This window comes from Aptenodytes patagonicus, chromosome Z (genome assembly GCF_965638725.1).
Source record: "Aptenodytes patagonicus chromosome Z, bAptPat1.pri.cur, whole genome shotgun sequence".
Lineage (NCBI taxonomy): Eukaryota > Metazoa > Chordata > Aves > Sphenisciformes > Spheniscidae > Aptenodytes > Aptenodytes patagonicus.
Window position 1 is genome coordinate 20,832,842 of NC_134982.1, and position 144,179 is coordinate 20,977,020.

Sequence of the window (144,179 nt, forward strand, 5' to 3'; positions counted from 1 at the left end):
GTTATGAAGTGCCTTTTCTGCACATGGATGATTTCCTGAAAGACTCTTTAGTTTGATTTACTGCATTATATTCTTCCCTACTGATACACATTATACTGCTGTATACTGTACTGTATGTGCAGTACTGATACGCAGGTAATATAAACACCAGTAATTTAAGGTTCAAATACCCAGAGAAATTCAAAATTCTGGCCACATTTTAAAAACGTTCCTGCAAACCAGCATTTTAATCTGCACATTGAATTAAGCATTATATGAAATAAGTTAGTCTATTGAATTCACTAAGTACATGAGGCAAGAATAAAAGGACGTTAATTGTCAGGAATTGGGAGGTCTTTGAGATGAATTATCTATCTGCTCATTTACGCTGCAATTTGTGTTCTATCATAGTGCTCAGATCAGGGCTATATAGGACATTTCCATGAGCCACAGTTAGGATATAAGTACGTGGAGCATGCCTTCACACCCCCTGTTTTTTCAACCCCAGGAAGAAGGGGATAGCTTGGGAATATGGAGATGGGCAGTAACACTTGAAAAACATCCAGTGATTTGCAAAGGTTTCTGGGTAGCTGCTTGACTGTGGGAGCAGAGATATTTTTAGAGATGCTGTTAGAGATTGCCTAGGAACAAACTTGTACCACTATATGGATAATTTCAGCAGTTTTGTAACAAGTTGTGACAAAGTCTGCAGTCAATGCAAAATCTGCTGAATCCTACAATAGATGTGCCACAGAGAGGAAAAGATCTTTCTGGAATGTATTATTATCTTGGTATAAGGACATGAAGCATCCCATAGATACATCAGGGGTGTGAAAAGATTCCTCAGTCCCGGATACATGTGGTTTTGTTGGAGATCAGTCACTGTCAGAATAGGGATTTTGGGAAAGATTTTCAAAGTCATAGAGAAGCTGAACAACAAGACCCTTTAATGGCAATTTTCTGACCCATAAGAAGTCAAAGACATTTTCTGTGAGATGGCTGAATCACTATATGGAACTATTTGTCTGGGAGGTTCAGTGACACAACCAAACATCTTGCCGAAGTAATGATGTTATCTCAGCTTGTATCACTGTCCTGAACTTGAACTTACGAATATGGGTGTTCAGTGTCCTTACACTCAAGATGGATCTCCATCTTCTGACATTCTTTAATAGTAAGAAGAATCATCTTTTTTTCCCCAAGAGTGAGAGGACTAGTCCTTTGGCCTGGGTGGCCAGAACAGTAGCAGACTTTTGTGTTGAAGCCATAGTCTTGTATGTCATGAAGTCATGGTAAAGTCCCCTGAAGAAGAAGGGAGGAAGCAGGCTGGGAGGCAGAAGCAAGGAAAAAATGGGTGATGTAACTGTTGGAAATGATTTAGTGAGGGTTACAGCATTTCCCAGCTTTGTAACTTACCAAACATGAGCTGCTCAGTGGCAGCAAAAAACAGGCTTGGTAATTTATTACTTCCTTTTGAGGGAGATTGGAGGATATTGCTTTTTCCCTAGAGTAAGTAGGTGTTTGCGATCCTTGTGACAAAGGGGTAAAAGTTCACTGAGTCAAGCAGGCACTATTGCAACCAACCAGCTATGTACAACCTAGGCAAAAGCAAGTCCACTTGATACTTGATGGCACTTAGTGCACCAAGCAATGAATGATGCATATGGCAACAGGGCTATTCTCATTCTTTAGCGTCGCCATGCCCAGTAGGTTGCTAAAATCTGAGACTCGGGACAAGGTCTTGCAAAATTCAGTCAGGGTCTGTGGAGCTGTAACTGAGCTTCAGCAGTTCAAGAAAATCTTGTCATCATTGGAAGAAGTTAGAAATGGGGATAGTTGACTCCTCCACATGTGATAAGCTTGACAGGGAAGCTTTGGGTTGTTGAACGGGCTTGACCCAATTCTTTTGTGGTGATTCTCAGGAAGAGGAATGGCAACACCATGAAGCTGCAGCAGGGCATGTGGAATAGAAAGAAGATTGGTTATAGCCCACTGAAAAATAATGGCACATCTGACAGAGTAGTGCGGAACCTAGCAGTCTGCTTGTTTTTCTGGGGTGGAAACTGTACAACTAATGTCATTTTAGACTGAGGCTGGAAGCTTTGACTGATGGAACATGTTGCTAGGTGGTGTTTTTTCCCCAAAGATAGTGGGCAGGACAATCAGAAAAAAAGGGGTCTGACCTTCACTGGAGGAACAAGGCCAAAAGTGAGACCAGAAAAATGAACAGGCTTCTAAATCAAAGAAAGCAAATACAAAACATCAGTGAAGATAAAATAAAAATACTGAAAAGGATGAAATTAATCAAACATAGAAAATGCTTAGGTTAGAATGAGTAATACAGTGAAATTGCAGTTCACTGCAAGGAAGTGCTGATTCAGGCTGGTGGCTAAAATGGGCTGAAGGTGCTATGACACGCTGCAGTCACTTATGCCTCATGTGTGAGCTGCCCATGAATTTAGTATGCTTTTGACAGCTGCTAGAATTAAAGAGCCTTTGGAGTGATTCTGCATACACAGTCTGAAGTGTAGACATGTCCTTGGACAAATGCTTGAGGCAGAACTCTCGGACAGTGGATAGGAAGACCCAGCTAGAAGTAGCAGAAGATGATTAAAAAGGAGAGGAAGATGTCTTCAGAATGAGTGGGATTGTCTTTCCTACTTGGCCACAAAGACTTTTATAAGCAGTATGGCCAATAACAAATATGCCAGAAAATTTAAGTCAGTCCTTCATTGCCAAGGTAATCTAGTATTTGGACAAAATAAGGTCATGTGTGAAGAACAGCTGAGCTGAGTGAATGTGGGCTGACAGAAGTGATACTAGCAATAGAAAAAGGCATTCTGAAAACTCGAGGCCGTGGTTCAGTCTCCTTTGTTATAGGATGTATACTCACAGCCAATCTGTGTTATATAGATGTAATTGTGGATTCCTTTCTGATGTCGACCTCTTAAAAACACATGTAAGTGGCACTTTCTGTCCTTTCCAGTGAGCAAGGGAACAGTCCTAGTCAGACAAATTGTGACTGGCCACAGTTATTCAGGCCTTCCTTGTGTTTTGGACAGGCTGTAACAATGTTCCAGTTAGTGCAGAACAAAATCACATGAAATGCCTCTTTCAGGTTGTATGATAATTGGCTTACAAGGCACAGAATTTCAAATGGAGCTCATGTTCTTGGTCCTCAATGGCAGAGTGTAGTAGGGACAGCACAGGGGGTGCCTGAGTCCAGACTCTACACTGTGTTTGCTCCATCACACGGTGGAGCTCTCCATACTAAGGCTAAAGCTTGTGTGAGGGCTGGTCTTAGGTAGTGGAATGACTCTAAACATGAAGAACTGCTGCTGACCTCTTCATCCTTCCTCAAAGTGCAAGGTGTACTTCTTCATTTATACAGGGAAAGCAGGATCACAGAACAACACAATGTTAAAAAAATGCCTTAAACAGTGAGGTGTCAGCTAGCACATTCCTGTGCACAAAGAGAAGCTGTAATAACAAACGACAACTTTGTGCTTTAAGTTGCTGTGTTTCATAACTGCTAGTCATGCTGCCTAATACTGGAAAGTACTCAGTAGGGTGGTTGTGATATAAGAACCTGTATGCGGTAGAAAATAGTTCAGCTTGACTTTCTTTAACAACTGTAAATTTGCTTCCTGTGAATTCACACATCAGGGTGACACCCAGCTTCTGAAGACCTATTCTGTTGTAGCATGCTGTGTATGAATTAAGCTGTTGTTATGGTTGGAAACATTGGCTTTCTGATACTATGTCTTGTGACCTCTCAGTATAGGATGGTAGAGACTTACTGAAGAAACAGTGTATATGGAGCTTACAGAGAGGAAATCTGCTACAGGCAAACTATTGACAAATCCTTCTTGTATTTTTCCACGCTATACCTAGTCTTAGACAGAAATCAATACAGTGAGATACCACTTGATTTCCAGGAAGAGAGCTATCAGCAATGATATATAGTTAATTGCCTTAAAGTGGCACACTTTAAAAAAGGGATCTTGACAACTTTATGCTTGAAGTTTTCTGCTTGAGCTGTTACAACACACAAAAGGCTGGAGCCTGTTGCTACAAGTAAAGGCTGTATGGGGAAGTACGTTCTCGTCAGTAAAACTGAAGCCAAGTTCTGTATTAGAGAACCCCTCATTCACTGCTGCCTTATAGTTGAATTGACTGATGCTATTCAGAGCAGTTAAGGCTATACGTAGAAAAATATATTCAGTTCTGAGTATTTTACTGATAGAGTAATGTCACCAAAAGTGAGTGTATTAATGAGAAAGAGTAACAACTTCATACAATGAAGGAATGAAGACTTCAGAATAGGAACGATTGAAAAAACAGTAACAAAATTCAGCATGACAGGTATATTTGTGTGTGAATGTGTAACTAAGAATCATAGTATCATTTAGGTTGGAAAAGACCCTTAAGATCATCGGAGTATAGGAATTTGTACATGAATTTGTAGCACAAAAGGATTGTATATAGAATGAAGTAAGCAACAGAATGAAAGAGAACAAAGGAGAATATAGGCTTTTGGTAATAATTTCCCATTGCTAAGACATACTAGACTGTGGTATTGCTTCCATCAGCTACAGGTCTTAAATAATTTATATCTGGAGTGAACAATATATTTAGGTACCTCAGAAAGTTATGCATTCACTGGAAAATAAAAGAAACAATAATGATTTGTATTAGCCAATTCATAATGCAACTTTATATATGGTACAAAGATACAGATAAAGATCTTTGCCCCATATGCTTCACTACCTTTGAGGATCTACTTTGCATTTTACATTTCTGGTCTCACTGATCTATATTCTCTTCTCCTTCCTCTACTTTACCATTATTCTTTACCATTTATTAAGAGTTCTTCCTTTGTTTTATCTCCTTGTGCTCTTTTTCTCCTCTTCCATTGCCAACTTTACTTTCATATCTTTTCCTCCTTTCTCTGCTCCCTTTAGCATTACCTTAAATACAGCTGTTACATTTACAACTTGTCCAGAATCAGTCCGTCAAAATAATTCCTTCTAAGGGTCATCTTAGGGAAAAGGTTAATTGGATAAGATCATTTGTGTGCCATATTTGTACTATCACTCAGCCATATAACAAACCAAATTCTGCCAAAAGTCTAAAATTACAGAGTTCTTTTCCTCTTGTCTCACCACCTGCAGTAACAAGTGCTTTGCAGTCACAGTTTGGCGAACAAAAATGATAGTGATCATGCATAAGGCATAGCAAAATCAAGCCCAGTTTCTCAGTACTGAAACACCTCTGTAGTGCCAACAGCGGTAAAAGCTTGCTTTAAGAGAGAAGCCAGTGCGGTATGAATCATAGCCTGAAAGCATCTCCTGCACTGAGCTGTGAAGCATTCTTTCTACAGCCAAGGCCCCAGTTTAGAAATTTTCATTGTTACTTGAAATTCTGGTATGAATATTTGTAATCAAGCTTTAACTTCCAGGAACAGATTTTGTAGTTTTTGTGATTTCTTTTTGGTTTTGTTGCAGCACTCAAATTTCCCAGACTGGACTAAGAGCCTATTGTCTTGCTGGTGTATAAACATGTGGAAGAATGCAGACCTTCTCCCAGAATCAGGGATCCTAAAAGATTAAAGAAAATGGCAGACAAGCATTAGTGGTAAGAGGTGTAACACGCAAACCAAATCGTTATCGTAATCATAGACTAATGCTCCCTCATTCTTTACATTATCATCGTCTACTTCTTTCTTTGTCACTTTCCTGCCTCTTCTTTTGCCTTTCCTTTCTTCTGTCATTCAGCCTGTAAAGGTTGACTTAAATATATTTTGTCCATAGTTAATTAAGCAGTGGGAGAATCTTCTTGGAGAGATGTGTGTACTCAAGATCGGGTTCAAGTCCTGTGAATATCAATATATCCTGAAACACATAGGCTGTTCCTGTTCGTATTTTAGTGCCTTTTCTGAATAGATCCTTTATGAAACTGCTTGCTAGTATTTGCTCCAAAGTTATAGTTCATGAAGTATTACTTGAATTTTATAATATGACTACCTATGATAATCAATATCAATTAAAAGAATAGTTCATTCACCCATGTTAGTTTGTTGAACAGGAGGCGTTAACATTTTCACTATCCTGATATTTTATATGCAGTCCTTAGCAATGTGAATAAATGTATTTCAGAATGCTTATAAATTCTTACATCACTCGTTAATTGCCATTAACAAATTACTTTTAATACATTGGATTTGATTAAAATTTCTCAGATTACGTTGACATTCTCCTGGTAGGTTCCTGTTGGCAGCTTCATACTGTGTATTACATGCATGTCAACATGTAACAGCAATAGTACATGCAGGTTCTTTCAAATCAAATGTTTGAAAAACGTTAGTGTGAAGTTGGGAAATGTCATCCTTGGATGTGTTGAGTGCACTGTTCTCCCATGAGCTGATGGTGGATAATAGGAGCTTTGAGAGGAGGGTTGGACCACAGTGCCTTCAGAGCTTTCTTTCTAAATTATTTCCTAAATTATTCTACAATTCTTTAGTAACCATTAGCTTATCACTAAAGATCGGGCTATTAGTCCATGTACTGTCCAATGCATACTATTTATAGGGTTACTGGAATATATTCAACATGTCTTTTTAGATTTTTTTAATGTTACATTTATGCATACCTTATTACAAGTTTAATTGTGCATCACTGAGAATATGCATACTTTATAGAGACTCAGATGACCATTAATGCCTGGAAATACAGCAATACATCCACAATAAGCACCTGTCTATTTTGGAGCGATTACATGCTTAGTGTAAAGATGTATTCCATATCTCATTTTGAAAAAAGCTGGCCCATAGTGCCTTTGTCTACCACTCCCACCCCTGAGAAAGCTCCTCAAATGTTGTCTAAGTTATGGTCTAATGTTGTGTTGCAGGTTATTTGTAGCTCAGGGTTTCTTAGAACATTTGGTGTTCTCAGGAATGACCTGGTAGTTGCTGTCTCTCTGCTCTCCTGCAGTGTTTTAGGTGTCAGACTCTCCTTTTCCTGCCTTGTCTTCCTTTAGAGCTTTTTTTAAATTTTATTTTTTCCTTGCTTGCTCCACTGCATTTCCTTCTCCTGACTTTTGCATCTGGCTTTATTTAGTGTTGTCCAGGGCATGTCTCAGTGTCAGGAGGCAAATTTGGTAAGGTGGGCTGGTATCACAGCCTGTGATCTATGGAAACCCTTGACACAGACAGAAATACTAGGAGCAGATACAGAGGGGAGAAAAGGAAGATGTGATTAACAAGCTACTGCCCTCACTGCCAGAGTTAGGACTTGGTGGTGGCCAGAAACTAGTACCTGACATACAGATGAGCTATTGACTGTACGGTGGTGGGATCTTGTCCCTTGGGAAGCAGCAGTTCCTGGCTCCTGCTGAGTTCCTTCCAGCAAGTTCAACCACTGACTTTGAAAAGAAAAATACAATCTGACATATAATCCTTGACAAGTTGCTGACCCTTGTATCTGAGGGATGAGAGGAAACTATTCTCAATGTTCACACAGTTCTTTTCTCTATAAGCAGTAATTCTTTGTCCACAGCCTTAAAAAAAAACCCAACAAAGTCTGGGTTGAAGACAGAAAGTTCAGTCTCATTTCTGTGTGTAAGATGATTGAATTCAGCCATGTCTGGGGTGAATGTAACAACTGGTTAATAATGTGAAGCCTTAAATTACATCCAGCTGATTCTGTAGGGGGATTTTGCAGGCAGGAAGAAGTTAATTATCCAAAGCTAGATCCAGATCAAGATTAGGCTTATTGGCTTACACACTGTAAGCTTGATAGCTCTAAAGTGGTAACTGACATGCTTTTTTTTATATCATTTGTGAGTATGTGCTATGCTGTAAGAAGGTACTTTTCCAGCCAGCTCAAGAAACAACTTTTTGCCTGCTCATTAATCAATTACACTTTTCTTGAGGAAAGGAATGTAACCTAACATAATACTCCAACAGTTACGGCAAAAAAAATAAAAGTAGGAGCTTTTCAGGTCATGATTTAGGATTTTTGAATGCCTTTTCAGATGGATGCTGGCTCTTAGATGAAAAAGTTCTGTTGGTAATAACCTTACAACTGTTGTTTTTTTTTTTCTCAAAACTAGTTAGAGTCAATATGACCAGTATGTTTTCAGTGTTCTCATTGGTAATAATGTGAAGTCGTCTCAATGGTACGACTATATTGAAGAATCATAGCTAGATTTTCATCATATTAAGGGCTAGCTGATTTGGTTCCTGAACTCTGAAGTGAAACTTACTGATAAAATTCTAGACCAGCAAAGCTAATGAGTGTTTTATTATTGACCCTGTAGGGTAAGGAAGTTCTCTGAGGAATTAAATCTTCAGCCACTATTAGAAAGTTAAGCATGAGTATGAATGTATATTAATCCTAATTCTGATTTCATTTAAATCAATAGGAATTTGCTGTTGAGTTCAATAACAGTTGGACTGGACTCCCATTGTCAAATTCTGCAGGGTTCTGCTGACCTCTACTAACCCCTCGTTTATATGGAACCTAAGTGATCAGTACCATAAATTTGTAATGATTTACAGGAAAATACTCAAGAGTATGAATTGTCATAAGAATTATCTTGTTTCATCTTTAACTTACAACTTGACTTAACACACCAGTTAAAAGATTTTAGAGGTTATAGCCCATACTTAAAGTGATGTTGGTATCTCCTTCTGAAGTAACTTTAGGGAGGATGAAACTCAGACTCATGAAGGAGTGGAAATAAACCTGTCACTGTGCTCTTAAGACAGGTTGCTGCTTGGAAATTAATAAGAAGAAAATACTTATTTGCAATTACAACAGGCAAGACGTTTTGAATTACCTACAGACATATAGGATCATTGTGAAAGTATCTAGAACTATTCAGAAACTTTATAAAATACTGCTATACAAAAGTGAAGTTATTGTAAGATCCAGTAGTATCCTTTTGGGTTTTTCTCCATATTGTTAAAATTAATTGAGGAGAAAAAGTGTTCTAGGATATATAAAGCCTTATCTGGTAAGAGAAATCCTTACTTCAGCAGCAACCTTCTTATCCTATATGAGACTTTATACTGTTAATGCAGTGTACCTGTGTTAACTGAGGTTATCTATATGTGCTAGTTTGTAGAACTAATTTTTTGCAGATGAGTCTAAAATGCAGACAAAAAATGACATCCCTCTGGCAGACAGAATTCATTTTCTGCAAGGGAGTTTTGTCTGTTGTGTGCAGAAAAAATGTAATGCTTAAATAATGTTTTGTGAGAGTTGCCCATATACAAATGGAGACTGAAAAACAAAGTTTCCTTGGAAAAGATTAATGTATAAAAGAAGAAGTAGAGGGGAATTCTGATCTCACTGGAGTTAATTTTTTTCCATTGTCTTTCACAAGGTCAATTTTCATCTTCAGTTTTCCAAAAATAGGCTACCTAGGTGAGTAACTGAGATCTAACCAAAACTGTAAAGAAAACTCACGGTAACAGAGGTCTTCTACATTTTGAGCCTTTAACAATACATTTTTTACAGTGTGTATCTTTTCAGTTACTGTTGATTTTTGAAACATACCTTGATTTTTGAAACATTGATGGCAGCACTAGTGTCAATTCCTTTATGAAATGAAGCTACAATATAATAGTGAAGTCAAATGGAAAAACAAGAAAACAAGGACAGGATGCTTACTGCTTGACTGACTGACATACACACAGCTTGAAAGGAAAGGAAACAGCAAATCCACTTCCTATTTGAGTCAAACCCTAGTGCTAAAAAAAGAACTAGGGATAATAACAGCAAAGTAAGTTATCTGAAAAGGGCCACAAATTGTTAAGGAAAAAAGGAGGAAAAGGTGAGTAACAAGATTATTGAAGAGATACAGAGCACATTGTGGCTCTGTCAACCATATTTTGGGTAGTGTATAAATTTTAGCTTCTGCAAGAAAAAGAAAAAAAAATCTTTTTATTATTTACCTTACACAAAGGTGTGTTGCTTTAAGCAATAAATTGCTTTAAAACCCCACCAAATTTCAACATTTCAGTTTTCCCTATTTCTTGCACTAAAACCTCCGGGGTTTCTGTCAGTTCTTGATTACATTTGTAAAATGGGTATACAACTCACTCTTCTGTGAAAAACAAACATATTTCTCTAATTATTGTATTATACTTCCTAGGTCACTTCTTTGAATTCTTGCCAACGATAGTACTTGCCTACTTTTGTAAAGTATCTAGAGACCTGACATGACTACAGTAGGTACAGCAAACGTTGTGTTGTCTAATGTTGGTATGGGAAATGCTTCCTACCCCAGCAACTAATAACACAAGAATGAGATTTGATAGCTTTATCATCTTAGTCTAATGCTGGTTGTGGTATACTAGTAGTAGAGTCAAACCCTGCACCATTCCCCTCAGATAGAAGTTTGTTAAGGCTTTTCCTGGCAGCCTATATTTCCTAGGCAACAATCAACATTTAAGTGGGGTCTGACATGCATTTAAATGAAGGGTTTGAATTTGTGAGCCAGACTGTATAAATTTACTGACTCCAGACCTTTCAGAATCTGTAAAATTTTCAAGTTTTTGGGACATCTGTTATTTTGCTAAGCCCAATCATCAAGCAAAGCCCTTTGTGTTCTCCACTAACCATGATTAACCATCTGGCAGCTATCTGTAGATTTATTTTCCCAAACCATAATTTCTTTCCAGTGCTAAGCCTAGGAGGATGACTATGGGCCTCCATTGGCGTCTGCTTTTTTGTTATTTTAAAAAATTACTTCCAGTATTTCTACCCAGTACTTAGCATCCTTATTTACTTTAGAGTATTTCCAGCAGATGGGGAGGAATGTTCCATTTTCCTCACATTCAGCACATTTCCAAAGAACGATGATTTCTTTTTTTGGGCTGTAATGGAACAAGATACCACTGGAATAATATGTTTCATAAGCGGTTTCTTTGATGGTTGCACTTCTTGATGATCCCAGAGATCTCCTAGATGCCACTGTTCATCATCTTACCTTGTGTTGCTTCGACTATACTGTAAAAGCAGAAGCATAGTCTGAAGAGCCAGTCTGCTCTGAAGAAGTACTCCAAGTCTTCTCTACTGCCTCTTACAGCTCTGCATTCATGAAAACCATGCTAACCATGTCTGACAATTACAATTTAGAAAACAAACAACTGCTCCAGCTTACAGGAAGAGCAAAATAGTGCTCAGTTCCAAGATAATAAGAATTGCTAAAAAAGCAAAACAAAACAATGTTACCTGTAGTTTTTCTCCTGGTTTGGAAGAGTGCCAAATTTGCATGCTATGGGGGCTTGTAGAAGCTTTAAAGACTAACTCTACGTTTTTGGTAGTGCTTTGTGTCAGTGACCTGGCTTCCACACCCTCTGCTACAACATACAGGATTTATATTGTAAATATATGAATCAATACCATTGCAAAGCTGGGAAGCACAAACTTTCCATGCACTTAGCAGTGTTGTGAAACCAGCGAACCTATGTTGAAGTTACGTTGCCACTGAAGTGGTTTACTGTTAAGGGTGATGAGGATTGTGCTGTACTTCACCTTTGTAATGTAATGTCAGAAAGAAGAAAACTGCTGCTTTCCACTATACATTTTGTGGCCCACTCTCAAGTTGTACCTAGGTAAGATTATTTTAAGGAGTGTTCTCAGCAGCCAGATTACTGCATTTGCAGTGAAACAATTATCTTCCAAGCCTAGGAAGTACAGATAAGAAATAAAATAGAAACATTAATCTAAACTTTGTGGTTAAATAATTATTGGTAGCAGGAAGTCTGCCTTCCCAGTTTTTTCATCTGCTGATTCATCCAGATCAGGTCTTATATCAGTTCTGAATAGACTGAAGTCAGTGCAGTTTAGAAAGCGGTCATAGGCGTTTCTGAACCTTTTCAATCTATAGTAAGAAAGGCTGTGGATAGCGTAGCTACGTGATAGGCCTCTCTGTATGTGCATAGAGAATTACTATGCAGGACACAGAATAGGCTCAAATAACATTAGAGGGGAAAGTCCAGGGAAGGACCATGGGAAATAGGTCATGGTTTCTAATCTTTCCAGGCTGCAACGCAGGCAGAAGCTGTTCCAGAGTGTATTCTGGAAGAGAGGGTGTGGAAGGTCATGCAGTCCTCAGGGAGCTTATGATTTGGCAGGTGAATTCCCCCTTCACAAACATGCTCATAGCCTGTAGCTCCTGGCATCTTGCCTGTTTTTCTGGTTTGAAAAGGGAGGGGTGAATTTTCATGTATAAAAGTACCTCTGTCTGCAGTTCACCTCAAATAGTTGTTGAGCAGCTGCCACACTTTCTAGCTGGCCTTAAGCCTCAAACTGTGACAGAGAAACTTTTTTTCTAAAAGCACTGGGGAACATAAAATATATTTTTTTTGTGATTTTTTTTTTATATAAATACTTGAACTACATTGGAAATATTGTCCAGATACAAATTGGAGTTTGTCCTAAAGAGGATGAGAAATATTTGGGGAAAAAGATGTTTGTCTTTCTATTTTCACTGTCTACATGAAATCATTCAAAGCTTGTGGGTGCTGATTATAGTATTCCTCTTTACTTCTTGTAATGCTCTTCTCTAATACAAACACTCATGTAAGCATTGCTGCAAATGGGTTTGTCATGTACTTTTTTCTTTTCACCTCAGGAGTGTAAATGAATCTAAAAAAAAGTTTTAAAATTCTAAAAATCTCAAATATTTAGAAAAATGCTTAAAACGTTTTATAATACTAACAAAACATCAAGAATTTATGCTAAATATATCTTGAGGCTCCTGTGACATTAGAGAAAAAGAGCTCTGAAAGCCCTGCTGTCCTTATCTGCTGGTATGTTTTGCAGTCCAACAGCATCCCAGAGCTCTACAAATGTTATTTTAAAATTGACAAGGACATTTGAAGCTGAATCACTTACTTGATTGTGACTGGCCCAATGTGTCTCTACAGTGATGTCACACCACCATATGCAAGAATCCAAGCAGCTGTATTTTTCAACTGGCCTTGTTGTATCTGTCCTACACCAAATGCAATCTTCCATTTTAGAGAATACGTTTCAATCTCTGGCTTCTAAAACAGTAATGGGAATGAGGTAAAGGGTAAGAGATTCTCTGCAGGAGGATTAAAGAGCGCTCTCTGTAAAAGATCCTTTGAAAGAGTGAAGCTATGTAACTGTTGAAAGAACGTGGATTTCTTAGTTTGTATACATTGCTGACGTGTTTGGAGGAGCAGAGGCTGTTATCATTAATTTAAAAATAGCTAATACTTTGAGAAAGCCTAAGGAATTATGCATATGTGATGATTATATTTTATCCACTGCTAAAATGCAGCCCCCTCCTAGGGTGGAACACAGGTACTGTTAAAAAGGGCTTATCAGCACTACAGGGGTTGTATGTATCTGTGTTAATAGATCCTTCCTGTCATTTCACAGTGAGAAGAAAGGTGAAGTTGTATGCACAGTACATAACTAGGAAGGACAGGCAGTGCATATGTGTCGTGGTTTAACCCCAGCCGGCAACTAAGCACCACACAGCCGCTCGCTCACTCTGCCCTGCTGGGATGGGGGAGAGAATCAGAAGAGTAAAAGTGAGAAAACTCATGGGTTGAGATAAAAACAGTTTAATAGGGAAAGCAAAAGCTGTGCACGCAAGCAAAGCAAAACAAGGAATTTATTCACTCCTTCCCATCAGCAGGCAGGTGTTCAGCCATCTCCAGGAAAGCAGGGCTCCGTCACACATAACTGTCACTTGGGAAGACAAACGCCATCACTCTGAACGTCCACCCACTTCCATCTTCTTCCCCAGCTTTATATGCTGAGCATGACGTCATATGGTGTGGAATATCCTTTTGGTCAGCTGGGGTCAGCTGTCCCAGCTGTGTCCCCTCCCAACTTCTTGTGCACCCCCAGCCTGGCTGCTGGTGGGGTGGTGTGAGAAGCAGAAAAGGCCTTGACTCTGTGTAAGCCCTGCTCAGCAATAACGAAAACATCCCTGTATTACCAACACTGTTTTCAGCACAAATCCAAAACACAGCCCCATACTAGCTACTGTGAAGAAAATTAACTCTATCCCAGCCAAAACCAGCACATTCTCCACCCCTTACTTCATACCATTTATGTCATGCTCAGGTCTCACACTATCCAAAACATCCTTATTAACCACCCCACCCCCCCTTCCCATCCTTTGGTATAATACACAGATATCATTCCCTTAGTCTAGGGACTACCCCTGTGAAATGACTGTAAAATGTCCATAAATGTCCACAAAATGTCCACTGAGTTCATTTAGTCCATGACTTTGGGCTCCATCTCTTATGGTGGTCACTCAGGACAGGAGAGGTGGTGTGTTGCGTGGAGTTTCTGGGCACCAAAGCCAGCTCAGGTCGTGTCACTGCTGCACTTGCACTGCTTCTTGTAAGCCTTGTCCTCCATTGGTTAGGATGGTTCCTGCTATAAAATCATGGTTTACAATAATTTAAAGGTATTTCCATTACAATCTCCACCCCTGGTCCCTTTGGGACAGGTTATAGGATTTAACATTGCAATGAACTCTTCCCCTTGCTCCTTGACTGGCTAGCAACAAGGGGTTCCTGCTATAGTAATTCCCATAACATGCAACTCAAATCCTGGGTTACAACAATTTAAAGGTATTTCTATTACAGTCTCCACCCCTGGTCCCTTTGGACCAGACCATCGGGTTTAACATTGCAATGAACTCCTCCCTTTGCCCCTGCTCCGGCTTGGACTTATCCACAGACTGCAGTCTCTTAGGGGTGTACCTGCTCCAAGTGGAGCCTTATCTATGGGCCACAGTCTCTCCAGGGGTATACCTGCTATGGCATAGACTTAGCCACAGCCACAGTCACTTTGAGGTGCACCTGTTCCAGTGTGGCCTTCTCCATGGGCCACAATGCCTTCAGAGGTGTACCTGCTCCAGCATGGCCTTACTCACAACCACAGTCCCTTCAGAAGTAAACCTGCTCTAACATGGCCTTACCCATGGCCACACTCCCTCCAGGGGTGTACCTGCTCTGTTGTGGGTTTATCCATGGCCAGACGCTTTGAGGTGCTCCACCATGACCTCATGCACAGCCACTGATGCTTCAAGGTGTACCTGCTGCAGCATGGACTTATCCACAGCCACAGATGTTTCAAGGTGTACCTTCTCCAGCGTGGACTTATCCTTGGGCCACAATCCCTTCAGAGGTATACCTGCTGCAGCTCAGACATAACCACGGCCACAGATGCTTTGAGATGTACCTGCTCTGGTGTGGACCTGTCCACAGCCACAGACACTTTGGGGTGTCCTGCTCCCACGTGGACTCATCCACAGGTCACAGTCCCTTCAACTGGAGTTCACACTGGAGTTCCAGCCTTTCCAGTACAGCAGCACAGAAACAGCAGCGATGCCCTGGCCATCTTCCAGCCCAGGCACATGGACATTGCTGTTCTCAAAATGTTCCCAGGCACAGCAGAGTAAGATGATAAGCAGTACAGCAGTACAGCAAGCAGCGAAAGCAAAAAGCAGCCACTAACGAGCATTAGACTCTAATATACAGTGAGGCAAGCAAGCCCCATGGCAAGCACAGGAGCCTGCTGATTAATAGCTGAACAGCAATAACAGCTATAAATTCGATCTAGCACATTCCAATCAAATTTGTCGTTATCTCAAACCCTTCGAGCCCCATGTTCGGTGCCAAAAAGGACTGTCGTGGTTTAACCCCAGTTGGCAACTGAGCACCACACAGCCGCTCCTCACTCCCCCGAGGTGGGATGGGGGAGAGAATCAGAAGGGTAAAAGTGAGAAAACTCGTGGGTTGAGACAGAAACAGTTTAATAGGGAAAGCAAAAGCTGTGCACGCAAGCAAAGCAAAACAAGGAATTCATTCACTCCTTCCCATCGGCAGGCAGGTGTTCAGCCATCTCCAGGAAAGCAGGGCTCCGTCACACATAACTGTTACTTGGGAAGACAAACACCATCACTCCAAACGTCCCCCCCTTCTGTCTTCTTCCCCCAGCTTTATATGCTGAGCATGACGTCATATGGTATGGAATCTCCCTTTGGTCAGCTGGGGTCAGCTGTCCCAGCTGTGTCCCCTCCCAACTTCTTGTGCACCGCCAGCCTGACTGCTGGTGGGGTGGTGTGAGAAGCAGAAAAGGCCTTGACTCTGTGTAAGCCCTGCTCAGCAATAACGAAAACACCCCTGTATTACCAACACTGTTTTCAGCACAAATCCAAAACATCGCCCCATACTAGCTACTGTGAAGAAAGTTAACTCTACCCCAGCCAAAACCAGCACAATATGCAATGTCTGTAAAACACTGATAAAATCCCCCATTCAGATAAAATGAGAATATGGCAATATAAGCTTATGAAAATCAAATAGCAAGGACGTTAGTCTTATTTGGAAGACCCTGTTGCGTTGCAATGACAATATGAAGCGTTTCAGTCTATTTGAGAATTAAAAGGCCCCAAGAGAGTAGTGCTACAGGGAAAACAACTGCCAGACATGTAAGAAAGAGAAAGCAAACCTTTCACACTTGAATGGTTTCATCAAAGTGTCATTTAAAGCACCATTTATTTCATTCCTGAATGTTGTTTCACAGAGCTCACGTAAAGAAAAACACAATGGAGAATGAAGTTCATGACTTTTATGATTTTCTTACCGTAGTTTGGTGGAGAAACGGGCAAATTTTACAACATGCTATTAGCAAATGTTCTTTCTGATTCATGGGTATCAGAAATGGATAGATTAGCCTTTCTTTCTCCAAATAACGTATGTTTCTTTTACAGCTGGAGCATCTGAAGCAAGGAGATAAAGGGAAAAGCCACTCCCTGCTACTCTGTAAGCTTCATTTCCTGCTGAGCCATTTTGATAACCAGAGTGACTGATATTAATGGATAGTGACATGAGAATACCACCATTTTCAGTCATTAACTGCATACGGGCATCATATTTTCAATTTCAGAAAGTTACTAACAATACATATGGCTGAATCAAGAAATGAACCAGGACATCTTTGCTGTATCACTTTGACCAAATTGTTTCATTTCACTGCTGCTGTTACTCTTGCTACTCTATGTGTAGTCTGCTTATTTCAGTTCTAAATTTTGGGATTACAGGGTCTATTTCTTGTAATTTATTTCCACAGTAAGAAGCACAATGAGTTTTAAATCTTCAGTGGAATGTCCAGGTGCTATTTTGATACCAGTAAATCAATTACAAACAATTAAATAAATAGTCAAATCTTATGTATAACAGATGGACTTCAGTGCAATTAGAGTCTAATGGAACAAGAATGAATAGCAAAAGATTTGCCTGCAGCTTGGGAGAGGACGGATGCAGCCTGAGGCAATGCTGGCTTCTGCCACAAGCTGTATTTCCAGTTATGCTGACTGCAAAGTGAAAGAATATTTTGCATAATGGAATTTGCATTTTTTTTTGCTGTTTAAGCCAACCACACAAATCACACCCTAAATGGTTTCTCATTTATAAATCCCAGTACAGTTTACTGTCACATGCCCCACTGCTCAGTGACATTCCACTCTCTCATAAACGTATTTATTGTTACTTTCTTAAACTCTTGCTAGAGGCTATTAAGAGTACCTGGCAGTAAGATCTCAATTTAAATTAGATAAGTATTACCAGAAAGTCAAAACTGTTAGCACAGTACTGTCACTATATGGCACAGCTGTACGATGCTAAACAGTTCGCATGTATATAGAACACATTCCTGAGGTGGTGCCTGAGCCAGCTATGTTGGTGCTGGCCAGTATGAATGAGTGGTGTTAAAGTCAGTGTATATTCACAGCAGAAGGTGGCCAGGAATCCACAATTGTGAAGAGGGAGAATCACTGTTAGGATGGCAATGAGAAGAGAAGGAATAAGCTCCTCTGGCTCTTCCTGGAAAGCAGGTTCCCATTTTTGAATGCAGAAACTGGAACTGTATTCTGGTGTTTGTTTCTTTGTACATAGGAAGCATAACCCTGCAGATATTCTTGAAAAATAATTAGATGAAGTCAGAGACCATGCTGCCACCTCTTGTGAATTTCTTATTTTGATTTATTTGCTAGTCACTTAGGATCTGATGGCAATAGTTGCTTTCACAACTACTGTGAATACCTCCTTGAAGCTTGATTTAGCTCAGATCACATTGTGAGCTTCACCTTGGAAACATGACATCTTGTGGTTGTTCCTCAGTTCCTTCTTTCCCCCTTGGCAACAGCTTTCCAGAGTGCGTCTGTATGGGCACATGGCACTCAGAGCTCAACACGTTGTCATCTTTCCTTCCATTTTGTTGCGATGCTGCTCTGTTGTGCCAAACTAGGCACTACCGTTTCCTCCTTGCAGAGGGTTGGGGTGGCAAGTGTAAGCCTCAGGAAGCGAGTTCTGATTTAAAAACAATGTATCTTACTAATCCATTGAGAATGCCACTGAAATAAGTGAAGGTAACTTACCATTTTTATAAAAAAGTGACTTTTTTTCAGAGTACACAGCAGAAATGAACTGGTGATCTGAGGTAGCTGGTTTTGTTTTCCTAGAATTTCAACATTCAGCTGACACTCCTTTACCATTAAAAAAAACCAAACAAACCGCCCAACCAACCCACATCACCAAGTATTCTTATTCGATGTTTTCTTACTCACTGTACAGACAAGACTACACACTCTGGGAGACCTGCCCAGGAAGATTGGGTAATCAGTTTAAAAATGATAGACTGACAGTTTTAGTCCAAAAAAATAATGCCTGAACAAATGCATGTCATTATACTGAGCTGGTATGCAATATCCTGATGTACTGGAACTAAATCAGACATTTGATGTTATGACATGGCTGTTTGAGAGTTCATATAATGTGGTGTGTTATACTTTTCCAATAATGCATCACATTACTGTGTGTTGATGGGATTGAGGAGTTAACACTGTTCATCCTACCATGTGGATAACATTTCAACAGCTGGAGGGTCAGTGCCGACTACTTTCAGGGATCTCCTGTAAACAGAAGAAAGGAATATTCCCCAGCAGAATTCAGACTCTTGAAGAAATCCAGATGGCTGCCAAATAAAAAGTGTCACTAGGATGTTTTCTGTCTTAAAATTCTGTCTTGAGCTGAGATACGATTTCTGCTATGAAAATATATTTAAAAATAGCTTGAGAGTTGGTTTCTCAGAATAACTCTAGGATTGAGATTGTTGGTAGATGTGCTTGAAAGGAAGTAATTCACACCTGTGGCGGCATTTCTTTGAAGGTCTCTATTTAGAGAACATTTTGACACAGATCTCTGACATCTCTCAACTTCAGGCAGCTGAGGAATTAAAATTTTTCTTGAAGAATGTTTGGAATAGAAGAATCAACTTGACTGTCAATGTAATACTGTTACATAGTTAAATAATACAATGTGGTTATGCATAGCAACCAACAGAAAAAAACCCCAGACTCTGTTGTGTGGAATGCAGAATTTGTCACGCTCTTGCAGATTGTAAACTTGCAGAAATGCACATGAATGTGAGAATTTGCTTGATGTTCTGACAGACTTGAGAAGATGGGCCAGGAGATAAGTAAAGCTTCTACTCATGTAATGACATACTCAAAGAAAATCATAAACAAGTCAAGGTTAGTGCAGAGAGGAAAGTCTACAGGCTTTATTCACGCTTTAAATTAGGATAATTTAAGTCATCACTTGAAACAATTTGTACTTGTTAGTTTGAACTGGCCCAACTGTTGAACTTAGCCCAACATTTGGGTTAGTAAACTAGAATTATGGAGTTTAGAACATTAAACAAGGGAGTTATGCTAATGTAGATTTTATTTCCATGGCTGCATATATGTGGGTGGCACAGTAATACAAGAAACTTTTCAGAGTGGACTGCTGGCTGAAACAGAGCGTGTCAGTAAGAACTGAACTCATCCTATAGCTTTCCAGTGGCCTCCATGGTTTGAGTTGATGATTTTGGTTCAGCTCACAGAAGACAGTTGCAAGCATTATTAGCACTGTCCTTTTAAATCTTAAAGGCAAGTCAAAGAAAAGAACAAAGAAACTTGTGATTTAGGTTTTACTGCAAGAGTTTTCCATTTGTTACAAATGGAGAACATGACAACCCCCTGCCTCCTCAGCACTTTCCTATGGTTAAGCTGTAAATACAGCTTTGCATTCCCAAGTGGTGGTCACCCACCATCTTGTTTGGGTGAAAATGATGTGCTGAGGTGCTTATCAAGCGATGCTGCCCAAGAAAGGTTGTGCTGACCTCATGTACCATATTTGGTGTTCCTCCATGGGCAGTACTAGAGGGCAGCAGCATTTCGATTTGGATCAGCTAGAGGATGTGAAACAAAACGGTTCTCTGTGAGAACGGCTGCAGCTCTCCTATGTGGTAACAGTCATTGTTCGGTGACTATTGCAGAAAACCTGCTGTAGGTATTGTGCGATGAGTTCAGTTAGAATTCACAAAACCTGTCAGGGGAGCAGCTGGAACATGCTCTTTACGTATGAGCTTGCTTAATCTCTATTCTGTTGTTTGGGATGGCAGAGTGGTACTGTGACTCCAAAGTCACTGCCTGTTCTCTTCCATCCTCTAATGAGATTGAGGAGACGAGAGGACAAGGAGGATCAAGGAGACAAAGGAAGAATTAATCTCAGCTGGCAGATAATTTATCCAATGCAGCTCTACACCTTTCCTAGCCCAGACAGTAATCACACCAAGTAACTGCCATGAAGAAGGTTGTCACTTAATTTTCCTGAAGATAAAGGCTCTTTCTCAGTCCTTTACTACTGCTCTGGGGCTGTGGTTCCTGGCCAAGATCCCCAGTGTCCTGTGTGAACTATCCATAGCTGTGGGTAATGTTGCTTTTCAGGCTGTCAGTGATAGCACTGTGACTACTATACACTCCCCAGCAGGAGCTTTATGGCTGAGCTGGCCAAGGTGGCTTTTGGCCAAGAATAACCATAGGCCAATGGCCAGGATCTGTTGTCAGACTCTGACTCTGCACTGTGCCCTGAGGAGAGCCATTTATAGTATTTACTTTTCAGCCCTTAATTTGCTTCCTGCATTTCTGCACCTGAGTGTCATAAATACTGAACACTCGCAAGCAAATTCCTGTAAGGAGGGAAAACAGAAGCCACATTTTGGAGGGTTAACACCTGAGCACTGAAGATAGCCCTCCAACCCCAGTTCTCAGAAGCCATTATTGGAAATTTAGTGTCTAATCTTTCTGCCTTTGTGTCTTCATATGTGACATTAGGATAATATTATCTACTAGCCTACTGGGAAGGTTTCAGTGATGGAGTGGTTACTTTTTGTTAAGTGCTAAATTTCATCAGAACTTATAAAAATATTCTCCAGTTTGCTACAAGATCTCTGTGGATTTTAGTGACCAGGTGCTATCATCACATAAAAGCTGAGAGGAGAATAAAACCTCTCTGAAAGCAGACTGTCTTCCTGTTTACCACCTTACCAGAGGGCACCAGAAGCATGCAAAAACCGATGCTTGCTTTTTTCCATTTAGATAAAGAGCTTACCCTGGTTCCTGCCACAACTTTACAGTCTGTTTTTGACACTTGTCTAACATGTGCTGATCTTACATTTACAAAAATAACATTGAAAACTGATGTTGATAGATCTGACAGTATTGATGTCAAATGAAATTTTCTTTGTGAAAAAGAATTTGCAAAGTATTTCTTGCTGTTGTGAACCATGAGACTTAGGCCCTCATAATTACGTGGTTAAGAAGGTGGTGTCTGAATTCTCAATGACTATTCCAAGGAAAGGAGCAATGTCACTAAAAGTCCTGACACATTGATTTTTTAATTTCTTAAACTAAGTAGTAGCAGCTCTTCATCAGGAACAGTGTAGGAGAGGCTTGAGCTGTGCTTTTAAACTGCCTATAAATGCAGCATTTGATTAAATGTACAGTAGGCATGTATGTAAGAGTGAAAACAATAAAATCCTGATGTAAATTAATCGGGCATAAAAAAACCCCAACAGAACAGAAGGAAGTAGAAGGACAGCAAGGGCACAAATTGCTCCTCATGGCCTATGCCACTGACAAGTCACTACATCTCTGTAGTGGTTTAACCCCAGCCAGCAACTAAGCACCACACAGCCGCTCGCTCACTCCCCCCCACTGGGATGGGGGAGAGAATCGGAAGGGTAAAAGTGAGAAAACTCGTGGGTTGAGATAAAAACAGTTTAACAGGGAAAGCAAAAGCCGTGCATGCAAGCAAAGCAAAACAAGGAATTCATTCACTCCTTCCCATCGGCAGGCAGGTGCTCAGCCATCTCCAGGAAAGTAGGGCTGCATCACGCCTAATGGTTACTTGGGAAGACAAACACCATCACTCCAAATGTTCCCCCCTTCTGTCTTCTTCCCCCAGCTTTATATGCTGAGCATGACGTCACATGGTATGGAATCTCCCTTTGGTCAGCTGGGGTCAGCTGTCTCAGCTGTGTCCCCTCCCAACTTCTTGTGCACCGCCAGCCTGACTGCTGGTGGGGTGGTGTGAGAAGCAGAAAAGGCCTTGACTCTGTGTAAGCCCTGCTCAGCAATAACGAAAACACCCCTGTATTACCAACACTGTTTTCAGCACAAATCCAAAACATCGCCCCATACTAGCTACTGTGAAGAAAGTTAACTCTACCCCAGCCAAAACCAGCACAATCTCTGAGTGGAAATTTTCATGCATATTAATTATCATGAACCCTTTTAGTAGGCATGATTTTGTGTCTCATGAAGAAACCTAAGCAATGGCAAATCAGAAGCAGCTTTCCCAAGATATGTCTTGGAACCCACATTGAAAATAAGATGGCAAATTTATTTACAGGAAAATCAATCTTTTAAAAATGTTTAGCTGAGAGAAAGACCGCAGGGGCAATGACAAAATTCAAGTAGCTTCAGTCTGTAGTATCTAGGACATACTGAAAAAAATGCCCAAATCAACAATGGGAGAAAAATCTCTGTAAGATCACAACATAGTGAACTGTGGAAAAAAAACTAGACACTGTAACAGAAGCAGCCAAAGCACAAGAATATTTTTAGAGTTTCAAGTATTAGAATTTTCAAAAGCATCCAACCCCTTTCTGATAAATTCCCTACACAGGATGTCTCTTTGCATCAGCAGCTGGAGGGTGAATGAACCTTTAAGAAGCTCCAGACCTCCAGATCAGAAAAAAGTACATGTCTGGTGCTAGAAGTTGGACAGAATGGGAGGCAGAACCTCCCTCTGGGTTAAGTCATCATTTAACACTTTGGTTTAGCTGTTCTTAGTAATAAATCTCTGCCTTATATCCAAGAGTCTACTACAAATAATAACTTCAGAAACAGGACAGGATTGGCAAATTTTAGAAACTGAAAATGCAGTCTTTACAACTGTATATTTAGTATAGCCTTTCTGGTTAGACGACCTATTTTTTCCTTCCTTGGATGATATTTACCCTCAGCTTCTGTGTATGAAAGATAGTCCCATTTCTTTTCAGTCATTTAAGTGCAGCCAACTATTCATGCACTGTGGGAAGGTCTCCCTTCATAGTTTTCAGTGTATGTGCAAAGCTACTTTCAGCTCAGTTGACAAGCTGAAATTACAGCTGAAGTTTGTGGCACTGTGTTTAAGCAGGGGATCTGCCTCTCCTGCTCCTTCCCCTCACTTGTCCTCTTACCAAACTAATCTTCCTGATGTAATCTAGGTAGGGAAGGCTATGACTGTGGGGTCTTCTGTAGTGGTGATGATGGCTACAGAGACACATTGGGAGGGCTGGACCAAGCCTTTTCTCAGTGCATTGATGTGTTCAGACAGTTTCAGTCTCCTCCTGTGTGATACAAGGAGCTCCACCACATCCTTCTTCCAAAGAATGGGATCCCACATGCTGATTACAGAAACATGCACAAAGGTGCAGGAAGGCACATGTGCACAGAGTCAAGTACTCCTCTTGGACTGGTATGAATCATAGAATCATTAAGGTTGGAAGAGACCTCTAAGATCATCGAGTCCAACCGTCAACCCAACACCACCATGCCCACTAAACCATGTCCCTAAGCGCCTCATCTACACGTCTTTTAAATACTTCCAGGGATGGGTACTCCACCACTTCCCTGGGCAGCCTGTTCCAATGTTTAACCACTCTTTCTGCAAAGAGATTTTTCCTCATGTCCAATCTAAACCTCCCCTGGTACAACTTGAGGCCATTTCCTCTTGTCCTATCACTAGTTACTTGGGAGGAGAGACCGACACCCACCTCGCTACAACCTCCTTTCAGGTAGTTGTAGAGGGCGATGAGGTCTCCCCTCAGCCTCCTTTTCTCCAGGCTAAACAGTCCCAGTTCCCTCAGCCGCTCCTCAGAAGACTTGTTCTCCAGACCCCTCACCAGCCTCGTTGCCCTTCTCTGGACACGCTCCAGCACCTCAACGTCCTTCTTGTAGTGAGGGGCCCAAAACTGAACACAGTATTTGAGGTGCGGCCTCACCAGTGCCGAGTACAGGGGCACGATCACTTCCCTACTCCTGCTGGCCACACTGTTTCTGATACAGGCCAGGATGCCATTGGCCTTCTTGGCCGCCTGGGCACACTGCCGGCTCATGTTCAGCCGGCTGTCAACCAGCATCCCCAGGGGGTCCTTTTCCGCCAGGCAGCTTTCCAGCCACTCTTCCCCAAGCCTGTAGCGCTGCATGGGGTTGTTGTGGCCGAAGTGCAGGACACGGCACTTGGCCTTGTTGAATCTCATACAGTTGGCCTGGGCCCATCGATCCAGCCTGTCCAGGTCCCTCTGCAGACCCTTCCTACCCTCAAGCAGATCAACACTCCCGCCCAACTTGGTGTCGTCTGCAAACTTACTGAGGGTGCACTCGATCCCCTCATCCAGATCATTGATAAAGATATTGAACAAGACTGGCCCCAAAACTGAGCCCTGGGGAACACCGCTCGTGACCGGCCGCCAACTGGATGTAACTCCTTTCACCACAACTCTCTGGGCCCGGCCGTCCAGCCAGTTTTTGACCCAGCGCAGAGTACACCTGCCTAAGCCGTGAGCCGCCAGCTTCTCTAGGAGAATGCTGTGGGAGACAGTGTCAAAGGCCCTACTGAAGTCCAGGTAGACCACATCCACAGCCTTTCCCTCATCCACTAGGCGGGTCACCTGGTCATAGAAGGAGATCAGGTTGGTTCAAGCAGGACCTGCCTCTCATGAACCCGTGCTGGCTGGGCCTGATCCCCTGGTTGTCCCACACATGCCTTGTGAGGGCCCTCAAAATGAACCGCTCCATAATCTTCCCCGGCACCGAGGTCAGGCTGACAGGCCTGTAGTTCCCCGGATCCTCCTTCCGGCCCTTCCTGTAGATGGGCGTCACATTGGCAAGCCTCCAGTCATCCGGGACCTCCCCCGTTAACCAGGACTGCTGATAAATGATGGAGAGTGGCTTGGCGAGCACCTCTGCCAGCTCCCTCAGCACTCTTGGGTGGATCTCATCCGGCCCCATAGACTTGTGAGCATCCAGGTGGCATAGCAGGTCATTGACTGCTTCCTCTTGGATTATGGGGGGTTCATCCTGCTCACCGTCCCTGTCTTCCAGCTTGGGGGACCGAGTACCCTGAGGATAACTGGTCTGCCTGTTAAAGACTGAGGCAAAGAAGGCATTGAGTACCTCAGCCTTTTCCTCATCCTCGGTGACAATGTTCCCGCCCTCATCCAATAAAGGATGGAAATTCTCCTTGGCTTTCTTTCTGACATTAATATATTTGTAAAAACATTTTTTGTTGTCTTTAACGAGAGCGGCCAGGTTGCATTCTAGCTGGGCTTTTGCCTTTCTCATTTCTTCTGTGCATGACCTAATGAGATCCCTGTACTCTTCTTGAGTCGCCTGCCCCTTCTTCCACAAGTGGTAAACTCTCCTTTTTTTCCGGAGTCCCAGCAAGAGCTCCCCGTCCAGCCAGGCTGGTCGTCTTCCCCATCCGTTCTTCTTACAGCACATGGGGACAGCCTGCTCTTGTGCCTTTAGACTTCCTTCTTGAAGAATGTCCAGCCTTCCTGGACCCCTTTGCCCTTCAGGACTGTCTCCCAAGGGACTCTCTCAACCAGCGTCCTGAACAGGCCAAAGTCTGCCCTCCAGAAGTCCATGGTTGCAGTTTTGCTGCCCCCCCTCCTTACTTCACCAAGAACCGAGAATTCTACCATTTCATGGTTGCTAAGCCCAAGACGGCCTCCGACCACCACATCTCCCACCAGTCCTTCTCTGTTAGTAAACAGCAGGTCGAGCGAGGCACCTCCCCTGGTAGGCTCACTTACCAGCTGTGTCAGAAGTTGTCTTCCACACACTCCAGGAACCTCCTAGGCTGCTTCCTCTCTGCCGTGTTGTATTTCCAGCAGATGTCCAGGAAGTTGAAGTCCCCCACTGTCCTGGTTTCGGCAGGGATAGAGTTAATTTCCTTCCTAGTAGCTGGTACAATGCTGTGTTTTGGATTTAGGATGAGAACAAAGTTGATAACACACCGATGTTTTAGTTGTTGCTAGGTAATGCTTACACTAGCCAAGGACTTTTCAGTTTCCCATGCTCTACCGACGGAGAAGGCTGGAGGTGCACAAGAAGCTGGGAGGGGGCACAGCCAAACTGGCCACAGGGACATTCCATACCATGTGACGTCATGCTCAGTACATAAACTGGGGAAAGCTGGCCGGGGGGGCCGCTGCTCGGGGACTGGCTGGGCATCGGTCGGTGGGTGGTGAGCAATTGTACTGTGCATCACTTGCTTTGTGTATTATTATTATTATTTTATTATTATTATTATTATTATTTTATTTCAATTATTAAACTGTTTTTATCTCAACCCATGAGTTTTTCTCACTTGTGCTCTTCGAATTCTCGAAGACGCACCAGCGTCTGCGTGGTGCTCAGTTGCCGACTGAGGTTAAACCACAACACCCACAAGAACAAGGGCTAGCGATTGTGAGACTTTTGCCAGCCACTTGTAGAATGCTTCATCTGCCCCTTCATCCTGGTTGGGTGGTCTATAACAGACTCCCAGCAGGATATCTGCCTCGTTGGCCTTCCCCCTCATCCTTACCCATAAACACTCGACCATATCATCATCACAGTTGTTGAGCTCTAGACAATCAAAACACTCCCTAACATACAGGGCCACCCCACCGCCTCTCCTTCCTCACCTGTCCCTTCTGAAGAGTCTATAGCCATCCATTGCAGCACTCCAATTGTGGGAGTCACCCCACCATGTTTCTGTGATGGCAAGTCATATCTCTCCCGCTGCACAATGGCTTCCAGCTCCTCCTGTTTGCCGCCCATGCTGCGTGCATGGGTGTAGATGCACTTGAGCTGGGCTATCGATTTCACCCCCAGCATTGGCACGCCACCCCTAGGCTCATCTCTAGTGAGCCTGGTTTTATCCCCTTTCCCCTTTGAACCTAGTTTAAAGCCCTCTCAGTGATCCCTGCCAATTCATGAGCAAGAATCCTTTTCCCCCTGTGAGACAGCTGAACTCCATCTGTCGCCAGGAGGCCCGGTGCCGTGTAAACCTCCCCGTGATCAAAAAAGCCAAAATTCCGCTGATGGCACCAGCCCCTGAGCCACGTGTTGATCAGGTGTGTTTTCCTGCTCCTTTCAGGATCCTTCCCTGCCACTGTAGGGACTGAGGAAAACACCACCTGTGCTCCCGATCCTTCAACCAGTCGCCCCAGTGCCCTGAAGTCCCTTTTGATCACTGCAGGACTTCTCTCTGCAACCTCATCACTGCCAGCCTGTATAACCAACAGCGGGTAGTAGTTGGAAGGCCGTACCAGACCAGGGAGTTTCCTAGTGATGTCTCTGACCCGGGCCCCAGGGAGGCAGCAGACTTCCCTGTGGGATGGGTCTGGTTGGCATATTGGGCCCACTGTTCCCCTCAGAAGGGAATTGCCTACAACAACTACCCTCCTTTTTTTCTTAGCAGCGGCAGTCGTAATGTGTTGGGCTGCCTGCCTCACCCTAGGCAACCCCCTGGATGGACCTTCATCTACATCCTCAAATGTACACCCCCTTGACTCTGCAGGTTCTTCCTGGTATTTGCAGAGCAGCAGAAGGTCACACCATGATGTCAAGTACCCTAGAGCACCATGATGCCAAGTATCCTAGAGCACCACAGTGAAATGGGAATGGAAAGTTACTGCAGGAGGCTGTACCATGCAGGTGTCTGCAGACCTTACTAGGCTCAGTAGCAGCTGCAGAAGGCAGGCCCTTGATGGTGTTGGCTAGCAGGGAGGGAACACTTGGACTTTAGGATCCCAATGGGCCTGGAATTTATTTCTTGGCTCTGTGTCAACTGCTTCACATCAAGTACTACTCACTGCCTTTGGTTAGAGGTGGCTTTGATGCTGGACACCTGACAACCTCTGGTCTAAACTGCCTCTGTCGTAATGCTGAGCTTTTCCACCAATAGAGACAGCACAGGAAAATCTTTACTTTCTCTGAAACTAAGGAACATAGGAAAACTCTATGAAAATAATCAGAGAAAAATTCCACTTTTAAAATACAAAGGCAAATAACATATACTTTCAATACTTCTGTCTTCTTCTAAATCACTGTTATAATGCAGATGCAGAGTAACAGGTCTGAAGACTCATGATGACAGTATGATCAAATGTTAGAATTGTTTGAAAAGTTGCTATGCTTTTGTGTCCTGAAGTGGTAATTATGATGCTTCTGTTGTTTTGCAGTGGAAAAATATATGGGTTGTGCAGACTCCTCTTTGGTGATGGTAGAAGAATGTAGTGTATTTGCGGTGAAGGGACAGAGATCTTCACCTTTGGCAATGGTAGGGGTGTATAAAATGCTTTGTTAGGACTGAATTTTAGAGGATATAGCTTCCTCTTTAGGTATTTATACAAGAAAATTAGCCTGCTCATCAGATGTTCTGCTCATCAATAGAATAGCCTTTGAAAGATCCCTGTAATACTGGATAATCCTTTGTTTTACATATGAACATTTTTCTCTGTTTTAAATAATGGACTAATGCTAACCTCCTGTACAGTTTACTGGAAGAGTGGACAGCTCCATTCAGTATCAATGTGTAAGTAAATGGCCTGCTGGAATAAAGGCTGCACCATTTTTAAAAGCATTTTCAAATTCTGTTCATAAGAATAATATATGGAATGTAAAGCGTGTTCCAGTGAGGAAGTATATTGTGTTTTGGTCAGAAAATATGTCCTGTATGTATATGTATTTTCTTAGCTCTCTGTGCCAAGCCAAACTCCCCAAACACCTAAGTACTGCAACACCCTATGAGTTAACACTCAACTAGTGCCACAGAAGAATGTGCCAGAGATATTTAATCACTAGACAGAGGGGAAAAAAAATCTCTCATGACCTACTGACCAGACATTTCTTGGCAATTGCTGATCAGCTGTGTTAGCCTTTTATTGTCTCTCCTGCTATTATCTTCCAGGAAAGGTCTGAGGAAGAGATCAGTGTAGCTTAAGTAGGTATTGGTTCATTTGTTATCTTTCATGCGGTACGCTGCAGTCAACAGTCTGCTTTCTGAAGGTGAAAGACTTCAACTTATTTTGACCTGTTTATTTACATTAGAATTTGGCTATCAAATCCAAAAGATAAGAATAGTTCCTGGTGGGAACATTTCTGAGAATAATTTTTAGTGCTTTCTATGAGCATTAATTTAAAAAAAATCTATATTTGGTAAATTGTGAACTACTTCTTCATTGACAGTCTACAGAAGAAACACATTAGAAAAGTGACCTGGATCGTAGTTCAGATTACCATGCATTTAAGACTGGCTCTGTTCAGGTAAGGTATTCTATGCTTACCTTTGAACAGGCAATTAGATTGCATTCCTTTCCTGAAAAAGTCTATTTCCTGGGTTGGAGACCCAGGGAAAAAAACTTTCCTTCCTTGAAAAAGATGAGGAAAAAAGGGGTAAATGATAGGAAAAAAATAGCTAGCAGATGTCTCCTGTCATGCAAACTGATTGTATAGAGAGGAGGCAGTGGTAATGTGTGTTTCTAGCTTCAAGTGACTGCACATGAAATTCTGCATTTTTGAAGGAATTTCATTTGAAAGACAGTGTTCTCTTGGGTCAAAAATGGTTCATTATTCAACTTCGTCTGCCCGTGCTGCATTAACAAAGCACTGCTGAATAGGAAAACCAGAAAGCTGATTACTTCCTTTCTGGGAATGAAAGTGTCTAGCCTAAGGCGTGGGGGAATGTCTCTCCCTTTCTCTCTTGCTGTAATACTGGAAACATTTGAAATTTGTTCAAGCCTCTATGGGAAGGCAACACAGACTGCTCCTGTACCTTTGTCTCCAGCATGGAACCGCAGCTGGCAAACAAATGGGCGCCACCACAGCTTTTATATGATTGCCATTATGCAGCCCAGGACTCTCCTGGTCCCTGGACAGGCAGGGTAACACGAGAGATGAGAGAGATTCACCCCCTCTCTTAAAGCCAATAATAGCAACAAGGATCCCCTTCCACTCAGGAAAAAATGGAGTTGGAGCACATGACCTGCCTCTCTTGAGGCATGCCATTTGATAGCAAAAAGCTTGGTTTTCTTACCCACTCAAAAGGGCTAGAGTGGCACTGGAGTTACAAACGTTTGACCTCACTGGGATTTCCTGGCTGTGCCATTTGGTCTTCTCTTCCTTCTATACACTGCACCCATTCCCAAGCAGTGTGTTAAACGAAAGATAATTAATCTCTGCCAGAGTGGTTACTTTGGGTTCTCACACTGCAAAGACAAACCTCATTCTCATAATGTCTACCCTGACACTTAGGGTCAACATAAGGGTTATTCACTGCCAGCCAGAGCTGTATGAATTAGATTTTCCTTCTCTGTGCAGTCTGCACCAAAACCATCTGCTCTGTACTGTTTGATAGTGGCTTAAGGTCTGCACTGAAGCTTGAATATTTTTAGGAACTTTCTTAGGAACCACTTGCCTCTTGTGTGAGGCCACAGGGAGAGGTACAAAAGGGCTGGAGTCAGAATTTGGGGGTTGCAACTGGTGGAGTTCCAGGGCAGAGAAGCTTAGGGGCTCTGGAGAGCAGAGCAACTCAGGCAGTGACCCCATGGAACAAATACCAGTCTGTTACACTGTAGGAGGGACTCTGGACTTTTCAGTGAGGCTGGACTGAGCAGGACTGGTCAGGTGCAAAGACAGAGCATGCCAGAATTGATTTTTCTTTTAACATAGCATGCTTCTGTCATGCAGTATTTTTTCCGTCTAGCCTCAGGGACTAGGTTGCCTGTCAGGCCTAAGCACATGAGCTTTTTACTGTCATGGATTTCAGCAAGAAGCTAGAGGTTTACATCACATGTTGAATTTGAGCTTTATACCCTGGCATTTGGATTAGATGTTTAAAAATAAAATATCCTTTTATTTGTGTGCAAAAGCTCCCTCTTCCCTGTGTTGCGTCAGAGCAGCTGTTGTGCTCTCCTTTTTTCTTTCTGGGACTGTCTGTGACAGTCACCAGCCATCCTTCTATTTACAGTCATTACCGCAAGGAAATTGGAAACTGCAGCTACTGGGACATGATTATCTTCTCTTTCATGTCAGGTTTGTCTTTTACTGTGACACAGCAAAAGAAATGTTTGTACAGCTAATAAAACATTTATCTAGAGATAAACAGAAATGCCATATCCTGGTTGAGTGAGCTGCTGATGTAGAGCTAATGTAGGACAGGTTTACTAGCAATAGTGATACAGACGGGCTGACAGAAGGGGACTATCTCTGCCTCCCCCTGCCCACAGCAATACCCACAGCCCCTCCGTAATCAGAAATGGGGAAGCATCCAGAGTAATAGCAGCAAGATTTAGATAAGAATCCTGAAGCAAGCAGAGGTTGGCGTCTTTGTCGGCCTCTAGGAAAAAGACAGTCTTGTGAAATGTTTAGTCAAAGGCTTATAGCACTTGCCAAGGCTCTTGACTAAACAACAGTCTAGTTAGGTGTCCTTCTTCAGTTCGGTGATCGAAGTGATGAAATAATACCTAATAAGTCAGCACTGTGCAATCCTTGCTTTATGAAAATAACAATACACAATTGTATTTTTGTCACTGAAGAATATGAAGAATTAAATGAAAGAGACATAACTCAGTCGGTGCAATGAACTGTTTTGAACAGTGTGTGCTATAGCCCTGTCTGTCCCACAGGGATTGGTGTTTCATTGTACTTTTTTAGCTTGTTGAATTCACAAACCACACAAACATACAATGTAGAAAATATGTGAGAAACAGAGCCCAAACCCCTCATTTGCTAAAAGTGCCTTTTATTTTGAGCTTATAATTTTAATCTTAAAAATATATTTTTGATGGCACACAGCCTCAGAATCAGCACCTTTGCATTTACAAACTACAGAGAATGCCTGTCAATTTGTTTCCCTAATTCTGACTTTTAAATCACACAGAAAATCTTACTCTTTGTTCCTGTTTTCTATGAAAGGCTTAACAGCACATTGCTGCAACAAGATTGCATGTTATGAGGATTCCATTCACAAAATAGATTTACAGCACATTAAATATTGATTTAGTACTTTAATCATAAATGAAAACTATTATGAAAATGCCTATATAAATACACAGTGCAGCTTTTGTGATATGCTACCCTTTCTTGGTTTTTGTTCATTTACACTCCAGTTCACAAGAGCATCATTAGTGCAAATTAATGAGATTTTACTGTACAGTTATCTTGTAGCAAGCTCTTAGATATATTTCAACTGATTGAGGCCAATGTAATGAGTTAATTTTCAGCATCTGGTTTGGTGAGAGGTTTCTCAAGCTCTTCTACAGGGTTAGATTTCTTCTGGCTTGGAATAGCAGGAAGGACACGGCTTGGTTTCAGAGGCTCTCCTGATAGACCAGGCATGAGAGAATAGAGCAAATGACTCTGAGAATGTCCTCTTTTCTGGGATCTGGAGGTTGGCGCTGGTGGGAGAATAACTGCACCAGTCCTTAGGGAATTTAAAGGCAGGGACTTAAACTTCTTAGCACCCTGAGATGGTAGCTGAACTAGAGGAAAAAGAAAAAGAGAGAAAGAGTGCACAGAAAGTGAAAAGCATGACATTTTTACAAATGAGTTTGCTACTTCCTTTGAACTGTTGTTTGTTTGTATTGGGTTGTGTGTACTCAAACCTGCATTTGAAAAATGTGAGTAAAAAAAAAGAGTAAAAAAGTTGCTAAAGCATGGTAGGGCTAATCTTCAGCTGCCCTGTTGGAGGGACAACACGGCAGGGCATAAGCAATCCGGGAGGTTCCTGGAATGCGTGAAGATGATAACTTCCTTCTCCAAGTGGTAGAGGAGCCAACAAGGAGAGGTGCTATGCTGGACCTTGTTCTCACCAACAAGGAGGGTCTGGTGGGGAATGTGAAGCTCAAGGGCAGCCTGGGCTGCAGTGACCACGAAATGGTGGAGTTCAAGAAGATCCTTAGGGCACGGAGGAAGGCGCACAGCAAGCTCACTCCCCTGGACTTCAGGAGAGCAGACTTTGGCCTCTTAAGTGATCTGCTTGGTAGAGTGCCATGGGACAAAGCCCTGGAGGGAAGAGGGGCCCAAGAAAGCTGGGTAATATTCAAGGATCACCTCCTTCAAGCTCAGGAGCGATACATCCCAACAAAGAGGAAGTCAGGCAAAAACGCCAGGAGGCCTGCATGGATGAACAAGGAGCTCCTGGGCAAACTCAAACACAAAAAGGAAGCCTACAGAGGGTAGAAGCAAGGACAGGTAGCCTGAAAGAAATACAGAGAAATTGTCCGAGCAGCCAGGGATCAGGTTAGGAAAGCTAAAGCCCTGATAGAATTAAATCTGGCCGGGGACATCAAGGGCATCAAGAAAAGATTCTGTAGGTACGTTGGGGATAAAAGGAAGACGAGGGAAAATGTGGGCCCTCTCCGGAACAAAACGGGAGACCTGGTTACCTGGGATACAGAGAAGGCGGAGGTACTCGATGACTTTTTTGCCTCGGTCTTCACTGGCAAGTGCTCGAGCCTCACCGCCCAAGCCACAGAAGGCAAAGGCGGGGACTGGGAGAATGAAGAGCCACCCACTGTGGGCGAACATCAGGTTCGAGACCATCTAAGGCACCTGAAGGTGCACAAGTCCATGGGACCCGATGAGATCCATCCGCGGGTCCTGAAGGAACTGGCGGATGAAGTTGCCAAGCCACTTTCCATGATATTCGAAAAGACATGGCAGTCGGGTGAAGTCTCTGGTGACTGGAAAAAGGGAAACATCGCACCCATTTTTAAGAAGGGTAGAAAGGAGGACCTTGGGAACTACCGACCTGGCAGCCTCACCTCTGTGCCTGGGAAGATCATGGAACAGATCCTCCCAGAAGCTATGCTAAGGCACACGGAGGACAGGGAGGTGATTCGAGACAGCCAGCATGGCTTCACCAAGGGCAGGTCTTGCCTGACCATCCTAGTGGCTTTCTGTGATGGAGTGACTACATCAGTAGACAAGGGAAGAGCTACAGATGTCATCTATCTGGGCTTCTGTAAGGCCTTTAACATGGTCCCCCACAACATCCTTCTCTCTAAATTGGAGAGAGAAGGATTTGATGGATTGACTGTTCAATGGATGAGGAGTTGGTTGGATGGTCACATCCAGAGGGTAGTGGTCAACGGCTCAATGTCCAGATGGAGATCAGTGATGAGTAGTGTCCCTCAGGGGTCCATATTGGGACCAGTACTGTTGTAATATCTTCATCAATGCCATAGACAGTGGGATCAAGTGCACCCTCAGCAAGTTTGCAGATGACACCAAGCTGAGTGGTGCGGTCGACATGCCAGAGGGATGGGATGCCATCCAGAGGGACCTGGACAAGCTCAAGAAGTGGGCCTGTGTGAACCTCATGAGGATTAACAAGGCCAAGTGCAAGGTCCTGTACCTGGGTCGGGGCAACCCCCAGTATCAACATAGGCTGGGGGATGAGGGGATTGAAAGCAGCCCTGCCGAGAAGGACTTGGGGGTACTGGTGGAGGAAAAGCTGGACATGAGCCAGCAATGTGCGCTCACAACCCAGAAGGCCAGTCGTGTCCTGGGCTGCATCAAAAGCAGCGTGGCCAGCAGGTCGAGGGAGGGGATTCTGCCCCTCTACTCCTCTCTGGTGAGACCCCACCTGGAGTACTGCGTCCAGCTCTGGAGCCCTCAGCATAAGAAAGACACAGACCTGTTGGAGCGAGTCCAGAAGAGGGCCACGGAAATGATCAGGGGGATGGAACACCTCTCCTATGAAGACAGGCTGAGAGAGTTGGGGTTGTTCAGCCTAGAGAAGTAAAGGCTTTGGGGAGACCTTATTGCAGCCTATCAGTACTTAAAGGGGGCTTATAAGAAAGATGGGGACAGACTTTTTAGCAGGGCCTGTTGCAACAGGACAAGGGGGAATGGCTTTAAACTAAAGGGGGGTAGATTGAGACTAGATCTAAGGAAGAAATTTTTTACGCTGAGGGTGGTGAAACACTGGCACAGGTTGCCCAGAGAGGTGGTGGATGCCCCATCCCTGGAAACATTCCAGGTCAGGTTGGACGGGGCTCTGAGCAACCTGATCTAGTTGAAGATGTCCCTGCCCACGGCAGGGGGGTTGGACTAGATGACCTTTAGAGGTCCCTTCCAATCCAAACTATTCTATGATTCTATGATTCTATAACTCCAGTGTTAAGCAATTTACTTTGTGTTTGGTGATCAATAAGACTTGATAAGTTCAAAGGTTTACCTTTGATAAGCAGAGAATCTATAGTTTGTCTGAAGGAGACTTGGTCTGTTTGGAGAGATTTCCACAAGACATTTTTTCATCAAAAACCACAGGCTGACTGAAACAGAAATGTTCCATGGGAATGTATTATTTTTAACAAATTCTATGTGGTTTAGAGGATGCTCTATTACCCAGGGTAAATTCCTATCAAAATCTTAGGAAGATGAAATGGAAGAACGTAGGACACTGTGTCTGGGTTGCTCTAGGCACAGTTAATCATGAAGATAGGTCCACACGTGCTCTGCAAGTCACAGACCACAAAAGTAGCCCATTACCCTGTAGCACACTACTACCCACACTGAAACACAAGAGCCACAGCTGTTTTACATCTTGTGTGTGTCGGCGGTCTTGTAAGAAACTGTGGATTTAGATCATATTCAATCTCCACCTTATACTCAGCAGCGTAACATTGTTTGTGCTTTAAAGTTAATATAGTTCTGTATCTTCTCTAAATTGAAATCCTCAAGCTCCTTCATTCAGGCAACTCACTAACTAATTTCCTAATTTTTTAAAAGAAGACTTCAAAACCGTAATTGCAGACCTATTTTTCTCTGCCTTGGAATTAAAAGCTCTGCCCAGCTTTTAATTTAATTCTCCATTTTATTCACAAGCTCTTTGTATACAAACAGTTCAGGTTTGTCAGTTTAACCATATGAATAGTTCCCTACTGGAGTTAACACCATCTCTGTTTTGGCTACAGAATCTTCCTTGCAATTTTTCACATTAATTTTTTCTTGGTTGCATTCTCATTCCATCTGTGATTTCCCTCCATCTGCATCTGTCGTGATGAATATATGAGAGGCTATCGTTTTCCTCTGAGATGTTCTAGTTTAAGTTTCATCTTACTAGTCATGGCAGCCTCCAAAAGGCCATTTGGATTCTCTGTCTATTTTGCTGGCTTCATCCTTCGAAACTAACCACAAATGCTTCCTAGTGGTCAGGTATTAAAAACTATTTTCTGAGCCAACCACTTGTCCTCAGATTGGTATCATGCTTGTGTCCTGGTTCTTTACATGCAGGAAGAATCCTGGTATAAAGCACTCTGCTCAGAAGGTGACCATCTGAGCCTGTCATTATCATTCCATTTCCTAGTCAACTCCAATGAAAACCTGAGTGTTCATGTTTGCATTTTTCCTGGCAGCCCCTTTGATTATTCCCTTTTCATAATCTCTGACAGGAATTTTCCTGGTGCAGGTTCATGGAAATTCTACAGAAATGAGGAATGGAGAAGAGTATTCTCTCTTAACCCAATGAAAATCTTGTGCAATTCCAGAGAAACATCTGAAGTTAATCTAGTTTTGGACCATTTTAATAGAGGGTAAACTGATAAATGAACTAATTTTTTTTAGAAATAATAAACCATATAATCAACTGGTATGAACTGAGTAACTACTGCAGTCAATGCACCTGTGATAAGCTGGACCTTACAAGTCAATTTTGACGTTAAAAAAAATCCCCAAACCAAGCTAAACGTTCAGCACACGTGAGAAACTTATAGGTAGAATAGTGGATGGAGTTTCTTGAGGGCTGTAGAATAAAAACACAAGAAAAGAGGACTTAAGGAATTTCAAGTCAGTTAACCTAACCTAAAAAATCCTAAATACTTAAAATCCTGCCCACAGTTGGTGTTTCTCAGAAGTGAATCTTTGAACCTATGAAGTCTGCCTGCTCATCAAGCAACATCAAAAAGAATAACTGGGACATGGGCGGTGTGGATGCAGGAGAAGAGAGGAATTATGTAGTTTTAATAAGGAAGGATTATTAACTTTGTCACAAATTTAAAAAAAAAAAAAAGGTAGATTCATTACTATAATGTGGACACACACGTGATGAAAAAAAGGCACTCAAGGTGTAATTTCCGGAGAACAAGTTTACAATGCAAAATGACCTTGATAAATTGGAGAAACAGTAAGAAATTCAGATAATGAAACTCAGCAAAGGCAAATGTAAACCACTACACTTAGGGAAAACAAACAAACAAACAAATCCCAAACCACCAAAAGTCCAAATGCAAGATGGGGAGTAACTGGCTAGGGGAGTAACAGTCCTGCAGGTAACTGGGGACACAGACTGTGCCCGAGTCAGAAATATATTGAAGAAGTTCAAGCAGAAACCCTGCAGCTTCTGTGCCTCGGCAAAGCAGAAGCACACAAGTCTTGTCATGCAAGCCCTCTGTGTCTGTAGATTTACACAGTATATAATTAATAAGTCAGAAATTCTCCCTGTTAAAAACAAATGTTACCTCTCTAATGTCTGCAGTGGGCACTGAAAAAGCTTTGCATCTATGTATTTTTTTACTATATACATTGTGCAAAAGAGGCTGAAGTTCTCCTTGCCATATTCCCTTGTACCATATGCCATATACTCATTTCATCATTCATTATTTATTTATCAGGAGCGGTAATTCTCTAAGACTCACCAGGTATCTATTTTGGGCAAAGCAGAATCTTTATAGAGAGGATTTAAAAAATTGGTAGATTCTTTTTTTCTTTGCATGCTAATTTCAGTACAATTCAAGTTGTGATGGCCTGAGCAGACAGTGTTTACTAAAGCTACCTGGCCTTTGGCAATGTAGTGTAATTCACACGTCATATTCAAGGTTCATTCATGTTCAGAAGTTCAGGAAATCGCTTAGTTCTCCTTTGCATGAAAAACCCCCAAACATTAATACTTTGCTTTAGTTCACATTGAATTTGTGTGAATCAGGCAGGGCTAAATACAATAAATGAGCTCATTTGTTTTCTGGCACATTATAGAATGCTTTGAGTTCATTGAAATTTTGTTGTGTAAACCAAATGCATATTGAGAGGCACACTTGTTTCCCTCTTTGGAACATAGGCATACATTCATGCATTCAAAGTTTACACCTGTGTAAAATATCTCCAGAACACTTTATGTACTAGATAAGCCCTTAATGATAGGTTTAAGTAGGGCAAAAGCAGTGTAGTTTAACTACACCCCCATGACCAGGTAGCCATCACAATCCCATGCTCATTCAAAGAAGTAAAAACCAGCATCCAAACATCAATGCTTTCCACCTAGTCCTACATACTGTACTCAGTTTAGGACATTTGATAAGAATTTCAGGACTGGTACATGGATGGCTTTGAAATAATACATCTAATGACTGCTATTAGTTTATGATGTATTGAAACACACGAGCCTGGACCCAGCACTGGGGTCTGTGAGAGACAGAACCCTTAAGGCTGGTTGCCATACATCCAGAAGCTATATACAGCAAAAGCACCAGTAATTATTCATGTTCAGAGGGCAGAGTCAGCTACCAAGGACCTAGTGATACAATAAGAACTACTAATTCAGGAAGCCATTTCCACTCAGTAGTGACTCTCAAGTGGCTGTTATTACAAACTGCAGAGGCAAGAATAAGGCTGTCAGGGAGGCATTGCCCAAGAAGTATGTACTCCAGCAGAAGGGATGGCTCTTAGACTCTCTTCCTTTTGCAAGCAGTGGACCATGGTGGCCCTCTGCAGAGAGGAGGGTGCTTTGTGGAATCCTTTGCTGTTAACTTGCGAAAGAAGAAACTTCAAATCATAAGGATTAACAGCAAAAACAGCCATTGATCCCCAGAAAATATTAAATGACCTGCAGAAATAGATCTTTTTTTTTTGTTTGTTCAACAAATAATAACCTCATTATGGCTTCAGTCCTTCTATGCCACATGAAGAAATAAGAGCAGCAGAGAATTCTCTAGAAGCCCCATATTTGTTTGGAAAATTATTTTGGCATTGTGTAAGCAGTGTGTGATAGTTGTAAGCCTTTTTTCCAGGGGTCCTTGGGAGAGTCTGTGATGAGACAGAAAGAGTATGCTGGGGGTGGAACAGCAGCATGCAGAATAACAGAGAAGCCAGGCTGTGCTGAGGCTACTCAAGAAGCCATGTGAAGGACCTCTTTGGCCCTGGGAACATCTGGAGGGTGTAGTTTATAAACTGGTTTAAAGTCACTGAAGTACTCTTTCCCTAGGCTACTGTTTCATTCCTATTATCCTCTTCCTAACTTGTATTTTTAAATGTTTTTGCTTAGAGATTAAAGCATCTCTTCCTTTTTTTCATCGCCCTTCCTTTTTTTGGGAGATGTTTCTTCTTTCTGTTAATCTCTGAGTAGTTTCAGTTCTCTTTCTAATTTGTGCTTATTTTATTGTCCTAGCTCCCTGGTTGCTTTTTTTTTTTTTTTCCACTGGCTTTGTTGCATGTTTTTAACACACATCTTGTGTAACAAAAATATTAGAGAAACACAAATCTTTATATTCAAACTTTGTTGCTGGAGCCATTTGCCTGGATAAAGGCTGTGTCCAGAACAGTAATATTTTTAGGGCTGGAGGGAGGATGAGTGAAATCTTGGCTCTGAAACAGTTATTTGGAAAGCTCCAGGATCAAATGTGTCATTTGTGTTAACAAAGAAGAAATGTAATCTATTTTGCAAATAACTTGGCTTTTCTGTTACTGGCTTGAACTGATGTTCAAGCAGTAATGGCACCTAGATAAATGTGCTGTGTTAGTTAATGAAACCATGATTATTAACTGTGATAATTGTATCTTATTTGTAAAACAGTTTTTGGCATGAGACTAGAACTAAAATCCTGGCTGTTTGTATGAATTACTGCAAGAACACCAGTGATTATGAAATATTTTTTTTTTGGATTTTGCTTACAACTATGTTTTAACTAGAAGGCACAGAGAACATTAGTAGAAAGCTTAAAATAGAAGACTTTGAGCTGGGGTTTTGAAAGCAGTTAGATTATTTATTTCCTCTGAGCAGGCAGAGAATACCACCTCAGTATTCCACATAGCTCTACTTTTCTTCTTCCTCTCTTATTTACTGTGCAGCAGCAGTGCAGGATTCTGCATTTCCCCTACCCAGTCTGATGTTCCCTATAAAGCTACCTCTGCTGTTTCGTTTTTAGTAATATTGTTATAGCTGCAGAATTGCTTCTGAAACTCAGATCATAAGAGGCAATGAATCTTAAATTTAGCTCTGAAATGTGAATGCTTTAGGACCTGGCTGATCTTCAGGATGACAAATAGTAAACTGCAAATTGTCATCCAAAATACATCTGGGGATTTGCGCTTAGTGGAGCACAAGAATGTGAGGGCAGGATACTGCTGGGAGTAGGGCAGTATGTGAAGAGCACCCCAGTCGCTGGCTGGATCCAGCCTGGGACACTCACTAAGTCTTGACACTCTGCTGGGGCTGTGGGAGCAGGGTGAGGCTTTCCCTGCTCTTTGGGACCTTGCTTCTTACTGCCTTGGGAATGAGGAGCTGGCTGAAAGTGCAGAGAAAAAAAAGGCTGCTGCTCTCTCGATCCCTTTATTTTAGCTCCTGTGTTACAGAAGCTACCTAAACCAGTTGCTGTTAGAATGAGAGGAACGAATGATTCCCGTCCTCATGTAAAAGCTAGTCTATCTGCTGTGCTTAAGACAGAGGGAGATAGAACATCTTTTCACCTATGTAACGTTCAGAAAACAACAAAGTTTTTGGAAACCTGATGATCTTGTTCTAATCCTCTTCCCTTTAATTTTTGCTAGCAAAAGGACACAAAAATCAGTGTCATGATATTTTTCATGCTGTCTGCAGAAGAGTCATTCCTTATCCTGGCTTTCATCTCACATATCCAACCTTTCTCTGCCATGCAGTCATTAGGCTGTTGTCATCCATCTCTTTACATCCTGTAAGTCATGTTACATCATGTCCTGCTCCCTATAAAAAGCTACCACAGTCATACAGGCATATGCAACTGAGAGTGAAATTGAGAGTGAAAAATCCTGTGTCTGTGAGAATTCCAGTCACCTCTGCTCTGGAAAACAAATGTAGAACCAAACTCTCCTCTGTATTGACGAACATCGCTTCTGCTAGGCCAACTCGATGAAACTCATTGGAGAAAAGGGTTGGGACGAGCAGCACAAAGTCCAGCTGGAGGTGGGCCAGTCACTAGTGGAATACCCCAGGAGTTGATACTGGGGCTAATATTATTTAATGTCTTCATTAGTGACTTGGACAATGGGGCAGAGTGCACCTTCTGCAAGTTTGCAAATGATATGAAACTGGGAGGAGCGGCTGATAGAGCAGATGTGTGTGCTGCCATTCAGAGACCTTGACAGGCTGGAGAAATGGACAGACAAGACTCTTACAAAGGGAAATGTGAAGTCCTGCACCTGGGGAGGAATAACTCCCTGCACCAATACATGCTGAGGATTAAACAGCTGAAAAGGAACTTGTCAGAAAGGGACCTGGGGGCCCTGATAGACAACAAGCTGAACATGAGCCAGCAATGTGCCCTTGCGGCAAAGACAGCCAACAGCATCCAGGGCTGCATTAGGGAAAGTGTTGCCAGCAGACTGTGGGAGGTGATCCTTCCCCTCTACTCAGCACTGGTGAGACACATCTGGAGTGCTGTGTCCAGTTCTGGGGCTCCCAGTACACGAGAGACATGGACATACTGGAGCAAGTCCAACGAAGGGTGATGGAGATGATTAAGGGATTAGAGTGTCCAGCCTCAAAGGGGAGGCTGAAAGAGCTGGGACTGTTCAGCCTTGAGAAGAGAAGGCAGCTCAGGGGATCTTGTCAATATGTATAAATGCCTGACTGGGGGGAGTAATGAAGAGGGACACAGACTCTTCTCAGTGGTGTCCTATGAAGGGAAAAGAGTCAATGGACACAAATAAGTAAGAAGAAACTTTTTTACTCTGAGGGTGGTCAAACACTGGAACAGGTTGCCCAGAGAAGTTGTGTAGTCCGCATCCTTAGAGGTATTTAAAACCTAACTGGATGTGATCCTGAGCAACCTGCTGTGGGTGACCTCTCTATGGACAGGGGGGTTAGACTAGACAATCTCCAAAGGTGCTTTCCAACGTCAGCCATTCTATGATGCTGTGAAAAAGGAACATGAAACCTCTCTTAAGCTGTCAGACGCCAGTGATGGAGGCACACAGTATGATACCGTAACTGAGACTTGCCCATACTTACTTTTGTGAGCACAGTTGGGTATGGGAGCTAGGCTGTTCCGTACAGGAGTAAGATTTTTTATTTTGGGTTGGTCTATGGACATCTGTTGAAAATTTTTACCTGTGAAAGAAAAAGATAATCTGTTACCGTATGAAAATAATGGTACACTGTAGATCTCTGGCTTCTAGTAAAAAAGAAAACTTAGGAATTCTCAGAAATATGTAATAACAAGAAACCACCAACTGAAAAAACCTGTTGCTTTGTTCTCTTTACATTCATTAAAAACAGTGACTGATTTAATATAACCTTCATGTGTACCCTTATCACTTTCTCTCATATAATATAGTAATTGGTCTTAAAACAGGCACAGTCCAGTAGCTAGGTTGATGTAAGAATATTTGGACACTAAATTTGTAGAAATATTCAACTAGATGGATTTGATTTCAGAACTGAAGCTTTAGTTTGCAAATTTTTTTAATAGGGCCTCAGCCTTTCTAAGTACTAGAACACAAATGGAGTTCAACTGCTGGTTGGAAAATGAGACTGGTGGAAGTCTATCAGCAGTAAAGATGAGCTTTGAGAGGGTTTTGCTGCAGATGAGAACATAGCGGAACTGATATAAACTGATACTGATTTATTATTAAACTATGTTTATGACAATTTCATTTTTACCAAAAAGAATAGATACTGGAAAATGAAAGGTTAATTGGCTAACTGTGGCATTTCACTGGCTAAGATTAAAGTCAACTTTGGTCTAGTACTATTAAAAAAGATAGTATGTTAGATGATGAAATGCATTTTGCTACATAAATGACACATCAAATATTATTTAAAAAGTAGAAACTCAAGCACCAAATCAACATTTTCCCCAGATCCTTTTCCTGTGTTGATCTTATTCTGTGATGCGTGAGTCCCTCAAATTTTTATTTTTTGTAATCCCCATATCTGAGATGAGCCTTGTAAAGAGTTTTGAGCTGTCTTGCCAAACAGCTGCTCATCCAGCATGGCATTGCAACATAGCTCATTGCAGAGCAAGCATATGCTCTGTCGGCAGAGAGACGAGGGGGGACACAGGCTGGATGTAGCAGGACATCTTAAGCGATAGGAAGAAATGGAATGATATAAATTGCCTTTGTGGCTTTGTAGTTGGTACTTGAAAATACCTATGTATTCCTGGGCTGTGCAAGATAAAGCTATGGAAAAATAGTTGTAGAACAGTTTCCTAGAGGTGCACTGAAGTAGTTGTCTGGCTGCTGTAACTATGTTACTGACTAAATGAATTCTGTGTGAAAGGAGCTAAAGTGGTGTTTATCAGACAAACCCCGATGTTATAGTGCAGCCTTCAGCACAGCATGGAGCAAGATTCTGGTCCAAAGACCACAGCAGTTGGTAGACATTGGATCAATCTACTGGATCCTGTGGGTAAAGCTGATGTGTATTGGGCTAAAGCACAAAGAATCTCTTATGGATGACCCATGTCTGATAGAAACAGACTTTGGTTTCCTTTTCCCATGTTTTACTCTTTATTTAGTCTTTAACACTTCTCCAGGGTGATGAAAAAGTGGATGTAAAAGTTGGTAAATTTATTCTCTAGACATCACATCCACTGTGCACAAAGAAATAAATATATCAATTCCAAAATAGCAGATAATCAAGCCTGCTGCTCCCATTAGTGCAATTCGAGTTATGTTGGTTTCAGTGATGCTTATGCTGAGAACTAATGGCTTATTATGTATGTACCATTATGGCTTTGATGATGGGAGGTTGTTTTTTCTATCAGGAGATATGTTTATTTCATAAATGGGGATATCTGGCAGCAAAACAACAGTACAAATGTTTGTGTCATGTTTGCAAGGCTGATATGAATGCTTGGAAAAGAATCCTTATCTAAAAGTTCTGGCATCAAGTGGAAGTATTCTTCTGCTCTTCCTTTCTGTCTGCTCCACATAACAGCAGAGAAAAAAGTTTTTCTTTCTTTAAGACATCATTTTTGTCATCCCCAAGAGCATATTTATGATGGCATTTACTTTTGAATGAAATGGAAAGGAGGCAATTTCATTATTATAAAATATGCAGGACTGTTCTGCATTTCATTTTCTGACATTTTTTACAGGTTGTTCTTTGATTTTCCTTTGCATTTAGTTAGGTGAAACACATTGTGGTGTGTTTTGTGGAAAAGTTGTAAACATTATGATGAATGTCCTACTGTAAATCAGTCCTTCAGTTTGAGAAAGATATAGCCACAGTGATCAGCTTTGCTCTACTCTTTCCTGGCCAAGAAGTGCTTCCTGTTGGACTACACCACACTGCTTATGCCAACATAAGCTTAATAATAGCCTATTTTTTGCATTACCTGTTCAAGCAAATAGAAGGTACTGGGCTGCTGTAATAAAACCTGTAATAAAGTATTGCCTTAGACCTGGAAGGTTAGTAATCTAAAAGATGAGTGGGTGATAGGAGGAGGCTGCAGCTGGTTAGAGGGTGCTAAAAGCTGCCTTACATTTGAGACAGGCTTCCTTTTACTCGTATCACTTGGAATTTCTCTACTTACACCATTTTCCCTGTGGAAAGTAGATGGCAGTACATCTTGCAAAAAGAGATGATTGCAAAGCTCATAAATACAAAATGCTTCAGATTGTGGATGCCAGCTCAGCACTGTGGCTGGCAAGCACTCTTGCAATATTGACAGTAGTTTTTGGTATAGTCTATCTTTGCTCTCCCCAGCAGAGGGCAAGACAAAGTAGTTATTCTGAAAGAAACCTGTGGCATGATAGTAAGGTAAGTCTCATTGCTACCCACAGCAACCTCTCCCCTTTGTGTAAGTGTTAAGGCTCAGCTAGTAAACTGACTCATCTTTCATTTCCAGGAGCACAGAGAACAGAACAAAAAACCTCCAAAAATCCCCATCTATGTGCCAGCTGCCTTAGTAGCAGTAAGCACAAAAATTGGCTCTGACTTTAATAAAAGGCATGGTCATCCAAGACAATCAACACTGTGTGTCAGCTGAGAAAATAATTTTCAAATTGAGTTCCCCTGGATTATTGATACCCATAATCCTGCCCTGAATATTCAGTGATTAGGAAATTACATGTAGCCCCCCGAGTCATGACTCAAGAAAGGGAGTATTAACACTTCAGTGTCCTTCAAAGACCAGATGTTGTTTTTTCCCTCAGCTAGGCCTCCTGCAGAAAAAAACCCAAGGAAATATCCTTCCCCAGAGAGAGCTGCCTGCACAGCGCTGCCGGCTGGGCTGGAGCCAGGCTTACTTTGCTTCTGATCCCTGTAAATCCTGCAGGCGCAGTGCACTGGAGACCTGGAAGCCCTGGAGCTCATACAGTAAATGCAGTTCTAATTCACAGCAAGTCAGGTGGCTTTAATTACAGGGGCAGACAGATTTAAACCACACACATAGGCATGAAGAGGGATAAGCAGATCTTTTTATCATGAAGAAATGTTAGACAGTATCTGGGTTGTGCAATGTATTCCAGACACTCTCTGCCTCCTTACAAGCTTTTAATTCACATGCTTCAGTGGAAGTCCTTTTTGCCAGCTACAGGAATCTTTTTATTGTTGGAAAGTTTTGTTAAAGGGAGCTGGTACAGAGAGAACTGGGCTTAAGGCAGACTCAGGCTTTTTTTTCTCTGAGGGAGATAAAATGTCAGAGATAAAATGACTTACTCTTCCTTTGGACATGCAAAGGCAGCTCCATTGTAACAATTAGAAGATTTCCTATAATTGATATGATTTTGCCCTCATTCATGCATGTAGACTGCTGGTTCTATACTGAGTCCCTGTGCAGATCATGGAGCACTGAGTGGATGCACAGGGTCCATCCTGATTAAGCTGGTTGCAGCTTTTTGTCATAGCATGTTCATAGAAAACCACCTGTCCTTCTGTCCAGAGCAAACAAGGATTTAACCATACAGTATTCTACAGTCTTAAGAAAAATCTATAATCACATTTTAAATAACATGGTAGTTACTTCCACATAAAATGTATTCATAGTCTAGCTAATTCCACCAAGAAATGTTTCCCCATAGTTGTCCTCGGGTTTGGTTTATCCAGTTTGAGTTCATTCCTCCTCCTCCTGTCAACATGAATGATCGCAAATATCTCAGCCTCACTGTACCCTATCATATTTAGGTTGTAAAGAAGCCCTGCAGGTTTTCTTGTCTTCCATATGTGAGCTGAACCTTGCAGAGTTTGGTGTAGAAAGAGTCGTGCTGGAGCAATCCTTGCTAGCCATGTGGAGTTTTGGGTTTTTATGGTTGAGTGAATAGCTGAAAAGTGCACAGTAAAAAGTAGTGACACGTATAGACCAGGTCTATCAAGCTTTCAGGAATGTAGCCTGATGTTCAGGAAGTGGAACTTTTTGAATAGCTCCTTTTTACCCTGAAAAACTATTTCCAGCCTTTATTTGCACAACGTAGAATGACCTGTCATTCTGAAATTGGCATGCCTACTCTCATTATTAGAGATGTGAACAAATATTTGCTATTTTATAGATCCCTTCGCTTAGGAGTCAGTACAGTTTGCACTATCATGCAAGCTCAGATAGTGACCTGACCTAACTGAGGGTTCTTCTCAGACAGGGTTTCTGTTCACTCATCTTTCCACTGGAAGATAACGGCTCATGTCCTGTTGGGGCGAGGGTGGATTAACTTATTGTGTAATGTTTACTCCTTGTAATGGTGTACTGGTAAGTTTGGGGATTGTTTTTGCTTGCTTCATTTTCAGTTGGATATTACAGTGGTTGGAAGGCATGCTAGATGTGTTTAATTTTGGCATGGGACTAATCCCAAAGGAGATGAAACTGGAGACACCGATATATTGAAGTAAACTCCAGCATGCAGGCCAGCCAGCCAGATTCATTTAAACATGGATGTGAGTCAAACAAAGTACGAGATCCCAAATCCTGCCAAACCCTGGTTTTGAGTTTACTTCAGAATTCTGATGCTCTGCTTCATTACTGTTGTATTACAGTTTCCAAACCACAACATAAAAGCATTTACTCTGTCTCTGTAAATTTAGCAACCTGAATTCAGCTTTGGAGAAACTGTAAGAACAGCACATTAGACCAAAGAGCTGGCACTCAGCATGGGAGGAGTGGGAAGGGGTGACACTACAGCCTGAAGTCAGAATATGTCTATAAGGGGAAAGTGGCATGGTGCAGAGCCGTCCAACATGGCACACATGGACTTACCTGGTTGGATCCAGAAGCAGCTGTCAGCACAGTTAGAGATTTGAGGGCAGTACTGTTCCCTTGCACGTCTAGTTCCAGGACTAAATGCCGACACAAGACAGCAGACATGGCAGTGGGTGTTAACATGCAATTCACAAAGCACATACGTAATCTGGAGGCACTTACCTTGGTCAGGTACCTTACATGCTTCCTAACTACCTGCTTTTTTGCTTGCTCATCAGACCTACTTAGATCTCTTATTTCCCACACCTAAGTACCTTGCTTCAACTGTCAGCTGATGTCCTGTCCATATGCTATCTGTGACTGCTACTACATACAGGGAGAAGAAACTGAAAAAGACATTAAAGAAATAGAAATGTCATGGGTCAGACTTACCTATTTTTTCTGACTTAGCTTGCCACATCAGTAGAGATTATAGGATTTGGGAGATAGAGAAGAAAGAAATTACCTGATGGAGAACTGGGAAGTGAGGGAAGGCGGGGAGGGCACAAAAGAACATGGTGAGATCTATCAGAGTTTAAGCCATTTATCAGTTTGCCTGAAGGAGTCCTAGTACAGACTTTGTAGGAGAGTAGTTGGTTAGAGTCTGTGTTCCAGGGATCATCCAACAAAGCCTGGCAGCTGCTTCTGTGGCCCAGCAAGTTGTGTTCACTCCTACTCTTTTGAGACTTGCGTGCAAAATGGTGGGTGCTGGTGCTGGAGGAGAAGCTTGACATTGTGCTCTGGGAAGCAGTTAGGAAGGAATTGCCCGCAGTAACTGGGGGGAGGCTCTGGGTTCTGACAGGCAGAAGTCCCTGACACTCTGGTTGCTTCTTTTCTGGTATGAGGTACTTTGTGTCTGTACTCCTTCTTTTAAAGTCAACGGTGGTCACACACTCATCTGGAATGTCTTTGCAGTTTGTGTCCATAATGCAATCAAAAGTGGTGATGATGTCATCTACTTCTGAGGTCTCTTCTCTAGGATATCGGTCTCTACTTCTCTCCTTCTGACTGGTTTTCTGATCATCTTTCTTCTTTTTGCAAGAGAAGATGTGGTTCAGCATACTGAATCGTCCTTCTTTCTTTAGGAGTCTGTTGTTCTGGGAGGGAAACTGATGAAGTGGCTCAGATCTACTGGAAGTACAAATCAAAATATGATATCATCATTGCCAAATAATGAAAAAAATACTGTCTGTGTTAGCCCATGAAATGGGGTATATACTGTTCAGACACATTTGCAGAAAATTAGGAGTCCAAATTTGTAATTAACAAAGACTGAAAATGATACCATGTTACTTCACTCTTTCTTATGGGATTCACTGCCTTACACTCATCTTACTGTAGGCTCAGTGCAGCTATCAGGAAAAAAACCAAACATTCTGGTTTCAGCATCTACCGCTGCAGAATCATTATTCTTAATGGTGAGGCAAGATCCAATAATAACAAGAAGAACATGCTCGGATCTTTAAAACCAAGTAGTCTTTGTATTATGTCATGTTTGGAAAATGGTATTTCTAACAGCACAGTCATTGCTAACACTGTAACAAAGGCACTAGTTCATCATTCCTTTCCCTTTCCCTTTCCCTTTCCCTTTCCCTTTCCCTTTCCCTTTCCCTTTCCCTTTCCCTTTCCCCTTTCCCCTTTCCCATTCCCCTTGCCTTGCTTTGCCTTGCCTTGCCTTGCCTGTACTAAAGAGGCCTGGCATATTTTCAGAAGATCTATCAAGATAATTACCTACAGTGGTGTTGCTGTAGTGATTTTTAGATGAGATTTTGACTAATCAACATTTCAGACCTACTCTGACAGGCAGAGCGCAGGAGGAGGAGGAGGAGGAGGAGAGGTACTGTAACCCATGTCTCACAATTTGTAACACAGGAAATAATACTAACTGCTGACTGGAAAGGAGGAGAAAGCACAAAGAAATGTGATGATAAATGTCTTTATAAGTGCATGCTCTTTACCAGAGTTGAAGAACTGAAATGAATTAAATGACAGTTGCTGAAACATGAGAAATACAAGGAGAGAGGAAGATCATAAGCAATGGTAAAAGAATTATACTTTTTAACAGAAAAAAACCTCAGAATAAGAAGAGACAATCAAGGTAGAGAACTAAGGAAGGCTAGGAAAACACTCCCAAGCCCTTACCCTGAGGATGAAAACCTAAAATTTATTTTATTGTCTATCTGGCAAAGCTGCTTTTGTGTTCAGTCTATCCCTCTGCCTGACTACATGAACACACAGCTAGTGCACAGAGATTTCAAAAAAGTGGAAAGCATATATCTGAGGGCTGAAATTACTCTGTAAGATAAATTTTCTGCACAAAGGTGACTGAGCAAGAGCTATACTCACATCTTCTTGGTTCAGAACCCGCTGCTGATCGGCAGACTAGCACTGTAACGGCAGTGATGAATCTTCAGTAGATGACTAATTCTAACATTGCTATTTTGGTGGAAAACTTGAACTGAGTATTGCATATGAATTGAGGAGACATCACCCAGGGCTCAAACCCTTCAGTAGCATAAAAAAAGCAATAAATTTGTTTTCTAGTTGGTGGCAACATGTGAGCAAGATGTGAACTTTTGCTTTACCTGCTCTCCTGAGACAGCAGCTTGATGCATGCTGTGTGCCCACAGTACATTGCATATGTCAGAGGAGTGTTTTCATTGATGTCTCGAGGGCTGGTGTCTATCCCCAGCTCTAGGAGCGTCTGCACACAGTCAGCTTTCCCTGCTGCTGCAGCCCAGTGCAAAGGCGTCCTACAGAAAAGGGGGAGTATCATTAAAAAAGATGAATAAATTTACTGTTGAAACTATTAATGACATAATGAGGTGTGCTCCTATGCTACTTGTCCAGATTCATGACATCCATTTTAAGGAATTCTTCAGCAACTTATGCCACACTGATGTAGCTGCCAGTGGTGGTAATAAGGCCATAGACTGGCATCTATCTATGTGCATCTATTTAGCTGTAGAGAAAGTAGATATGGGGCTGCAGAATGCCTATACATGCTATATAATAGCATCTCTTCCGCTGCTGGAGTTGCAGCATGGGAGGAGTGCTTGAAGTTTTCAGAGCAGAATTTGAAAAAAATCTTTGTAGTGTCCACTGCAGAGGGACAAGCTCTTCTCATCTTTACACCAAACACAATTGGCAATGCTTGGCTCAGGGCTCTCCATGAAGGTAATAGGAGATGAAGCCTCCCTCAGATGAATGAGAAGCACTGGACACATCTACCAGCCTGTCATTGCCCCTTTGCCAGTTTCTGTGTTCTTTTATGGGCACAGACTGGAGCAGATATAATTGTCTTGAAACTGTGTAGGAGAATCAAACTGATTTTCTGCTTGGCAGAAGATTTGCATCTTGTCTTTGGAAACTTTTGTCCAGTTTCCAAATTGTAATATTTTGCTGTTGTGAAAAATCTGAAAGCACAGAAAACACCATAAGAAAACTGCAAGAATAAAAATAAAATTGACTTTTCTTTGCCTGTTCCTTTGCAATCCCAGTGATTTCAGATGGGTGCAGTCAGAAACACAATAAAATGGAAATCTACTGTGTGTTTATAATGAACAGCTTATCTTTTCCCCTCTTCAAGTGTAATACCTTCTATGGAAATATCTGAGAACATGTAATAGGAGGGCGTGTCTTACTGAGCTCTTAAGTGTAGTTAAACTCCTCCCTTTGCCCTTCTTTCCGTAGAAACACAGCCTTCTCAACTACATTTTACTGATGCTTAGAAACTTCTCCAGGACCCTGTTGGTTTTATTCCTGTTCCATTTTATTGCACTTTTCCATCAAGAATGCTATTATTTTAAGTACCTGAAGGCCTAAGCCAAGAAAACCTTGGGTTTTGCTCCACTGAGCAGGATAATCAATGTGAACAGTCAGTTGGTTCTGTTTGATTAAATAAATTTACAAGCAAAGTTCCAAGGGAGGTAGGTGTGGGGTGAAAAAGAGGAAAGAAGGTGACCCTTCTGCACTTATGATATAGCAATTTCATCCTGGAAGGAGTCAAATGCTTTGTCAGAATGGAAGGTGAAGGTCCTCTGGTCCTATAGGAGTACTGTGTTAGCATCTTAAATGCAACAAGGGAACATTGCCATTTCTTAAATACAAATAACAGCAGGATCCCAGCTTCAAGTTGTAGGATCCTGTTCTATTGTTTTGAAAATAATGTTCACTTTTGATTGAAAGAAGTTAAGTCAAGTGGTGACAAAGTCCTTTCACACATAATCTTATCATTTCCTACCAGAAACACAACGTTAACTAACTTACTACTAGTCAGCTATTATACTAGGTATGATATATATGAGCTGGACTGCTTTGCAGTGTTTCTGAGCAGGCATGGTTCTCTGTAAGTGCAGTTCATTAACTAGGCCATGGCCTGTGAAACAGGAAACACGATTGTAGAATAAACAGAGCTAGTCTCAGGTTAATAGAAAGGAAGCAGCAATTTCAGTTTCAGAGTTTCCATGGTTACCTGTCATCCACATCAAGGGCCTGCAGGTTGCACTCTGGGACTTTAGCCAGCTCACTGATAATATCACTGTAGCCTGCAGCAGCAGCAATGTGCATACATGTTTTGCCATTCTCATCATCGTAGTTTATTATTGATGGTCCCTGGTAGTGGTCCAGAATGATGGAACACAGAATCCTGTTGCCACTCTGGGAGGAAGTTCAGAGAAGAAAAGCATTTTACAATGGAGCTCACACCAAACTGCATTTTGTCTGCTAGAGAAGGCTAAATACAATAATGGTATTTTGTTTTGTGTATACCAGACTCTCCAGGTATGAAAGCCAAAAGCTTCCAATCTCCTGCTGGGAATTTGGTTTGCTTTATGAATTTCCTAGAACACTTTGAACACTGGAAAAATAATAAATAATGTACCACTGCAAGTATCTCCAAAAGTTAGAGAGTGTAAATTACTCAACAGCTTTCTCAGAAATAACTTGGGGTTTTTGCTGTTTTGCTAAGCCAGAGTCCGGAAAGATATGAGCCTATATTTTCTCATAGAAATTTAGGGTTGGAAAGGACCTCAAAAGACCAACCCACTTCTGTAAGCCTGTCCAAGTACACCTAGGAAAGCCATGTCAAATATTTGCTCTAGTGGTTCTTGAACAGTGTCTTAGCTAGTTTGCTCCAGTGCTTCAGTGTCTTAATAGAAAGGCGACATTGTTCTCTAACCCACAAATGAAACTGAACAGTTTATATCCTAACCTGGTGGAAATAGAGAAAAAGGATTAATGATTTTTTTATAACTGTCGTGGTTTAACCCCAGATGGCAACTGAGCACCACACAGCCGCTCGCGCACTCCCCACCCTGGTGGGATGGGGGAGAGCAAAAGTAAGAAAAGTAAGAAAACTCATGGGTTGAGATAAGAACAGTTTAATACTTGAAATAATAATAATAATAATCATGATGATGATGATGTAATGGAAAGCAAAACAATGAGAGAGAGAGAGAAAAAACCAAAAATGCGGGGGGGGGGGGGGGGGGGGGAAGTGACGCAACCGCTCACCACCTGCCGACCGACACCCAGCCAGTCCCCAAGCAGCGATCGCTGCTCCCCCAGCCAACTCCCCCCAGCTTATATGCTGAGCATGACATCACATGGTATGGAATATCCCTGTGGCCAGTTTGGGTCAGCTGTCCTGGCTGTGCCCCCTCCCGGCTTCTTGTGCACCTCCTCGCTGGCAGAGTATGGGAAGCTGAAAAGTCCTTGGCTAGTGTAAGCATTACCTAGCAACAACTAAAACATCGGTGTGTTATCAACATTGTTCTCATCCTAAATCCAAAACACAGCACTGTACCAGCTGCTAGGAAGAAAACCAACTCTATCCCAGTCGAAACCCAGGACAATAACAACATAGAAACACAAGGCTGGAAAGGTCTTTCTAGATCATCAAATTCAATCCCTGCAATCACTTGCAGATATGTTACATCATCCCTTTCATAAACTTACTGTGTCCATTAAAAGCAATTAGCTTTTTTGTCCCCATTACTCCCAAAGGAAGGCAGTTCAAGAACTTTTTTGCTTTGATGATTAGTATCTCTAATTTCTATTCATACTCACGGCTGATTTATGTCCCTTTGTTTCTGTGCCAGCATTATTATTTAGATTAAATACTTCTTTCCTCTAACTGGTATTTGTTCTTCAGATGTATTTATAGATAATCATCATATCCCTTCTGAGCTGTCCTCTTGCTGCTCTAATCAATCGAGGTCTTTTAAGTTTTCCTTGTAAAATATGCTTTCTATTTCTCTCATCAACCTACTAACCCTTCTCCTTTTGTGTTTTAGTTGTGTATCCTTGGAGAGGGGTGATTAAAATTGTACCTAGTCATACACAGACATTTTTACCAGGTCTTTGTACAATGACACTAGCTCTTCCCTATTTGTGTTAGAAATACCTCTTTTTGTATGTCATAGAACAGCATTTGCCTTATTCACAGCTGTGTCCAATTGGAAGCTCCTAGTCATTTTGGAATAACCCTTTATACCTTGGTTCTTCTCTTCCATAGTCGTTTCCAAACATAGAGTTTCTAGTTTCCGGGAATACGTTCTGTAATTAGCACCCAAGTGCATGACTTAAATGTTTTATCCTATTCAATTTTGTCCTCTTTGTATTACTCTAGACTTGAAGGTGGTCCAGCTTCCCCTGTATGATATCCCCATTCTTTTCTGTTAATGTATTCCAGTTTTTTGTTATTGGCAGATTTCATCAGAAAGCCCCTGTATTTTGTGCCAAGTTATCATGAAAATATTAAGCAAGATTGATTTCAAGCCTTATCCCTGCAACTAATTTCCTTCCAGCCTGTATTCAACATTTAATTATTACTCTTTACTTCTTGATTTTGAAATACAAATTCTTTTGCTTCTCCATACTTTTGCCTATTATTTTGTAAGATGTCTACTTATTCTAAATATATCTTTTAAAGATGGATAGTCATCTGTTATATCTCAAGCCTCTTCTACACACTTTTCTTCTCCACTCTTGGGATACAGATTCCTGTTTTTGCAGGATTTTGCAGCATTGACAGGATACATTCCAGGTCCCTGGAACCTGCTGGTCCCAGAGCTTCTCACTCCAGCTGAGAATTCCTTTAATTTACCAAAATGTGTCCCTCTGAAATCAGGAATTTTGTTTTATATGTACTCTGTTTACTCACCTGTTTAATTCAGAGTTTACTCATGATCATGCCATCCAAGCTTATTTTCTATCACCAGGCATTTTATAACGTCCTCATTAACCATGTCAAAATTATTATTAATTTTGTTGATTAGTTGTCTGAATATCTAATGAGAAAAAAGTGTTGATCTTCATGTGCAGGAATACCAAGGTCCTATGAATAATTGTTGGTTTTATTCTCCAGTCCCTATGTCAAATGTCAATGTCCTCCATACTAGCATAATTCTCAGTTACATTTTTTGGTCACTAGCATCAGAGAAATCTCTAGTCACATTCAGGGCTAACTGAATCTAGAAGTCTATTATATACTTCTAGTACTACCACAATAAACATCTGTCCATTACCACCCTTCTCCAAGTCAGTTTTGGTACAAAAAATTATTAACATGCACTATCTTTACTATTTCTGTATTCATGTTCTAGTGACACTACTATTCCTCTAATTTTGTACTGTCTTGCCAAGTCCAAATTTCACATCCTGCACCTACAGTTTCAGTCCCTCAATGTTCTTGCACAACTCTTAGCATTTGCATAAGCAATTTCCCACTGTTCCTACTGGCATTTTATACATTTACAGACTGTTCTGACTCCCACCAATCTTCCATTTTCTAGACTAAACAAACCATTTCAACCTCTCTTCATGGGTCAAGTTTTTCAACCCACTTATCATACTTGGTGCTTGCTTTTGGCCTCTTTCCAGTTTGTCTATAGCTTTCTTCAACCATGGCACCCCAAACAACATAATTATCCAGCTGAGGCTTCTCTCCTGACATTGAAAATGACATTGCTGCTTCCTGTAGCCCACATGTATCACACTCCTGTTAATATGTCCCAGAATGATTGTTTGTTTTGTATAAACACCATAATTTAAACTCCTACTCACTTTGTAATCCACTAGTCTACTAGTCTACTACTCTTCATTTTATACAAACAGCTTTAATTTTTCACAGTTCTGTACATAGTGCTATTTTATTAATTTCAGTTAATTCATACAATTTATCAAAATAATTTTGAATTTCAACCTGACCCATGAAGTGCTTGGTGTCCCTCTAATTTGATTCTAGCTGTGGGTTGTATACGTGTTCTGTATTTTGTCACCTCATTATGGAACAAATAAAAACATTCGGATGGTAAATCCCTGGTTGAACTGTCTGTGAGATGTTCACCTCCAAAGATTGATTATTTGAACTATCCTGAATGTGGTTGATGGAGAATATATGATGTGTGATGTAAGTCCCTGGGTTGATTTTGATTGCATTACTCCTTATTCTTCCCCGCTGGGACATCCTATCTTTGGACTGAATTCTGGGTCCATTATAGCAGGTTGTGCTTGTACAAATTGTGCTATTGACGTCATTCAGTGTGACTAAAATTGCATGTACTGCTCAAACCAGAAAGGGACAAAGAACTGGACTTTTTATGATCACTCTATTCACCACCTGCTTAACAAGCTTTCTGTACCATGTGATGAACTTTATCTTGTCGGTACTTTTCCAGTATTTCTGTGTTTTACTACATGGTATTAAACTGACTAATTGACATTCAAACATACTATATCCAATAGCTTCTTTTCTGAGGAAGCAATAATTGCTTTGAAGATGGCTATGAAATTTCTGTTCTAACAATTCAATCAAATTGTTAATTAAATTTTCTAAATAATCAAAGGATATTTCCTAATATTTTGAACCTTCTGATGAAAGAGATCTCTGGCCAACTGCTCTGTGGCTTTCCAACTCTCTCTTCTTAGGAAGACTGTCTTATCTTTACATTCATCTCAGCTTTTTTAAGTTGCACACAAAATCCTTTTAAAATGCTTACACTGCCCTTATTCTTAGATTGATAGCCTTGAGCTGAGGTCACCAAAAATGTAGTCTTCCTGTGGTAAATTTACCATGAACCACAGTACTATTGTTAGACCAGGATGTTCAGTGGTAAATTTACCATAGGAAAATGACATGTTTTTGTAACCTTACGGTATGTATCCCTACATTTCGTCTTCCCTTTTTGTATTCAAATGCTTTTCAGCAACATTCTCAGAGATTATTAGTTATTTTTGCTATGTGTTTCTGTATAATTCTGCAGGGCTCCACCCACAGTTTTCTTTACACTTTTGTCCCATCTCACACCTTTATCTGCTTCCACCCATTATTCATTCTGCTCAGTGAACTTTTCTTTCTGAGATCACTCATCTAAATTAAACTTACTTCATGAAGAAGAAATGTCCTAAAGCCTCGATCCAGGAGTCCTTGCAAGGCAAACTCTCATTGTGCTTTATGTAGGTTTTTGTCTGAGATTTGTGTCATCTCCAGACAGTGGCAAACAACAAATTCACTGACAGGGTCACTTTCACTTGATTACAATTCCATTTTCTTGAGGTTGACTAATAAAAAGCCCAACTTCTGATAGTTGTATCACTCAGTGCTTTCAAAATAAGAAAATAATTCTTCAGGAAGTATCCACTGAATCAAGTACCATGAGGAGAATCCTGCAAGTTTGGGACACTTTTCTGGTTTTGACACTTTTTTCACCTATGTCTACTCAATTGTTACTCTACCTCATTGTTACTACAGCCATTGTTCTTATACTTTAGCCCTTTGTATGTCCAACTGATAATGTAGAACGATAATTTTACTTGGGAAGTTTATTGTCACTTATGTTATATTCTACCATAACATTGCATTTTATTCTGCCAGGTCTTCAGTTATACACAGTACAATCTTTTCCTTGTTCACTGCACTGTATAGAGGGTTAATTTTTTCCCCTTGTCAGAATACTCTAGTGAACTAGATATTTCAATGCCAAAGAGAAGAATCATGTGAAGGGAGTCTGCTAAGCTGGCTTGTGGCTACCAGTAATGTAGAGGTGGGAGGGGGAGAGGGACAAGCTATGGACCACTTAACTGTTTTCAGGAAACCCTGACAAAGTATTTTTCTTCCAAGTGAATGCCTCTGGAGATTATGTGGTTAGGTTGTATTAGTTCTTCTATATTTTCTGTTTCTTCGTATTAGTGTGCAGTTTAAAGCCTTCCTATATCTATAGCCAGCTTTGCTGGATGGAAATTCCCCACTAGCAGCTCTTGATGTTGCTTCTTATCATTAGCATTGCACTTTAGGGCTGTCTCTTCTTCTATATTCCCTCCTCTTTCAATTCCACACCTGTGAATCCAAAGCTTTGACTTTCTCTTTGATGTCCTTCTGTTCTGACCCTGAATGGCTAGACATTTTAACCATTATTTCACTCCTTTCTGCAGCAACAGGCAAATACTATTCCCATTGGACTACTCTGGGAGGTAACTTACTTTTATAAAGAAGCACCATAAATTACTATAGATTAAATAAAATTTGCATTGGTACTTCTGGCTTCCTCCTGGAAACCATCTTTGTGCATCATTGGGTGCTGTTTGTGTTTTATGTTACAGAATGCTGGCTGGTCTCCCAACCCTTTTATCTTTCTTAGCCTTCACAAACAGACACACATAGCATACTTTAATATGAAACTGACTGTAACACCAACAGGGCCATTGAAAAAAAAAAAGCAAAGATCTTTTTCTCCTTTGCTGAAATAAAGAAACATGAGCCATTTCAAGTATTTGTTGAGCAACCCATAGCAAAATTTGAACAAATAACTTGTCTGTGGACTTTTTTTCCTTTATAACTCCAGTTGAAGTTATTACATTGGTAAACACATCTTTCCTTTCAAAGCCACCTTTTTTTTTCTTTTTGATTCTGAAATTCGGTGTTTACTGAAAGCAAAAGCCATTCCACAGACTTTTTCCACATGGCTCTGTTGGTTGGGGCTTGAAAAGTCTTGATCTTTGACTCAAGGTTTTGCTGGCAGAAGCCCTGTGTTCAGTTACAGCTATACTGGCAAAACCAAACTGTTCTTCCAGTACAATTTTTTCCCTTATGAGATTCATTTCACCGAAGTGCAGTTTTCCTCATGTTCATGTTCAGAGCACCATGGCAGTGTGTTATGTCATTACCTTTACTGTAACACGAGTTCAGAATTTCACCCTAGAATCACAGCAAGACAAAAATAATGTTGCATTAACAGTGAGGATATGTGTGGTTGGAATCAGGTATTAAGGCTGTATAAGAACAACACATCCTGTCTTGTTGTAGATGCAGTGGCTGCCGTTTTAAACACGGTGAATGCCAAACTCAAGAGCAGAAACATAATGTGGCTCCTTCTAGTCTGTAGCAAACATAGTGCAGTGAGAAACGTCCATAAAGCTGGCAACTTGGCTTGCTGAAGAGTTTTGCACACATGGGAGCTTTCTCCCATTGTTAAGGACTTCCAGCATCCCTCCTCTGTACCCCATGCTAGGGAAAGCTGAGGAATGGAAACACATTCATTCTACCTCCACTGCTGCCATGCCCTGGCTGCCAGATGGCTGTGTTGGCAGTGGAGAACCAGCGCAAAAATTCAGAGCACCCTGTGGTTTCTCTGCCCTTAGGGGACAGAGACAACTGGGCCCTGTGCTGAGGAAAGGAACAATCCATAATACCATCTTCAGCTTTCCTCCTGCCAGGGAAACTGCCAGAAGTTGCCTGGATGCAGCCCAGGCACTTCACAGGGTGTGTTTCTGATGGCAAACCAATGTAAATTAACAACAACTCTGCTGACGCTGTTGTAGTTACATTGGTGAGACTCAGGCAGCTCAGAGAGAAGCTCATTTGTCTTCTCCTAACCCTAGTCCTTCAGCCTCAAACACCCACTGAGACAGTGTCTCTTGCAGACTCAGAGCGACCCAGCTTGGCTTGACTTTGTGGTACTCTTGGAAAGAGAATGTGGTGGTGTTGTACAGGATACTTTGTCCTGTGGTCCTCAGAGCACTGCTGCCTCTGGTACAACTAGGGGATGTGGTGTCTTCAAAATATTATCCTCTCAGCAGCCTTAGTGGGTGTTGGAAAAAGCTGCCAAATGACAAAGGCAGTCATGAAGGCATACCTCTATGGCTATCATATGTCCCTGCCTCTCTTACCCTCTCTTTGCTCAAACAAAAAACTGCATGAAATACTGGCCAAGTCTCTCTGAGAATTTATTTTCACTTAGAGGCTTCTATAAAAAGTGTGTGTGTGAGTCAATGACTATGGCTATGACTAAAATTACTTGGCAGCTTTCCCCTGCTAGTACATTGTTGTGAGGACTTATTTCTCTGGATGAGCTGTTTATGTGCTTTGAAAAAGAGGTCATCTTTTATTCCGCAGTAGAACAAGGATTTATTTCTTACTACTATCAGAGAAATGGAAACATTTGTCTTCCAGTGCCTTTTTATCAGGCATAGGAGATGAGGACATTTTATAGATATGCAAAAAGTGGGGTATGTGTACATTACTCATGTTCTGGCATCCACTTGCAGAATTACACATAGACTGTGTGCTGGGAAGAGGTCTGGCAATTATCCTGTACTTACCTACAGGTTTTGCCTGAGACAAATTCCTACTAAGCTCAGTAGGAGTTCTGCAATTTATTTCCTTGGAAATTTGATGGGCATGAATAATTACACTGTCAACAGCATGTTCATACTTGAAGGACTTACTATTTAACTGTCAATTATTTCAGGTAAAGGCAGCTTTTCTGATGATGTGGTTGTACCGATGAGTTTGTATATCAATACTGTGACATGTACAAGTCACAAAAGGGACTTTGGCTTATGAACTGACATACATGAAAGTGGAGAAATAGGTTACAGCTATATAAAACACTAAGTAGCACTAGGGAACATCCCTGAGCATTGGAACTTGGTTGCCCTGTAAAATTTTTAAAATCCTCCCTGGCATAGTTTTGGCTTGGGTCAATTAACACTTTCCCCACCAGTTTCTGGACATAGTACAGGAGCTAGCATGGGCCACAGACCATTCCCAATAAGTGGTCTGCATATGACCATCCTGTTTTACAGAATAAGAGAATTTAGCAGTAGGGACACAGGCTGTCCCATGGTAGTTGGCCTCCATGCCAAAGCCAAGACTCAAGCACATTTAATTTGCTATTGCAGACATTGTCACAAATGTTTAGGGCACTTTTTGGAAAAAGCTTCTGATGGTATTGGAGCAAGTTTATTCCTTACTCAAAACTATTTGCAAACTGTCTTCCTCCTTGTTTTGCAACTTGACAGCTCACTCTGTAGAGCCCTGCTGCTATGCAACATTCCAGCCTCCATGAGCAACAGTTGTACCTTTGCTGGAATGACAATATTTACACAAGAAAGGGATTTTTTAAGGGTATGCTTAAAAAAAGCAAATTGAATCTGTTTTTCATTTGTTTGCTAACAGTCAAAATTGTCTTTAAAGCTTAGTGAAATGAAAGAAGAAATCACTACTCTCCCTTTCTAGCTATCCCTAGAAAACTGGATGAAACAAGGAGAAAACAAGTACAATTTTGCAGTGAAAGAAAGCTGCCTGAAACCAACAAGACTGTGAACCATGCCTAGCAAATGCACCTTTTCTGGCCTAATCCAACAACAAACATGTCTGCCATGGAGAAACACCCACTAAGTTTTAAGAAGTCTTTGTCAGTCTCTCTAAATTCTTCCACCGTAGGCAGCCCACAGAAAAAAAATGGGGTGCTGGACAGAGAGAAGGAGCACAGTGATCCCTCGGGAGAGACCCTGGCCCTGGGCCACCGCTGCCTTCCCTGGTCCCAAGGCACTGCTGCCTTCCCTGGCCCCTTCCTCTGCCCTGGCTGGACGGCCAGCTGTGTCCTCCAGATGCCCTGCCGCAACGGAGAGATTCATTCCTAGAGATCCTGAAATTTAAGTGTGCTCTCACCTTCCAAGTAATTACAGAGAGGCTGCCACACTTGCTCAGCCAAACACAAATGAATAATTGCCTATGCTTTGCTTTTACAGTGTGTTTAAGATATACAGGTATTTCGCTCGCTCTCAGGCAACGGGGGAATGAAATAATTACATTGTTGCTATGAGGCAAATATGCAGGCTCATAATTTTTTAAAACTTTGCACTCCAACCTATAAAAAAATCATGAGTGCAGCTCCACATGGCAGAATATTATTTTTAATGGCTTCTTTTTAGTTGCCTTCTTTTTGTCCCTAGATGTTTGCGTTTCTTCACTTTAGAAGAAATCTTTGTTTGATTGTTTGTTTATTCTTTAAATGAAAGCTGATATTTTTACATAATCATATGGCTTTGGGAGCCAGAGTTTTAAGAAAGAGACAAAGAAACTTCCGGTAAAAATCATGACAACTGTCAAGGCAATGCAGGAAGACTCCAAATCTTCCCAGGCTATTTCCAAGGTACTACTAATATTATTATGATTCAGTAGTATGTAGTATGATAGTGTATACTGTATAGTATATACTATATTTTACTAGGATTTCAATGACAGCATTATCTAGAACTCTTAGAATGGCTTTACACTTTGTTCCAGTATCAGTAAACAGTTTTTTGTTACAAAGGTGTGTTTCCTTTTCATTACAGCAATTACTGCTGGCTGCAATGAAAGGAGAGAAATACCTCCTGAGACCCTTCTAATATAGCCCTATCTGCACCAGCTCTTAAAAATATTGCATGTGTAAAAAATGTGACATGAGATATTCTCACTTCAAACCAGAATGATGTGTGGTTTTGACATCAATGTAACACATCTGCACTGAAGACGTGAACTCGAGCAGCAGGAGGTTTGAGCTTTTCAATAGAGCAGACCTTCACGTGGGCAAGGTCTGTCTAGTTACATGGCTGGGACTCCACAGCCACCATTTGTCTAATGGGAGACAAAGCACCAAACATGAGGTCTTTGAAACAGCCAGTGTGGAACAATTACTTCATATGAAACATGACCGAGAATTTGGTTTCGAATGGCGGGCGATGGTTTTTATGTGGTCCCACTCTGTGTTTCAGCCCAGCATGGACAAACTGCCTCTTTCCTGCAACTTCTGAAACAAGTTTCTGTGCAGTGCCTGGTCTTCCCCTTGCTGCATTTTTAAAAAATGAAATTAAACACAGGGCCCTATTCAGCTGAAAACAACCCCTGCAGCTGGTACTGCCTGAGCTCTGTGAGTCTCTTGTGCTCTGAAGATATTAATACAATTCCTAAAGGAAAAATATCCCCTTTCCAGCAGCCACGGAGAAGGCTAATAGACATAACGATAATCCCACCCAGCAGAGCTGCTGTTCTGCTCTCTGTCATAGCAAAGTAAGTCGTGCCTGTCCACAGTATCTGTTTCTTCTGGGTCTAATAGGGCAGCAGAGAGCACTGGCTGAAAGTATTTTTTCTTGGCCAAGCTTGAGTAAGAGAAATATTAACAGACCTATTCCATGCTCTGGTATTTCAACTACCCCTTCTGGACCTGGAATATGGAGAAATATGTGGATGGAAGAAGCAATTTATAAGGCTTCATAGCAGGAGTCTCTCAAGAAGGAAAAAAAGGGGGTCATCCTGCACGTTTCCTCTGATTTCTGGGAGCAGCTTAAAGGGAGAAAGAAGAGGGATTTGTGATTTGCCTCCACCTGAGGCCAAGTGGATTTTGTGCAGTTTTAATTTCCCCTTTTCTCAAGAGTTATTCTGCACGTTTGTGAGAGAAGGGTGGAGGTGGGAGTTAATGGTGGAATTAAATAATAAAATTTACAAAATACAGAATCAGGGAAAGATTAAGGTGTGGAGAGAACTCTGAGGGTCCTGATATGAAGGGGATTCCCTTTTGTCTTTCTGAGAGACAGCTTGTTCCCAGAGCTATGATCCAGACCATTGCCTAGCCTGCAGGAGCTTGCATGAGTTTCAGAGATTTCCCACTGGAAGCAGCCTGCACTGGAGTAAGCCTAGTAAAAATGCACAACAGGTTTTAGGGTAGATACCTTTAGACTCCTAAGGCAAAATAGCAAGGGATGTAGCCCAGTTTCAGACTGATTAGGATTAAAGAAGAACAAAACTCATGTTGAAATAATACCAGTTGCAGGGGCCAAAATGTACCTCTACTTCAGAAAAACAGAAGTTGAGCCTATTGTACATGAACCATCTGTGGGAGGCTGTGGTTGAAGGAAACAGATTATTCGTTCTAGATGTCCTTACTCATTTACAAATATAGTATGTGGCAGTTCAGAGCTTTTAAATTTCTTTGTTGACGGATTTTTTAAGATGAGTGAACTTAGACCAAAAGGTGAGGATGCAAATATTTAGTCATTGTAGGAAAATGTTACTGGATTTTTGTGCAAGTTCTATTTCTGCTTATCTGGTGTGCAGGTGTTTTGAACATCGATACCGGAACTTGCTATGGCAAGTAAGCAAGTAAAAACATATTTATATAATTTCATCTGGGAAGTTTTCTGCAGTAAAGTTTAGGTATAACTCAGTAAATTATGCTATATTTTAGACCATTTACTACCAATTGCATAACACAGTGTTTAATGCCACATTAAACCTGTGTCGTTTTCTTCTCTAATGATGGCCTGAGTAATTTTTAGCAATTTGACAGTTTTTTTACATAGGAGATAGGAACATACAGCTCAACAGGAAATGTGTTTGGCTCCTTGTCTTATTTAATCTCCAGAGAAGTAGGGCCTCAACCCTTCAGCTAATTATTCCACAACTATAGCTGTTTAAATATGTTTTAACTTGTGTTTGCATTTTTTTGTTCCCAAAGGCTTTTGGCAAGACTATTTAAGCTGCTGATTTCTGCAACCCTGATTTAGTGGAAAAATTTAAGCACGAGTTCAACATGAAGCATACACATAGTCCCAGTGAGACAAATGATAACTTTGTTTAGGGCAACAGTGCTGAGCCTATGTTAAGTATGCCTTGCTCTCCAAAGATGTTAGATCCTTGATCCATGTCCGCTGGCAAAATGCTGGGGCTGTTAGTGGGCGTTCCTAGCATCCATTTTCCTCATTTCACAGCCAAAATAATTGCTTTTGGAGTATTTAGGACACCACAATAGTCAGCTCAGCTCAAGCAACCACCTGGTGAAACCGTGGCCGTGGCTCACCTGTACTGCCCAGTGCAGAGCTGTTTTGAAGTCTTTGTCCACCAGAGTCAGGTCTGCTCCCTTGTGCAGCAGAGTCTGGGTGTGCTGGGGCCTGTTGTGGAAAGCAGCCCAGTGGAGTGAAGTCATTCCCTGAAAGCCACAAACCCAGAGAGCAAATAATGGTCACTCACAGGAGCACCCTTCGAGTCTCTGTAGATCAGCTAGACAGTTCTGAAGCCATTTGGGACTGACAGACTCTTCCCTCTCCCTCTTGATTTGGAATAATTAGTAACAGCTTCTGAATTAGTGGAGTCATAAGGGGGAACCAAGCAATTAGCTTTTTGGAGTTGTTACAGAAAATGGATACAAATACGAATGCTTCTTTTGTACATGACTATAGCCTGTTATAAATAATGTGTGGTCAGGGCCACGACGGCTGGGGAATGGTTCCTCACTGCTCAGTTTGGATCCTGTGAGAAAAGCCTGTTTTAGACTGGTGCTTTGGCATGACACAGTGTGACGTTTATTTTAGGTCTTATTTTTGATACATAATAAGTATTCTAGCTGGCACTAATCCGCAAGCTAAGGAACTGGACCAGTTATGTCAACAAAAAAGTCACAATCTGAACATCTCATATTTACTGTTTAGGGAGAAAACAAAGCAAATGGTAAGATATTGACCTGCATTTTCATTCCATCTTAGCTGTGTTCAGTCAGTCTTGGTAGATCAGAGAATTCCTGGCCTGTGTTTGCACCTTCATCAGCATTGTTATACACACCTATATTTTACTCTACATCCATAACATTAAAGATTTTCTGTATAAAGTTACTCATTCAATGTGTTTCTTAAAAATTACTAGTGTTGTTCAGATGTGGTAACATTTTACTTTGGGCAGGTGTTGTTTACTATCTCTTATCAGGGAAAATGCATTTCAAGGGTCTTGCCTGGTTTCCAAAATGATAAAAAGCAAAAAAATGTAGAGTGGAAAAGAAATTAAAACTTGACATAGAACCCCATAAAGCCAATTGGCAACAACTCAGGTAAAGTACGAGCTATAAAACATTGATGCAGACAGGTTGTCAGTGCATTAATAGCGGAAGTTGTTAGCAGTGATTTTCTAGCTAAAATCTTGAATGCCCTAACATTAATTTCTCTCACTCATCAGGTATCTTATAAGGCTTTTCAAGTCCCCAAATGGCTTTTGTATGGGTGATGACAGAAAAAGAGCAGTTGAACAAGAGCAGTTTTGTTTTCAGTTAGGGTTTGCAAAACTTAATCATGGGGGTTTTGGTTTTGTAAAACCAAAAATGAGTGTAAAATCCTGCCCTAACTGAAATTAATGGGAGCTCTGCCATTGACGTCAGTGGACCAAGGTTTTGACACAAGGGACGTAGTACTGTTGATGGACACTCAGCATCTGTGAGTGCTGTGAAGCGAGGCTTCAGTGAAGTGATTTCCAGCTGGGAAATGGGTCCTCACCCCTTGTCCTGGAAAGCAGGAAAAATCACTGAAAGAGGAGAAGCTACACTGTACCAGGCCAGCTTTCTGTCATCCACTCTCAGTCTGTTGATATGGATGAAAAATCCTTGAAAAATCAACTTTCCCTCTGTTTCTATTGTGGTAACCAACAGAGTCAGCTGTAACATAAGAGTATGAGAACTGTGGGTAGGGATCAAAGATGTCTCTAGTACAGGAACGCAGCTCAGAGAGGTCAGTAGCAGATGCTTAGGGAGAAGATACAAGAAACAAGGCTTGATGATATACAGTCACCTAATATTTGGTAATCAGGCTAAAGACTTCCTGTGACATCCAGACCTCCACAAGGTAACGATGCATTTTCTGAAAAAGTAATCATTTTCATTTTCTTTAAAACTGCTGCCTGATAATCTCTGTAGATGTCCCCATCATTTTAGACGGAAAAACCAGTTAATAATAATTCTCTTTTCATCTTCTCCATGCAATTTATGATGCCATGGACTTGTATTATATCGTCCCTCTGACATAGACGCCAAGCTGAAAGTCCTATTGTAGTTAGTTTGTTCTAGTTGTTAGCCTGCCCACGAAAGGAAGCTACTCTATAACTATTACCATCTTTGTAGTTTTTTTCTGTTCCTTTTCTTGTATATCCTTTTTCAGATTACTCTTGCAGCCGACATTCAAGATGCGGGTGTACCAAGGATTCAGACAGAGAATAATGATGCTTCCTGTTTTGTTCTCTATTTCTTTTCTAATAATTCGTACATTCCATGTGTCCTTTCGGAGCACCCAACTGAGCAAAGAGCATTGAGCTGGTTGTAGCGGCAGCTTGCATGTGTGGGCCTGCTGCAGCGGGCAATGGCTGTCTAGCCTGCACCCATCTGATTTGTGCATGGTGATACCACCCTTGAGTGGCATCTGTGTATAGGCTGCTGTTTGAGAGAGGAAGCATGAGAGTGATATCAGAACTGTCAAAGCTGAAGATCCAGCAGAATATAATATTAAAGGTAAGACAGCCAAACAGTTGCACATTTATAAAAAATAATGAGCAATAGGGGACATAAAAGGAGAAAAACCAAGAAATGGTGTAGGAAATATAGTGTGACACGTGTTTTGCCCAGATTCGAGGCTTTTTCAGGGAATATTTCTTCACATTATCATCTCACAGGCTTCACAAATAAACCCACAGAAAGCCACAGTTGTGGAAACTATGAAACCTCCAGATGTATTTCTTACTGTTTATGTGTTCATGCATTCATCGGTGTGTTTTTCTCAAGTGTAAGATGGGAAAACTGAAGTGTTTTACTTATGCCAAGAGAACAGCTCTGTTAGCTGCAATCATTTGTGAGGATCCACATTTTTCAGAAAACATGAATATTCAGGGCTTAGTACTGACACTTGAACAAATATCTTCTCAGAGCCAAATGACAGTGAGCTGGATTAAAAGTTCCAAATTGCACGTAGCGATGCATTACAGCAAAACATTATGGCTTGAAATTATGATCCATGGTTCCATGCAATTCATTAGCACCATAATTCTACACCAAGACAAAGCATACGTCTGGTTTAGGTTGTTGTGAGCAGGGTCTGCAAACCATACAGTGGATAAGGAAGGTTCATGGGAAGAGGGAAAATTAACAACCCTGTGGCAGTTCTGGCACCGTGGAGAAGAGATGCATCCTTGAGCAATTATTAGAGTGAAGAGAAACATACGAAAAGACATCCAGAGTCTCTCTTGTGTCTTGGCTTGTCTATTTGGAGAAGAACAAATTTGGGAAGTTAACACTCTCCTGTGTACACTATATAGGCAGGGCACAATTTTTTAAAGATCAGAGGATAGCATAAATTTTTGTAGCTCCATGGCTGTTCTGTGTAATACCAGCTTTCCAATATTTTTCCTGAGAACAGTACTCTAATGACAGGGTGATTGGTAAAGGTGAAGATTTAGTTCAATGTCTAACTTCAGAAGAATCAAAAGCAACTAATGTCTTGGCAAATGAGTTAAGAGACTAATTCAAGGTACCTCATAGTTGGCAGTATATGGAGAAGGTTTATTAGCTTAAAGGTGCATCATGTATAGTAGGAAAAATGAGATAATGCTTTGCAGTTCAGCAAAAGCATTATAGAAATTTTTAACTAGCGCATAGACTCATCATAAAATTGATAGTACAGTGGACTCTTTCTGAACAGCATGACTGGTATGCCCCCAGAGCCTGGGACTGTGAGTTGTAGCACAAGCTCACTCACCTCATTGTCCTGATGATTAATTTCACTAAGATTTGACTGCTGCAAAAGCACGTTCAGAAGCCTGCGGAAGCAATGACATAATCAGTGTGCTGTACTCCTGACTAAACCTGAAAAATTGACATTTTTCAAGAAACAAAACATGCAATTTCAGGAAAAATCAGTATTAGTGATGGGCACAGGCCAGAATCTTAGGTCTGAGCTTTGTCATACTAGAAAAGCAAATAGGACTTTATGGCTTACTGTAACAACAGAAGTTTAGTGCTGGGAATTAAAAGCACATCGACTAGGAAGAATTCTTATGCTGATTGCCAGGCTAGAATAAGAGTGTGTAATATTATACATGTGTGCAGTTTTTGGTAGCTTAGCAATTCATTGTCATCCTATTTTATAAAGTTTTAAACAAACAGAAATGCTAATGTCCAGTTTCTAAAAGAGATTTTTCACTCTCCTTAACTCTTGGAGTAATGCGGTGTTGTGTACATTTGTGTGTGTGTATATAAGCATGCATACTATATATTTACGTACACACAAACCAATAGTATTTTACAAGGCCTTACAGTGTGTCTGCTGGGATAGGGCCATTGTTATGGTATAAAATACAGCAATGCATTGGTTCGCATTTTACAGAATATCAGACTACAAACACTCCCCTCTGGTGGAGGGAACAGTTACAATAAAATAGTTACATGAAATATTATTCAAGTGCAATAATATTTTTAACACTGCATGGATTTTGCTTTTCTTTTCCTTTTGGTATCCTATGAAGATGTTCTGAAATCACTATAGGTTTGGTGAAGATGGTTGTGTTTTATAGTAGGATGCTAAGTGTTTGGATCATGTACATGGGTAGACCATGGAAATGAAAAGGACCATCCTGTCACAGGCTGTAACAAAGCCAAATAGCATAAATCCTAACATGGATGTACAGTTCTTATGATTCTAGCAAAAGGAAAGATATATCCTTAGTGGATCCCTAGATAAGACCTTAATGCAAATCTGTGGCTCATCTGAAGGTGTGAATTTGTTAGAAACCTTCAAAACATGGACATTTAAAAGACATGCTGTTTTGCAAGGAAATTAAAAGATGATGAAGTGTCAAGGAGGGAACTGTGGTAAATGTACAGATAATGCACAGATAAATGTATATAACCAGGCATTTATTCCCATGCACAGGAGACTGAATGAAAATCTTTTGCTGCTTTTTGTCAGGACAATCTTCAACAACTTCCAGTATGTTTTCTGGATTGAACTGTGCTCAGGTGTGTGGATCAGATCAAACTGAGAATGTTGCATGACAAATTTGTTCTTTCCCCCACCCCCCAGTAATAAACAACTAGGTAATGTAAATTATTCAAAAGAAAGACATTTACAGTTGCTTCGGGATAATTTGGGAAATTCTGCAGGTGAAAAGCTTATCTGTTGGTAACCCCATCTTCAGGTGCCAGAAGTCCAAATTTAATTTTTTCTAACTAGAATATCCCTAAAGGGTCAAGACTGGGCAGATCCCAGTGCTTTGCTAGGACTTCAAATCCATTTGTATATAGATACAAATACTTGTAGAAAAGGGGTGTTACACCTCCTTTTCCAAATCACACAACCAATGGCATAATGGAGTCATACTGTAGGAAATCTGAAAAGGATGACATTTTAGGGTTGCTGTGATTAGTTTGGTAAAGATTTGTAAAAGGGAAGAGATGTTTTGTGGTCATTTGGCACAATGACTCAGAATCTCAGAAATACAGTGTCTGAAAATAGGTCTGGGTAAAAATGGACTAGTGAGCAGAAAGAAAGTGAGATAACCATAATATGCTTGTAAAACCCATTTATCACATAGTTTTATAATCTGATACATGGTTCTGTAGTTTAACCCCAGGTATAATCAATGAAACCAGTGTATGTGTAGGAAATCTCATTCTTTGAGTGTAAAACCTCTATCAGCAACAAATTTGGCTCACTTATATCCTTAGACCATTACGGCAACATAAGTGCTACCACTCAAATATGTAGATATTCAGCCATGCAGCTGAGATTTCTCTGATATCTACTCTTAAAGGCACAGATCAGGAAGTCCACGGATTCTCTTTCCACCTTTCCTCTTAGGCTCTGTGGAACGCACTGAAGCACATAAATCAATTATCAAATCAATATGTAAATTGGCTGATCACTGTCTCTGTCTTTCCATGTGGTCCAGCACATGGGGTTGTAGCATTGAGCTGTCAGCTTTCAAACTTGGCTGAAAAGCATTTCATAGCTGGCCACTGCATATACCCTTTTGGCAATGACATGGGATTCAAGAAAGCAACAACGACCGTGATGGAAAAGCCTCCCCCTCAGTGCTGCAGGCATGTCTTCTGGGCATGTAGCAAACCCAGTGAGAAGACAGAGGAAAAGGAATTGAGCAACAGGTAAACTCCTGTGCAGAGCAAAGGTCTGCCCGTATCCATGGAGAATGTGAAAAGAGTTCAGGGAACCCTGTGCGCTGCTGGTAAAGTAGATTACTGTTCCCTTTCAAGTAGCAGCATGTGCAGTGTTGTACAAACATTGTCTTCTTTCTGTGGAGGCTTTGTTTAATGATAGTGGCCCGTACTTTTTCAGAAACCTCAAACTATTCTCTCCAAGTGATGCATGAAAAGCAATGATAACGTGGAAAATGAATAAAGCTGTTACAGAAAGCTGGAGAGCAAGATCAGCAGAAATGCACAGAGATCTGGGCTAGTCTGATATGGCGACAGCAGCAAAACTGTAGACTCAGTGATTAAGTCACATGAACATTTTGCATGTACTGAATGTTTTACCTGTCTCTAATGTCTTCCTATCCTTCCAGGTATGATTTACTTAGGAGAGTTTTTTGAGTGAGTTTATTCAGATGTACAAATGAAAATTTCTTAAACCTTCCTATTATCACAGGCTGGAATGAGACAAAGAGGATCTTTCTTAAGACTTCTTGTGAGGACACTCTGTAGTTGTTACTCCACCTTCAGTAAAAGTAGTTAAAACTAAGCCAGTCCACCAAACCTCAGCTTCCCCTTTAGAGTAGGTGCTCTCAGAGAGGTTGTCATGTGGAAAACTTTTCTCACATTTGCCGTGCTACTCAGAGGAGAAGTCCAGAGAAGGAGCATCTTGTAATATTTCTTGTGGGGTGGTGGCAGAAAGGTATTTGGTCAGGGGAAACCTAGGGTTTCAACCTCTGTTACAATTTTTTTTTCCCTCCTGCTGTTGTAATCTTAAACCAGGCTCCTCACCTTACTTGGCCATGTATCTCTGTTACACAAGTGTTGTACAATGCTTTTCCTCCTCTCTAACCCCTTTATGATAACCACTAAACAAAGGAGCAAGGCACAAGTGTAACTGTCACAGCTAACCTTCCTGACTCGGGCTCCCCTTTGGGCTGGGTAGCTTGCGTTGGTGACTACCTGTTGAGATTCAACCAGCAAATGCTGTTGGAGCCTGCGACATACCTCACGTCAGGCTCTGCGGTAGCAGCGTGTAGTGGCAACCTCCCGTTTTTGTCAGGTATGTTCTGCTTAGCACCGTTTCTGAGCAGGCTGACACAGCCTTCCAGCCAGCCCTAAAAAAGAAATTAGAGCATGTCAAAGAGGAAAGTGAAACGCATCAGGCCAGACCTTTGCTTGGTGGTTCTGGCATCCATGTGTGACTATAGCTGTTTCTGCCAGCAGAGGAACTGGTCTTTTGTTTCCCCAGTAGAGGTGTCTCAGCACTGAAAGCGGTTCCCCTTTGGAGTCCGAGTCTCAGACTAGCTCGGTCATTCATTTCTTTGATAAGGTGTTTTCTTTACACTGCATTTTGGTTTTTCTGCAGCTGTGGCAAGTACCGACTGAGTAAACAGTGATTAAAAACCTGCTAATTCCTGTATCACTAGCAAATGCTACACATATTCCTGCAAGTGGATTTAATTATGCTAGGTTAAACAAAGAACATGAGCACTTAATCTCATTTGTGAGATTTTAGCAGGGATGGCAAATCAATAGTAGAAAGCCTTAGAGTGTGGTCTTATAAACATTGTTGCAGAAGTTTGAATTAGTGACAATGTTAGACTGAAACCAGCACCAAAACAGATGGGATGAATCAGTTCTTGGACTAAAACCTTCTATTGATCACCTCAACAAAAAAAGCAAGTAAACAATCTGGTTGTGACTGCATAAATCTTTCAGTGTGTACTTAAGTTCCAGGGAAATCAAGCATGTGTTTAAGTGTTTTGTTCAAACCTCCACAGGCAATCGATAAAGACTGTTCCTTCCTGTATGAGCTACGTCAGATCGGCATTACCAGCCGAAAAGGTAGGGAAAAGGTGTGGAATGATGGAATCAGAACATGCCTGTTGCAGCTCCTGGTGGAAGTACAAGACCACCGAATTCTGCATGCGATTGTGACTGTGGAGCTCTGCTGAATTCAGTTCTCTGGACAGACATCACAGCCAAATGCTCTTTAGATCTCTGATTATATCCATTACAGAAACAGAAATGGAAACTTCGAAGCCTGGGTGGTTTAAATCTTTTCCAGTCATTTCTTTTTTTCCGAAGAATAGTTTTTCCCCTCTGGGAAAAGAGGAAGGAAAAAAGGAGCATGACACTAATTATGGGATTTTTTGAAAATATCTGGCAGAGGAAATGTTTATTCTCAAGTAAGTGGGGCATGCTCCTTGCACTGAATGTGACTGCCTGTTTTGCTATTTTCTACACTTATTTTCTCGCATAGCTGAGCAGAAGCATTGTTTTTGTCCTGAATTTGCAGGAAGAAGCTAGATGCAAGGGATGTGATTTAATTAGGCTGCCATGGTATCTGTTCAAATGAACTGGCGGTTATCCAGCCATAAGTCATACTATGCAGCATGGGTGAACATTCCTTCCTCCTTTCTGTCCAACTAATAATGGAAGCCCATGGTCAACCCCTCTGCCAAACTCACCTGGTCCCCATCCTCTCTCTGAATCCTGAATTCCCTCCAGCGAGGAGTGGAAGACTAAGGAGAATCATAGAATCATAGAATAGTTTGGGTTGGAAGGGACCTCTAAAGGTCATCTAGTCCAACCCCTGGGCCGTGGGCAGGGACATCTTCAACTAGATCAGGTTGCTCAGAGCGCCGTCCAACCTGACCTGGAATGTTTCCAGGGATGGGGCATCCACCACCTCTCTGGGCAACCTGTGCCAGTGTTTCACCACCCTCAGCATAAAAAATTTCTTCCTTAGATCTAGTCTCAATCTACCCCCCTTTAGTTTAAAGCCATTCCCCCTTGTCCTGTCTCAACAGGCCCTGCTAAAAAGTTTGCCGCCATCTTTTTTATAAGCCCCCTTTAAGTACTGATGGGCTGCAATAAGGTCTCCCCGAAGCCTTCTCTTCTTTGTGTGTTTCAGACAAAGAGCACCTCATCTTCCTTCCCAAACTTCTCAATGGCATGTCTGCCCCTACTATCACTTGCATGTGGGTTGATTGGGGTGTTGGATTGCTTATGATCTGCGTATCTGCACTGGCACTTTAAACGTAAGTTCTTAACCTGGCCATCCAAGCTCCAGCACTGTAGTGAAAAAAAGCAATGCCCGGGGTCATGTGGTGTGCAGGAAAACATGCCTGCTGACCACGAGAATTTGAGATAGGAATGCCCTCTCTGGAGCATAAAAATCTGATGCTAACAGTGGGAGGGCAGAAATTAATCTACTTATTAAGAGGGGACTTTCCAGTGCACAGAAGCAAGTGGCTTTCTTGAAACCACACAGAGGACCCTGGATCTAGCGAGGTCCCCATACCATGCACTGATTTTACAACCCAAAAGAGAAAGGACACTCTGGCAGGAGTCCTGGTCCTTTTCTAATAATCATTGCTTCCAGCTTTGCATTATAGTAAAGTTTAAAATTTCACGGTTTTCTAGAACCAAATGTTTTGTACTTTTTTTTCTTTCTGCAGTATAAAAAGAAATCTTAGTTGGTCTGCACATTTCCTCCCTTCACTCGATCTATCTTTCCATCCTTCTCCCCCAAGTCTTGGTACCAGATAAGTTGCCAGAGATAAACTGGTACGTCCACAAGCATCTTGAGTATTAATATTGGCTCCCATCTTCAACAGAAGCTTCACTGTATCAACCTGGCGTCCTGACACAGCATGCATCAAAGGTGTACAACCTGGGGAAGAAAGTCAAACGATCATTTACAATTTTTATTTTGTCAAAGCCATAAGATAGGGATATTTTCTTATTTGCTAATGTTAGCGTTGGCAAATTAACAAATCCTTTCTCTGACAACTGTCCAACAGTTGTACTCAGCTTTTTGCAGGCAGGAAGTAACTGCTATGCCAGTTACTGACCACTGATTTTAAAAAGAGCATGATTTCATTAGCAAAAGCCTTGCCTCATTAACTCTACTTCTGGAGGGAAAAGTGTTTTTCTGTTGACAAGCTCCCAATATGAACTGTTGGCTTTGTACACCATTTTGGAGGCTGATATTCTTCAGAGTGACTAGTGGCCAGATGGTGCTTGGCTAGTTTTCTCAAATCCCAGCTTCATTCTGTCTGTATGTATTCAAAAGATTTATGAAATCAAGCCCTGTCCTGTGCAAAGGTGTACGTGTGTGAGTTGATCCTTAATGCACACAACAGCTTATTTTAAAGACTGGATTTGCTCTAGAGTATTTTCTTTTCTGTTGTCATGAGAACTTATTTTATATTCTGCTAACAATTTCTGTGCTGGAAAAAACTGGAAATCTGCATTCCAACCTAATACTCAAATTTCATCATGAACTATTATGATATCTTTTAATTGCTTCCTCTTCCTTCCATTCTGTTAACTGCTGAATAACAGCAAGAGATTTTCCTGCAGAATCTGACAAAGCAATTTAAAATGACTAAGATGGGAATAAACATGAATATTAGAAACTATAAGACTACTAGAAACTTCAGACACAACTGAAGAATAATTATTCTTACCGGATTCAATGAGACTGCTGAGCAAAGGCATGCTACTCAACCTGCGGTTATGCAGACTCTGCCATATGTGCAGGATATGAGCCATATGTTTTGTCTTGCAAGACTGGTCTTTAGTTACATTTGGACATACAACCTAGTAAACAAGTTTATTCTGGAGCTAAAATACTTCTGTTTGCTGATCAGTCTCTCTCCACCCACTGCCCTTCATACGTAGTCCCTCTCCCATTAAAGATCTGGACTGAGAGCATTTTAGCTTGATTAACCATTTTCCCTACTGACCAATAGATGTTTTAAAGATAACAGTTAGGATGTCTGGTTTAAAGTGTAGGAATAATTGGTAACTTGGTAAAAGCTGGTAGGGAATAGAAAAGACAGCGTTCATATGGACCCTTTAAAAGAAACTGCAGTAAAAAAATACTTTTGAATAAACAAAGTCTTCCTTGAGAGAAGCTTCCAGAGATCTGTTTCTCTAATTCACGTGGGAAATAGGTGCATATAAAGCCCAGCCAATGGACAGCACTTTGTAATAACATTAAATAGTAACCTGAACACAAAATGAAAAGGAGCAGAGTCTCACAGATAAAACAGATTGTTTAGATCATTGCACATTTTACAACCAACCCTTTGGCAAACAATTATATGACAAAATCATTCTAACCGTGTCTGTACACATACTTTTTAAGTACAAAAGACTGGAACGCTCTACTCTAGAGATGTGCAGAATGTATAGCATCGGACTTTGAAAAAATATTCTTTTTCCTTCCCTGAAATGACAACAATTTCTCAGCATCTCCTAAAGAAGATAAAATAGATTCATGATAAAGTACTGTCTGATTATAGCAAAACAACTTATTTGTATCCATATAAAAAATCTTAGAATTACAGGGGGAAAGAAGTATCCAAACTAAGCATTTCCAGTGGATGTTCCGAAGAATAACTCCAATTTCCCATATTCTGCTGCTAAATATAATTTGCTGAACACAAAAATCAGGATAAAAAATGGAAAATTTAATTGCAAGCTGAAATAACTAATCCCCTGAGAACAAACTCAGCCTTCATTTACCCTCACTGTCGCAGCACTCCAGGATGGAAGGATCTTCTCGAATCACTGCAGTTAGTGTGTTCACATCACCATTAGCTGCTGCTTGGTAAACCACAGTCAAGTCAATCTCTTCTGCTGCATCACCTGCAGGGGAGGAGTATGTCCATGAGTAAGCACAGAGCAAGTACAAATGATTAACAGTGAAAATAATGACACTTTTTTCACTGAGTTTTTATGACTATATAACTTGATGCGGAACAAAGTGTATCTAAACAGCACTGTGGTTTTTGTTAGTCATCTGAAACTTGTTTTTCATCATAACTTCTTCCAAAACTGTCAGACGTAGACACTGACAGGACATAAGAAAACTTCTAGGAAGTTTCCACCTCTTGTAAGAAATCGTACTAACATTAATGTAACATGACTTGAGAAACAATGAAGTAATAAGTGAACTAGCTCATAATATTGCTGGTTACACTTCTATGAGGTAGGATGAAATCAGGACACAGGTGTTTTCAGTTTCAGTGTTATCCTTGCACCAGTCAGAAGACTGAGGCTTTTCTCTTCTTTTCCCTGTGGTGTCCAGGGGAATTCTCTTCTCAGGAGAGTGAACTTCTGGCAGCAATGGTTTGTGTTAATAATTCCCGCAAAAAGGAAAGATGGACTATTGCTTGAAACCCAGGAGAGGTTTACTTTGTTTGGCAATTACAGTATGAGGCATTACTCAAAGCAGATGCCTTGTAGGACCTGTTCCTGAACACTCCTCAGATTTTTGTTTCTAGAGAAATTAAAGCGATGATTCTCTCTCTGCTTCTTTGCTTGTAACTTCCTACCAGACTGGTCATCCCCTGCTCCACATGCCTACACCTCCTTTGGCTTCAAGTGAACTATTGTCCTGGTTTCGGCAGGGATAGAGTTAATTTTCTTCCTAGCAGCTGGTACAGTGCTGTGTTTTGGATTTAGGATGAGAACAATGTTGATAACACGCCGATGTTTCAGTTGTTGCTAAGTAGTGCTTACACTAGTCAAGGACTTTTCAGCTTCCCATGCTCTACTGACGGAGAAGGCTGGAGGTGCACAAGAAGCTGGGAGGGGGCACAGCCAGGACAGCTGACCCCAACTGGCCACAGGGACATTCCATACCATGTGACATCATGCTCAGTACATAAACTGGGGGAAAGCTGGCCGGGGGGGCTGCTGCTGGGGGACTGGTCAGTGCGTGGTGAGCAATTGCATCATGCATCACTTGCTTTGTATATTATTATTATTATTATTATTATTATTATTATTATTATTATTATTATTATTATTATTTTATCCTATTTCAATTATTAAACTGTTTTTATCTCAACCCATGAGTTTTCTCACTTTTACTCTTCCGATTCTCTCCCCCATCCCACTGGGGTGGGGGGAGTGAGCGAGCAGCTGTGTGGTGCTCAGTTGCTGACTGAGGTTGAACCATGACAACTATTAACCTGTTAACTCTAGGAGTCAAAAGAGTTGATTTTTTGGTGCAGGGCCAAATCTGATGTAATGGTAAAATGCTCTAGATATGTATTGTTGGTCAGCCACAGTCTGATATTTAATTTTAAAAAGAGTTTCTGATCTCTATTAACTCAAAAAGAAGTACAGCTGCAGTGAGCTGTGCTGTTCACTGTGGCTGAGGGTCAGAGCTACAGTCCAGCCACTGCACTACCTTGTTAGAAGGAGAAAGTAAAACTGACACCTAAATCATACCAGAGAGTTGATCAAAGGAAAGACAGATTAAGTGACTGGTCACTTATCCTTACTGTCGTGTCTTCTGGAGATAGCATAACTATGAAAGCTGTGCAGAAAAAAGGGAGATGGCTTAAAGAGAATCTGAAAAGTTAGTAAAAAGTCTTTTACATAATCAAATAATATATTATTATTATTACACATTGATATAAATTATATTTTAAACATTGTCATATATATTTTTGAGTGATAAAAGATCTTTAAAGATAATTTTAAAGTGTTAGCCACACTATTCATGTTGTGATCAAATGTTGTCGCAGCTGAACCCACATGAGCTCCACGCTGGGGTTTACAGCCCAGCGTCATTCCCCACATGTAACCTTCTCTCCCTGGGATGCAGTCATCACTCTCGACTTCAAAACTTGGCTGCCATGGAAACGCAATCAGCTCTTACCCTGGGAAAGGTTAGCCTGTCAAAGCTGGAGCTCTGGTTGTGGGCTTGGGAAAACTAGAAAGCTGATGTTAAATGTGCCTTCACCAGTGCAGATTCCCTCTCAATCACTACTCAACTGAAGAGAATTTAATTTCTTTTCTTTCTTCTAGCTGGTCTTTTAAATTACACATTTGATAAAATTTGTAAATTAAAAATGTTAATTTGATTTTTATTCTACTGGGGAGTCTATTGCTGAGGGAACTGTTCATTTGGCTCAGAAGCTTTGACCTGTGTGCTTGGGAGATCAGGAGAGACTAAGAGTCATCGCCTCTGGAAAGTCATCATCAGTGATTAGTATATGAAAAAAGAAGTGACTTTACCACAGGGCCCATTAATCAGATTTCCTTATCATGCCAGATCTGCAGGCTGCTCTCACAATCGGTAAACTCAGCAAAGACATGTTAATAACAAGCTCAGGTCTGAGCTAGTCCCTTACTCAAAGAAGGGTGTAGTATGGGCTGGGGGGAAGGCAAGGAGACAAGGCAGAGGTTCATTGCTTGTGTTGCTCCTCTTGGCCAGTCTCTGGAGCTACACAGGAGGTGCCAGCCACGAGCACTGACACAGCTCCTCTCACAGCTGCATGTGGTGGTTATTATATGGGAATGGTACAGAGAAGGTGCTGCTGGCATTGGGAAAGAAACCATTAGATGTACTGAGACAGACTGGATCAAAGGGGCCCTCACCTCCTTTTATGCATTACACATGTAAATTTTGTACTTTTTGCTGTTTAGCCTTGTAAGTACTGTTAAATTTTCCTGCTGTGAGTCAGGAGCTGAGCAATCCAGCCACAAAAGGAAAATCTCCATCTCCCGAGCAGAGCAGTTGCGTACCCGGAGGTCAGGATGGCAGGAAGATGAGGACATGGTTGCACACCTGCATGTGGGTCCCTGACTCCCTCTGCCCTTTTTCATCTAACTAAAAGCAAAACACCTTCTCCTCTGTGCCTTTGCTTGTGCTGGGCCGAATCTGCTTTTCCCAGAGCAATTATCCTCCTGTATGAGGAAAAGAAGCAAAACTCTGAATGAATGGGTGGATGGACGAATGAACGAACTTTTCCCCATGCCTGCTCTCGCAGAACACCGGCTCCACTCCTATTAAGGGAATGGTGGCATGAAGCCACATCCAAGATTCACACTTCCCCACCCGTGAGTCCTAGCTGTTAGAGCAAGGAGAGGCAGGTGGACCAGGCTGTCACCCTGCTGGCGACGGAGACTGGGCCAGGAGGAATTGATGGGCGATACTGTGCATCTGACATAAAGTAGACTGACGCTAATTCCATTTCTGTAGGGTGACATGATTTCAGGTGGGGTGTCTTTAAGATGACCTGTGTGGCTTTGGGTGGGAGGTGAGGAGGAAGACAGATGTGTGGTCTTCTGATGCTTCACATGACAGGGAGCAGGAAATGCCAGGAGGGCTTGGATGTCATTTATGCTGAATGCACTTGGCTCCAGGTGACACATTCCCACTTCATCTTCCTCCAACTTACCCTGTCAAGGAATGAGGGGGCATGGGTGCAAAGCTTGTAGGCCATTTCTTTTTGCAGACATCTTCCTGGCCAGAAGAGGAATGGTTCAGAGACTGGGCATTTTGCAGAATGCAACAGTGAGGTACTGGGCACTTGTGTCCCCCTCTGTGAGCTTGCCCTGCTGGCGAGCTCAGCTGTGGCTGGGGCACCAGCACCACGTGGAATAAAGGGATTGTGAACAGCCAAATGCCTGACCCTCCATCTTCAAATGTGTTAGGGTTACTTCATTTATTATCTTGCAGTTCGGTAAATGGCAGTGAGTACTGGTGCCATTTCAGATACATTTTACGTTTTATTTTGGAAAATTGCTGTGCTACTTGGTGAAAGGAAGCTGTCAGTCAGCTTCAGGAAGGCAGAAGGTCCAACTAAAAGCCTGTGTATGGAGCAAGGGTAGGGAGAAACTGCAGACTGGCACAACAGTGGTGTAGAAAGGTCTGGAAGAATCTTAGTGAGCAAAGTCCAAATGACATACAGGGTTGTGACATCTTCTTTTGTAGCTAAAATCCTCAGAAATAATCAAAGTTAAAAGCCAGTCTATCTGAAATAAGCTGCAGTGTTTTAAAAGTGCATCATTTCTTTAAGACAAAGTAATTGTCTTTTGGTCAGAAAAGGGGGTATGTAAAGGAACATGCAGAATGATCACAGGATTCAGAGCAATGAAATTACACTGCTTGTGACATTAATTCTCCTCTGACTTTCCTGTGAAGAATGCATGTTTTACACAATTTGCGATGTCGGCTGATGTGTTGTTTTACAACGTGCATGTTAGATGTATGTAAGTGCATGCTTTCTCCTACATTGGATTTTTAAGGTCTAAATAAATTTGCTGCAGCTTAGTGTATGTAGTCTTGACAATGACTGATTTAGACCTTGCTAAAACACTAAGTTTCGAAAACTGAAGGCTGGATAACAGGATAATTTGTTTGTTGTGAAGAAGAACTATTTATGTATATAATTTACTCCCCTCTTTCCTATAAATCCTCTTGTCTCCACCAGTAGCCAAACGCCTTATGTGATTTCCTACAGCTTGCCGGCAGGACACAATACTAGGCAGTTTATTTGATTTCAGCATGTCAGTGTCAAGGGTCAGCAGGAGGCGGATGAGTGCAGTTTTTAGAAATTGTAACTCGCTCTCTAATATTATGGATTTATTGATTGCTTAACAAAGTAATAATCCCTGTGTGTGCCTGGCTGTGAATGTACCAGTCCAGGCCTTTGTCAAGCTTCTCTGTTTAAATGGTAAACATTTGAAGCCAGGTACAGCACACATTTAAATGGCACCACGCAGTATTAGGAGAAGAGGGGTTTCTGATGTTGCTTGGCTTCTTTAAGTCCCACATTACTATTGCTGTTACTATTGATAAGTATTATAAGATATTAATGAGGAAGTGTTGCAAAGAGACAGTATGATTTTCAAGCCTGGAATGTTGTTTTTTTGATCTGTATCTGGGATAGTTTTCTGATGTGTGGGGTGGAGAAAGGGTTTGTAGGGGGGTTTGGATTATTTTATTGGACCAACAGATATTGATCTGGTGTGTTTGAAAGCTAGTCTGTATTCTTCTGTTGTTATAAATTGCTCAAATGAAATATATTCCCCTTCTCCTTGCTAAAAAAAATTATGCCTTCTTAAATCATGAATGTGCCAAGACATTAACATGCTATTTAGATAAAATCCACCATACACTGTAAATTTTGAATAGAGCTTTCTTTCCATGATAACCAATGGGTTCAGTGTCCCATTACTGTGTGTTGTCTGCTCCTGGTCCCCATCCGCCTCCCATGCAGCTAGCAGAGAAGGCAAACAGTAAGTCACAAGTTATCTAATGAGCCAGCATCCCTGCAGTGGTGGTGGAGGAGAGATGATGAATTTATCTGGAGGGGACCCTTTTGCTGGGGAGGTGCTGTGAGTGGAGTGTGACATGGGGCTGGAGATGATGCTGGACAGGAATAAGGATGGGTCAGTGTGGAGAGTGGCCTGGCGGGAGGAGGAGCTGCAGATTAGGAGCAAGGGGAGGTACAGGCAGATGGTGCCTCCCAACTCTCTCACTTCTATCCAGATAAGGTGGTTTGAATCAGTGGTCTCCTGCATTGCTGTCTGCCGCCTTATCCATCTGGAGACTTGAATTCTCCTTCCCCAGCCCTGGTCATATTCCAGCCTCATTCCTGGCACCACTTCCTTGGCTCCCTGGCAGCCATCCCCACGGCACTGAGTGTGCAGGGTTTCCCCCCTCCCTCCCCACCCTGAGTACTGCTGGGTCAGCATGTGGCACAGAGCATACTCGTTCTGCCTGCAGAAGGAGAGCTTGAGAACAGCTGTTTGGAGCTGCAGAAGCTCAGTCAGCCCCACACCTCTGTTCTGTTGGGGAAAATGCTCCTTACGTCATTCGCACATAACCTAGGAGCACCTGTCTCTATTCCTGCAGTACACATCCCCCTTCTCCTGTTGCACTTCCCTTACTCCTTTATCCCTGCTGGTAGTATTTTTTGTCTCTTGTCACTCAGTTTTGCTTGATGGCTTCCCACTCTCCCCCATCTGCTCAGGATGGGGTCCTGGCTGGGCTGATGTAGACCAGTACTCTTAAGACTTGCTTCAGGCTTTGAGCGCTACTGTGACTGAAAGGCAGCCATAAGTCCACTGCTTTACATGGATTGTATTTACTTTGGGTCCACCAAAGATGCATAGACAAGCACAGAAGTACAACCTGTGGGACCTGGCTGCCCAAAAGGCACCACAGTGTCTGTATTCCTCCTGCCCTTCATCTTTTTTCTACAGTCAGCACCTTCGTTGTGGGGCCAGCATGGCCATGGCAGCTTGGACACTTTGCAATTTGTGGCCACTGCACACAAATTATTTCACAAGCTGACTTGAAGAGAAATTTGTTGCAACACAGATAATCAAACAATGACAGCTTCCTGCTTTGGAAACATAAAAGGAATGCCGCTACATTCCTTATAGTGGATTAAGCCTTAAGACATAAAAGCTTGTATTGGCAAATAAAGACATGAAATTCAACCATTTAACTTAAAAACAGACAACAAAGAGACATTTGTATTTCCATAGCAACCTTATCATGTAGAAAATCTTCATGTTGAGGCTTTTAAAGGTATCTTAAATTCACAGTTATGGCAATACTTACCTATACAGCTAAGATTTGCTGAAGCAAAGTCAATCACTTGTCAGCATCTAGTCCTTTTAATGCATACAAACTAGTAGACTTATGAAAATCATCTTTTCTTCAATTTTTACTCCATTTTAAACTGCTCTGTTTGCTAATATTGCAATTGTTTTAATATATATATCTGTAAGAGGACCAATATATAATATAAAAAATACATCTCTCAATGCTAAGCATAAGACCAATCAGATGCTGTTGCTATTCTGCCGAAAAAAAATATTTTTAAAAATCACTGTAGCAATAGGCTGAAATATCCATGTCTAAAACTGATGGAAGAAATTCCTTCATGTGTAACCAAAATATATCTCTATGAGACCTGATCTTTCCCAGAAATTCTTGCAATTCATTCTGTCAAGTAATCTTAGTACATTTGCATGGGAGGCATGGGAGGACCGGAGGATTTGGAAATTAGTAGCAGGTGACTTACCTTTGTGCTGATCAAATACTGATGAAGAACTGAAATCCATTGTGATCTATCTCATTATTTACAACCAGACCAGACAAATGCCATCTCCAGGGTTTTCAGGGAAGAATCCCATATATTACAGTAAACAATGCGACGATAGCTGTCGCCAATCTTCTTGTCAGAGAATTAAACTCACTTTACAGCTGCAGGTTGTTGTCAAGGCAAGGACATTATCACTAGCCCGATGGGAATGGTATATTCTGTTTGTTATGGACTCTCTTAAAATGACATCCCTGGAAGCTTAACCGAGCATCTGAAAAACGTTTTAGCTTCAGTGAGTGAAACTGCCTACGAGCAGCTCTGAGAGATGCTGCAGCTCCTCCAGGCTCAGCAGCCGAGTGCTGCCCGTAGACAAATAAGCCTTGGAGGGTGAGTGGGACTTGGCTGGCAGACGGAGCATGTGCAGAGCTGCCAGCGCAGGTCGGGTGCAGACATCCTCGCTGTGCTGGCCCAGCAGCATGTGCTGCACTCATGGACAGCCCGGTGGGCAGGCTGCCTGTACCACTGTGCTGTCAGCAGGTGTCTGAGGATGGTTTGTGAAATGATGTTTTCAGAGATTACCTATTTCCTGATTTAACTCCTGCATGGAGAACACAAATTAGCAATCCCTTTCTACCTTCGTATAGTACTACCCAATTACAGTTAGCTAAAGTACAATGTTTAATGAAGGCATAATAACTGAGAGCACATTACCATGGCTAAAGTGGATAGTGACAGCTCCAACAGCACAGTGCACCAGATATAATAGTTCACAGCAGATGCTCCAAACAACCCCAAGTTGGGAACTCAGACTCTGTACTGTAAAGGGGAGGGGACCCTCATAAGCTTTGCTTTTTGCTGGGTTGTTTCCGTGGAAGAAATAACAATAAATGGGCTGACTTGGAATTTACCTGGAGCAGTAGATCACCAGCAGTGCCTAGGGGCTGGTGGATAGGAGGGATATAACAAGTTTACTTAGCACTGGTGCACTGGAAGAGACACATCACTACTGCTGAATACAGCAAACTAATATATGAAAATTAGAAAAGGCAAGATGCTTTTGGCCCAAAATTGCAGACAGGACCTACACTAAAGCTATGCCTAAGCTTGGTTAGCCTAAGAAGCCCCTAGACTTTATTCACTGTATTTATTCTATTCTGGTGTTTTGACCAATTCCCGTGACTACAACAAATGCTAGAGACATAACGTACATGTGGACACTGTAGGAGTTGTATCTGGAGCTGATTCACATCCCAAGCATCTGCTTCTGAACCTAAATCCAAAGTACGCGTTTGGAAAAAGATAGTATGGTCGAGGAAGCAATACAGCCTCGACAGCTTGAAACGAAAGACCAGAGCTGAAATTCTGCAAAATGTGGCCGTGTGATCTGCTAAAGTGTCCTTAACTTTGGAGAGGCATGTGGTGGGACTGCGGAGCCAGAGATTGGCTCTGTTTCTTCTCTCTACTGTTGACTGGTCTGTGCTTTGGCTCATCTGAGGCCTTTTTTATATTGAGGAGGGATCCACCGTGTGGCAAGTGCTGTCTATGCAATCTGGGAGCAGAGTATCAGTTATGCAGATGGTCAGCTCCTAACTGGCATCTCCTTGCCAGGAGGGTGGCTCAGGGGGTGGCACCAGCAGGTGACAGTCCAGTCCATCCAGTCTAATACCCTGTCTCTGCTCAAAGAGCTGCCATGGCTGCTGACTTCATGGAGGAGGCACGGGTGCTGGAGATGTGTCTGTGGTCAGGCATTTTGAACTGCAAATTATCACCCCTGGTGATCTTCAAAAGACCCCAAAAGTGGCCTTTGCTTCCTGCATGTGACAAGAAGCCCTTCGTCCTCTGTGTACACAGGATTTCTGACCCTGGGCACTGCTGCAGTGCAGGTTACACAGTTAGCTGGCCACTCCACCATCCTCTACCTAATCTGATCAACTAAATACTCACAGTTTTACTTGCCCATTTACCATTACTGGGTCTCTGTCCTTCCATTCTGCTCCTGAGATGGAAGCAATGGGCTTTGGACATTACTGGTCCAGTCTCACTCTTGCAATGCATTAGTCTGGGAATGAGGTGCATTGCAGGTACGCACCCAGGGAATTTGGGGGAGAAAAACCTGGCAGCTGATTCCTTGTGGGTCCCACGTGGGGCACAATATTCCCTATAGCACTGTGTACATTTGCCAGGGCCTCAGTTTGCCTTCAGCTATGGGAAAGCCAGGCACCTCCTGTGAGATAGGTGTCCACAGCCCACAGGGACAGAGTGTGTTTGAGAGCTGGCAACTCCTGCCCTCTCCATCCATCAGAAGAGAAGCAAGGCCAATACTTTAGCAAAACACCTTTCCCCATGTAGACACAAGCATCAGGTGAACACAGTTCTGTGTCTCAGCTATGGTAGACATATCACAGCTTAGAGGCTGCCAGAAAAGCTGACGATTTAGGAGTTGGGCTTTAGTCACTGACTTCTCTGTAAGTATCTTTTTATTGCTTCTTTGGAAGACTTGAAGGAAACATCTCCAAATTTCTCAGCGCCTCCTGTGCTCAGTGGCTATGAAAGCAACCCTGGCTAAGGACAGCAAAGCCACAAAAGAGGCAGAGCCTGGTTTAGGCAGCAGATAAAGATGATAGCTTTAATATCGTTAATTTACATTATTCTTTAGTTTAAACAAAGTGTTCCTGACTTTTTACGCTGTTAGTAGTAGTTGAGTTTTTTTGGGGTGTTGTTTTTTAGTGGAAGAAAGCCCTGGTACAGAAAAGTGATGAAAAGTGAGTGGCAGAAACACAGAGCTTTTTTTGCATGTTTGCCCACATTTACCTGTGCATCAGCGTTTGGCTGCATGTAGGGTAGTTAACTCTCCTTCTCCTTCTAACTGTTGTTCATTAGGTGAATGCAAAAGTTGTGGTGAGACCACAGAGAATGGTCGAAACATATATTCAAATGCTATGTAAATGTTATTTACTGAGGTGCAGAGCAGGGCTGAAGCCTGGCATTGGAGAGACTGAGAGATCATCGGTGCTTACAGCTGACAGCACCTGCTCTGTGCCACATTGCCATCATGATCATAGACTCCGCTTACATATCTGCTCTTCTGCTGCCCCTGCAGAGGATATTGGCAAGTGGGCAAGAGTTCTGCATCCATTTTCACCCTGACACAGTCAGTGCTTTGGAGGAAGGATGATCATCTGTCTTTGCAAAGCACCTGGAGCAGCACTGTCCCCATCTGTAAGGAGCACTGCCAGCAGCCAGCACCACAGAGACAGCAGCTCCAGGGGTGAAGTGTTTCCCTGCTTTCTTCACGGGTGTATCGCAAGCCTGAATGCTTACACCCTCAGTATTGCTCGGTAAGCATGTAATCTAGTGAATGGAAGTTGAAATGAACAAAGGGATACCATCAACCTTCATTTTCCATTCCTAATGAAATCCAGTAATAATAATTTGATTATAAAGTATTTCAAGTACCATGCTATATATAAACTAACTCCCAACTGGATTTGGAGCTCCATCCTCAATGTTGGAAGCATTAGCACCAAGTTCAGACATGTGTGAAGAAGTCAGACCCCTAGCCAGGCAGAATTCAGCTGTGCTTTCTGGTGGGGACTGATCTGGGGTCCACTCAAATGAGCAAAATCTCCAGTAAAATGTTGGCAGATAAACAGTGACTAGAGAAAGGAGGAAAAAGTCACAGCTACATCTTAGAGGTTCCCACATGAAATGTAAGACAGAGTGAGGATCTGTTCTGCTCTGCTCCCTGCTTTATAAGGCCAAATACATTCTCTGCTAAGTCAATATGACTTTTTGTCCTTGACTTCAATGGGATCAGGGCATCTCCCATGGTACGATTTATTGGGATATCACTAGCATCCTGTGAGACAAATTTAGTAACAAGCCAATCGCGCCTGGGAGTCTACTCTGTAATTACAGTAGGGCTGTTAAACAGTGACTGGTTTTATGGGTATTGTTTTCCGAAATGATAATCAGTTTGTAATTAACTAAACCAAATTTAAACTTTTTCTCAGACTAATTGTGCCCACTTCAGAAGGAGTGGGGAGTCTCCCACTGAGTTTATCACCCTTACCGTGCTGTAGCTTTCTCTCATTACCCTCCAAAGACTTCCTCATGATATTTCCAGGCCCAAAACTGCATTCAGTACCTCTGTCATGGTGTAAGGTTGGTTTGAAGAGCCTGGCAAAGTGGGCAAGCCAGATGTGCATGTGGAGGAGCAGATGGGGTGGGTGTGGAGCCCTGCTGAGTCAGCAGGGTCAAGGTGCAGGCGTGTCCGTCCTGGGTACACACCCCTGTCTGCGACACCAGAGAGCTGGAGCCGGGTCATGTCACATTTGTGGTATTACACTGGTAACTGGAAATTTATATGCAAACCCTCACTTTTTTTTTTTTTTTTTCTGTTATTGTTTATTCTACAAGATCACATAAGGAAAAAAGAAGTGTCTGTTCCAGGTCAGATCAAAAGTTCACCTAGCCTGGTAACCGCAGTGTCTAAATAGCACTCATCAGCAGGTGTCTGGCAAACTGCAGGACAAGCGTGTAGTGGTATTTCCTCTGAGTGCTCCCCTAGTCTCCAGCCTTTTTCAGATCATGGCCTGCAGAGCGAAGAATCTCTAAGGCAGTCCTGTGATTCTGCAGAGTTCCAGTAGGTGGTGGGGTGGGATCAGCAGTTGGCTCTTTGAACCAGCAGAAGCAGCTCTTAAATAGAGATGCTTGCATTGTTTTTCTATTAAATCTTCTTAAGTGGAGGAAGAAAAGTTCATTTGTGGGAAACCAGTAATCTCCGACATTATGCAGTGCATTAAGAATGCCTGCAAATTAATGAAGTCCCATTCCAGATATCAAATAACAGTACAGAGCATGACTAATCATCTATGAATGGTAAGCTTTGAGAGCCTTGCTGTAAACCTTTGTGATAGTAAATTTGCATTGATAAAATACAGGAAAAGCTTAACGTATTTTTACCTCTTCGACTCCAAAATGCTCTATCTTAAACAAGAAAAATTAGTCATTTAAAGGTAGATAGCAAATTATAAGTGGGCTGAAAACAGTATCAAGAAGAATGAATCAAAAAGACAAAACAGACTGACGCATCTCTGTGGAGTTAAAAGGCGAAGGGAGAAAGTCACCCCTTGCAGCACTGAATCAGGAGAACGTGGCTGCCTCTTCCCCAGCAGCTGGGGATGTACACATTGGGAATCCCAGTCTTGTTCTGCCACTGACTTGCTGGGACAGCTAGGTCAACTCATCTCTGTACTGGATTCGGAGTTGTCATGGTTTAACCCCAGCCAGCAACTAAGCACCACACAGCCGCTCCTCACTCCCCCGAGGTGGGATGGGGGAGAGAATCAGAAGGGTAAAAGTGAGAAAACTCGTGGGTTGAGACAGAAACAGTTTAATAGGGAAAGCAAAAGCTGTGCACGCAAGCAAAGCAAAACAAGGAATTCATTCACTCCTTCCCATCGGCAGGCAGGTGTTCAGCCATCTCCAGGAAAGCAGGGCTCCGTCACACATAACTGTTACTTGGGAAGACAAACACCATCACTCCAAACGTCCCCCCCTTCTGTCTTCTTCCCCCAGCTTTATATGCTGAGCATGACGTCATATGGTATGGAATCTCCCTTTGGTCAGCTGGGGTCAGCTGTCCCAGCTGTGTCCCCTCCCAACTTCTTGTGCACCCCCAGCCTGACTGCTGGTGGGGTGGTGTGAGAAGCAGAAAAGGCCTTGGCTCTGTGTAAGCCCTGCTCAGCAGTAACTAAAACATCCCTGTACTATCAACACTGTTTTCAGAACAAATCCAAAACACAGCCCCATACTAGCTACTGTGAAGAAAATTAACTCTATCCCAGCCAAAACCAGCACAGGAGTAGTAATACCCCATGGATGCGTGAATGTCTTTTCAAGGCTATTTGCACCATTCTGCTTTTGCGTGTTTGCTGTACCAGTTTTCCTATGAGACACACAAAACTGGGCTAGTGAGGGAGTGTCAGCTGCTCTGGGAGTGCTACCTGCCATCGCAGTGGATGTGTCCAGACTCTGCAGTGGGATGTGTGGATGACGCTGGCAGTGTTACAAATCCAAACAGGCACAACTAAACAGAAAACAGGAAATTTGAGTGAGAATTCAGTTCTTAGAGGAACTGCTTAAAAAAGAAACTAGTTTATCCCCTGCTTCTGAGAACTTTTATATTACATGAAAGGCAAATATAAAGCATCCGGTCCAATTAGCTTTGTTTGTAGAAACAACAGGAATCTATTTATTGTGTCATAGGATTATTATATCAAACAAATTTCCTCTGTTCCTCATTAATGCTTACAATACTGATACCAGCTAGCCACGCTTCATCTTTCTTCTTCAGCAAGCCATGGAAGCATGTGCCTTCTTTCTAGTCCTGTTTCTTTGAATGTCTTTTTCTGCCTCTTAATGCAGAAATCAGAGGACAATAACAAGATTAAATTCCACACCTGTATCTTTATGTTGTGTTCTTTCTAATGATTTCAGTTTCATATAATAGTGGGTGTTTCTGTGCTGGACCTAAGTGCATGTCTTTGGGATGCTGGCCCCTCCTGTCTGACCTGTGAAAACCCAGAAATTGCTTACAGCCCTTAATGTGACATCTCACCACCTGGCTGGGGAGATAGCATGCTTCAGGGAAGCTGGCTGGCATAGTGAGAAAGTTGTCAAGGCATAGCTACAGTCAGTGACATATCAGATTAATACATAAGAAAAGTAAAGTGATGGCTGGAAAATTTAGTAACATGAACAAAAGCATTTCAATGGGGCCACGTTGCAATGGCAGATGTCATTACAAAGTTGAGCATCAGAATTTACATAGTGCCTGGAGAATAACTTTTTGCTTTCTCCATTCATGTTTTGTTATTGTCTTATGCAGTTTTTCTATTTACAACTACAACCTGGAAGCAGTTTACCTTTTCAGCTGCTGATCATTTTTCTACTGTACATAAACTCCAGCACCTGCAAGCAAAAGTAAGTACAATGCAATGACACATTCCGGATTGTTACTTGTGCAGCTTTAGCAATGACCAGTGTATTCCAGATGTAAACAGGTAAATAACAGGTAAATAACGTAGCTGCACAATGCATCAAAAGCTGCTCCTCTGATTCTCTTCAGTGTGATTATAGTGAGGTGTGTAATATGGAGTGAATGAGCTGACGACTTCAGTCTTTTTTGTGTTTGGGGTAATTAAAGGTATGTGTCCATTAAAGTCTTTGATTAGCAGTATTTTACATTTCATTGACATGGTATGTCGAAGCCCCAGATACGAGAAAAAAAAAAAGGTGTCTGTAACATGGAAACTGCAAATTGCCGCACAAAGGGTTTAGTCTAGTCCTGCATTCCTTGCATACTTTGGACTCCTGTTGATATCTCATCCCAGATTATGAGCTTTACTTCTGGTTTGCAAGGTGACAAGTGCATTAGTAGTGATGGAGCACACAGGTCTGTGGTTTGGTATTATTATACTTACACAGAGGTGGCAATTTAACTGTATGCCAATGAAACTCAAACAAAAATGCAAACATTTAACTGGTATCTCAATATACGTAGTGCACTCACTCTCAGAATTTGAAGTTAAGCAGCTGACTAGGCCACAGCACCATAGGTGGGCTCACAAGCACACTGTGCAAAACAATGTTATCCTTTTGAAGACTTAGCACTACTACAGCTGCTGAAGGTGCATCAAATCTGCAACCCGGCAGGACTCTGGATTGCAGCAGCATTTATTATTGCTTTGATGTAGCCAGGATAGTTCCCAGACTTAGAAGACCTATTTATGGACACACCCTCCACCTGTACAATAACTACTGTAATTGTTGTGAAATTATGGTGATAGTGGGAGGGCCAAGGAAGTGCTGTGCTCCCATGGTGTCACGCAGGGCTGAAACCCAACCTGAAACTCTTTTGAGGTCCCAAGATTTTCCAGTCTACCTAGACAAGACATAAAAAGGTTAGGAAAAGTCACCAATGTGAAGTACATTGTAGAGGTCACTTGGAAGGCCAGAGCAGGGTCACACAGCCGGCTAGCAGTCCTGGGACTAGCAAAGGGCTTCCAAATGGCCATGGCAGACTAGTGCTGGGTCACTCTTCATCCTGGCTGTGGGATCAAGGGTGGTCTTACTGGTTAAATACTAAATTGGAAGATGGCTGTGTTCCACTGCAGCCTGCTCTCATAGGCTCTGCTGTTCCAGTTTACTGGAAATAATAATATTGTAATAATATTCATCGGTTATTCATAGAAAGCAAAAGATTTGTACACAGAACTGATGTGGTTTTAAATGCCTGAGTAGATGTTTGCAGGAGGGCTGTTGTAAAGTTTGCTCATTTCTTACTGTGATCTCTAGAATCAGTGTGCGACAGAAATGTAGAAAACATATTTTGCTGCTGACAAGTGGCTTTTATATGAAGTAATTTTTGAACTTCAGAGGACCTTTCCTGAGATTACAAAACCATCCAAGTGGGTCAAAGTGTGGCCTTAAACTATGTGGATACTTTAACTGGCAAGAGAAACTGGAAACTCTTTGGGACCACTTGAAAACTGTGTTTATTCTGCATATGATGGACAGGCACAAACTCGCTCAATTTGTGCTCTGACACAAAGACAAACCTGGTTTGTTAGCTCAAGCCCAGCATCGTACTAATATAGTCACACATTTTTCAGCTTGGAGTTTCTGTCTACTATATCCCACATATATACATGGGAAAAATAAGCACAGGGAGGAACTTTTCCTCTACAAATGTAACTGAAACCTCCAGATATGTTGGTCAGAAGTAATTAATGGATTACACACATAGATGTTCAGGAATAGGAACACGAGAGCAGACGAGTGGAGGTGCCGAGGGTACCTCAAGCAACTGCAGCGGGACGGGCCGCAGCACCCGTGTAGGGGGGCTGTGCTGCCTGGCCTGGGGTGCAGTGCAGGACTGTGCATTTTGTCGGGTTGTCAGTGGCACAATAGGTGACAGATGAAACCCCATGGCTTCCTCCCTGCCCTGCAGAGCCTGTGCTAGGCGTGCCTCCTGAAAGGTTAAGCAAGCACAGACCTTCCTGGCAAAATTGCCACGCTTCAGAGTTTTTTCAGGGAGGGAAATGTTTTTCAGTCTGGTTAGCCTGGCTTAAAATAATAAAAAAAAAATCCTGGAAAAGAGTGAAAACAGGTATTAGCTAAGCAAAAGGTGAATGTGCCCAGCTTCTTTGGAGACGTAGCTGGTAGGGAAATGTCTTTGCTTTGTCTCAGCTGGCTGAGAAGACCGCTTTCGTGGCAGAAACTGTCAGTGGTGGCAATGCCATGTTTGCAGGCCCAGCCTGGCCTGGGCAAGCCGGTGGCTGCAGGCACAACGGCAGCCGACTGGGGTCAGGGACGGTCCATGCCTGCGGGAAGCAGCGTGGCCATGCAGCCGCCCTGAGGTGAGTGGGGCCCCTCAGCCAGCCCGGGTTCCCAGCAAGCTCCCAGCAAACTCCCAGCAAGCTCTCATGCCTCCGGGCTTGCCCCCATCCTGAGCGTCAGCCTGGGGCTGTGCTGAAGTGTGATTTTTGTATGAAGAGGCTATTGAATCACACGTGTTTGTATGCCTGCACAAACTTAGCTGAGACGTCTACAGCATGTCAGGACAGCAGGGGAGCATATAGAGGAAAGGGAGTGTTGCCCGTGCCCCCATTAATTCAGTTTTTCCTGACTGTCAGACTGTGTACCTCTTGTTTTGGATGCTCGCTTACTCCTCTGATCGCCTGCAGTGCTTACTGCTAGCTGGTGGGTGGGATATGGGGATGAGAGTGTGTCCCCAGCCTGCCTGTGGGCTCCGCACCACGAGCTGCCCTCGACACCTTGAAGCACCTGCTGGGTGCAGCCTGGTGTCACCCAGCCAGCTTTGGGGCAGTGCTGCGGTGTCCAACAGCAGAAAGGCAATGGCTAGAGGGAAGTGCACAAAGGCAGTGATGACCGTTTTCTCACTAACTTAGGCACTAAAAATAAACAACCTACAGACCCATCCCTTCATCCCCCATGGACACATCACAAAGCAACTTGAACAACCTTGAAAAAACCATGCGAGACTCTAAAAATGGTTTTGTGATTTGCTGTGTGACTGACTGAAGGCAGAAGCATTGTAAAGTTCTCTGAGCATGTTTCTGTTCTTGAATTATTTTGAAATTATAGCACTTTCAGATGTTGTATAGCTTCTTCTTTTGTAACCGGAGTCACTTTGACAGTCTATAAGTCCTAAGCTATTCATTATATCATTGTCAGGAGTGGGTAGGGCTGCATAGAAGTAAATATAACAAGTACCTTCATTTTTAGAAAAAGTGAGTCTTATGGAATAGGTCAAGATATTTTTAAGTATGTGGAAAGGCATGCTTGATTTGTTTGTGTTAACATTCAAGCTGGCTTAATAGTAAAGAAAGTCCTTCGCAAATATTTTTTTCTATTTCAGAATTGGTTTGCTGTGACTTGTGAGACTGGTTATAACCCACAACTGTCTTGGCAGCTGCATGAATATGAAATTGTCATGTCTGCAGATCATGAAAATGTCATGAGTCTCTATAAATGAATGAGAAATTTTAGCTGGTCTTTATTATGCTGCTATTCTACAGTATCAGTCATTATCTACTTTTCTGAGTTTTCTTATGCTTTTTTTCCCAAAAGTGATAAGTACACATAAATCTTTTAAGACAACTCTGACTGTGCAGGGATTTAATTTACGCAAGCAAGGCTGGAACGTTACAATTTCCAGGAGTCATTTTAGCAAGTAAATTTTGTTATACGTAATGCCCTTTGATGACCACTCAAACAAGATGAACAACAAATCATAGAATCATAGAATCATAGAATCATTGAGGTTGGAAGAGACCTCTAAGATCATTGAGTCCAACCGTCAACCCAACACCACCATGCCCACTAAACCATGTCCCTAAGTGCCTCATCTACACGTCTTTTGAATACCTCCAGGGATGGGGACTCCACGACTTCCCTGGGCAGCCTGGTCCAATGTTTAACCACTCTTTCAGTAAAGAAATTTTTCCTCATGTCCAATCTAAACCTCCCCTGGTGCAACTCCAGGCCATTTCGTCTCGTCCTATCACTAGTTACTTGGGAGAAGAGACAGACACCCACCTCGCTACAACGTCCTTTCAGGTGGTTTTAGAGAGCGATGAGGTCTCCCCTCAGCCACCTTTTCTGCAGGCTAAACAACCCCAGTTCCCTCAGCTGCTCCTCATAAGACTTGTGCTCCAGACCCCTCACCAGCCTCGTTGCCCTTCTCTGGACACGCTCCAGCACCTCGACGTCCTTCTTGTAGTGAGGGGCCCAAAACTGAACACAGTATTCGAGGTGCGGCCTCACCAGTGCCAAGTACAGGGGCACGATCACTGTGTAAAAATAGTTTACAGTCATTTGCCTACTGAGATTTGCAAAATCATACACACACACACACATTGTATTTGTGCACAAACACACAGTAGGGCCTTTAGTAATCTTTAACTGGAAGCTAAGACAAATTATAGAAGTTCACCAAAAATGATACTGAAGTGGGCTCAGACGCATTTAAAAAAAAAAGAGATCTGTATGAAATTGTCCTAGTTTCGGCAGGGATAGAGTTAATTTCCTTTCTAGTAGCTGGTACAGTGTTTTGGATTTAGGATGAGAACAAAGTTGATAACACACCGATGTTTTAGTTGTTGCTAGGTAATGCTTACACTAGCCAAGGACTTTTCGGCTTCCCATGCTCTACTGACGGAGAAGGCTGGAGGTGCACAAGAAGCTGGGAGGGGGCACAGCCAAACTGGCCAAAGGGACATTCCATACCGTGTGACGTCATGCTCAGTACATAAACTGGGGAAAGCTGGCCGGGGCGGCCGCTGCTCGGGGACTGGCTGGGCATCGGTCGGCGGGTGGTGAGCAATTGTACTGTGCATCACTTGTTTTGTGTATTATTATTATTATTATTATCATATTATTATTATAATTTTATTTCAATTATTAAACTGTTTTTATCTCAACCCACGAGTTTTTCTAACTTGTGCTCTTCCAATTCTCTCCCCCATCCCACCGGGTGGGGGGGAGTGAGCGAGCGGCTGCGTGGTGCTTAGTTGCCGACTGAAATTAAACCACGACAGAAATAAAGCCAGATAACAGACAACCTCTTACTGAACTTGCTTAATCCAGGAGGAGATTTGCTGGTGGATGGTGGGGAGGGGGCTGGAGGCTATCCCTGCTCCTGCTATGTGGCACATGTTTCACGTCACATGCAAGGGGAGCAGCTGTGCTGCCTCGCCAATCCACCCCATGGCTGTAGTGATCGCTGTCTAATCCATGGCAGATTTATAACTCACCCCAGGTGAGGCCATGTGAAATCACTCCATCAAAACTCTACAGCCAGGAACAATTGTCTAAAATTAAGACCAAGAACACAGACATGCATCCTTGGGTCAATTAATAAAACTGCTGAGAGACTGTGTACTTGTCTGGAAGGATGCCTTGTCAGAGCAGGGTCTTCATGAGGTCTCATCCATACTTCATGATGACAAAGGCACTGGGGGCCTTTATCTTCAAAGGTACTACAGGATCTGCAATATTTATGAGACCAGTAGGCCATCTGCTCTTGTGTCTTCTCCAGCAACAGTAAGCAGCAGGTGCGTAGAAGTGTAGGAACTGAGCAGATATAGAAAAACCTTTCTCTGGTATGCCCTTCTAGTTTCCAGCAATCAGTGCTTTAGAGACTGCTGGAAGTCGTGTCCAGATCATCACAGATAACTGTAGTCAGTGGATCTGTTGCTCATCAGTCTGTCTGTTGTGTTATTGGACTTGCATATGCTTTTGGCTTCTACATCATCCTAAATTACATGGTTAAATTTCTTGTGCCCAGTAATCTTGTACTTTCAGAAAGAATGATTGTTGTTCTCTCCAGTATTCCTTATTTTATAGATCTCTATCAGCGGTGCTTAGGGACCTACATTCCTCTGAGGTTGTGGGTCTGGCTTCTTTTACATAGAAGTTGCTTAAGCCAGCAGCTAGTGCAGATGTTTTGAGTTTGGTGGATGTCTGCAATAGTGAAGAACAGCAAAATGGTGATTTCTTCCAGTAGAAACAAATGCATTTTCTCTGTCAAATTTTTACAACTGAGACCTATGAAATAAGATAAACTGAAGGAAATTATGAAAAGACCTTCCTGAAATAGATACCTGTGTAGCGGAGGGAATGGGATACAGATATTTCCATGAGCATTTTCTCAGGACCACATTGTCAATGTAGAGCTGAGCCAGAGCGGGTATAGCAGCTGCTTAAACTTGTATCTAGGAGGGTCTGCTGCTGAATTGGTGGAGTTCTGGCAGTGATGAATTTTGGCCAGTAATTACTAAAACAAATGAAAAATAGCAGCCAAAGGTTATAGTACAAAATACCTGCTATTAATATCTGTCATGATGCCAGAAAGGCTTCTGAAGTATCTTAGAGCAGGTTTGCTTTTCTTCTAGTAGGAGGGTACTCAAGAGAGGAGAGAAGATAAAGTTCTTTCTTAGACTGTAAAGAGGCTAGAAAGCTTAGCATACTTAAAATTGCTTAGCAAACACTGGCAAACTCTAGCTTACAGTGAGGCCATTTCTGTGCAATCTGCTGCCATGTTTTGCTTTGAGCAGGGAAGACAGTATTTCACAGAGCTGTTAGCGGAGGTGGAGCAAATATATCCCCAGGACTCACTGGGCCACACACTGTGCAGTACAAAGTGTATGTTGACAATGTCAAAGCAAGTAGAGCCAAAGTGGCAAGAGGTGAACGGGATAGGGTATAGCAGTTATTTCATGGGATACAGCACTCCTCAATCTTCGATTCTTCTAGTTGCACAAAAGATGCAACTAATTTGGTGTTCCAGTCAATATTTCTCTCTCCTGGGTGCTAAGCGTCTCATAAACACAACGGCCAGCCTACATATATGTATGTATGAATATATGTATACACCCCCCTCCCCACACACATTTACACACACATATATAGTGGCCAACCTAATATATATGTATGATTGATGTCTGCCTAATACATAATACGGTTATTTGAAATGCTACTGAGGGCGTATAAGATGGTGCAGTTGCCGAAAAACTATTGTGAAGCCTCCTGTTTCTTTTTAGGTAATGCTATTTGTGAAAAGCTTTCAGAAGTAAAAAGCAGTATTTTATTATTTGAGGACAATTAAAAATGCAGATTTTCTTTGGACCCATGTTTTTACTCATCCCATTAAATGTTGGTCACCTGGACATTTGCATCAGGATTATGGTGTCTAATGAGATTAGTTAGATAACACTTCTTGTTAATTAGGGTGGCCTGTCCACTAGAGTTTTTCTGAAGGGCATGTGGGTGCATGAAACAGAATGCTTTGGAGGACAAGTGACTGTGAGACCAAGGTCAGAGGTAGGATGCTGCGGGGTATATGAGACTGCAAACATGAGTGTTAACATGGAAATGCTTTTTAAACCAGTTGACTAAAAAGGCACTAATAGAAAAAAAGCACAACAGACATACTTTTATAGGAGTAATCATGTCTATTCAACTGTTATTCAAATGATATTCAAATGTATCTATTGAATCTGAAGAGATGATGTGCACAGAGTGCAGTAAAAAAAATCAAACAGAAAATTACAATGAGAAAGCTCATTTTAAAGAAACTATTAGAAAATAGCTAACTAATTTCTTGCTCTGAATAGTTTTAGTTGGAGATGTTTGCATTCTGCTGGGCACCGTAATTGTTTGAGAGAGATTCAATCGGATGCACTTGAGACTCACTTACATGTTCTGTCTACGTAAGTCCAGAATATTTTGCACTTCCCAAAAACACAGAACACAAAGAGAGCTTGATTCTTTACTTAGAAGGAAGGACAATAATTCAAAATTGTGGAATGAAACACAGCATAGTAAAATGTAGGCTGAATATCTGGATAGATGTCATGGTAGTGAGATAAATTAGACTGTAAAAGAGTCTGAAGAAAGCCTGAGAGTCCTTTAAAGTAGAAAGAACAAAGCTGCCTGACATATACTACAGAGAACAACCCTATGCTTATGGGGAGAGACAAGATGATATCATAGGTCTTTTCCATCATTTATTTTCTAACGTCTATAATCTGTGATAAAGCATACTTTTGTGGAGAGGGGCCAATATTTTTAAGCCTAGGCACTGACATTTGGATCTAGTTTAAAGAAGTATATGTAATCAGTCACAGGGAACCTTTCCAAAACTCTAAGACATGATGCAAGAGGAGCTGAGAAGTTACTGTGTTGAATCAACAGACCATGCTTAAAAGAGCAGGGGCTGCCTAGGAGCCCACATCTGTACAGAAGTTAGTCTTACAGCGCTCCATTTGCAGTTTCCTCCTATGTATTACCATAACAAAAATCATAATGATTAGAAATAACAGGGTATTTGCTTTTTGATACTAATAACTGAATCCAAAGCCTCCAAACAAACCTGCATGTGGATCTTGCAAGGCATGGTATCATTTCAGAATATATGGAAAAAAGATTTTGTAGCACTGGAGTTTTATCCTTTCCACAGTTACAAGACAGCACATCCACCTTTTTCCAGTGTCATAAGAATTAACACCAAGAGCTTACAGTGAAAGATATGGCCTCTGGCTACCGCATGAGGTGTGATTGTACTGTTAGCTGCTGGCCTGAATATACAACACACATGAGAACGACAATATGTAATAGCCTTGTAGCTTTTGTGCTCATAATGTTATACCAATATTTCCCCCTCAGCATTACAAACATGGCAATTACAAATACCAAAGGTAATATATATTGCAGAAAACTACACACAAAATTTCCTTACACTCTTTACATGGGTTCTTTTCTTTTTTTAAATAAAACCTAGCATGTATGAGGAGAACATAATTAAAGAAGTGTACATTTGTCTTACCTAAAACTAACTGATTCTGTAAAATCTATTCGAGGGAGGACAAAGGAGAATGGATGATTAAACATAACCTCAGCCAGTCAAAGAAATGAAAACTTCCAGGCTATGTATTTACAGTGGAAGGGGATTATACAGTGACAGGGTGGTCTCCCAAAGCATTCAGCCCACATTCAGCCAGCTGGGTAAGCCTGAAGTCCACCCAAGTCCTTGCCTACCGCTTCCTATTTGTTGGCTTCAGCTCTTCAGAAACATCTACCCAACATGAAGTAGAAAGCAGGGAAACTTAGATGCAATTTTGGCCATTTGAATTTGGAGGTCTCTCTTCGGAGCTCTCTCTTCTCCCACTGATACCAGTATGAGTTGTACATTTGTTTAAGAGGCAGTTCGACAATATGTTTTTTAAAGTCTTGCTCATGGCACATGGTAATGCATATCTTCCTTTATTTCTGAAATATCAGCTCTGGACCCCTGAGGAGGCAGTATGAATGACCAGCAGTGTTGCCAGGCATGGGATTCACAGGGTGTCATGGCACCCACCATCTGTTCTGGATAAATCCTCTGCTGTATGACTCAATGTCATGAGTCACAAGTTACTTTCTGAAACAGGCTAACCATTCTCATCATTATCTGGGTATTTCATTTGGGGTCATAATACTTTATTTTCAACTTTGTAAGCTAGAGGTGCAAAGTGGTTGGTTAGCATTTCACTGTCTGCACACACTTATTTACCTAAAAAAACCTACACAACTACATTGCTAAAAATAACTCAGACAGAAAAGAGTGAGACTCATCACCTCCCAGTTATTTAAAGTCTGATTTTACATCTTTGCTATACTTTAGTAGGAACATGTGAGATACCTTAAAAATTATTTGTTGATTTGTTCTTACTTTTCCAGTAAAAGAGTAGCTCCAGAATCAAATGCATTCATATATTATTGGGATTTACAGGTGTTTTTCCTAGTCGATCTGTCACAGCATAGCCAGCCACAAAATGTGTGCATTTCAGTTAATCATTGCCCAAGAAACATTAGCAGTTGCCATATTTTAGAATGGAGGATCCCTAAATTCCCGCAGAAGTTGCAGCTGATAGAGAATACAGATAAGTTAATAACGCCAGACTCAGGGGACACTTGACAAACAAAACTGCAGATGTGAAGCCTGGACTGAGTTGCATGTGTTTCTTGGAAGCCTTTCAAAAGGTTGATTAAAACCTGCCGAGCCTCATGCTGCAGGCTTTGAGACGTTCTTGAGTTTCAGCACGTGCTGGTGGCCTCAGTTTTTTTCAGCTTTTGTCTGAGGAAGGTGAGGAATATTTTAGCTTACTTTAACCTCAGGTAGGGAGGGGCAATACTTTTCCTGTGTTTGCTGATGTGGTTTGCACCACGTTTCTGGAATCTGGCTCACACAGTCGGAGTCAAGGGCGATTTCAAGATGTCACGATACATCAGCAAAAGTAATTAGAGAAAGAATGTGAGCTGGCACTTGCATTAATGCTGCCTAGTAATTAATAGCATAGCTACAATCTTGCTGGCTCCTGTAACAATCTGCAGGCTTGAGCCAGGGCTTCTGCTTTACTTTCTGCCTGTCTGACCTTGAGTAACTATGCCATCCCACCCTTCTGAGAAGTTGCGGAGGAGACTGTTTTGGCTGGAATTAGACAGCCCCAGATGGTACTCTAATGCTCAACACCTGCTATGACTCCTTCAGTTCTTGTTCTCTCTGCTGCAGCTTTTGTACATGTCTTTTTGCAGTTTGTTCAGTGGAGCAGGGAGAGAGAGGGAGGGAGAGTCACTGTCCAGCTCAAGGTGGATGCGTGGATGTGGGATTTGCTCGGTGCTTCACCCGCACACCAGTTGCAGCACAGTGAGCATGAGCACCCTGTAAGCCATGGGGCAGTAGTAACTCTGTTCACTGAATCATTTCTCTTGTGTGCTGATCTAGGAGAGACTGAACACTTGCATCTCAGCACAAATACATTACCTGGCTACTGCAGATCTTCCAAAACTGAAAGAGTTTTCATGGAGGTTTTTCTCTCCTCCCTCTATGACTGCAGATATTGAAGGCATTGTGAGCCACCATTCCTGAAAGACTGCCAAAAATATATTTATAAAACAACTCTGTGTTTACATTAGTTTTAATAAAAAAACCTCATCTGTACAGCCCTCTCTTTCGAGTAATCTCATCTCATCTTTCGAGACCTACCTGAAGGCTCTTCCTGGCTGAGTGTATCTTTTCCAATAGCTGCTGAGGACGTGCCTGACATTACTATGGCTCACAGAAGGAGATTGGAGTTTTAGCCCAGCTGCTTTCTGAGGTAGTCACAGAAAGAAAGATCAGCTTAGTGGACCGGACTTGTGTTCTGATTAAAATATTCTATCAAATCAGGCTCCCCCACTGCTAGTTCCTGTAGGGCAAATATAGATCCATGGCTGGAACTAATAAATGGCAAGATGTCAGTGTGGTCCTCCTGGTAGACCTGGTTTAGCGACTTGTGAAGGTTGCCAGATTGATTTTATTTCAAGAGGATATACATTTATCATTCCTCCTGACCAAACAGTGGCAGCAGAGCAGGGCAGATCCTCGGATGCCCCAAACCAGCATAGCATCACTGACACCATTTTACCCAAAATGAAAAGCTGGGCTAACCCTAAGCACCCCGTGTTTGGCACACAGAGCAGTTTGTGGGTGAAGTGTGCCCTTGACCTCTGGACCTCATAGCAGTCTGAAAAGGAACAAGCTGTCTGCAGGCAGTTGTGACTGCCTCCTGTGCACATCAGTGAAAGGGTATCAATCCTGCCAAACAAATCCACATTAATAAATAACAATAAGAAAAAAAAGGGGCACAGGTTCAGGAGAGTGTGACATACTTACAGGGCATCTGCTAAATTTTCAGTACATGTTGTCTGATCCCTTGCTAGCTGATCCAAGTATCTGAATGCTGAAGACAGTTCAAACAAGTTTTAATCAACAAATGAAGAAACATGTTCAGAAGAAATTTGGCATGAGAACTTTGGTTCCATCAGAAAGCAGTCATTGTCTGGTTTTAGGATTACCAGTACATGAGATGGTATGTGAAATGGTAGAATATCTTACATAGCCAGGGCAATACTTCAGTATCAAGAAACATTAAAATAACAAGTTTCAAGATCTGCTCAGGATAAGTCTCTTTAGACCATGGGGTTTGTTATTTTTATCATTTTACAAATCCTTTATGGGAAAAAATATTTCCCTTCCATACACTATAGCTCCAAATAAAATATTCTGCACAGACTAGAGTGTTAAACAATATCTAGTGTATACAAATATAAAATAGGAAAGCCATGAAAGGATTGTCACGTGGTATTCTTCCATAGTCTCTATTTTATTTACCTCAAAAAATGACTGTAGCATGCCATTTTAAGACAGCTGTGTTGGATTTAATGAAGGTTACTTGTTGATGAGTGCTGATGGTGTATGTCACTGTGCAGACATACAAACGTAGAGCTCAGGTAATTTACTCTCTCTCTGAGATTCTTGTCAGGGTAAATGACTGACTCCCATAACTAATTATGATGCAAGAAAGCATCCAGCCACTGCTGCAATAGAAGACATTTTACTTTCCTGGATCAGGTAGCTGGACAAGTTACTTTTTGTTCTTTCCTGATCAGGGTAAATTCCTGAGGCAGAGTTTCTCTCCTGGAAACAGGCATTGGTGTTGGGCTGATATCCTAGAAGGAAGAGATTGCATTGCATGGCCTGTAATCCTCTTTATTTCAGGATAAGTATGCACTTGCAAATAAAGCATGTTGTACTTAGAATTCCATAGATGGGATCTGTCTGACTAAACTGTGCTATGAATATTTATTTGCACTGTAGATACCGGTTTCCGAGCTAGAGACTCTAGAGTCCTTTAGTGTCAAGAGAAAAATAGATGCTGCTAGCACACAACTAATCTCATCCTAAAGCAAATGTGAAAAGCAGGTCAGATGAATGGCATCCTTAATATGTAGACACATGAGAAATACATGAAATAGAATTACACTTGGAGAAACAGGAAAGGGTTCATGTGCTTGTTTTACATGACTTCAAAGTGAAATGAAATCAGGTCCTTCTGAACTGTCAACACTGAAACACTCGTGGTGCTCCAGGGCCCCCTGGTCTCCAGTCCCAGTTTTGATGTCTCTACACACTCTTGCACTAAGACATGGATCCTATGAACTTCTATGGGAATTCCCATTGTTAAGAAATGACATTGGTGTGATGTCATTGACACTTTTTTTTAAGTTATTTCGAAGATGCTGTCAAATTACAGTGACATTATCTAGGTCCACTGAAATAAAAAATGGCCTCCCATTTACACAGGCTTTTGCTTAAACATATTTCAATCATGTGCTGTTGTTCCAGTCTCTGTGACAAAAAAATCCATGATGATGGGTGATACAGGTTTGCCTTTCAATCAGGTTAAGACAGTTGAGCAACATTAAGATTACTGGAAAGACTAATACACTTGAAGGCATGTTATCTGTTATCACTGAAGTCACATGCGAAAAACAAGCAGCTCCTGGGAAGTCTTTGTGAATTTCCGGAACAGCTTGATAAAAGTTACTTTACATTTAGCTTACAGTCCAAGCCAAGATAACCCTATCTCTCTGGAGGTATTTGTTTTCACACTTCCATATATACTTCACCTTTTCACTTTGTCATGAATTCATTAACTTCAAGGATCTCAATATCTGAAGACAACTTCCACAATGTCAGTAGGCTATTTGTTGTCATGTGAAACTCATCTTCTCAGGGGTAACCTTGGCTTATGCCAGTAGGTATCTGGGAGCTTCTTCTTATCTTCAGTTGCATAATTTTATCACGTTTTTGGCATATGTTTTTAGTATTTATAATAAATATTGTGTTTATAAATACATTATTATGCTTTTCACCCAACAATAATTTCCAATTTCTCAATTTGTTTTTATCAGCTGAGGGCATGCCAAAACCAGATTAATTGCTTCTGCATTACTGGTAGGTCTGTTAGCAAGCTCGTTGTGATGTGCTGTCATTAGCATGCAGAAATATTTCTTAATTCTTCTGTGTATTATGCTAGCAATTTACTTTATCCAAATGTTTATTGAAGTGGATTTTGCTAGATACCACTGAGAAACTCAGTGTGTTCGTATAACATGTTTGTATTGCTGTTTTCCCTCCAAGTTCTGTACATTTTAATTTGTGCTTTCTATCCTTCCCTGATTTTGGGGGTGATGAAACTAGCCGTATCTGTAAGTTCACTGAATAAATTGTTCAGTGCTCACTGGCTTGAGAAGTTAATTGGCTTTCAATATGTTTGGAGCACTTACAAAACAAAGCATACCGGCTGGATCTAAGGCAATTTCATCTGTAGTTTGGCTTTTCAGAACATGAAGACATAGAAACTTGCTAAAATGAAGCTGAAGTCGTCAGCTGTGAAGGCCAATAAGGCTAATTTGAAAGCATGCCTTTCGTTCATTAGATACCCTAGGTCTAAAGGTGACTTCAGTTCTTTGGGTGCTTTTTTTTGCCAAGGTTTTTATAAATTGGAATGCCTCATGATGATATCCCTTGAAAAGTGCTTCTACTTGGTTTTAAAGTGCCTACTGAGGGAGATAGATTGGTGGAGCCACACTCTACCATCCCTGAGGCAAAGGCAGCAGATGGAGGCTCCATGAGAAGCAGAGGATCCCCTGCCTTCTTGCCACCAGATAGAAAGAGGGGACCTAAGCGACGGGAGGGAATGGAAACAGGTCCCTGCTCGGGGTACCAGGCGAACCCCCGCCCAGCCTCCCTCACCTTCCCGGTTGCCTTTACACAACAGATATGGGGCCCTGGAACTTGAGGGCCAGGCAAACGAGGATGTAGACGAAGGTCCATCCAGGGGGTCACCTAGGGTGAGGCAGGCAGCCCCACGCATTATGACTGCCGCTGCTAAGAAAAAAAGGAGGGTAATTGTCATAGGCGATTCCCTTCTGAGGGGAACAGAGGGCCCTATATGCCGACCGGACCCATCGCACAGGGAAGTCTGCTGCCTCCCTGGGGCCCGGGTCAGAGACATCACTAGGAAACTCCCTGGTCTGGTACGGCCTTCCAACTACTACCCACTGCTGGTTATACAGGCTGGCAGTGATGAGGTTGCAGAGAGAAGTCCTGCAGTGATCAAAAGGGACTTCAGGGCACTGGGGCGACTGGTTGAAGGATCGGGAGCACAGGTAGTGTTTTCCTCAGTCCCTACAGTGGCAGGGAAGGATCCTGAAAGGAGCAGGAAAACACACCTGATCAACACGTGGCTCAGGGGCTGGTGCCATCAGTGGAACTTTGGCTTTTTTGATCACGGGGAGGTTTACACGGCACCGGGCCTGCTGGCGACAGATGGAGTTCAGCTGTCTCACAAGGGAAAAAGGATCATGGCTCATGAATTGGCGGGGCTCATTGAGAGGGCTTTAAACTAGGTTCAAAGGGGGAAGGGGATAAAACCAGGCTCACTAGAGACGAGCCTAGGGGTGGCGTGCCGATGCTGGGGGTGAAATCGATAGCCCAGCTCAAGTGCATCTACACCCATGTACGCAGCATGGGCAGCAAACAGGAGGAGCTGGAAGCCATTGTGCAGCGGGAGAGATATGACTTAGTCGCCATCACAGAAACATGGTGGGGTGACTCCCACGATTGGAGTGCTGCAATGGATGGCTATAGACTCTTCAGAAGGGACAGGTGAGGAAGGAGAGGCGGTGGGGTGGCCCTGTGTGTTAGGGAGTGTTTCGATTGTCTAGAGCTCAATGATTGTGATGATGATAGGGTTGAGTGTCTATGGGTAAGGATGAGGGGGAAGGCCAACGGGGCAGATATCCTGCTGGGAGTCTGTTATAGACCACCCAACCAGGATGAAGGGGCGGATGAAGCATTCTACAAGTGGCTGGCAGAAGTCTCACAATCGCTAGCCCTTGCTCTCGTGGGGGACTTCAACTTCCCGGACGTCTGCTGGAAATACAACATGGCAGAGAGGAAGCAGTCTAGGAGGTTCCTGGAGTGTGTGGAAGACAACTTCCTGACACAGCTGGTAAGTGAGCCTACCAGGGGAGGTGCCTCGCTCGACCTGCTGTTTACTAACAGAGAAGGACTGGTGGGAGATGTGGTGGTCGGAGGCCGTCTTGGGCTTAGCGACCATGAAATGATAGAATTCTTGGTTCTCGGTGAAGTAAGGAGGGGGGGCAGCAAAACTGCAACCATGGACTTCCGGAGGGCGGACTTTGGCCTGTTCAGGACACTGGTTGAGAGAGTCCCTTGGGAGACGGTCCTGAAGGGCAAAGGGGTCCAGGAAGGCTGGACGTTCTTCAAGAAGGAAGTCTTAAAGGAGCAGGAGCAGGCTGTCCCCATGTGCCGTAAGAAGAACGGGCGGGGAAGACGACTGGCCTGGCTGAACAGGGAGCTCTTGCTGGGACTCAGGAGAAAAAGGAGAGTTTACCACTTGTGGAAGAAGGGGCAGGCGACTCAAGAAGAGTACAGGGATCTCGTTAGGTCGTGCAGAGAGGAAATGAGAAAGGCAAAAGCCCAGCTAGAATGCAACCTGGCCACTGTTGTTAAAGACAACAAAAAATGTTTTTACAAATGTATTAATGACAAGAAGAGAGCCAAAGCAGAATGTCTATCCCTTATTGGATGCAGGGGGAAACATTGTCAGCGAGGATGAGGAAAAGGCTGAGGTACTCAATGCCTTCTTTGCCTCAGTCTTTAACAGGCAGACCAGTTATCCTCAGGGTATTCAGCCCCCCAAGCTGGAAGACAGGGACGGCGAGCAGGATGAACCCCCCGTAATCCAAGAGGAAGCAGTCAATGACCTGCTATGCCACCTGGACGCTCACAAGTCTATGGGGCCGGATGGGATCCACCCGAGAGTGCTGAGGGAGCTGGCAGAGGTGCTCGCCAAGCCACTCTCCATCATTTATCAGCAGTCCTGGTTAATGGGGGATGTCCCGGGCGACTGGAGGCTTGCCAATGTGATGCCCATCTACAGGAAGGGCCGGAAGGAGGATCCGGGGAACTACAGGCCTGTCAGCCTGACCACGGTGCCGGGGAAGATTATGGAGTGGTTCATCTTGAGGGCGCTCACAAGGCATGTGCGGGACAACCAGGGGATCAGGCCCAGCCAGCACGGATTCATGAGAGGCAGGTCCTGCTTGAACCAACCTGATCTCCTTCTATGACCAGGTGACCCGCCTAGTGGATGAGGGAAAGGCTGTGGATGTGGTCTACCTGCACTTCAGCAAGGCCTTTGTCACTGTCTCCCACAGCATTCTCCTAGAGAAGCTGGCGGCTCACGGCTTAGACAGGTGTACTCTGTGCTGGGTAAAAAACTGGCTGGACGGCCCGGCCCAGAGAGTTGTGGTGAATGGAGTTACATACAGTTGGCGGCCGGTCATGAGCGGTGTTCCCCAGGGCTCAGTTTTGGGGCCGGTCTTGTTTAATATCTTTATCAATGATCTGGATGAGGGGATCGAGTGCACCCTCAGTAAGTTTGCAGACGACACCAAGTTGGGCGGGAGTGTTGATCTGCTCGAGGGCAGGAAGGCTCTGCAGAGGGACCTGGACAGGCTGGATCGATGGGCTGAGGCCAGCTGTAGGAGGTTCAACAAGGCCAAGTGCCGGGTCCTGCACTTCGGCCACAACAACCCCATGCAGCGCTACAGGCTTGGGGAAGAGTGGCTGGAAAGCTGCCCGGCAGAAAAGGACCTGGGGGTGCTGGTTGACAGCCGGCTGAACATGAGCCGGCAGTGTGCCCAGGCGGCCAAGAAGGCCAATGGCATCCTGGCCTGTATCAGAAACAGTGTGGCCAGCAGGAGTAGGGAAGTGATTGTGCCCCTGTACTCGGCCCTGGTGAGGCCGCACCTCGAATACTGTGTTCAGTTTTGGGCCCCTCACGACAAGAAGGACGTTGAGGTGCTGGAGCGTGTCCAGAGAAGGGCAACGAGGCTGGTGAGGGGTCTGGAGACCAAGTCTTATGAGGAGCGGCTGAGGGAACTGGGACTGTTTAGCCTGGAGAAGAGGAGGCTGAGGGGAGACCTCATTGCTTTCTACACCTACCTGAAAGGAGGCTGTAGCGAGGTGGGTGTCTGTCTCTTCTCCCAAGTAACTAGTGATAGGACGAGACAAAATGGCCTGGAGTTGCACCAGGGGAGGTTTAGATTGGACGTGAGGAAAAATTTCTTTACTGAAAGAGTGGTGAAACATTGGCACAGGCTGCCCAGGGAAGTGGTGGAGTCCCCATCCCTGGAGGTATTTAAAAGACGAGTAGATGAGGCACTTAGGGACATGGTTTAGTGGGCATGGTGGTGTTGGGTCGACGGTTGGACTCGATGATCTTAGAGGTCTTTTCCAACCTCAATGATTCTATGATTCTATGATTCCACTGTGGCTTGTGTTACAACTGAGATATGATGCATGCTACTTCCACAATGTTGAAAAGCTCATTGGTCTAGATGTTATACTTCATTTCATCATTGGCCTTGGTGACTGACACAACTAATGCCTTGTACTAACATACCACCAAGTTACCAAACATTTTGGTTCTCCTTTAGTATAAGAAAACTTCTTGCTTTTTTGCTTTATTTCTTTATTTCATGAGTTGTCTTATTGTAATGTTTTTTATCTTACTGTAATGTTTTTGGTAGCAAAGCATTGGAATTACATATATGTAATTCTCTAACTTTTAACAGAATGTTTATTTTATTTTGCTGCCATGTCTTTCTCTAAGTATCATCTTTTGATTGTCGTGAGCTGCTGCTCATTAACTGTCTTGAAAGAATTCCATGAATGTCATCATGAAAGAGAATGCTTAGTTTATCTAATATTGTTTGGGCAAATCCTGAAATGCCTACCAAGTCCATAAAACTGCTATTTTTAATCTTTGCCTCAAAATATTCTCCTCAATTACAGTAACTTCTGGATTTACTCAGGCATTAACAGCTTGCACATTTGCATTCATAAATACAGGCTGGTGGCATACATGCTCCGATGTGTATTTTAAAATACTCTAGTGATTTCAGTACTGAAAGATAGCCTATCTGCTTTTAATTAATAGGCTGAAGTTCCTGAAAGGACAGTGAAATAACTGAGTAGATAAAGAAAGTAAGTTAAAAAAAAGAAAAAAGAATCAGTCTTTCAAAAGGGAAGAACATATAGCAAGTGCACCAATTGATCACAAATAGATGTCTCTCTCAAGTACTTCCCACACAATGAATGTCTTCTTGTAGATCACAAAATAGCAATGTCACGATAAATTATGATATACACACTATTCACTCTTCACTGAACTTGGCTGGCACTTAGGTGCTTCATTCCAGCTCAGGATCTATCCTCTTCAGATTAAAGAGCTGTTATAACTCACTGGTTGTTTAGAAACAGATAAATGATACCCCTCCTTTTTTCTCAGAGGCAGACTTTATTCTGCCTAGTGTGAGAAATTAAAAATGCTGGCCTTGATGCCCTAGCTGAAAGATCAAAGATATAAAATCAGTCAACTTTGACATAAAACAGATGCCATATTTTAGCTAAAGTTCCATTTGATATAGGTTCTTTATCTACATGGTTCTACTGATAAAGACACAGCATATGAGAGATACAAAAAATAAAATGGCTGTGACTTTTGCACAGACTGTACTATACTCTATTTGATATAGCTGGAAAAGTGTACTAAACAGACAAATAAAAAAAATTGGTTTTCTTCCCAATCAGCCACTTACCTCTTTTTCACCTTTTGTAAATAACAATAGATTAAGTGTAAAGAGATTACTTGAGATAATGGCATCTAATTTCTTTGTCTGGCACTGCCACACTGCGTCATCATTGTTATCATCACCTTCATTGTAATGCTTCCCAGTTTGTGCCTGATATCCTTCTTCCTTCATGAAAACTTTCATGTAACCTTTTCCCAACGCTTGCCTGGAGTTGGTGTCAGTGACCTAGCAGGTCTGCTTTGGCTTGGCCTCTTGTCAGGCTACATCTATATAGTGAATAAAGCAGAGCTAGAGAATGGTCTAAACCAGGTCCCCGACTAGCCATGTTCATACTATGTAGCATTTGACCCTGGTGTCCTCTGGGTCACATGCAGTTCTTCTGACCCACAGGACTATTCTTTGTGTGCTTTTTTGGTTTTCAGTTCAAGCTATCTGAAATAATGTGATCATTGTTTTGCAAAGTACCAGTGGCGTCACCAATATGAAATCGAGGTGAGGATCCAAAGATGACTGGGATAGTGTTGGAGGAGGAGGTGGGGTGGAGAAAGCCAAACATTATACAGTGTTGACCATGCTGCCTAATGGATTCCTAGTGCAGTGCTGTAGATGTTGCCGCCTTCTGTGCTCCTTTTCTCCTGGAGCCTTTGTGAATACATGCATTGTGCTGGCCCTAAAAGTAATAATTTAGCTCTTTATTGCGTCATAAATATTGATTTAATTCAGAAAAAGAACCTCAGCGTATTACTTTTCCTTCTGTCCTGGCATGTTTAGCCCCAAAATAGAGCTTTAAGCTGAAAGGAATGCACTGTTACTATTTGGTTCTGGTTGCCAAACAAGAAACCATTATTATTACTCTTTCATGTAAGTTTGCCCATGCCGCTCCAAAACAGGGTCTTCTGGCAGTGCCGTGTGAGAAAACTTGTGTCTTGACATCCAAAACTCCTGAAGGACTCCACCACGAGTCACAGCTCCTGGCCTGTCCAGCCAGGCCAGCCTGCTAGCATAGGTCTCTCCCAAATTCACAAGCAACTGGGACAGTACCTGCATGTTTACAACCTGCTTTTCTAGACCACATGGACATCTCTGTCAAAATCTGCATTCCTCTTTCTTCTAATGTTGTGTTTATTGTTCTGTAAAATCAAAGTTTTCCCAGGTAAGTATTTTTCTTGCTCATTGCTCTTTCTTGGTGTGCAGGCAGTGGGACGCCTGCAGCTGCACAGCCCTCCATCTTCTTTGTTTCTCAAGCTCTTTCTGCGCCTTCTGCTCATGCATGTGCACATTTTTAGAGTTGCGCTGCATTTACTCCCAGCATACGGTCAAACATGGGAATCCTCGCAGCCACTTGAAGCCTCTTTGAGGTGGAGGTTGACCAGAAGTGAATGGCTATGGGGGCTGTAGCCTTTCCCCCGCCACCGGCACCGGTGGTGCGGTGCAGCCCCCTGCTTCACACCGCGTGGTGGGACTGCAGCTACGTTGCTCTCCCATTTTGTTCACAACAGCGTCTGCTGGAGGGAGTGTGTGTTACTGAAAGTGGACTGGGTTAAAAGCATTGTTTCTATGCTCCCACGAGGGAGGACTGAGGGTAAAGAAGAATGTGTGCAGCCTGCAAAGCATGCCTCTTCCCCTGGAAGCAGAAATTTTTCCTATAATAGAGCCATTAGTGAAGCTCAATGGAATATAGTTGTGACAAATTTGCATGTCTCTGTATGTTCAGAAAGAAAACAAAAATACCCTTCAGAGAGAAAGTAAAGGATTCAGTGCCCACAGCAAAGCCACTAAAAACAACAAAACCCTTCCTGTGATTTTAGAAAGTGCAGGTCTCTCCACTGTTCTATACTGTCAGGTTAATTTGTGACAGCCCACACTGCTGACATCTTGCCCATTGCTAAAGACAATTTTTCTGGTCTGAGCAATCAGTAATGAGAATTGCAAATTCTACCTTCCAGGAGGCAGCTCCATCCTCTGGCTGGGAGCATCTCTGCTGCCGGGCTATTCAGCTTCAATGAGATCTGGGACAGATCACCCCATGGCTGCCTCTCTGACCTAGTAATATGTGTCAACAAATAAATGTTTAAGAAAACTATGAGCAACACATTCCTCAATCTATTGCAGGGCTAGCATCAGTGCCAGTAAATTATATGCATGCAGAGTGGAGACAGTCAGACGTTAAGAATCACATCTTCAACGCGTTTTCAACTGACCACTAAATCCAGATGCTTAATTATTGAGTGCCAGTACTTCTACCTTTGCTTTCTTATACACTGAACTATTACTTGTACTTACAAGACAGGATATCATTGCTATCATATTGACTCAAAAAAAAAAAAGTGTTTATAATCAGAATAGATTTTTTTTCTGACTGAAACAAGAATAATACAGCAGAGTCTGAAACTTTAGTTTTAAATTACTTCAAATTATTTTAGTGTCAGTTCTGGGCTAATTCTGTGGAGGTTAAGAAATATATCCTGATATCACATGTAGGAACTGCACACACTTTCAAAATATTTTCACTGTACTAAAGCTGATACACTGATAATTCTTTGAATTGTTCATAGGGTCAAATCATATAAAAATAATCAAAACCATTTGTGAGATACCAAAATATAAAACATCTCTTATTTTGCCATGCAGGATGGATGTAGAAAATATATAAAAGCCTTATATGTGAGAAATTTTTAAAAACTGTCTGAAATAGGCCAGCGTCCAAGCTGAATCGGAGGCAATGAAGAGATTTGGCAGATAAATAGAGATGACAGGTGGAGAGAGAGCAAAGGAAAAGGAATTGATCAGTTATAAGTGAAATGCAATTGGCAAATCTCCATGACATCTCTGTTGAATACCCTTCAACTGTGGTTTGTCTTGCTCATCTATTAAGCTTCACATGCACATCTGCTTACTCTGTAGAAATAGGCCTGCCAGGAAGATTTCCACCAGGAATAAATACATGTTTCTCTCTCTTTATGCATACTAGATATGTATATGTACATACGTATGCACACACGTGTGGAATTAAATACCACTTTACACCAGAAGGCCAGGAATCCCAAGAAACTCAATGACAATGCACTTATTTGCTTATTCCAGTTTTTCTCAATTTCTTTTCACTTCCTGCATAGTCCTAAGCTCGATGTCTAACTTCTGTAGGATTTTTGTGCATGTGGAAATTTATTAAGTATGTATGAAGGCGTTAGTCTAAAGTGGTCTAAAGAATTCCATTATAAACAAATATGCAAAACATTGAGTATTTTTTTCAAAATGGAGACACTGTTGTAGACCGGTTTACTTGTCAGAGCGCAATTGGAAGGGAATGCCCTTTTTCTCATGGAAAATGCACATATGTGCAGAAGGCAAAAGAAAAAAAGGTCAAAGTCTCCCATAAGAGTTCCTCACAGCACTTTGCATCAATCTTTCATGGGTTAATGCTCCTCTTTCTATCTTGTTTCCCCAAATCCGCTTATACTGTTTATAATAAAACATAGCTGCTAGAAAATATGATGAAAGATAAAGAGTGATTTTAAAATAGTCTGCAAAGGCCTGTTTATATTTCCTGTCAGGTCATTTTTCAAAAGAAAAGAAAAATAAAAATACTTGCAATAAACTATAAAATGTGGTCCTTTCACTGATGTATGAAGCAGGTCTGTAATTTCAAGAAACATGGCACACATTTTAACCTTTTCATTCCTGAATTCAGATTTTTTTCTGATCATGATGTCTGGAATGCTTTATATCCACTGCACCATGCTGTGCTGTATGAAGCATTACCAGCCCTAGGGAAAAGTGGTCGAAAATAATTGTTATGTCAGTATTTTCTGTATTTAAAAAATTTCTGTCTTAGTCTGCCATGTGCAGTTAATAAAAAAGCACTATCAAACCGAAGTGAACTTTATGTTTGCTCCTGCAAATCTACTGTTTTCATCCCAGCCAAAGCAGCACCACCCAGAAAAGGGCTGTAGGCTCACCTCAGTCCCTAGGGATTGACACCCTCATCTTCCCTCTCTTTCCCAGGGGTTGCTTTAATCATTAGCTGGACAATAATTGGGGAAAAGAAGGGAAAAGATTAACTTCCATCATTCCCACAGAGGTTACTGACCCTTGTGAAAATGATCTTAAGAAGCCACAGAGGGCTCAGGCTTAGCTGATATAATGTTGTTTGGGCTCCTGTGCTAGCCCTGCTTGGCATGGTGCGTGCTCTGGGACCACGGGATGTAGCCCTGTCGTCTGTCTGGGCAGCCCTCCACTTAGGAGAAGGCTTTGGCCGCAGCTGAAACACTCTCTTCTCAATCATTTTAAGCTTGTAGTATTTTCCTCAGCAAAAACATGTTCTGTATGTTTGAAGCACTGTACAGTGGCCCTGATATTTGGAATGATTTTTTACCCTGTCCACAGTACTGTTAGGGCAGATTCACATAGAATCATAGAATCATAGAATTGTAGAATGGTTTGGGTTGGAAACCACTTAAGTTCAGGTTAGAGATTCCTATGGCTTTTCCAAAATTTAGACTGTAATGAATATGTCAAGAATGCTAGCAGACACTTAATGGATTGAGGCTAGGGCCCGGCCAAAGTCTTCCACTTGCACCCACTTTTAATTCCATATAGGTTGGATCTAAAGTTTGATGCTGTGCTGTAAGAAAAAAAATTAATGTCACCCATAATGGGTAAAAATTATCAACTGGATCTTTACATCAGAAAATAATTGATAAGATGAAATCAGAACTGTGTTTTAAATATAAAAAAGCAAATACAGTGCTTACAATGAAGAATTTAACATGCCTAATTTCAGTCCGGAGTAAGTTTGTGTATTAATGTTCAAATTGATTGTGAACATGAAGATATGTGTGTCTACATCTGTGTACAGATTTATGATGAATGAGGATCAATTACCCAGAAAGCTGCAACTGGGACCACTATAGAATTTGTTGGATGTTTGTCAGAAAAAGGCAAGATGTTTTCTAACTTTATTCTAGATTAACCATAAATATGAGAAATGCAAATGGGATAGAGAGATCATTTTTCTGGCAATGAACACCACAGTTTTATAGAGGCACTCTTGTGTGCCAGTTATCATCTTCTCTTTTATCCCCGCCCACAAGTGATCTTCCCAAGAAAATCTCCCTGAACATATGTTGCTTGTTCTTACTTATTTGTCACTGACTGTTGCTCACAAAGGCCACCAAAGTTTCTCAAGAACAAGAGTTTTTTATCAAATCCAGCAAATGTCTGGGCACATGCATAGTGTTTACTAATGACCATGCAGTTGTTCTGTAACAGAGAATTCCAACAATGTCACGTGAGAAGGGAATTCTTAATTATTTTGGCCACTTATAATTAGTTTAATGATCTGAGCGTACTTGGTTGATTAGGCTGTGGTAAATGGGTCTAACATGTTCTGGCTTCTTCATTGATTTTTAAAGTATTCCATGTAATGTTAACATTTGACAAGTGATTACTCGGAGCCTTCACAATACGTAGAGAGATATTCGCATCCCTTGGCTATCCTTCTCTGCATGCGTATTTTAGATAATACATCCCATAGCAGCGCCACAGCTTGGAAACGTTCTGTTGCAAGTCTTCCGCTTTTTATTTTTATTATGTAGGAAGTAAAACATAGTGTTACACTGAGAAAAGTGATACATAAGGCTTCCTTATTATGTAGTTCTTCTGTTTATGAGATATTTAAGGCTTTTGTACTGTTAGCTGCATTGTATTCATAGTCATGCATTCAATAACATGCTACAATCTAAATCGGTGGTCCCTTTTACTTTCTTTTTCAACATCTGAAGAAATGTTAAAGAACATTCCTTGGACTCAGCTGGGAGAGGGAAGGGTAGGAAAGGAAACGGAGTACATCAGCATTATGCATAACCGCTACCATCCTCACACTAGCCAATTCTCCTAGTCATGAAACAGCAGTGGGGCACGTCTGTGCATCTGGCCCTATGTCCACAGAGGGGCACTGATGGCCAGTACACAAACCAGCACAGACCTCCTGCTGGCTGATCTTAACTTCCCCTGGTCCCACCCGCTTAATTTCTTGTACCCTCTTTGGGGAAAAAAAAGTCAGTCTGCTGTGTACTCTAGATCCACATTTATTTGATCAAAAGACATAGCTGCCAAATGACTGAGATCTTTTGAGAGGTTTAGGACCTGTGTTTTTTCCCACTTGGCTTATCGTGGAGCTCTAGATTTCTGCTAGCCTACTTGCAAAAAGCTTTGTGTTCAGTTCTTGTGTGTAGTGTTATAAGTCATAATTACTTAGACTGCAACACAGACTTAGTTCCAGATGCTTCCTATAGTTGGGAAACTTCCTTTTCAAAAGCAATCTTTCATATGCAATTTATAGACAAGCATACTGTGTGTGCTATATCTGTAACGTGTCCGAGTACTGCAAAACAGCAGGTTCACTTGTAAGGACACAGGTCCTTCTCCAGGAAGCCAGCCTTCAGCCTTTTCTGCAGCCCCTGGCTTTGGGTGCTTCATGGCAGGCTTTTAGGAGAGTTTCATTAATTTCCGAAGCTAAATACACCAGTGGTAGCAGTCTTCTTTATGGCAGTTGTTGCAACACTTTCAGTTCTTCTTAGAAAGTAGAAACAAGAAGACAAAGGGATTTGCTTTGATTTCAAGACTTCTGTTTTCTCTTCTACAATATTTTCACATGAATATTTTTTTTGTCTCCTTATTTATGCCGACTCTTTGCCAAGTCCTGCTGTTTACACCTGTATGTCATGGACCTTCCTACTTCCAGGGATGTGAGGCAGGCAGTTGGTAAAGCCATATTCACAAAACTGTACATACCACTGGACATCATGGACCTGAGATCTGTGAGCTTCAAAAGCCTTGCCTCAGTACCTGCGTTAATCTGTGGGGGCTTTAAGTTCAAGGTGGAAAATCTTATGTTCCCAGGGATCCCAAAGTTCCCTTTCTGCAGCAATCTCAAAACATCTCAGACTCAGGGAGATGTTTAATCCTTATATTCCACTAACATGCCATTAGGTTGCACAAACAAGGAGTTCATCTGCTGTTACTGGAAAGTAGCTTCAGAGCACGTCATGCATATCCACACGATTAGGCACTACATAAAACAGTGGCAGAAAGTGCTTTTATTTAAAATAAAAAGACAGGAGGAGCTACGAAAGAGCATGTTCCTTTGTTACAGCTGTACAGTGGCTAGAACTGGTATTGGACATGTGAAGGATGGCATTTTAATGCCCTCTGCCCTAAGCCACTGAAGGACACACTGTCTGCCTCTGAGGAGGATGCCCTGAAACCCAGGCTGAAGACTGCTCTCCTGCTAACTTCTGAAGGACATCTTTAAAGATTAACTGGGTCAGGGAAGGAATAGCCCTTTAGCCTGATGACTGGAACACTCAGGAAGAACAAACCTGGGCCTTGGAGCCTGGTGCATGGATTGTTTCTGTATTTTTACAGAAGGGCAGAGCAGAGAGCAGAGGCTTGGACTCCCCAGCCAGTTCCCTGACTGTGTGCCTGCTGCATGGCTGTTGCTCAGCCTTCCTTCGCTCACTCACGCCATGCAAAGATCTACATGTATGATTGAGTGTTTGCTCCTGCTTCTTCCTCTCCAACACACACAGTATATGCAGACAGCATGTATATATGTGTGTACACATACACTTATCAGGCACACACATACTCAGGCGCAAGCACTGGCAGCTAGGGCATTCATTTTCTTGGCAGATAGGAAATGTTTTGCTCAGCTCAACTCAGCAAAAGCAGGAACCATGACTGCAGACTTATTAACAAATAAAGTAAAATAGCAAAAGGAAAATTTTAGTCTGGTCACCCAACTGAGAGAGAAACAATAGAGTCACTAATCTAGCAGTTACGCTTTTGAAATGGAGCCAGATGCACTGGAGACCGATTTGTATCCTGTAAGTGTTTAATATATAAAATTTAGATTTATATTCATTTATGTGATTTAATAATGAATTGAATGACTGTATAAACCTTAGAATTTGTTGTTATTTATACTGGAGGAGTCTAGAGAACTTCCTTGTGTCAGATACCTAGCTGCTTGCAAGTAATCTTTCTACTACTAAGTTAAGCATTTGTATTAGCACAGTTTTCAGTTTATGGACTGTCTTCCAAAACATACACGCTCATCAGAGGGACAAGCAGTACACTTGGCATGAGGCTGCACGTGTGGAGCTGCCAGGGCGCTCACCAACATCCAGAAGGTTTTTGGGACAGAGAAACTCAAAATAAATTCAGTCTAGATGCCAGCAGACCCTGTGCTCAGTGGTTGTGGTCAACAGTTAAGGCAGGGGGATGGCTCGCTCTTCCTCCGAAAGGTGTGTTCAAATGGCTTTTCACCTGTGAAAAACATCCAACAAACCCTAAACTGCATGGGCAGGCCCCTTCTGTGTTCTGTTTAGCAGACTCCCTCAGGTGCTGGAGTTATTTCAAAAACATTTTTAACATTTTATTCTTGTGCCATAATATCTATGGCCCTTGTTAAAACCCCCATAATAGGGTCAGCTTGGTAGGACCACTAGCTACTTTAATTAGAGAAGACAGAACGTGTCAGAAACAAAATAGGGGAAAATGGGCTGAAACACCTGCCGCAGGCCTGATTTTGGTCTAGTGGTGTTTTTCTGGATGGCAGCAGACTGCTCCGTCCCCTCCGGATGCTGAGGAAGTCTTTTTCCTCCTGCCACTGCTGAAGTTTGGCATTTTGCCTCTTGGCTGCAGTCTCTGCTCCGCTGCCCACACTGAGCTCTCCCTGTCACACCCTGTCTGCCAGGCTGCCCGTGCTGCCCCGAGGATGCTGGATGGGAGCGGTCCCCCCTGTCCCCCAGCACAGCCTCCCGACGCTGCGGGGAGGGCAGGGAGCCCTCCGCCTCTGCTGCTGCCCTGGCAAAGGAGCCTAACAAATGAAGCTGAGGAAGGAAAGGGCAGACCACAAGACAAGGCAGCAGCAGTGTGGTCGGGAGCCAGGCTTTAGGTTTTTGGCGAATAAAAGCATTAGTAATAGCAGATTGGGGATGATTAAGGGGGCAGGTGGGCCTGGAACATGGCTGGAAGTCAACTAGGAGCTGGGTCAAGACTGGGAGAGAACAGGAGACAGGCAACAGGCTTGGGAGGCAGTGGAATCACAGAAAGAGCCACAGGAGAATTGCCCAGACCTTTGGGCCCTCGGCACAGGACTGACTGTCATCGTGCTGTCTTTGTGGTGAGCATCATAAAAGAGTAAGACTAACCAAACCAGATCGATCCAAAGTTCTTTCTAGCCAAGTGCCCTGTCTCCAACAGTGGTCCACAGTGAATGTGTTAGGAAAAGAATAAGAACAAAACCAGACTTATGGTAATAATTCCTCAAAATGTTCCTCCAGCTTCCAGCGTGCTGCGTGGCAGCTGGGGGAGTGCATTAAGAGGAGGGAGAATTTCAGAGCTCCCTTGTGCTGCCTTCCATCCACATGAGACATGGTTTAATCCCACATTGCAAAAATATCACAAAAGGGATGGGAAAGTGGCAGCTATTTTGATTGTGACCCGTGGCATTCCTGAAATTAGGGATGGATGGTGACAGTGATGAATAAAGGCCAGAAAATGTCCCAAGACTTTCCAAAGAGAAGCATGAGGAGTGGAAATCAGGAGGTATTGTCCCATGTATGGTCTTTTCATGTTAGTGTCTTTCGCTGCTGCTTTTGAAAATATTAGTTGACCTCATATATTTCCTCAAAGCAAATTGCAGGTGTTATAGGGGTGCATAGGTGCTGATTTCCAGCACCTGTAAACAGTGATTATCCATTAATGAGATGGTATTAGTCAGTATTTTGCAAACTAGCATGTCTCCGTTACTGCAGTTCCTCCCTGTACTTAGAATAGAAAATAACTATGGTAACTGTGGCCTCTGCTGTCAAACACTGACTTCTGGAGTAGTGCCTGTTGTACATTGGCTCCTGCAGTCTATGTATCTATATGTGCTCCCTATAATAAATAAACAGGGAAACAACATATAAAAAGCATTCCAGTCAGGACTGCAAGGGGACTGCAAAGTTCATGACCATTAATTCTTCCTCCTCAAACATTTCTTGCATTAAAAATTAAATGAAGTGATGAGCCAAGGAGGAGAGCTTGTGAAAAGCTTATCAGGAATAAATATTTAGAAAACTTCGCTATTATAGCATCATTCCTGACAAGTTTATCTTAAAAACTCTTGCTTTATACTTATCTTCCAGCCCAGAACTTGCACAAAAATGGACATTCAAAGTGGTTTCATGTGAAGCGTATTCAGGCTTTCCATATGTGTGTCTAATGTTTCCCTAGACAACACTTTGAACTATTTAGGAAATCTCAAGGGCGGTGTTTGTTTAAGATTGGTGAACAGAATGGCACTGCAGCCTGGGAACTACACAAGCAAAAGAGAAATACTGTCCTCACAAAATACACTGTGGATGCCTTGAATTACTTTGTATTATAGCTGATGCTAAAATTAGTGGCGGAGTGTTATTGTTGTGGGAGCATGAGTGGTGCGTTGTAGCACAAGCGGAGCTCCAGCAGCAGCACCCAGGACTGGCCGGGACGGGAGCTCCCACTGTCCTCCCTGCCTGGAAATGCCGTGTCTCTCTTATGTTTCATAATTCTAAAAAAATATTACTTTCACCCTGCTTCGAAAACATAAAGTGCCTCAATTTTCTTTCTTCTAGCACACTAAAAAGCCATCATTATTATCATGTGCTTAACGTTTAAATCCTTGCAAACCCTGTTGTGAGTAAAAACTTCTCACATGAGCAAAGGCTGCAAGGACCGGACCTTGCATGAGCAGGGACCCTTCACATGGATGAAAAGTGACTTTGCATTTTATTTGTACCTCCCAGCAATGGCTTGTTATTAGTTATTCATAGTATCATCCAAATTAGATAAAGACAAACAATGAAAGAGTGTTTTCTCCCAGATTGTCATAACTATTTATTTCTATGTTTTTCTTTCTAAAATAAATGTTTTTCTGTCTAAAATAAAGAAAACCATGGCTAGATCTTTCAGCCCAAACGCATGTTCCTACTTCTAGCTGTGCTCCAGCCCTCCTGTGCTCCAGCCCTCCTGTGCTCCTATGTCCTCAGACTCCTTGGGAACGTGGAAACATTTTTTGTTTAAGGAAACAGGAAAATGATCAGGAGAAGATTGGCAATGCTCCCTGTGTTTTTATACAAGAGAAAGAACAGGACATAAAAGTGCAATTGCAGCTTTGCCCATCGTCTGGAAGCAAATAATAAATGCCTAGCTTTATACTTCAGACATCCCAGTCATACCTCCAGTTCCTTCTTTCTCCAGCTTTACTCACAGGCCCAAACAGGAGCAGGGCTGGGGCCACGCCATTACACCTGTTACCTGCTTTGACACCCTCTGTGCCAGCTGTTAAGCCAAATCCTCCTGCTCAGTTCTGTAATCTCTCCTGTGTGGGCACTGTCATATCTACAGTTTCACTATTACTGGTCAGGGCTGGTCTTGCTACAAGGTCAGCTTCAGACCAGCGCTGCTCTTGGGTCTGCTCTACTCCAGTTTTATGGGTTCTTTCTAGACAGAGAGTACGTATGGTGTGGGGAAGCTAGTCAGAGTGGGGCTTTCTCTTCACAGGGAGCAGGCAGCTCCATCACTGTGCCACGTAACTCAGAGCATGCCAGGGAAAACAGAAGTATTTGCTAAGGGCAATGTTTGTGAGCCAATTTCAGACATCACATGTAGAATAAAGCAAATCTTGTTCATTGCAGGATATTAGCCCCTTTTACCAGCAAGTTATCCTGTCCTTCTCCCAGGTAGCAGCAGATGTAGCTGGGCTTGAAAATCAGCCTGCAGGTGAATGAAAAATCAGCTAAAAGGAGCCTGGGTGTTTTGCAGTGTAGATCATTGTATTTAAACATCTCCAACAATGCAGCAGAAATCAAACAGCCAAGCAGAAGATCCTTTCTTTCAGGAACCTCCCCTCAGCACTATACCCCTGTTGCAGGAAAACAGCTTTCCCTTAAAAACCACTTTGAGTCAGAGATGTTTTGAATCAGGTGCATGCAGAGAAGCTCTGGTGAATTTTCCACTACACTTTAAAATGCTATCCTTCCCGTTGGTCCCCCCCGCAAACTCTCTGCTCCACTTCTTTGCCAGAGGTTGCCACTAGGACGGGAGAGACACGTAGCAGGTCCAACCTGCTTATGCCTACCACAAATACAAAGATGCTGTCTGGAGGCAGCAGAACACAATAGGTCTGCTTTAAACTTGGTGCTCCTAGGTCTCCAGGGGTTGTGCAAATATTTGCTTTGCTCTGCAGTATCACGGCACTCCCTATGTTTCTGCTCTGAATGGGCCAAAAATGCTCAAAACTCAAGTGAAACTGCCATTCTTCAGGTGGTTTTGCACTGAAACCATGTCAAAATACATGGTCACTATTTCACAGAGGGTTGTGGAAAGGTGTATTTAGAAAAGCTAAAAAGGACAGTGACATTTTGGCAAACTGTAGTATTAAGGGCCACTTTACACTGAATGGTGGATCCAGAGCTCTCATGCCTTAAGATAAGCAAAAATACATGCTGTCCATAATCATTCAGCAGTATTTTCAAGACACGTTCTTTCATCCCACACCATTTAACTTTAAGATGTGAAACCATCAGGAGAGGTCCTGACTCACCTTCACTCCTGTCAGTCCAAACGCCTGTTGCAGTGTCAGCCATCCTCCCTTCCTCAGGCAGGACTGGGGCCACAGCCGCAACTCAGGCTTCACATTAATGCTATTAAAGAGTATTACATGGAAGGAAGTGTTGCAGATGATAAGCCGCAATTATGTTTGCTGAAACACCAGGGCTGGAAACAATGATTATAGAAAAGAACAAGATCAGCAGCACAGAGTGACTAGATTAGCACTTGCTGAGCTGCTGTAGCTCAAAGCTGTTAAATCCTCCCTCTACCCACAATACAAACTCAATTGTCGGAGACTTGACTTAAAACTATCCACTCTTGTCACCTCAGGTGAGCTCAGAGACTATGTGCTTTGCTTGCACTGGGACAAACTTACATTTAAATTGTAATGCTTATATTTTTCCTAAACCTTTACATGTTTGCTAACAAACCTCAATCCCTCTTTTCAGTAGTGACGCTTTGAGTAGAGTTCAGTAAGTATTTAAAATCCTTTTGAAAACAGGACATACACGTCAAAGGCATTGACAGAGCCCTGAGCACCAGGAGCATTGTCTCTCCCAGAAGGAAGCAGGTGGCTGTGCATGTCTAGACTGAAGCTGCTTTGCTGCAGTGTGCAAATGGAGCTGATGGGCAGCTGTCCATTCCCAAACATGTAGTCATAGTCTACAACATAAAAAGCTTAAAACTGCATGGAGCAATGGCTAAATGCTTTTAATGTCTAAATTACCTTTAAAAATGTAGTACAGGCTCTCAAGTCGCTTCAGTGTATCTGACCATGTTAACCTAATGACTGAGTGATGATGTTTAAGAAGCATTAGGTGACACATCTGTAAAATAATTTGATTTTTCTTTAGATAGGGCTGGCACGAATAGGAAAAAAAATAATCTGTCAACAGTAAATAAAAGCATAGAGTGAGAACAGTGAACACTTTAGGAAAACAAAGACGCAGGTAGAGGTGGGACAGTGTACCACGGAAAGAGTCATCATTTTTATGAAAAGGACAGACAAAAAGGAGCCTACACATGGAAAGAGGCATACAGGCAAAAAGGAGAGAAAACAAGCCTACGCAAAGCCCATCTTGAAAGATGTCCTGAAGTGCTAATACCTCAGGAGACAGGTTGGTGATTAAGACTTGTGTTGACATTTAAACCAGGAAAGAAGTAAGGGCCACATCTCAGTTATGTCTTTATCCCTTTGGGATCTGATTAAAATGGAACTGAAGACTGATGCTATGATTCAGCACTATTAGGTTGGGCTTTCAAAGGGACAATGTTGGTATAGAGGAAATGTATGCAATGCCTCAAACTGGGTGGTGAAGGGGATGCAGTATAGCCAGGAGACAACAGTTAGGCAGTGTTTGCTAGTGCACACTGCATTTTGAGGTAATTATAACATGTTTTTTTCTCCAGATAAATTATAATCTCCCATTTGTATTTATTCAGTAGGCCCTGCAACCTGCTATTGAAGAGAGGATCAGAAGACGATAGCTACAGGTTTCTTCCTTCCTCCCACACTATACACTGCTCTAGGTTACGCTCAGTCACATACTCTGGGATAGCCTCATGTTTTGGCATGACTTTTGGTTTCTGACACCGCAGACTGTGGGGACTGGACGATATTTTTAATCCATCTGCTGCTAGTATCAGTGAGGATTTCTTGTCTGGAACCACTTGCCTGTTTGTATTCCACACAAGGATTTACAAAAGACTATAAGAAATAAAGGAAGAGATAAATGGGGGGGAAAAAGGCAGAAATAAAAGTGAAAAGTGATTCAGAAATGTGTCTGTTCTTTCCATTCAAGCCACTGTACAGAAACTATGCTTCTATTGTGGGACGAAGACCTTTGAGCACAGTGAGATGTGTTTATGCTGCTCCTATCAAAGAGCCTTTCATCTCCACAAAGCAAATTATTAACACATTCCACTGAAGATGTGGGGGTGGAGGCCTGGCCTTGGAAAAAAAGCTGGCCAAAAATGAACATTTTTTTTTATAAACACTTTTAATGATAGTGAATGGCACCTTGCCAAGACCCTTATGCCCAGTGGAGCACTGCAGGCTGATTGTTTGTCTGGAGAAGTCCCGTGGGCTGAGCCTTTTGTGCTGAGGAATTTCTCATTTGAAAGGCAGTGGTGTGGGAGGTGTGGGCCTTTCCAGGTTCATCGAGTTAAGGCCTGCACTGCCAGTTGCATTAAACCTGCACCAGAGACTAATTTTTGTTGGATGAATGAACACCCGCCTCTGTTCCAGGCGGTAAATCTTGGCCTTTCAGGAGAAGCTCAAAACATGAGGAGTAACCTACACAAAATATGCAGAACAGCTCTGTTAGTAGGCTACTCCCCATGCACTCCCAGCATCCTGCAAAGATGTCTGGCTACCTAGCAAAAATTTTGCTTACTGTTATTCTATGAATGAGTAAATATTTTATGTTTTCTCCCTTGCCCCATGGATCAATATTGGCTTGCTTAGGAAAAAGGCTCTTTGATAGTAAATGGAGACCTGAAGTCAGTTTATCAATGAATCTGTTAAAAGTCTGGTTTTTTTTCCACTAGCTTTTTTTCTGTTTCATTTGAAAGTAGTGCCAATATTTGCATAAGCATCATATTTCTTCATTGCTATTATTGTCACAGCACAGGATGTATATACGTATATATGAATGGATTGCAATGAGTTTGACAGGTTCCTGTGATTCAAAGGACAGCTGCTGTCCTTGGAAGACAATATATTTCTTCTGGGGGAGTGTTTAAGTAGAGCTCAACAGGCTCCAGGAAAGGGGAGTATGCACAGGTTTCTGTCCATGCCTGAGTGCCTCTTTTACACTTAACATTTAGCCTTTCAGCAGTCATGGACCTCAGGGGGGAACGGGAGTTTCTATGTGCTTGTACATCTCTCAGATTTTTATGTCCTTGTGTTAGCTGATTCCCAGTTCACTTAAGATACTTAAGGAGACCCTTCTTCAAATGTTTTTTCCAAGATACAAATGTTCATATCGAACACTGGGAAGTAGGTCTGGAGTTTGAACCAACCCAACTCCCAGCTGCGGTTTGCAATGCACAGACTGGCTGGTGGTTAATGTTGAGGAATAGTGCGAGCTGAGATGGTAAAAATTTTCAGCTTCCTGCTGTGAAAACAGACATTTCATGCTTGAAAAAGTGATCAGAACTGGGTGGAAAAAGCAGTTCCAATTTGTAGAAGACATGAATATTAAAAACATTAATCTTATTCTGATCTCTGACAAAACCAAGAGTTAAAAAGTACTCTTTGAAAAGAGGGAAGATACTGGTTTATAGCATATATATGCCTGTTTATAGCATATATAGTTTCTGAGCTGTAGGTCACACGGGCCCCATAGTCTTAAGTTGAAGGCAGCTAATCTGATACCTGAGGACTTAACAAAGCCTGGGAACTGCCAAGAGCTCATCAGCTGGGAAGCCAGAACTCCTGGGTCCTTGGTCACCCTTTGGAACAGGTGGACAGGTGAGGAGAAATCAGGAAAAATATCTACAAAAATCATGCCATGTTGTTGGAACTTTCGCATTTGTACAAGTTGGTGATTTCAAATGAAAAACCATCCTTGTCAGAATTTTCCATCTAACTTGATTTGAGTAAGAGCTGAGTTAGGTACAGGCTAGCAATACAATGTTTAGAATCTAAGGGTTGGTAAACCTTAGTTTACCAACTAGTATTTCAAACACAGGTATTCTGGTCCCTAGACAAAAATAGTCTCACTCGAGTTTTGCTCTGTATGTATACATGCATATAGATGTCTAACACATGTACACACTCTGTATGTTACTATGATATTGATAAATACAAGACTTCATTATTTTTGAAGCTTACATGGGCAGGTTTTGTCAAAAGTGAAGTGTACCTTACTGACAATTTGGAAGCTGTATTTGAACTTTAGCAGTAACAATCTTAATGTATCTCTCAGTAATGCTCATTATAGTTGTTTACCTCAGATGGAAATAAAGTTTCTTAATTTCTTTGTAATACTTCCTTTATACTTATACTTCTTTATAATTCACCCAATTGATGAACTTTCAAAATGTTTTAATGATAAATTTTTAAACTCCCAGAGTGAACGCTGTTTATAAAGTGTATGTCCTCACTGAACTCGGTGGTTAAAGCCTGGCTCCCCCGCAGCCAAAAGCAAAGCTCTGGTTTGATTGTGACAATGCTAGGATTTCACCCGGCCAGCTTCACTGACAAACGCATTTTCCCATTCACTCCTAGCCTCATTTTAGCTTTTCTCCTCCAGAAATCCAGTTATTTGGCATTATTTTTCCTCAGTCAGCTCTTCTCTGTTCTGCTGGAGGACGGCTGAGTCCAAGGGATCAAAAGATTCCCAGACTCTTAATCTACCCTTACTTAGAGAGGTTTGTTTTGTTTTGTTGTTTGCTTGCTTTTCCACTGAAAGCTGTTTCCCTGCTCTACTTACTCTGCGTGAGAAAGTCTGAGTAGAAATAGTCCTGAAAAGAGCGTCTCCGCAATATCTGTGATCAGAGGCATCCTGTCACCAGGCTGATGGAAAGCTATTGTTCAGAGAGAACCGGTTTTGGGATTCACACTGCCGAACCCGTCAAGACATCACTTTCTTTACCTTGGATGCAGTGCAAACAGGCACACGGGAACAGTCTGTTCTTCAGAAGCCTTACCAATATAGTCTACCAATTTAGGCATTAGACAGTAATATTAGTTTATTATGTATCTTACATACAATGTTTTAAGAGGCTTTTAAGGGTTAAGATGAGTAAGACTCAGTTCTTTCTCAGATGTGTCAATCTGTGGAACTACATTGCAGCTGATATGTTACTGAGGCTATAAACACAAATAAGCAGCATTTAAACTGTGAAGTGCTTAATAGCCACCATGTTTGAGCATGTGTGCTTAAGATTAAAGTTAGAATCCATCCTCGTGTTCCTAAATAAAATCAGAATAACTTTAAGAGCCTCCTAGGACTCCATATTGCTTCAAGAGGCTTATCTTCTAATTTTAATCACTGTTTCCTACACATTAAAAACAATGAGGGTCCAATGGCTATGGGGGATCTCATGACAGTTTGGAGTTTGCCATCTCTTTAGCTGCCCTTCAGTGTGCATCTTATAAAAATGCTCTAGGCAATACAGTTCAGCGTGTTGCTTCAACTTCTTGTCTCAACTGTGCTTGCAAAGCCAAGCCCTTGCTCAGCCTGCAGTGGTCCCACATGTGGTTTGACTGTAATACTAAATACCAGACCTCTACTTATTTCAGACTCTCGATTTCATTTTGGCCAGCACTCCACCATCCCTTGTGAATAAGAAGGTATGCATAAATCAGCTCTCTTCAGTGGTATAGTTTCAGAAACATAAGCAAAGTGTCTCTTTTCTGAAACACTAAAACCAAACTACGTCATCACAAAAGTCTTGCTTCTGTATTTTGAGTTGCATGACAGGTCAGTGCTCTGATGAATCATAGGGACCTGACACATTGATGTCCTGCATCTCATGACTATACATTATGGGGTCCTTCATGAAAGTTTTCAAGATGTTCTTCAGAGCGCTGCTGTTCTACATGATTTAGCTTAGTTCAGGGTGCATTTGCCATTTCTGATTAAGATTTCAGATTCCTTATTATAAACATCAGTGCTTTGCCTTTGTCCATGTTCCTAAGGGACCATTTGGATTGGGACATTTGTTTCTAGCTGTCTGCTCTTCTGCACATTTGTTCTCTCTAGGTCTCAGGTGTGGGGGCTAGAGTCCTATGCAGTTTGTGAACTGTAATCTAGGTGCTTAACCTAGCCAGACCTGGCTTTTAAGGACATATTTGTTTTCCTTTGGCAACGCAATTTGGTTTACAATGTGACAGACTCTGGTATCATCTAGGCAGATATAAATTCCAGATTTCCCCTAATATTTTGAAAGGAACAGGACTGAGGTGGTTTGAAGTAAGTCCAGGTTTAAATAAATTCACTCATGGATGAGTGAAACAGGCATTATCATCTGAATGGGACTGGTGTATCAGTCTGCTTTCACTCCTTTTGGTATGACACTGGAAAAGGGAAGCCCAGTGCTTGGAAACAGATGCTTGTTAATCACCTGCAAAGGCTGAACTCCAGGACTAACAACTGTGTGGCTGGCTCTTGCAGTAGGATATCTGAGAGATGATGGATAAGGATCCAATCTCATTAATGAGTAATGTCTATGCAAGTTTATTTCAAGTACTTTCCTCCTTTCAGTGGCCCAAGGACAGACAAACTTCACATAAAGACAGTGACAAACACCAGCTCTTTGTAATGTTCTCCCAGTCTTTGGCTTTCCAACTTAGTTTCCAATTTCTCTATGATTTTTTTCTGTTACAAATTTGTTACTGCTGCTGGCAGCTGACTTCCCTGATGGGAGGCTGGAAGCTGATAATGGGGAAACACCTTTCTCTGTGTTGGTTGATTTTTCACCAAGGGGATATTTCCTAGGATAGGAAACTGTCAAAGGAAGTGAGTATGTTGAGAGGCTGGGAGGAAATCGAGAAAGAGGGAGTCCTAGATGGTCTGCCAACAGCACTGCAGCTGCTCTAGCCCTTGCACAGTTAAGATCTTAGAGTGGTGGTGAAGCCAAAAGTTTAGGCAATCAAGCAAGCGGGAGAAAATTCTGTCTAAGGAGAGCAATTGTCTTGGTGACATTAGTGAAAGGAAATTGAGATGTGAGGAGGGAGACAGTTACGTCCTCACAAGGAGAGCAGAGACTGGTAAATGCTGGGGGAGAGGCTCATTCCTCAAGGAGAGGGGGGAGTGCTCCAGAAAATCCTCCCTACTCATGGGGTTCCCCCTGTTAAAAAAGCACTTGCACTCACATAAAAGCCATGTATATATTTATAAACATATGTGATATACTGCTATCAACCTTGATCTTTTTGATGGCTTTATATTGGCTCATCTCTTCAGGGATAAAAAGGAGACTTTTTGGAAACAGTCAGGTACAGTGCAGAGCCAGAGTGAACCCATGCTTAACTCTGACTTTATGACTTTATGCCTTCACTGCATACAAAGCCTACATGGAGAAGTCTGACTTGCCACTTGCTAATGCTGTATGATTTAGACATATCAAAGCAGTTGATGCTGGCAAAAAAGAGAGCAGGTTGGGTCTGAAAGCAAACTAGCTATCCCAGCACCTTGCCATTCAGGAAGGAAAAAATCCAGAAAGTTGATTGGCAAAAGACCTTTCCTGGGCTGAAGCTACCAAAGGTGACATAGGAAGACCAAATACAGCAGCCAGTAGAGAACAACAGGACACGCAGGGTCAGCCTTGGCTGTTGCATGTTCCCTGAGCTAGTCTTTTGGTATAAGTCATTAATACTGATCTGCGAGCTAGGATTTCAACTATCCCTTTTGAAAAGGGAGAAATTATGCAAACCATACGTTTTGCTATGTATGGACTTGTCGGGAACAACTAAACTCTTCTTAAATATGCAAAATGTGAGGGAAAAGCTTCTACCTTTTCTTGCTGTATTGAAACTCCTTTAAAAATAAGGAAGAGAAGAACTCACAGAAATCAAGTAACTGAAAAAAATAACAAGCATGAAAGGATCTATTTATATAAATTTTTTTTAATATCTTTTGATTTATAGGTAACTACCTAGCTGGGTTAATTTTAGATCAGCTGTGTTATTCATAAGGCTTTGTCAGGATGTGTAGTATGCTGTATTATTTTTAGTCCAGGGTAAGCCAGCAAGTTAATAAGAATCACTCTGGGCTTCCCACTCTGGCATGCAGCAGCTCCAACTTCAGAGCGGGCTGGAGAGAGGAACAGATGCAAACTGTTTGTCACAGTTTTCTCCAGCCATTATCTCCCTCCCTGACCCTGTGATAGTGGAGCAGCAAGGGAGTCCACCAGGTATGCAGTAGCGACCCGTTCCTAACAATATACAGCAGCCATGGCTTGCAGAAGGACTTGCGTTATTGCTTCCTTTAGGGATGGCCAGAAAGTGGTCAGGGTGCTAAGTCAGTACAGGCACAGATACCTGGGAGTGCTTAGGACGGCGTCTATGTGTGGTATCACCTTGTGCCTCCTAACCATACCCTGAAAAACAAAGCTCTCCATACTGCTCTGTGCTGACAGCGATCGTTTCTGGGCAGTACTGAAGCAATGCTCCCCTCTGCATTGGCCCTTTTACTGTTTGATAACACAGGCTGCTGCTTCACAGGCATTTATCCATCATGTTGTGTCTGGAAACTGGGTCAGAGAAGACTAGCTTTTTGACATACACTTTATAATCATCACTCTTCACTGTGAACTGCAAGGTCACACGACTCAGTGGCCTGAGGAGAGGCATAGATGCACTGAACCACTGCCAGAGCAGCTGAAAAAGAGCTCCTATTCATTGCAGATTACATGTTTTGACCTAACTCTGACAGAAAAGCATACCTGTCAGCTCCATGGCAGGCTGATTAGGTTAATTAAGTCCTTGCCTATAAATACAATAATTAGAACTGTCAGTTGTTTAAATGATGATAGAAGAAAGGCAAGATTCAAGGAGAAGCAATGGAGTTTGGAAGTACTAACCATATAGGAGGGAATCCATAACAGGCAGTGACTTAATGCTTCCCTTCAGGTAACCTCATTTATGAATAATGCTGAGGGGAGGAGAAAATCGTGTCCAGTGGGGTTTGTTTTGTTTTGCACTTACAGTAATGAGAATTGAGATGGTCAATGAGTTTATAAATCAGATTTATAGGCTGCAAGCATAACTGTAGCCTTGGGGTAACCTTGGAAAACTTCACTCTTTTCACAGGGGAGGTCTGCAGAAGAAGGAGAATAGTGTATATTTTCTCATCCTCTCAACAAAAGTATAAGAAGTCATCTCGTGTATTCTCGTAGCTTTGGATTTGTCCGTAAATGCCGTGCGCCAGGGTGATGTTATAGTAGTAGCATGGTTAGTAGCACAAAATGGGAAGAGAGGGAAACTGAGAGAAACAAAACCAGGAGAGCCATATGTAAGGCTAGATAATACAACTCTGCTCAGTCCTGAGAAGCCTGTTAGGAAGTTTGATTTTTATGTCTCATGTTTTTAGATGTAAATACATTTGCAGGAGACCAGAGAAAAGAGAACAAAATGACAGCAGGTCTGGAAAACATAACTTGCTAGTAGCAGAGTTGGGTTTGCTTAGCTCAAAACAAAGAGAAGACTGGGGAGGAAGAGAGGACGCTCATGGTAACACCCTTCCAGTGTGGTAGGTAGAAGTGTGATGATCACTTGAATCCCATGGCACCTCGGGGAGGGACAGGAAGAAATCACCTCACATTGCAGCAGGAAAGAGTATGGTGGAATTGGAAAACTTTGTGAGTGTTACCACAGTCAGATATTAGAGGAGGCTGTCTAAGGGTGTGGTGAAAGTACTGGAAAGTGTTAAGAAGATGATAGGTAAACATTTATTTGCATTAGTGGAGGAAGATATCTTGCCACATCTTGCAGCTCTATCCATTGGTGACTCTGTAGGGGATTATGATTTAGCCATGTTCAGGTTAAGGTGCCAGCAAAGCATCTCATAGAGGAAGTCAGGAAAAAAAAAAAGAATAAAGATGGAACAGGATGGAGGGAAAAAGATCAGGAGCAGCAAGACAATTTTGGGAACTGGGACTAAGAGGGGGTTTGGAACTATGGGTAGATCAAGTTTTCCAGGGAAAAGTGCAGAGCGGCTTGATAGAGAGTCCAAAGTCTCAAAAAAGCAATGCAGACACCCCAACAAAGGCTGTTGTAATGACAGATGGAGAGTAGAGATGAAAAGGTGGTGAGAAAAGTAATGGAGACTGGTCACTTTTTGTAGAAGGCAGTATGACTAACAGCAGAGCTGAGGAAGAAGGGAATGAACAGAGGCCTGAAAACCTGGCCATGGAGGCCATTGAAAGCCTCAGTCATGCAAGGACTAAGGTATTGTGTCCCGAGGTACAAGAAAGTCTTTATTTTAACTCTGCAGCATTAAAATCAGATTTAAAGAATGTAATTCTGTGTCTTTTTTTAAAAAGCACATCTGCCCCTAATTTTCTAGCATGCAGGCATACACCACAAAGAAATAATGTAAGCCAAGCATTAATTAGAAAAACCTTCCAGAAAATATTAACGACTTGTCTTTGTGGAACTGAACAGTTTCTCATCAGATTAGCTCAATCAGAGAAACGTAGTTAAAAAGTCTGTGTAACCATAACTGATGTTCAGTTTCATTTGGACGTGGTTTGGAGAAGGAGAAGTAATACACAGATGTGAGGTTCTCAGCCATTTCCTGATATTGCTTAAGAAAATACAGTCATTGTAAAGCACAGAACATTTCCTAAGCATGGCAGTGATAACAACCTCATTTTTTCCCGACACTAGATAAGTTTTCTGGGTGGCTGGCATCGGATGCTAGAAGAAACTCATGAGTTATATCCATCTTGAGGAGAAGTGCCAGAGCCAATCCCTTTCCCACCAGCAGGGACTGTTGACGTGTATGAGCAGCTTCACTAGTTTAATGAATTGGGTCATTAAGAGCAGTAATTCCTTAGGGTAGGGATTGCCTGTGCTGTTTTGTGTTAAGCAGAGCCATCTCCAGCCACCACCATAAGTCATGCTGTCTGCCTGCTGCCAGCTGTTAAATGCCAGTTGTTGAGGAAGCTTCACTGCAGCCTTTTTTCTATGGGAGAGAGGTGAACAGTATTTAAATCGTTCTGCTCTGCGACTATGGTGAAACTCAAGTGGCTTTAGCTGGGGATCTAAAGACGAAAATCAGGGGTTTCTGATAAGCATGGTGTTTTGTTATTCAAGCCTTTCCCTTCCCATGCAGCGCTCATCCCTAGGCCACATGCAGGCACCCATCTCCTCTGCTCTTGTTGATGAATACAGCAACAGCTGTGGAGCCTCCGCTCTATAATCAAAAGATACCTAAGTAATTAAGAAATTAACAGAGACTAAATCTCCAAATTGTGATAATGCCCCAAAATCAAGTTAGAAACAGAGCAATACTGTTTTACCTTCCTTTCAAGGCTATCTAGCTTGAGGGAGCCAGGGATGTCCGCGCTACTGCACCAGGAGTAGGAAGCACTATGATTTTATTTTTGCACAATTTTTTTCATTACAGATTTACATGTTGTCACACTCCAGATACTGAAATTGGGCTAGTGGCTGCCTCACACAATATTTTATACACTAAAAGTACTTTTAAAAGAAAAATTCTTTCAGACTTTGACACACAAAGAAATTACCACAGGATTGTGAGTCTCCGCTTGTCGACAAGGAGAGTGCATGTGCATGCTCTCAACCTCCTGCAAGTGTACAGGGAGCTGAGGTGACTGCATTTCACAGTGAAACAGGGGGAAGCTCCCTTGCATTTACCACAGGGAAAGGGCTTCATTGCAGGCAGCTCACAGGCATTGAACACGGTGCTCTAACTAGATCCTGGGGTTAAGGGCTCAATTTTTACAGATCACTTAGCAAGTGCAAAAAAAAAATGTTTCAGCTGCAACTATAGGAAATCTTGACTGAACTGGGCTACATCCCTTTTAATTTTATAGCTTCTGAAAACTTGTAAAAAACTCTTACCTTTGGCCCTACACTGGGCTCTTGAGTCCCTGTTTTGAGACATCTGCATAAAAATGGCATGGCTGTCTTGGGTGCTGGGGGCCTGGAGTAGTGGTGTAAGTGGAGCTGGTGCCGTGTGTGCAGGCTGGGAGTGCATTGGCGTGGGTACATGAGTGCAGCTGTCCAGCCCCTGCCCTGTACAGTGCAAATGGCGTTCAGCTCAGACAAGCACTCACAGACCTGCTGAAGCCCACAGGTTTCGGATGTGGTTTTGGTTATGCTTTTGTGTGGACTACTTATGTGTAGAGCTGCTGCTTTTGCACTTACTAGAGGTAACAGACCTGCAGTCAGAGCATCCACCCGATTCAAAAGTAGCTAGGTGCAGGGTTCACCCAGAGGGATTTTTGTCTGGCAGATGGTGATTTCAGGGAGGACCTTGTGGTATTATGGAGGTATTGGACACCCAAGCAGGAGACAGCATAGGGTCATTTGATTCCTTCTTGCTCTGGATTTACAGGGTAAGTGCTTAAGCCAATAAGATATAATGACCAGTATATTGTCTTTTATAAGCAAAAAACAATGTAGGGCCAGTCTTGTGCTGAGGAGGTAAAGGCTAATGGAATAGCCTTAGGGGCCTTTGAGCATGTGTTTCATAGGCTGATGAGGATGTCTACATTTATCTGATATAACACATGCAAGATGCTGATGACTTGAATGAAAGAGGGTTAACTGGAGGCTGGCTTGTAAAAAAAAAAAACGACAACAAGAATCAGAGGAACAAGCAGTAAAACCTCCAATAATAATGACAGGCTTTAGCTACAAGATGGATATCAAGACCTAGGATTTTAACCCTTCCTAAATTAGAGGCTGCTTGGATGTGCAGTTATATTTCGGGCATGACTCTATAAATAACAAAAAGTTCTTCATGCAACCTGCCAATTTATGCAGATGGACGAAGACAGCTTTGGAGGCTTAATAAACCCTTTTTTTGTTTTACAATACTACATCTGTTTTAGATAATGCAGGAACGCTGTTTAATAAGATCTTTCATATATGCTTCCAGTTTAATATGTCTCCATAATCCCTTCAGATACTCATATTAGAGAAATTAAATTAGACAAATAGTACAGTGACAACAGTCTGATCTGAGCAATGATATAAACCAGAGAAGCAGAGATTTCTACAGATTGAGATCTGTAGAAATGCCCTGGTCAACAAACTAATAAAATTTTCTTTTCTTCTCCCTTGACAAAGGCTACATTTTATTAAGCAACCCCCTTCTGACAGCTGTGTTAATGCACTTAGATGTTGTTGCTGAGAAACTAGTCAGAGAAATGTCTGGAAATAGGTTAGGTCTCCTCTTTGATTTAAAAGCAGAGTGAAGTTTGGAATATGATGATTTAAAAATAGATTCAGACTCTGAGCTGCCATTGTGAATAACTCAAAACTCATTGTTTGACTAAAATCTGGCAACTCAGCTGGAGTTTTGACAAGACTGCAAAACCAATGGTGTCCTTTCTTGTCTGGTCTCACAGTCATTCTTATCAGCGTTCAAGACTTCATCTAATTTAATTGTTTGGAAAAACCCAGAAGAGTAAAATTTAGAACTGAACCTCAACTGATATAATCTCAAGTAACTTCTTTTACACCAGTTTACCCCAGAAGAGCATGTGCCCATTTAAAATTTTACTGCATTATAAATCCAGTAAGGCTAAATCTTTACTTTCAGGACTATTCCAAGTGCTCGAGTTTAAAGATCATTAATAAATATATTTAATTATGCCTATATTGACTGCACCCCCTCCCTGCCTCCAATGACCAAGTTTTGCATGGGAAAAAGAGGAGGAGGCAGAGATTGCCCGTGAACATCAGAAGAGCTTTGCACGGGTAGAAGTGGACGTCTGTCTTGCTTTCCCAGACAGTGCTGCAGTTTGGTGCTGAAAACATTTTCTCATTGTGCTAATTCCTTAATAGTAGTGTGCTAGCACGCTGCAGTGCCAGTTCTCTGCTTTATATGGCTTTACAGAGGCCTTTTATTAGCAGAGATTGCTGGAGGATGTTGCTCAGGTCCACCGAGATCCACCCAGGTCAACTGTCAGACCCGTGCAGGAGGGAAAAACAATTGTAAATGGCTCTTCCGTGGGCTTCAGGAAACCAGCACCAGCCCCTGGCCGCGTGGAGCATAATGTCTCTGCGATGCATTCACTGTGGGAGGCTGCCCGCAGTCGCAGCAGCCCTTGCCGGGTGGCCAGGCCATGGCCTGCGTGGGGTGGCTGTGGGTGGGGGTTAAGGGGGCCCTGCAGAAGTGCCAGGAGCTGCGAGGAAGGGCTGCCATTCACACAGCCCAGCTTGCCCCCGAGCCTCGCTGACACATTTGGCACATGGTGACAGTGTAGCCTCTGACAGTTTGTATCAGCGGCTCTTTTAGTCAGTGTGCATTTGGAAAGTCAGCTTGCTTCAGAGAGAGTCACTTCGGTTGGGGAAAATCAGGTGTCCCGGAGGAGGAAATTCCCTCTTGCCTGCAGCCATTTGCAGGCTTCACAGTCCTTGCGCTGGGTAGGTGATAGATCATCTGAGTGTTTCTCATGAATGACCCGTACAGAAGCGGCGAGACAGGTCATACATGTGCTTGTGTGTGCCCATGCATGTATATGAAACCTAAATTGCATAGAAAAGAGCATGAATTCTGTGAAATCAAGGATTTGAAAGGTAAAAAGAAATAAAATCAAAACCGAGCAGAAACAGCATGGAAGAGATGAGACTGTTGCAATGACAGCCCGACAGGGAGCTTGTTGCATGCTTTCGCAGCCTTTTGCAGATGGTGACAGCCCTGCTCTGCCGTTTCTACCTCCCCTCTCCCTCCTTGTCCTCTCTCCATCCCAGGCGTCCTGCTCCCCGTGCCAGAGGGGCAGGTGCTGTGAGCACAGCTTTGAGGCCTGCTGCCACAATGTCCTTGGCAGCGGGGAGGAGTGACTGTTGGAAGATGCCTCCCCAGTCCCCGTGGCCCTGAGCTACACTCGGCTGCACGGTTTGCACAGGGTCCCGCCACCCGTGCTGCCTGTGGGTGAGGAACACTCTGACTCAGGGAGAGAGGGAGGGCTGGAGGACCAAGCCCCAGCGCCTGTCAGAGGGAGGCAACTCCCTGATGGAGGAAGTCAGCAGAAACCAGCAGTGTTTTGACAGGAGTGTGGTATTTTTGTTCTCCTCCGCAGTGAAGGATCCTGTCCAATGTGGGTAATCATTAAAGATCTCTTATTCATCATTAACGAGTGAGGAGCGGCAGCCCCAGCATCTCTGTTCCTCAAGGGCTGTTTCGCGTTATTCTGTGAGTCTGCCAGAGTACTGCTTTTATGCATGTGGCATAAAATTAGAACAGTCCTATTTAAAATTCTTTTCCTATAGCTTTTCCTGATCATAAAATAGACACATTTCTGAAGCGTTGTTCCACAAACCATTTTAGGCTCTCTTTTAGACTAGCTGCCTTACCTGCTATTATAATTTACTTAAATTCTGTGAGAAAGTAATGAGTGAGAGGGGTTTTTGATAAAATCCAGTTCCCACCATTTTGATTAAACAGCAAATGTTTAATGTCCCCTGTTAATGCATTTTAATATGTACTTAATAAAACTTCCTAAAAACCAAGCCCCAAACCCTTATCTGCAGATCGACTGTCTGATGCACAGAGGGCCCTTGTATCATAGTTTGCTTTTGCAATGATGCTGGTGAGTCCGCGGTCTGGTGAAGCCGTTCTCCACCCTAATCTGAAAGGGAGAAGCAGCAGCTCCACAATCTGACACTGGAGCTGGTAATGTGAAACAAAAGGTCCTGACTTTGCTCTATTTCTTGTTGTCTGTCATCACCTACCAGAAGCCACTGCTCCAGCTGGATGTCACAAGAGGCAGCTACATTTTATTCTCCTTCTTCCTAAATGTGGCCATGACTGAAGAGGTGGTGATGGAGACATCTCTGAAGAGTACAAAGGGAGCACAGAGGAGCCTCCAATCTCTCTGCATACCAGGAGGTGAACTGTACATTGGCCAGCTGAACTGGCTTAAAGTCTCCATGGAGCTTCAAACTTGTCCATCCGCCATAACAAATGGCTATATATACCATGGGGAGGAAATCAAGGGAGCCAAACCTGAGGATACTGTTTGGGTAGGAATGGAGCAGAGGCTGACATCTCAGGAAGCAAAGTCTTGATCACCTCTGATCTTTAAGCTCTTTTGAACATCACTAAAGAACTATTTCTCATCTGGGTAAATCACTCTTCCTACCTGTAAGTCCCTGGCTGGGTTGAGTTGGCGGTTGTGGTGCTAAGCAGGTGCTGCAGTCCTGGCTGCCCATGGCTGTGGGGTTCCAGCATGTGGTTTCAAATCCTTTGGGAAAATAATTGCTATTTTGAGCATCACACACACACGCACACACAGGCATATCACAAGTAGCATGATGTCATTTTCAGTTCCTGCAAACTCTTACTGTTACAGTGGATTCTCATCATATGGTGGACTACAATACATTTATTTTTTCTTATGAAAAAGTCAAGGGAATAAAACATGCTCTCTCTGATTAACAAAGAAGCCAGATGTTCAGAATAATTTTTGAAGCACGAGCAAATTCAAAGCCAAATTAAGCAAGTATGTCTGGACACAGTCTTTTCAAGCTCTGTTTTCTCTCCCTTAAGTCTCTCAGCATGAAAAAATAAAAATCTTGCTGTGTGGTAACACAAAAGTTGATGACTAATTGTAACCTTCTCTCAGGGGTATTTCATTGCTGGGAATCATGTCACACATAGCCCTCAACTGACTCTAAGCATTATCCATATGCAGTAAGATATTATAAAGATTTCTCCCTACATCCAACCCGTCTTATGATGTAAATAATTTCAAGGGCTCAATTCTGCTTCCTTATTTAGAATTTAAGCACCATATTTGAAGGACACTATTGGCTTCATTTTCAACATGAAAGGCAGAGATTCATGCGGGACATGTCAAACTTACTCATGACAACATTGAATGGATTATGACTGTGTGAACATTTGCTCATTAAATTTTTGAGAAGTGCAGGTGTTTGGTGAACAGTGTGCATATTTGTATATGCAAACATGGTAACTGGGCTTCCGCAAGCAGGGAAGTTCTTGAATATATAGTTTCGTGTAGACCTTATAGAACAATTAGCTCTTCTGTTCTGTAATCAACACAAGGCAAACACAAATTCCTCAGGATGTTGGTTTATGTCTTTTACACAATGAAAACATATCCACCTTTCTAAGTCTAGGAGCCTTTTCAGGAAGAAAATTCAGCCCGATTGTCAGTTTGGGGGTATACAATCAGTCAATCCTTTACAATGTCTTAGTATATATCTTTCTTGATGTACTACTTGAGCATGCATTGCACACTGCAATGCATACAGATACATGCACATTGCACACTGCTACTGTACAGGAAGGTGCTTATTTTAATCAAGAAAAAATTTCTTCTTGTGAACTTAGTTGTGGTCTGGTTTTGATCCGTTGGCTTTGTTTAGGTCCCTAAAGGATAATTTGGGAATACAAGTAACTTACAGAAGCTTTGTAGGATGTAGACTTTGAAAAGTAGCACAATTCGTTGTACCAGTATCTGCTGTTGAGCATTAACTTCTTAATAATGAAGTCTTTCAAATCAAGCACTACTGACACAATGGCACACTTGAATCTAGTGGCTTGGCTGAACAGAAGATAGGGAACATTTCCTTTATGCTTTTGTCCAATATATTAACTTTGATCTCTGTGTATGGGCAATCCTCATTACACTACATTTTTCTTAAATATTCACTCCGTCTATGACATAAAAAGGGCTGTTCAGCTAGATATGGATTCTTTTATGCTAAAGGAGGTGAGGACAAACTGTGCTTTCCTTTGTTTATCTCAACTGAAATCTTATCACAGATTTATTTATCTCAAATCCGTAATATATTGCAGCAGAACTAAAAGCCAGGCTGATATCTTTGCTGGATCTCCATTCTTAAATAAAGTACAAAGGCATTGTCATTTTAAAGTTCCATAACCCTTCTCGACTTGCAGAAATGAAGTGTCTTTTCTGAGTGTCGAAAGCGGAAGAAGGTTGCAGGTGTAACACTCACAAGCTGGAGTGAAGATTGACCACTACTGTGGAGTCCCAGTTTTGAGGCACTGAGGATGTGCTTTCTCCCCATGTTCAGCTTACACAGTGCTAAAAGCAGCAGCAATGTCAATAGAGCTGTGAATACTCAGCATTTATTCCAATTGGGCCTGAAATCTAAAGCCAGGCACTGAAAATCAGACCATATGGAAGATGTTAAGCTAAAGCGATTTGACTCTATGGCAGAGACAAGGAAAAATCTGTTTTTCCAGAGTGACCCCAGAGCTGAGCCTGACTGGGCAGGTGTCCTGTGGGAAAACTGTATATGGTCAGTAATTGAGGGCTCTAGCCTGTGTCAAGGTGGGGTTTGGGAAGAAGAGGAGTTAAGGTCTCATAGGCTGTTTGGGCATCTCAGTTTTTGGGTATTTAACTTGCTCATCTAATGTAACTCTGTGTGTAAAATTTCACAGGGTTCTGAGAAAACAAACTGAAAAAAAAAAAAATGTAGAAACACCATCATCCAGCATGGCATTACTGTCACATACTGCCAGTGTAGGTAACGTAAGTCTTGTGGTCCCAGCCTCTGCCACATGAACTTCTGCAGTACTGGTCAGCAGTACTGGTTATCACTCCCTGCCTCAATGCTGGGAACTATTTTCGGTGTATAGAGCATTTTCATTGTAACTAGGGAAGCCCAAATCTCCAGAGACAATTTTTCATCTTTGGCTGCTTGGTGTAGAACAGGTTCTGGAGTAGAGGCACTGACCAGCGATGCCTTGCCCAGGGCTGACCACGAGCCGTGGGAGTGTGGGGAGTCCTGATTCTGGCTTTGGCCCTGGAGGGGAAAGGGACATGAGCACACGCTGTTCCTTCCCAGTGTGACCCTTCTATGTTGTCACTCTCCACTTGCCTTCAACCTTCTTCCCTCATCTAGCCAATTTCGGTATCCAGCCTTTAATTTTGTCACCCAGCTCCCACAGTGGGACTTGGAGACCTGATATTACCCAGGGAAGCCGGGGTTAAGACCACAAGGAAAAGCCTGCAGAGCTTCAGGCTAGACCATGCATGGTAGTGGGCAAAATCTTCAGTAGAAAAGGTGCAGAGACATGTGAGGAGCTACCAAGCATGTGCAAACTGTGGATTTGAAAGGTCTATAGCTTTGCCAAAAAGTCACAGACTTCATGCAAAGCATTGTTGCCTTACCTCAGCAAAAATTCAAGGGATGCTTTTCCTACCTTTCCAGAGTTTAAACTTTTCCAGAGAATATTTCAGTCACAGCACAATTATTTTTGAATACACTCAAAATAGTTTTCCTCAGAGTGAGACTTCCCGCAGTAAAAATGGTCCAGGGTGAGATAAGGTCCATAGCATGGAAAATTTCAAGCCATCATTTAAAGTTTGACAAAACTCTCTGCAACAGAAAAAGGATACCTCTTGCAGGATGAGCCCTGCCAAGTCACGCATCTGAAATAATTAATCCATGGAAAAGCAGCCACACGAGCTGCTGGATGCCCATGGAAGCACCACACAGCTGTTTCGGTGCCCAACACGATACTCCCCTGGGAAAGTAGGAAGCGATTAGGCAAGCACCCAGAATTTAGCCAGAACTGCACCAGGGTTAACACACCTTTTTCTTTTTCCTCCTTTTTCCCCCCTGGAAAAGCGGTATGGGCTCTTTCTTGACCACAAGAGGTCAGGGCCTCCCAGCGCAGCCTCTCGCCGGAGCACCCAGCCGCTGCCGGCGCTGCCCCAGCACCCCGGCCGGAGGGAGGCTCCGCGGGGAGCGGCCAGCCACCCTCCGGCAGCACCTAGGTGCGGCAGGGGGATTTAAGAGCCAAAGCTACTTCATCTGTCAAAGCACAGCACGAGGGGATGCGGCTACCGCCTGCTCAGGGACCGTTCTGTCCTTCCTGGGGGCTGAGAGGGGCTTCCTGCTGCATTTCGTGTTGAAGGGTCCCTGGGGACCTCAGCTGAGCTCATGCAAATAGTGGCAATCTCTGCCGTGGGGACCCTCCAAAATCTTGCTGGACACGGGAAAGAGGAAGATGAAGTGGCTTTTTCGGTGTCATCCAGTAGGCTAGTAGAAGGATGTCACATCCCCTGACAAGACCTTCGGGAAACGACCCTATTCCTTTGTGTATCTGAGGGAATCAGAAAGCTTCGGGGTTAATCCTCCAATAATGTTAAAGTTGGCTGACGGTACTGAGAATCTTCACTAATTTTAGGTAGACAGGCCTCTACATCAAACTTAAATTTGTCAAAAATCTGATGCTATTGCTCTTTTCCGCCTTCCCACCATCCGCTTGCTGTTCAGGAATATTCTTTTGTTGCTGCCTTCCTCATACTGGCCAGCTGTTTGCGGCAGCTCTCACTTCATTTAGTTATGCTGTGCACAGAACAGAGGCGCACAATCGTTCCCGAGTCAATTGATGTTATACTCATTTAAAAGAAATACAACTACAACAATATTCTGGGAAGCTGTTTTCCACACGGGCAGAACACCTTTGCCCTGAATAAACCTAATGTTTTAAGACAATCCTTCCGATATCAAAACCTGTTAAATTTCAAGTTATTGCTAAGCTATTTCTGTTCTGACTTTAGACCAGTTTTGTGCTTTAAAGTTTAAGTTAGCCAATCTAATATAAATAGCTTTTTCAGTGTTAAAAGTTTGTTTGTTCCTAATATTTTGGTGTTGATTGTTAGGCAAATAATTTTTAGAACTTTCTTTCCTGTTGTAATTTTACTGAGTGCTCATTTACATGTACTCATAAAATAGATCATAAAATAAATAGCTATCTAATTATACAAATTATATAATAGCTGTGCCCTCTTCCTAGGTATCTATAGAATACATTAACTTGAGCTGCAAACAAGAGTCTTAAATAGAAATAGTGTCTTAATTTTTCTGCATTTTTCATGTTTTAAATCCCTAATGTACCCAAGAGTAAAGTTATTTAAATGCATGTTTTTCACACTCAGACTGAGATCCAGCCATATAACCTTAGAAAGTCTTACACATCTTTTGTATATTGGAGAGAAAATAAACAAGGAACTTGATCCTGGTCTATAATTGACTGCAGTGGGAGAAAATATTTGAATCCAGTGGGATCCGTAATCAAGTAAAGAGGCAAATTGAGCCTAGCGATTCAAAGGTGAATCCGGAGAAACTAGAAACTAGCGGATGTTTGTAAAATCAGAAGTATCTGCCTATTGGAACAGCATATCAAGGGATGCGGGAGGAAAGCATGTAGTTTTCAAAACGTCTGTATCTG

General features: G+C 42.2%; 1 protein-coding gene and 1 long non-coding RNA gene across 4 annotated transcripts; one reads left to right on the top strand and one right to left on the bottom strand.

Moving 5' to 3' along the window:
* The first annotated feature begins 5,499 nt into the window (after nt 1-5,499).
* Nucleotides 5,500-19,011, top strand: LOC143173086 (uncharacterized). Its single transcript, XR_012997466.1, has 3 exons — nt 5,500-5,616; nt 16,765-16,816; nt 18,929-19,011. It is a non-coding gene; the product is annotated as an uncharacterized LOC143173086 (long non-coding RNA).
* Nucleotides 19,012-32,446: 13,435 nt separating this feature from the next.
* ANKRD55 (ankyrin repeat domain 55) lies at nt 32,447-84,350 on the bottom strand. 3 transcript variants are annotated; one of them, XM_076362119.1, is made up of 11 exons: nt 83,980-84,350; nt 76,664-76,786; nt 74,671-74,801; nt 72,128-72,237; nt 68,670-68,730; nt 64,967-65,095; nt 52,318-52,502; nt 50,429-50,596; nt 48,310-48,971; nt 42,680-42,778; nt 32,447-32,957 (listed from the first exon to the last, which is right to left on the bottom strand). In XM_076362119.1, the coding sequence occupies exons 1-11, from the start codon at nt 84,017-84,019 to the stop codon at nt 32,689-32,691; spliced, it is 1,977 nt and encodes a 658-aa protein (XP_076218234.1). In that variant the 5' UTR covers nt 84,020-84,350; the 3' UTR covers nt 32,447-32,688. The 3 variants fall into 3 exon arrangements, with proteins under 3 accessions (XP_076218234.1, XP_076218235.1, XP_076218236.1); XM_076362120.1 differs by having other exon boundaries at nt 48,310-48,974; XM_076362121.1 differs by lacking the exons at nt 76,664-76,786; nt 83,980-84,350 and adding an exon at nt 76,276-76,412 and having other exon boundaries at nt 48,310-48,974.
* Between the last annotated feature and the right edge of the window lie 59,829 nt (nt 84,351-144,179).

Coding starts and splice junctions, on each gene's coding strand:
- ANKRD55 (XM_076362120.1), bottom strand. CDS start 84,019: ATGGATTTCAGTTCTTCATCAGTATTTGATCAGCACAAAG. Junction 65,096..68,669: donor TTAATCATCAGGACAATGAG/GTGAGTGAGCTT, acceptor TGTGGCTTTCAG/GGAATGACTTCACTCCACTG. Junction 52,503..64,966: donor CTCTGCACTGGGCAGTACAG/GTGAGCCACGGC, acceptor ACTTCCTCCCAG/AGTGGCAACAGGATTCTGTG.